The 144,179-nt window shown below is 36.3% G+C and overlaps 4 protein-coding genes across 8 annotated transcripts; 3 read left to right on the forward strand and 1 right to left on the reverse strand.

Annotated features, from left to right (window-relative positions):
• Positions 1–2,396: 2,396 nt before the first annotated feature.
• On the forward strand, positions 2,397–61,575 carry LOC149780029 (U4/U6 small nuclear ribonucleoprotein Prp4-like). Its single transcript, XM_089936786.1, has 16 exons — positions 2,397–2,503; positions 11,124–11,297; positions 12,263–12,336; positions 14,578–14,650; positions 18,920–19,044; positions 20,262–20,341; positions 21,979–22,063; positions 32,004–32,098; positions 35,114–35,172; positions 44,946–45,069; positions 48,450–48,542; positions 51,891–52,013; positions 53,706–53,813; positions 56,043–56,161; positions 57,971–58,020; positions 60,436–61,575. Exons 1-16 carry the CDS (start codon positions 2,494–2,496, stop codon positions 60,592–60,594), a joined length of 1,551 nt encoding a protein of 516 aa, XP_089792912.1. The 5' UTR covers positions 2,397–2,493; the 3' UTR covers positions 60,595–61,575.
• A 133-nt stretch (positions 61,576–61,708) lies between these two features.
• On the forward strand, positions 61,709–67,087 carry LOC149780030 (P2X purinoceptor 7-like). The gene is made up of 3 exons (XM_089936787.1): positions 61,709–64,560; positions 65,918–66,145; positions 66,763–67,087. The coding sequence occupies exons 1-3, from the start codon at positions 64,555–64,557 to the stop codon at positions 67,024–67,026; spliced, it is 498 nt and encodes a 165-aa protein (XP_089792913.1). The 5' UTR covers positions 61,709–64,554; the 3' UTR covers positions 67,027–67,087.
• Positions 64,556–73,035, reverse strand: LOC149780031 (uncharacterized). Of its 5 annotated transcripts, XR_016414987.1 has the most exons (5): positions 72,830–73,035; positions 71,742–71,906; positions 70,259–70,335; positions 68,996–69,165; positions 64,556–66,097 (listed from the first exon to the last, which is right to left on the reverse strand). XR_016414987.1 is itself a non-coding variant. In XM_089936791.1 (4 exons), the coding sequence occupies exons 1-3, from the start codon at positions 73,030–73,032 to the stop codon at positions 70,278–70,280; spliced, it is 426 nt and encodes a 141-aa protein (XP_089792917.1). In that variant the 5' UTR covers positions 73,033–73,035; the 3' UTR covers positions 64,556–66,097; positions 70,259–70,277. The 5 variants fall into 5 exon arrangements, 4 of the variants coding, with proteins under 4 accessions (XP_089792917.1, XP_089792916.1, XP_089792915.1 ...); XM_089936791.1 differs by lacking the exon at positions 68,996–69,165; XM_089936790.1 differs by lacking the exon at positions 68,996–69,165 and having other exon boundaries at positions 64,556–67,581.
• Positions 73,036–114,631: 41,596 nt separating this feature from the next.
• Positions 114,632–138,822, forward strand: LOC149780032 (uncharacterized). Its single transcript, XM_089936304.1, has 11 exons — positions 114,632–114,725; positions 116,827–116,924; positions 117,640–117,711; positions 118,387–118,543; positions 121,357–121,428; positions 122,825–123,382; positions 123,931–124,476; positions 125,905–126,135; positions 136,903–136,985; positions 137,739–137,810; positions 138,362–138,822. The coding sequence occupies exons 1-11, from the start codon at positions 114,689–114,691 to the stop codon at positions 138,506–138,508; spliced, it is 2,073 nt and encodes a 690-aa protein (XP_089792430.1). The 5' UTR covers positions 114,632–114,688; the 3' UTR covers positions 138,509–138,822.
• Positions 138,823–144,179: the final 5,357 nt, after the last annotated feature.

Genomic DNA, 144,179 nt, shown 5'->3' on the forward strand with positions numbered 1-144,179 from the left:
CCATCAGTATTACTGCCCTGCTTATCATACAGCAGTCTCTCACTATAGAGTCCATCAGTATACCACTGCCCTGCTTATCATACAGCAGTCTCTCACTATATAGCCCATCAGTACTACTGCCCTGTTTATCATACAGCAGTCTCTCACTATAGAGCCCATCAGTATATTACTGCCCTGTTTATCGTACAGCAGTCTCTCAATATAGAGCCCATTAGAATACCACTGCCCTGCTTACTGTTACAGCAGTCTCTCAATTATAATAGAGCCCATCAGTATATCACTGCCCTGCTTACAGCTACATCAGTCTCTCAGTATAGAGCCCATCAGCATTACTGCCCTGCTTATCATACAGCAGTATCTCACTACAGAGCCCATCATTATACCACTGCCCTGCTTACTGTTACAGAAGTCTCTCAATATAGAGCTCATCAGTATACCACTGCCCTGCTTATCATACAGCAGTCTCTCACTATAGAGCCCATCACTATACAACTTCCCTGCTTACTGTTACAGCAGTCTCTCATTATAGAGCCTATCAGTATACCACTGCCATGCTTACTTTTACAGCAGTCTCTCAGTATAGTACAGCCCTGCTTACAGCTACAGCAGTCTCTCACTATATAGCCCATCAGTATATCACTGCTCTGCTTATCATACAGCAGTCTCTCACTATAGAGCCCAGCAAAAGAACATCCATATGAATTCATTTTAACAGTGGGAACAATGAGAATGAGAGCATCTGTAAAGAAGTGTAAGTTTCTAGATGGGATGTACACATGACTGAGGCCAAATGGCTATATTGGACTGGAGTCAGTCAACAAAATGTAGCATATTTAGTGAACAGATTTTGTGTTTTATTCTGGATTGAATGGGTGAAGGTTACAGAGTGGGGGGGGGGGTATGCTGAGTTCTTCATACTCTAAAGACGAATTTAACATCCATGTTTTAAACTTTTTGAAGTTTCTGAACTGAGATGACCCAGACAGAAGTGAATTATAACAGTCTAGTCTTGACATTACTAAGGACCACACAAGCGTTTTAGTGGCAATAACTGAAAGAAAATTGTGACTGGAGCTGATGCATCTCGGCTTCAGATATGCAGCCTTGCAGTTGTTCATGACATGTTTGTGTAATGAGAACATACTGTGGAGAGTGACACCTAGGTTTCATACTGGCTGTGTAAATTTAATGTTGGTACTGCTGATACTTATTGTTTGAGGTAAAGGATATGAATGAGAAAGTCTTGTGTGGTGATCAGGATGGCTTCAATTTTATCATCATTCACCTGCAGCTTGTTACATGTCATCCATGACTTCACATTAGAAATGCACCTCTGTATGCTTTGCTTGTTTACAAGCCTCAACTTCAGTTGGGCAGCTAGATTTATGTATTTGAGTGTCATCAGTATACAATTCATGAGATACCAGATATCAGTCTATGACACTGAGTGTATAGAATGAAGAGAACAGACACGAGAACAAAGCCTTGTGGAACACCAAATCAATAGATCAACTGGGCTGGAATGTTTTCCATTTATGAACACAATTTGTGTCCAGTTGACTAAGTAGAGCCAGGCTGTATGTGGAATTACACCGGTACCCATCTATCCTAATGGAAGGGGTTTAAGGAAGCTAACTTTAAAAAATTATTTTGTTTGCTCTTAGTTTTATTTGTTTTTGAAACCTTGAAACTTGGGATAAGGAGGTTAGAATTTTTACAGGTTTGACATCCTCACCTTAGTCACAATTAGAGATCACTGTTGCTCTTCTTTTATGCTTCATTGACTTTTATATTTCAAGCTGTTTTTATACTTGCATTATCAAAGTAGATGATTGCAATTTGTGACCTCTGTTAGTAGCAGACCCTACAAACAACAAAAAAGGTCACTGTGATACTTTTGCATTTTGGTCAAGACCACAGATTTTGTGCATTCTATATACATAGTTTTATACCTTGAATAATGAAACCCAGTAAGAGATACATCATGATTAGTACTATATCCTCATCAAAAAGTATGTTACTGTCACCAACATTTCATGCTTTCAACTGGGTTCAATTTGTGTTATTCTCAATCAACCAACTAATTTATTAGTATACCTTTATAATAAAGGGAGGTCACTTGTTGCCTAAATTTCAACTTTAATTGGCTATGGTTAAATTTTTTGTATTTACCTCTTCACTTAGTCCTATAATGTAAGACATATCACATGTTATTTATGTTTTATTGCTACGCCCAAACATAAACATTAGCGTCGAGGTTTTACATGTAGGTCTACCTCTTGACTATACTTTTTTTTATTAACCTTATTCTAATATAACGGTATTTCAATAACAACAGCTATATCTGTGCAGAACCGGTATCGGAGATATTAGACTTTAACCAAGTGCATCAAAACTTAACCAGTCGGAAGTAAGATGGCAGCTTCCAGTTGATGCGTCGTGAGCGTAATCTATTTGAAAAAGAAGGCACTTAACAAGACAAACTAAATAGTCATGGATATAGGTAGAGAATAGTTACAAAAGGATTATTGTTTTGTCATAAACTTTATACATTGCTTGTAGAATAACATGTATCACATGTCAACTGCAAGTATACCCAGTTTTCGATATTTAACCGATTTCTCCATTTTATTCATGTTGCCTATTCATACTCCTTGTTTTCTTATTTTAAGTGAATACAAAATATCACCACTAACATGAATTATTTGCGCATGCAATGATCACTTAAACGGGCCACGCAGTATGTGGAGTTACGGAAACGATAACTGGTCGTTTCGTCCATTACACTATTAATTCTTACTTTATTGATAAAGACTTGACTGATGTGTTAGTTAGAGGCCACCGTTGAGTGGACATTACACTGAATCAAGCGTTCTATTAAATGTTTCCACACTAAAAAAAAACAACCGAAATACCTTTATGTTTTTACCCAACTATTACTTATAAAGACAAATGTATAATGAATAGTACTGGTTTCAGTAATAATAAAAAGCAGTATAAATATTAATTTACATTTTACCTATCCATAGCACAGGTCATGTAATACTCCAGGGATCGTCCTGGGCTTCGCCAATGTCGCAAATTGCGATTTTTTTTCCTTATTGGCGACGAAAATATCCCATCTGGCGATTTTTTTGGCGACAGACTTTTTGGTTATTTAATTTGTACATACAATCATGGATTTGGACTGGATACATTAAAAGGGAGAACGAAAGGAAGCCACAAACTTGACTAAGCAATGCATTGAAATCAATCTGTTACACAAACGATCCTTTGTTCGTATTGACAACCCCATCTTTACAGTGTATTGTTACATCATAATCTGCTATGCTGACATCTGGGCTGAGTACTGTATGCTGTGATACTGTCAGTCATGCTACCGAACTATACCTACAACTGACCGACTTCTGAAGACGCGAATAGAACAGATACAATTAATTGAATGGCTAATCCTTCTGTTGTTTTTGTTTTTTTTACATATACCAATATAATAGTTTTGCTGAACCTTCATAGAAAATTGATAACCTTTGAAGTACCGACTACTGCGTATAAATACAAAGCAAATGGAAAAAAATCTCAGTCACAATTATATCTGTCGCCAGTGCAGCATTTTACTCATTGATCTTTTCCTTTTGCCATCAATTCATGTTACGGCTGCAGAGACTTAAACTCCGCAACAAGAAATAGCACAAAAAAACAGTTTTGCATAATTAATAACAATTATTTATTTCTCAAAATACAGGAGTGAAAGAATCCCTAAATTGGGTGTGAATTTATGCTTATATATAGGGTCTAATATTGCAGGTGTTGACTCATGTAAGTTTCATTCGTGGGAATGGAGATCATATTTTGCTTGTTGAGAAAATTTATACAGCATTCAGTGATCATTCTTGGGAATTAGGAAGCAATTCACTACAAGCTTTGTGAAGCTAGCCATAAGGGGAGGGGGGCTGCTGAGAGACTACTGGTGTCACCTGTCAGCACTGTAGACTGTGAACGTGGATTCAGTAAGATGAACCTCATAAAAACTGACATCAGAAATAAACTCTGCATCTCATCTCTCGAGAATTTAATGAGAATCAGCATGTACAGGTGTGAAAAATTAGACTTTGAAACTGCATTCAACAAGTGGGCAGCCCTAAAATCGCGACGGATCTTCATGTAACACTGTGTAACATTTTGTTAATGCCTTTTGTAATTAGAGTATTAACTACCCATCTTTTGTAATTTTCATTGCCTGTTACATTAATAGACTAAATTAACACTTGAAAAAATGTACACTACTTGATCTGGTGACACTTTTTGAAAATTGGCGACCAAATATTGAGGTTGGCGATTTTTTTGGCGACAGCTTTTTAAAAGCCAGGACCATCCCTGATACTCGATTGGACATGTAAGACAAATGGTGAAATGCATACATGGATTTAAAGTGAAAGGTACCTAAGTTCTGAAGTATTTGCCAATGTATATACTTTCTTTATGCTTTAAATAAATAGTTTTTGACAAATAAACCAAAAGAAAAAAGGTTATAAGCAGTAATACATGTAGAACACATGCACACATGTGATAGGTATCAATAAATACTTTCAGTTTGGTGTGATGTATGATAAGATGTGAATGAATAAATGGAGTAAGGTAGATTAAATCATTCAGAGGGCATGAGTGACCAGATGAAGATAGATACAGTTATTGAAGTATGAAAATTTGCCTTTTCCATGCTTGTATAAAGCAGTAAAAATATTGATCTTGAACTAGTGCCATGTAGAATTGTTCTTCTCCAAGTACATGACTTCTGATTATGGGATTTGAGAAGCATTTTTGATTTACTAAGTTAACTCAAAAGAATATAAGACATACAGATAGATCGATGTAATGATAGGTAAATTTATGAAAGTTATATAATTGTTGTAAACATGTACATTCATTTAAAAAAGAAATGTGTAATTACAATCGAATTAAATTATTGGCATCAACTAAAACTTTATAATACATGAAAATACAGTCTATTGTGCAGTATTACCTTGTACGTATGTATGTATATATGTATGTATGTACAATGTCACCCTGCTATAACACAGTAGTTGGGAACCTATCCTTGTTATGGAACCAACCATGTTTTAACCAACCAAGTCATTTAGCTGAAGAAAATGATGCATTTACCTAAAATATGGCAGGCAGGGGTAGGTAATAAAAGCATGCTTTTGATTCAATGAAGACAAACTAGCCTGAAAAACAACATACATTTTTGTAGCACAATCCATAATCCATTAATTACTGTACTTGTATATAATAAATCCATGAATTTGAGTATAGATCACATATTATGAACTTCATGTCTCATATATCATTAGAAAACACAACACATATATATGAAAAATGTTAGTGTTCATTTTGATCTATATCCAATTATTACTTGACAGTTCACTACAGTTGTTGCAAGTAGCACATGGCTATTGTTGTTTACTTGCTACATGTACATGTACTTAAACTGGCCTAGATTTTGTCAGCTGGAGACAGTATCATCTTGCTGAGGTTACCCAGGGTTGAGGCTGTTGATAGGGAAATGAAAACTTGAACAAATTAAAATGTTTAACATCTTTGCAAGATACCCTATCTTCAATGAACTTCCTATATCTGTGGTTTTAGAAGATTGCAAATTTAATTTACATTTTATGCTGCTGTTGGTAGCAGCCATAAGCATAATTTTTTTCCAGCAAAAATGAAACTGTTTTGGCACAATAAACTTATTCCAGTCAGTTTGGAAAATGCAACAATCTATGAGATTCCATTGCTTTTACTTAAGTTTGGTGCTTCCATCCTTGGATGAAAGGTTGTTTTTATAGAAAATTGTAGTCGGCTTTCTTTGATGAAGGGTGCATGTATTATTGAAGATACCCTAAAGGACAGCTTTGGAGGACAAAACAGATGTCTGTTTCTTATTGAGGCAGCAACATCAAATAATTGTAGAAGATTTATTGAGACTGAATATTTTTTCATTTGCTTAGTATTTGCACAGAATGATCGATGCTTCAAAGGTGATCAGATCTCTTTGAAGTTTCAGCAAAACCATATTTTCTGGGTACAGTTTAAAAACAACAGGAATTAGCCATCGTTTTGTCAATTGTAGCAGTCCTTTTTTATTATTTTGCTGGGGGGGGGAGGGCTGTGACATTTCTGATGGTGGAGTGATGCTACCTTCCACTCATGCATCAGAATTTTTTATATAAAAAAAGTCAAGAGAAAGTGAATACACAGGTGTTCTGTTCCGTTCTAACAGGGATTACTTCAGAAAATATGAGTGTTCTGAAGGATCTATGAGTGAAAAGAAGTGGAAATTTACTTAACATCCATATACAGAGATCGGTCAAAATAAATATAATAATTACTAGCTAGTGGCCTCTAATCCGACACTATTTTGTCCGAAAGATCCATTATGAGTTAGTGCCTTGTCTGGTTGATCTATATCACCAGACATGTTTTTAAAAAACCCCACAGAAAAACAAAAACAATGCCAAGATTTCACAGCATCCAGTACTCAAGACAGATGGAAGAATAAGCTAATTATAATATTGCAATACTGTTAAGGTGGTTAGTCAATACGAACATTGAATTTGTTTATCTAACAATACTTGAATTCCAGTTTATATATATCAAGTTTGTGGCTTCTGTCATGGTGCCTCTGAATTTCTTCATTCCATACCCATGTTGTATATACAAGTTTAAACAGCCAACAGTGGTGGGGGGATCACCAATTGGTATATTTTGTTGCCAGTAATGAAAATAAATCCAAATTTTGCAACATTGCCAGAGTTTACATGTTATTTTGTTTTACTTTTGAGAAGATCTTTTTTCATTTACCAGATAAATATGTGTATATGAAATTGCAGAAGTCATGCTATGATTGTGTTATATTAGAATTCATGCACGATCTCTTTCCCAGAAATGATGATAAACATTTTACACCTTACCTTTTGTACTTTTAAGAAAGATAAAAAATTTGTGTATGAGAAAATAACATGAATATAAAGTTTCTGGAGCCATACCACAATCATGTTATATTTGAATTCATTCTTTAACGGATTGTGCTATATCAGAGTCGCATCGTATTTATATGTGTATGTGTGTGTGTCTTTGTGCTTGCATGCATTGTTATGTATATTTAATTTTGTATTTGTTATTTTTTCTCCATGATAATAAGTTATAATTGTATTTTGTACTTGACCTTGTCCAAAATCAAGTTCATTGTATTTCTGACTAGCGACACTGATGATGTTTTTATTATGGTAAACAAATTATACAATGCTAACATTTTTATAAGAGTGTGGGTTTAATATCAGGCATATTATCAACAGAAGTAAACATTTATTAGGGTCTGGGTTGTGGTTATTGGAATTTCTCCATAAAAATACCTAGCCTACCTGATGTGTACCATGTCCTTATTATAATGTTAGTAACAGATTTTATCTTGTTAGCAGATTCAGAATCTTCAAGAATGGAAGATTCCATTAAGTCCAAAAAATGCTAATTCTGACCTAGGTCAAGTAAAGAGCTTTATGATCTTGTTTGCCTAAGAAATTACTCGTTGTTGTTTTCATATTTGATTTGGTCTAGAATTATTATTCAGGTTATTATTCAGTGGCATTACAAAGTAATCAGTAATATTCCTGGACACAAACATTAGTTTGGAATTGTAGTAAAATCAGACATGGATATCTTGGGTTATATTATTGTGATTCATCAAATGACTGTTGGCACATCATCACACTACAGGCCATTGGTACAATACTATTATGAGACTACAGGCATATCAACACCTTCTGCAGTGGATCTTATTTGGAATACCACTGGAATTTAAACAGAACTTTTATTCTGGAATTTAATTACAACTTTATTTATTAGGACTGGTGATGAAACTATTTGGACTGTTTGGGACTTAATTTGCATTACTCTTAAGTTTTTTTATAAATTTTCACTTTGTATTCTAGGAAAATAAATTATTTTTTGAATTTTATAAAACTTTTTGGTTGTCACGTTTTGCAATTATTTAGTCTAAGTGTGTGTGTGTGTAAATGAATGAATAGGTTGTGTGTGTGTGTGTGTGTAAATGAATAAATATGTAGGTAGGTATGTATGTGTATGTATGTGTGTATGATGTATGTGTGTATATATGTATGCATGCTTGTATGCTTGGACAGATGGATGGATCTAAAGTGCTCAATGTTATGGATCATTACCATCTCACTTCTGTCTGCATGGTTTTAAGTCTCAGGTTCGACCAATGTGGTTACATGAGAAATCTTGCCAGTAGCTTCTCATGGGTTGGTGGTTCTTTTTGGGGTTTTCCCCGGTTCTTCCTCCACCGTTTATATTGGCTGCCATTTATAGCCTATCTTGTGGTGAAAAATGGCATTAAACCCTACAGCAACAACAGGTGAGTTTGTAATTGATTTAAATTGATCAAATGGTTTGATATAATTACACTGATACGATCGCTGGCAGCAGAGTAATTTCTGGCATTTATATAGTCCTGATAAGTTTATTGTTATTCATTTTGTTTTACTTACATCAATGAATTGTTCTTAAATTGGTGAAAATATAAATCATGTCAGATTCACTTAAACCCAATTTTCTTTTTCTTTTTATTATTATTCAAACAAATACAAGTCATAATACATTCATCATCATGAGTATTATGTATTTCGGTAAAAATCTGTCTATTTTGGTTTTTGAGCCTATTTTGGTGTTTTTAGTAGCCAGTTTCAACATAACAAAATGCACACTCTCTCGTGAGACTTTGATGAAAGTAACAATGAATTTTAAACATATTTTTAAAAAGTGTCATTCCTTTAGATTGAAACTAGGTTTGTTGTGTTTGCACTAACTTTACTGTATATGCAGAGTAACCAATGTATTGATTTTTTTCTCCATTGATTAGCAATTTTTAAAATATTTTTTTATTTTCAGGTCATGCAATATTGTTTTTCTTTATAGAAATATTATACATTAATTGCAATTTTTATTATTATTGTTTTATACAAAAATATTAAAAATATTATGGATGCATTTTATGTGGTTACTGAATATAGAGTCAAAGGATAAAAAATATATACAACAAAACCCATCAGGAATTATGTGTTCACTTACCAATGTATTTCAGACATTTAATTTATTTAGTTTACATAGGTATTTTCTCTTAATTTGATTACTATAAAATCGTTGTCTTCCAGCATACCCTGTCAGTTCTTGCATCGATGTATTGTTGGTATATAGGTACAGAATATCGTTTGATATTCTAGTTTTTGATGTGGGAGAAATGGTTTCTTATATATTCATATATCCCTTGTTGTCAGTCATGTGTCACCTGCAAACAAAATATTAGAATTTCTGTCACCCAGTGGAATACAAGTCTAATACCGTGATGGACTTGTGACATGGCTAGCCAAGCTCCATCTGATAGACAATTTAAAAATTGTATAGAAATATTTACCAATGTTGGTTTGAGTTTATGGATTGCTATTGCAGATAAATTTTGTATCCGTTTTACCTAACATTGTTTAATTATGAAGAAATGGGTATATTTTCTATTGCTGTATTAAATTTTATACTTATCTCCTTTAAAATCCAAAATTTCTGTAACTATAATATCTTTGACTTTCTGGAGTATGGATGGGGTTTACTGCCATAAATTTATGCATGAATTCCAATTAGTATATGCAGTATGTTTTATTCTGCAATAATCTATTTTGCATTTTCTTTACATTCTAAACTGCATACACCTGCTAGTTTTCTTTCTCCCCACCACTCCGGTGGCCTAGTGGTTAGAGCATCCACCTCAGATGCGGGAGGTCGTTGGTTCGATCCCCGGCAGAGTCATACCAAAGACTTACAAAAATGGTACTTACAGCAGCCTCGTTTGGTGCTCAGCATTACGAGGTTAGTGTTAGGACTGGTCGGCCTGGTGTCAGGATAATGTGACTGGGTGGAACATCATGCTACATGTCTGCAGCACGATGCCCCAGTGCTAGGCATCACTATAAACTGCCACACTTCAGACATCATAGCACTGTGACTGAAATATTGTTAAAGCTACATTCAAAATCTAAATCACACACACACACACACAAAGAGTTTTCTTTCTAAATTTGATATGCATGATATTGGAATACTGTAATTTCATATCTTTAGACTCCATGTAGATATTTTCATTATTTTACATGTCAGCATTCTACATTGCACCATTCCATTTCTAAGTCTCCTTATTGCATTTTGACATTGTATTTAATTAAATTGTAGTTATCATAATGGTAAAAATACAGAATGTTCTTGAAGTTACAATGTAGCGTAGGGGAAGTTATAAGTAATGTGTCAGTATAATTCACTCAGTGCCATTTTGTATTGAAATTGTTTAAAACTTAATGGTGCAATTTAAAAAAAATAATTCCCAGTGATGTTTATTATTTTTTTTTAAAAGTTACATTCTTGGCATAATCAAAATAAAATGTTTATGACTCTTTACTTGTATGATGGTTTACTGTACTGCAGTATCGTTTTTCAGCCAACCAGTTATTATAGATGATACATATTAACATAAAGAGCACTGCTCCAAGCTATTCTACCAATCTGTTATTAGTGATGATACATATTAACATAAAGAGCACGGCTCCAAGCTATTCTGCCAATCTGTTATTAGTGATGATACATATTAACATAAAGAGCACGGCTCCAAGCTATTCTGCCAATCTGTTATTAGTGATGATACATATTAACATAAAGAGCACGGCTCCAAGCTATTCTGCCAATCTGTTATTAGTGATGATACATATTAATATAAAGAGCACTGCTCCAAGCTATTTTGCCAATCTGTTATTAGTGATGATACATATTAATATAAAGAGCACTGCTCCAAGCTATTCAGCCAGTCTGTTATTATAGATGATACATATTAACATAAAGAGCACTGCTCCAAGTTATTCTTGCTACTGAGTGACAATAAGACAAACATATTTCCTGAATGTTATATTTCTCAGCATGTGGTGTTTTTAATGTACCTGAAATAGATCATCAGTCATGTCTTATAATTCATCACTGAAACTGAATGAAACTCAAGTCTTATATTATTTCAGAAGGGTCAGATGATGAAGGGGAGTCTATTTATGTCAAGAAGCAAAAGATTGTTCATTATGGCAGCCTGGAGGAGAAGGAAAGGCAACGTCTTGCCACAGGCATCTCATTAAGTTCTGTGAGCAACGATGTAGTCAAAGCAGGCATTGAAGCAGGCAACATCAACATCTCTTCAGGTCAGTGTTAGAAAAATCAGCTTTGTGCTGAGCTGCAAAAAAAATGAAAAACCAGCATTGCAAATTTATATCAATTTATTGGGGTGAGATGGGGTAGGTTTGTGAGTTTGTTTAATTACATTTACATTAGTTTCGTTCAGCAACAGCTGTTATGTCTGATATCCAGACAGTCTTTTTCCACTCACATTCTACCTCCCCACTATTAAGCAAAATGTTTTAGATCATAGGTACAGAGTAAAAATTGTTCATAACCTACAATAACGGATGCAGTCGTAGTAGCAATTTTCTTTGCAGAACAGTTTTAATTATTAAAAATATGGCTTACACCCAAAATATTTTCACATTTAAAAGTGAGAGCAGCTAGTTGCCTTTTAGAATGAATGTGATTAGAAATTACACTTGCAGTTACTCTGAGGCCTTTAATTTTGAAATAATTTTACCTTAGTTTTTCTTTTTTTGACAAAAAGAAAAAAAAAAAATAAATAAAAACAAACTGTATAAAATATTTATGTTATATAGTCTTGAAGAGAAGTGGGCAATGTTTTCTGCTCTAAGTACCATTATTGTGGACTTGTACTGAGTTTTATTATTCTTCGTTTCTTTGAACTGATAAATGTACTGACACCAGTCTGACTAAAATCTTAATTGGAATTGTGGAAACTAGCCACTTTCTGCTTCAAAGAAATCCAACATGGATTTGTTTTTTATATATCTCAAACACATACAACATCTTTACTTAAGAGCAGGTGGATTGGTAATTAAAACAAAATCATGTTCTTATTCTGTGACATGAATTCATTTACCAACAGACATGATTTTAAAAGTGAAACTATACATATTATTTCTCAAATATTTTATATATCATTACGATGTAAAAAATGGTATTCTTACATTTGTACATAGATAGAAAGATAGATACATACAAAGGTAGACCATACGTGCTAGAAATTTTTATGTACCTCCAGGAGACACAATGGAAATGGAAGAGGACAAAGAGAGTCAGGCAGAGGCACTAGCTATCTTTGAAAGGAGAAAGCGGGTAAGTGTTGTGATGTGTGTCAGATTTTTTCGTAGTATCATTGGCATTGGGCTCCATTCTTGAGTCCTAATGTTATATATAAAGCATTTAAAACAGGGATGTTCCAGTCACTTTATTAAGTTCTGGGTTAAAAAGAAATCTTGTTTGTGCTATTTTAAATTAATGGATTTTTGTGTTTACATGGAATCCACCTGCAAATAAATAAAATAGACCCTGATATCCATCACATCATGCGCCATCAGATCAGGGTCTGTTATTTGCTTTTATGATTACTCCTTAACAACTGCATTGACCTAGATCTACTGGAACATTGTGTAATGGCAGATGTGGGTCTGTCCATTTTGCAGTTGGACTCCATTTATAAACAAATATATACACTATGTATCTTAGTCTACATTTTATTGTTTGTTTGTTATAAGCCACAACGTTTTGTAGTATTCTTTATCCTTCTGCTATGTTTTCAGGGATATTGTATTTCCATCTGTCAACTTGTCCATTGCCATGTATCTTTATCCCCCTTCTGTATTCTCAGGGATATTGTGATTCCATCTGTCAACTTGTCCATTGCCATGTATCTTTATCCCCCTTCTGTATTCTCAGGGATATTGTATTTCCATCTGTCAACTTGTCCATTGCCATGTATCTTTATCCCCCTTCTGTATTCTCAGGGATATTGTATTCCATCTGTCAACTTGTCCATTGCCATGTATCTTTATCCCCCTTCTGTATTCTCAGGGATATTGTGATTCCATCTGTCAACTTGTCCATTGCCATGTATCTTTATCTCCCTTTTGTGTTCTCAGGGATATTGTAATTCCATCTGTCAACTTGTCCATAACTGTGTATTTATCCTACTGCTGTAAGGAATAAATTGTGATTTCACGGGTCAACTTGTCCATAACCATGTATGTTTATGCCTAGGATGTATTGTCATATATTGCAGTTCCATCAACTTGTCCATTACAATGTATCTTTGTTTTCATGCTGTATTGTCAGGGATATTATGCTTGCATCAGTCAACTTGTCCATAACCGCTCTGGTGGCCTAGGGGTTAGAGTGTCTGCCTTGGATGCGGGATGTCGTGGGTTTGATCCATGGTCAAGTCATACCAAAGACTTACAAAAATGGTACTAACAGCTGCCTCGATTAGTGCTCAGCATCAAGAGGTTAGTGTTAGGACTGGTCAGCCTGGTGTCAGGACAATGTGAATTGTTAAAGCTACATTAAAATCCAAACCACACACAAACACACAACTTGTCCCTAACCACATCTTTATCTCCCTGCAGTATTATTAGGGATAAATTGTGATTCCATCTGTCTACTTGTCAATAATCATGTATCTTTATTGCTTTGCTGTATTGTCAGGGATATTGTGATTCAGTATTTTTAATCCACTGTGTAACAATTCAGCTAACTTGGTATTTTTCTTGCTTGTATGGTACCTGCATGCATAATGGGTATTATTTTTGTGTTACCTCTTGGATCCTTGGGATAGAGGTAAAAGGTCAGATGTACACAAATGTCAAATATAGTGACACATTAAATTCTTTGGTTTTTGTTTAGTTTTGTTTTAGCAAACTATTTGTGTTCAGCCTTACCCTGAAGACAGATTGTCTATGTAAGGTTTTGAGTTTTGCCCCTTGGGTCACTTTTTTGTTTTTGGGGGGTATGTAATAAAAACAGGGATTGTGATGTCAAACTGTCAGATTTGCTCAAAGTTTGTATTGTCCATAAAAATTGTATTTCATACAGTAATGTTTAAATTGAATTAATTATGATTTTGCTGTTACCAGTCTCTTGTATTTAATGTAATGATGATAATTTTGGTTTAAGATTAATACAGTTAATGCTAAAATTTATTTGCAGGTGTTAATGTTATTTATTAAAAAGAAATATAGCTTTCAAAAGTTTACTCCTGGAAAATCCAATGAGTAATTACTCTACCCTCATGCTTATATAATGCTTGAATTAAAGAGAAGAGCATTTATGTATTTCATACAGTTACTATTCAGGTTAATAGGTCAGAAAAAAACGGCAATTTTCTTTACACCCATGCTTGAATTATCACACAGTTCTGTTCTTGTAAAATTAGTGGGAGTTGACTTTCTACACCATGAACACTCCTAATGCATTTTGTGATTTCAGTTTTTGTTTGTATTTAGGTTTCAGCAGATTAGAGAGTTACAGTCATGATGTATTTTGGAATGTCAATTCAGTAATAATTGTGTTTTCCTCCCATAGGCTCGACAGATTCAAGTATCAACAGATGACACAGAAGTTAAAGCACATTTAAGGCTGTTGGGAGAACCTATTTGTATGTACAAATTTAGGAATTTGCTTATTCATATTTTCAGACAAATATATCAGATCTTTTCCAACTGAAGAAATTATTAGTTCATTTCCTTAGGTTTTTAGTAAATCTGGCTAAAATATGTTTGGAATACTTCATAAAAGACATCACAGTATTTTTCTGTTGACATCAGGGATCCCACCATGTTAATAGGTTTTGTCATTGGCAAATACTTTACTATATTAAAATTTGACAAATCAAAAGTGGAGGATATGTTTTTCTGCAAGAATTGATTTATAGCTGGAGATCTTCGGTAAGGCCCATTTTAAGCAACTAAGACTCACCCATATTTATTCTTTTCTCAAGCATAGTTTAAATATCGCAAGTATTTACAGAAAAAGATAACATGATATATAACTTTTAATGATTAGTGACATTGGCCTTGGCTGTGGCAGTCCCAGAACACTGGGTATAATAAACCCCAAAATTAGCCCACAGCTAAAAGAATACATGTATGCAGTTACACAAAACACCCCGTCACTAGAATACTTGACTACCAGTCACACTGTTGAATCAAGCAGTCAGCTTTACAGGTAATCACTGACCACCATTCAATCACTTGGTCAATCAGGCAATCAGCACACACCAATCAGTCAGCAATGTCCAATCACCTGCTACTCAACCAGCAAATCACTGTTCAGCCAGCTCTGTGGCTGCTATGGTCAACTCTACAGCTGCCACCCCATCAACTGTGATCAGCTGAAAATATATCTAACACCGTGTACTAAGAATGACACAGGCGTGTATGATAACATGTAATGACATTATATATGGTAAGCTATACTTATTACATTATTGGCACAAAATTACAAAGCAATAAACATGTTCAGAAGTGAACCTACCTGTGTCCGATAAGAATCCTATGGTACTAAACATTTCTTAATAAAATGCAACTTTTTTGCTAATATAGATCTCCTGTTAAGTCACATTCAAGAATAAAAAATATTCACATTATACTATGCAAGCCGGAGCTACATAGAAAATATACAAAAAATAAATATGGTAGTATAGTAGTTATAACATATAATATACATAAATAAGAAATTAATGAATAACTCACATACCTCTACAGCTGGAGATCTGCAAGTCCTTAAGTAGACTGCTGACTGACAAGACGTTTCCATAGTGTAATGTTTTCATCCAACGATAAGATATACACAGACAATGTAGCACTACATCATCTGAGCACTTGATGAATATCGGTTTTTCCCATTGAAAGCACTCACACGTGTGGCATAGGATGAACTGAACTCACTATTTCAAAATATTGTACAATATAAATAAATAACCCTTGCACATTGTTGTACACAATAACAAAGGGATTTATACAATTCCGTGACAGTCAGTGTTCTGCATCATTGCTTAGAGGGACTGTTTCCATGATTGTCTGTGTTCTGCATCATTGTTTAAAGGGACTGTTACCATGATTGTCAGTGTGCTGCATCATTGTTTAAAGTTGCTGTTTCCATGATTGTTAGTGTTCTGTATCTCTAATGTTTAGAGGGACTGTGGCCATGATTGTCAGTGTTCTGCATCATTGTTTGGATGGTTTTTTGCCATAATTATCAGTGTTCTGTATCATTGCTTAGAGCCATGATTGTTAGTGTTCTGCATTATTGTTTAGAGGGATTGTAGCCATGATTGTCAGTATTCTGCATCATTGTTGAGAAGGACTGTAGCCATAATTGTCAGTGTTCTGCATCATTGTTTGTAGAGGCTAATCCCATGACTGTCAACATTCTGTATCATTGTTTGTAGGGGCTATTCCCATGACTGTCAGTGTTCTGTATCATTGTTTGTAGGGGCTATTCCCATGACTGTCAGCTTCTGTACTATTTTTTGTAGGGGTTATTCCCATGACTGTCAGTGTTCTGCATCATTGTTTGTAGTGGCTATTCCCATGACTGTCAGTGTTCTGCATCATTGTTTAGAGGGACTATAGCTATGATTTTCAGACTTGCCCACTTCCACTTCAGGACAACAATTCCCTGAATTAATGTTGGATTTCATCCAAATTTAGTATGCAGTTTGCTTTTCTGAACCTTGGTTGAGTTTGATTGTTAGATTGATAGGACCTTGACTTAGGTTGATTATCTCCATGCTGCATCATTATTGAGCAGAGTTATAATCCCTGTTTTTTTTTAATCCATTCACCTTGATTTCTGTACAGTCATTCAGTTAATTTTAATTTGATATCAACTAACTTTGGCATGCATGTAGATATTCAGGAGACCTTGGCTGAGTTCAGTTGTCAGAATTGTACATTTAGCAGAGTTATGGCTCTTGATTGTCTAACCACAAACTTGTTTCTGCACACAGATGACTCCTTTATTGGATTTAAACAAATTAATTAGGCAGATTGATTTTAACAAGACTTCTGCTGAGTTTGATTGTTAAGGATGCTTAGGTATATATTCCTTATGCAACATCATCATTTAGCAGAGTTATGGTTCCTGATTGTTGGGCTCTCCCACGTTCCTTTTAGTGCAGTAAATCCTTTGGTATCGAACTTTACATTGAGCACACCTTTGGTTAGTTTGACTTTTTCAGCATTGAATCTGCATCATATCTTCGAAGGTTAGTTTGCCTTTTTTAGCATTGAATCTGCATCATATCTTTGAAGGTTAGTTTGACTTTTCAGCATTTAATCTGAATCATATCTTCATCATCATTTTGCAGAGTTATGGCCCTGATTGTTGGACTCACCCAAATTCCTTTCTTTGCAATAACACTCGTTGTTTGCAACCTTACACTGACGACATCGTGGAATTAGTTTGAATTTTATAGCATTGAATCTGTTAGACCCACCCACTTTTGTTTCCACATAGTAATTCCCATAGTTATTATTGGATTACAAAATTTAATAAGCAGCTCTTTACTGATATTACATCTTATGTCATTCTTTATTGATATAACATCTTTATTGATATAACATCTGATGTCATTATTTAGTGAAGTGCTGCTGCTGAGTGTTGGAGCCACATTTTGTATGCAGATCTATATAGACCACACCTGATCTGTGTCTATATCATCAATAGTGTATTCCTTTACAAATGTACATTAACTCTTTTAACATATCACCATGGTTACCGGGCCCTCTCCTCTGTAAAACTTCACTCTCCCACTTTCAACAAAAAGCAGGGACATCAATTCCTGGAAATTGCCTAAGTTGTTTGTCTCTTTGGCATGTTAAAGTTTTAAAGATTGACGTTTTAGACCCATTTGGTAATAACAATAACATGTTTAATTTTAACATCATATATACTTACAAAGAACGTTTTAAAGACTGATACACACATGCAAAGCTTGAGATAGGCAGGATCTGTGCACGGTGGCCTAGTGGTCTAAAGCGCTTTCCGTTACGGATCATTGCCATCTCACCTCTGTCTGCGTGGGTTCGGCCAATGTGGGTATGTAAGAAAGCATGCCAGTAGCTTCTCGTGGGTCGGTGGTTCTTTCAGGGGTTTTCCAGGGTTCTTCCTCCACCATTAATACTGGCTGCGTTGTATAGCCTATCGTGTGCTGAAAAATGGCGTTAAACCCCACAACAACAACAACAACAACAGCATCTGTGCACATTTTATACAGACAATTCAACAAAAGATGAATAAAGAAATTTTGAATGCATTTAAAATTTTTCAGTTTAGTTTTAATTCTTGTGGTCCAAAAGTTGTCAGTGTATTTGCTCCTACTGTATGTACAGTCAGCAGGAGCAAATACACTGACAACTTTTGGATCACAAGAATTAAAGCTAAACTGAAAAATTTTGTATGATGGCTAGTTCTCTTAGCATAAACTATGCTATAAATTCAAGTTCAAGATGTTCTTCTGTACATTTACCCAGCACTAGTCATGGTCACAAGCTGCTTGAGACATTCAGAAAGGCATGATTAACATCTTGGTGATTAAGACTCCTAGCACAAGTTATATGTTTAGCAGTGTTCTCAAAACAAAGTACAGTTAGTTTCAGACCATGGAGTAAAATACACTAATTTATTAATTTCTTATATAGAGCTTTGCAGTTGTGGAATTTATGTACAAGATCTTTCTCACTAGTCCTGCATCCAATTGTAAGACTTTTCTCTAAAAAAAATTAAATGGAATGATGTTATGAAATGCAATTAAATAAGTTGATCCATTTGTCTCATTGATCCAAAATTATAAATGGTAGTGTGTTTTAAGTGAACTAAATGCTAAAATAGCTATTTCATCTTTGTCCCGCCCATTTGACAGGTTTGTTTGGTGAAGGGCCAGCAGAGAGAAGAGAGAGATTACGCCAACTTCTGGCCACGCTAGGAACAGACATTATTCAACCCAAGAAGCAGGAAGAACCTGTGGAGATAAAGCCAAAGGATGAGGTTACAACCTGTTTCCATTTTTTCTCATTTGGAAACAAAATTTTGGTTCAGTTTTAGAAGTCTGTTGCTCAAATATAATATACACAGTAGTACTTAACAGTATAAAAGTGGCTATATGTAAACTTTGAAATTATATCTTGGGATATTTTTTGGGGGGTGTTTAATGGATATACTTTCTCTGGTATCAATGAAATTTGATTTCGTGTTTGTCACATCTGCCGTCAAACTATCATGCTTATATTTTAATTTATTTAGAATGCAGAGTAAAAAGTATTTAAAAAATGCTTTTAATAACTTTGATAAAATTCATATAAGACATAAATTTCTTGCTTTCATTGTTAAGACCTCTAATTTTCACAGTGTCCATATGTCAGATAATTTTGAGTATCTGTCACCGTTCAGACAAGTAATATTCTAAAAATAGGTATTCACAACTATTTCATTTTGCTTCTGTAAACTCCACAAAAATAAATAGTATAGCAGAGAAGAAAATGTGTAAAAATCAAGCATTTCCAAGCATAGAGTATCACATAACACAACATTTATTACCATAGCACTCTATCATACTGTAAAATTAATTTCATGTTATGAATGGGCCAGAGTTTCTGTAATCTGATTGGTTATAAATGGTCATGTGAAACTGACCAAGAATTTGTATGTACATTGGTAAATTCTGTGGATTATGTTTGGTTCCCAATTGCCAAGAAATTTTGTGTGAAGCTTTATGTATACCAGTATCTTAGACCATCATACTATCAAGGCACACCAACCCATTTTTGTGATTTCTAACCAAAAATGTGCAAGCCCTTGATTAAAATTGTCCATTAGAAGTTGAAACAATGTAACTGCACAGTCATTCCTGCATTTCAAAATTCACCTCAGCATATGTCAGGCTTTACATGCCAATCTTGAGAAATTATTGCATTTTGCTTCAACAGTGATGTTATGGGATAATAATAAGAAAATACAAAATTTACATTTTTTTAAAATAAGGACAATTATAACTTAGAACAGCCAGTGTAATAAATTTAATTTTATTCAAGACTTGAACAAACACAGAATAAATGAATGATCATAATCATCCCACTGTTATGTTATAAAAAAAAATGCAAATAAGCCTCACTTTTAATGGCATATTAAAATGAATGTGCTATCACTTTTACAGACAATGTTAGATTCATTTTCTGTCTGATTTTCCATCTTTTCATTTTTTTCAGGACAATATTACATGGTTTCATGAGGGATCAGAGAATCTGAAGAAAGCTCGATATTGGATTGCAGAATATTCAATACCCAGGTAGTTGTGTCCATTATTTTTATGATACTAAAGAAAGAACCAAGATAGTTGCATTAAACTGCAAACACATTGTTGGACATTTGCACTAAACACTAGCCCAAGCTCAAAAGGTGAAAAATTTAACATGACTGTATACACCTTTACATTGAATAAGATGAGAGTATAGCTTTGGGGTATTTTTAAAATCTTGGTTCTTCTGACAGTGTAACATACTAGATTTCATTGAGAGAGATAAAATTTCTAGTCTATTCGAATTGTTCTTCATTTTGAGCTTCCTGCTGGAAAGGTTTGGAGAATGCAGGATCTCTGGTTTAGATTTGACATGTTTTGCACCTTTTTAGTCCTGGGTTAGCATTGTAAGATCGAGATATGGACTGTACTAACAGCTGCCTGGCTTGGCACTCAGTATTAAGAAGTTAGTATTAGGACTGGTTGGCCTGGTTTCAAGATAATGTGACTGGGTGGGACATGATGCTGCATGTCTACAGCATGACATCCCAGTGCTAGACAGCACTATAAACTGCCACACTGCAGACTTCATAGCGATGTGATTGAAAAATTGTTAAAAATCCAAATCACACACACACACACTGTCCAGAGTCGATGGGAGTCCCAGCTGGCTGAGTGGTGTAAGGTGATCGCCTGTACAGATCACTCACATCTTACATTAGTCTGCATTGATTCAAGTCTCGGCTCAGCCAACATGGATATGTGAGGAAGCATACCAGTAGTTTCCTGTGGATCGATGGTTCTTCCTGGGGTCTTCCAGGTTCTTCATCCATAATGTACAACCTATCATATGCTGATAAATGGCATTAAACCCACAAAACCACAATGGTTTCATCTGATACCATTGTCCAAACCATTTAGAGTATAATTTTAAGTTTTTATAACTTTTTTATAGTTGATGTCTAAAATGTTGTTTAAAATACATGCCTAGCCAATGACTGATCTGTATAAATCCAATCTGATTAAAATCAGATCTCCACTTTTCTACATGAAGATCTGACAGCACATAGATGCTGTTTTTACTTAGGGATGAATTTTATCATTCTTTCACACCAGACATTTGTGTTGCTTATCTTAGTTTGACTTGGGTCAAAGCCCCATATGTAGAACTCCTCAAGCACTCATTTAAGGTTGAGTTTGACTCGTGTCCAGGCCCCATATGTAGAACTCTTCAAGCACTCATTTAAGGTTGAGTTTGTGCCAGTCATATCTTGTTGTTTGATGTGTTATGAAACAACATCTCTCTCAATCTTAGTACAGAAGTTGCAACCATTTAAAATGTATGTGTGATACTTTGTGTGCATGGTATTTAGTCTTTATGCATTATACTAAATTGTTATAAATGTAGTTTGTGTGCACGAAGGTGAGTTTTGTGTACCCAATGTTCAAAATTTGAGTGTCGTTTGAGGATGTGACAAAATTTGTGTCAAGTGGATGTGACAGAAGCTGAATATCATGTGGATGTGACAAACTTTGATTGTCTTGTGGATTTGACAGAATTTGTGTCATGTGGATGTGACCAAAGATGTGTGTCATGTGGCTGTGATAGAAGTTGAGTGTTATGTAGATGTGACATAATTTTAGTGCCCTACAAATACAAACACAAGATGAAATATTCTTATTTTTAGAGCAAAAGAAAGAATCGGGAAACAGAAGGAGCAGAAACATGTGCTGACAGTCACTCGTCTGCAGGATATGCATAAGCGACTTAGGGTAAGTAATTTTCAGCAATGTAGCACAGAAATCTCTCATATTTGTGACCCTTTCTTGTCTCAGTCTGGTTGTCTTGGGTCAGTCTTTGTGTGACCTGTCAAAATTTTAAATGGACATTGACAATCTTAGGATGTTCATTACATCTTCATTGTTGCAATAAAGAAATTTGAAACATGTGAAAATGATAAGTTTTTCTTTAAGTTTAGAAAAAACAAATGGAGAAGAAAAATAATGTATGGCCTTTGCACCAAAATAAAGAAATTCCAATCCTGATGTCCTGAGCTTAGAAGAAGATAAATATTCTAACCCAGCATTGTCAGTAACAATAATTGTGGTTTTTGTTAATGTTTACATAAGTATCTTAAACCCTGATTTATTGCTATCTTATGTCACTTGTTTAGGCTTGAATAAACAGTAACACAAGAAAGAGTGAAAACAACAAGCTTTGAAAAATACAGTAATTTATTTCCCTGGAAAAATTCTGTAAAAATGAAACAAATATGAACTTATGATTTTATAGAATCAAATCCAAAAAATAATCCAAAAATAATCTGAGAATAATATTTTAGTAGTCCTAATAACAAAGTGTTCGACTGTTCTCACATTCGAATCCCGGCAAAGAATCCAAGATGGAAGACGATGATGTATGTTGCAATCTGTAGAGTTGAAATCTACAGTTCCTTGTGGAAATAAAAATTATCACTCCGGTTTCTGATAGCTGAATCAATTTTTATGAAAAAACTGCCCTTGTTCCACAATATTACATGAGCACATATTTTCCAGAAAAATAATGGAATTAATCCATTTGAATCCAAGTAATTTGAAATAACTCCAAACCAAGTAATTTGAAATAACTCCAAATAACACAACATACAACTAACAGTTTAACAGCCCAGCTTCTACTGAGATTAATTCTCCAAAACATGGGTTATATGGTCTTTCTAAAACGTAAACAAGGGTCACGTGATCATCTTCTGGAAGTTTATAGAAGCAAGTACTTGTTACAGATCACGTTTACCCAGTGTGACCCTGACGAAAACCAATCATTTTCACTCTAAGAAATAAAAAAATAAAAAAATTGTTTATATCTTAAAGACAAAGTCCCATCATGACCTTGGAAACAACCAATCATTTTAAAATAAAATAGAACTTGTTTACGAAGGTTGCTACAAATTCTGAAACAAGGTCAGGATTTAGATCAACACCTGGTGTTTATTAACTAACAGTCAAGGTCAAAACTATTTTCTAAAAAAAATTATCATCTCTAGTGAATAAATTTACATTACAATATCATGTAATGAAAAATTAAAAAAAATTAAACTTGACAAACAATGAAATTGAAATAAATATATATTAAATCAGATATAATTAAATCAAATATACATAACAGCTAACATTCATAAGATTGTAGAATTTGTAGGCACTCCCCCTTCATATCCATGAACACCTCCCTCAAACTCTCAGGCAAGGTCAAGGTCATTTGAAAATCATGGTTACGCTTTAGGAGTTTCTTTTGTTTTTTGGTCCTGTTTGGTCTTCTGTCCCAAAATCTGAAAGAAAAATTATTATACTTTACTTGGGCTGTGGAATCAAGAAGTTCTGGACTGCTCAGTTGGCGTCGGTGGTTAGAGCATCTGCCTTGTCTGCGGAATGTTGCCAGTTTAAACCCTGGCCAAGTCATACCAAAGACTTATAAAAATGGTACAGACAGCTGCCTCACCTGGAACTCAATCTTAAGAGGTTAGTGTTAGGACTGGTCAGCCTGGTATCAGGGTAATGTGACTGAGTGGAACATGATGCCACATGGCTGCAGCATGATGCCCCAGTGCTAGACATCACTATAAACTGCCATACTGCAGACATTGTAGTGATATGACTGAAAATTTTTGAAGCTACATTAAAATCCCAAATCACACACACACAAACACAAATGCCAAGAATGTTCTGCTGTTTATTATCCACACACTCCTAAACATGAAAATGTATCTGCATCAAGCAGGAGATCAAGTAAGACATACAATTCCTTGGGATTCTTGTTTGTCTCGATGTCAATCACACTATCTAATTTTATTCAGTCCTTTGCTCATTAGTTCCTCAATATCTTGGAGTTTATTTCCCAGAAAAACTTGGCAAGAGTAACCTAATTTGCATATTTGAGTGACTTTAAGATGTTCATTCATTTTTTCCACAATATCTTCAGCTTTATATCACTGACACTCATGAAAATTGGTATGTAGATCTTCAATCAGAGTAACTGCATCATTGTGAAAAGCTTGAAAAACTTTTGTATTTTAGCCGTTGATTTTGTTGCACACTCAATATCTTGCACCATATCTCACCTACATTGATAAAATTTAGTACAAATGTACAGCTCAATGAAAGTAACTCTCAGCCATACCAAGCAAGTTCATTGGGATCTAATTTTTAAGCTTCAGTTTTTTTTGTATTTTCAGCTCTTTCCATTTGTTCTACTCTCATTCAGGCTTTGCATGGTCTTTCAAATATTTGAAAGTTTGAGAAATATGGGGTGGTATTTTTCAGGCCTTGAAATTTTGGGAAAATCAAGCAGATTACCCTGAGGTCTTTTCAGAGTCTTTAAAAATTGAAATAATTGTGAATATTTTCATTTCTTTCCATAATTGCAAATAATTTTTCCAAGTTCATTAGATTTTGATGTGGTAAAGTTTTCCTGGTTTCTTTCTTTTGATGAACTGCTCAGTTTCATTGGACAAGTCGCTCAGCTTTGGCCATTCATTTGTCCTTTAACAAGACTGTTCATTGTGTGCAGAATGTATTTGGTTACAGTTGGATTTTGTGAGTGTTTGCTGTTTGATGAACTGCTGATTTTGATTGGACAAATTTGTGAGGTTCAGCCAATGGAAATGTTGGTTGCATTGATACGACACTTTTGAACAGAGTGCTCACTCTTTGTAGGAAGTTTGCAAAAGTAACACCTTGAGGATTCAAAATTTGTTCAGTAGAATTATGTCTTCAGTTTTGTTTCACCTATGTATCAAAATGCCAGGTCTTTGTTCTTTCAATGATATCTGACTTAAAAAGGAGGAATACAGGCAGTGGCTTAAAAGGATTGTTCTCCAAAAAATGTTGTTACAAATGGGCAGGTGACAGTAGAGAGAGGATTTTGTGTCAGCAAACAGGTATCTGTTGAGAACATCAGCAGAGAAAAATCATATGACACAATGAAAAAAGCAGGAAAACTTTGAAAAATCATCATTACCAATGAAATAATGACATAAGCCTCCTCTGGAAGACATCAGTACCAAGCCTATCGGGACAAGAAGAAAGCAGAGGAGGGGGAGAAAATCAGAAAAGGAAGTTAGCCCTGAATGAAGTCGAAGAACTTGAAGCCAGAAGACTGCATTTTGGATGCTGACGTTGCCAGCCTACTTGTTTCCTCTGTTAGGAAGGTGGAGGAAGCTGAGTTAATGGGACTCATACTTATCACAGAGTCACTGTCCTATTGGACTCACTTTCTAGATGGCATCGACTATTCACACAGAATGCGTCATTTTTTCTGCCAAAGCAGATAAAATGCTTAATGTCACTGGTGACATGAGCAAGAAGTTTTGTAATCACTAATTATGCATATTAATTAGAATGCATATTTTAAAAACTTCTGCCTACCTGGCCATGGGCATCACAATTTGCAGATCTGTCAACCCTTATGATTTTGCCATAAGTCTTACAGAAGTGACCCTTAAATATGGACTTAGGCAATAAAAGCTCAAATTATGGAAATAAATTGTTTGCGGTAAAATCCAGAGACTGACTTGTCATTGTTTGATTTTCATCTTGGTTTCATATTATTTTCATTAGAATTGGTCAGGGAACCAGTCTGATTTTATTGGAATACATCAGACACTTTAAATTGTGCTTATTTTGTTATGCAAAATGTCTGCATGATCAAGCTGTTATTTTTTTTATAAAATGGCATCCAACAAGCAGCATGTTGGATGAAAGGGACAATAAATCTCTTAAAATGTTTTGATAGTACAGGAGAAAATAAGGAATATTTAGTTCCTCAGAAAAAAGTCAGGAAGGGCAATAATTATGTTTAATGGACACCATGTGTTGATTTGAGTATGTCACATGGCAGGAAAGATGATTCTCATTGCTATGGCTCATCAGAAATTTTATTAAGGATTACATCAAGTTGAGAAATATCAAGAAGCCATCGAGCTCTGTAATGTATGGAACTGCAGTTTGTGAAACTGTACTGGAGGTAATGAAGGTTCAAGTAAACTTAAACAAAATATTGTGTTCAACACAATGTTTAACATCACTGCATCAATCTTGAATCACATTTCTGGACATTTAAATGCATGTTTCCAGCTTGACAACAATAGTACATGATATTTTGTTACACATTATACTGTTCTAGCTTTAAAAAAAATGACTGCCTTAGTAGGAATGTCTTGGTAGGGTTAGCAGTCTGAATTTAAAGGACTAAACACGCCAGCTGTAAGCCATAATCTTGATTGTCCCATGCCTGCTGTAAGCCATAATCTTGACAGTCCCATGCCTGCTGTAAGCCATAATCTGATAGTACCATGCCTGCTGTAAGCCATAATATTGACAGTCCTATGCCAGCTGTAAGCCATAATCTGACAGTCCCATGCCTGCTGTAAGCCATAATCTTGACAGTCCCATGCCTGTTGTAAGCCATAATCTGACAGTCCCATCCTGCTGTAAGCCATAATCTTGACAGTCCCATGCCTGCTGTAAGCCATTATCTTGACAGTCCCATGCCTGTTGTAAGCAGTAATCTGACAGCCCCGTGCCTGTTGTAAGCCATAATCTGACAGTCCCATGCCTGTTGTAAGCTGTAATATTGACAGTCCCATGCCTGCTGTATTCCATAATCCTGGCTGGGTTTTTGAAGTAGTATATGTTCTTCTAACATACTATAATTGGGTAAGGGCTGATCCAGCAGAACTTACATGGGACTAAAGGAAGTCACTTTAAAAATGAAGGTACCACCTATGAATGTAACTTAAGATTTTGTGTCATTTTCATATAAACTCTCTCAGTATTCAGAATACCCTGACATGTATGTAATAAATTGCCTTCACTGGATACCGGTATTGTTTAAATTCAACTGCCATAAATATTATCAGAGTAACATATTCTACTACAACAATTGGTTTTTAACTGCTCATCACCACAAGACTCAATCTGCAACACCAAACAGCTTTCATCCATAAAGTTTAAAATAGGTTGTTATCTACTTTTGGAGCAATCACTAGGATCAAGGTCACACAATTATTGTAATGTACTCACCCTGGTTTAATGTAATGTGTATTGTACACCCAGGTTTAGTGTAATGTGTATTGTACACCCTGCTTTAATTTCCAATGCATGCTCACTTACATTTACAGAGTTACAGCCTGTTTATGGACTTCAGAAATTCATTAATTTATACCTTCACTTGGCTGCAATATTGTGATGTATCGTTAGTATATATAAAGTCATCTGTTAACCAATAAAATCCCCACACAAACTACGGCTTTTTGCATTAGCTACTTATTTGTGAAGAAACTATTTAGCTATCCAAGTATATAGACAACATACCCTCTGAATTAGAAAAATAGAAAAAGTTTATAGTTTTCAAATGTCAATAAATAATATAATGTTATGTTCGCTCTGTTTCATTACAATCTCAGCAACTTGTATAAAATAATAATATAGATCCCAGAGAATTTACTATTAAGATTTAATAATATTCATAGGAGGAACACGAAAATCCCAGTAATAAACAAATTCCTGTAAATAAAATATCCATGCAAAATGGATGACCATTTCTGTTGCAATAAAATACAGTCATAGAAAATATACTGCAATAGCATTAAGTTTTATGAAGGCCCTAAATCCCTATGTACAAATAGTCTACACTATATCGTTGGCTTTTTTTTCTTTCGCACCGAATTTACTAAATATTTATATTGCAGAAAGGAATGCATATTTTCTAATATGATTGCTAATATGATTGCTAATATGATTTTCTAATATGATAACATTTCCTATTATTTTGAAGACTTGCTTAGTAGCGTTCAAAATAAATCAGTGTGTTCTTTCAGCGTTGAATACCTCTTCCGTTCATGTTGAGGTAATCACACTATGTGAGACCCAACGTGAAACAGCAAGACAAAAAGGATGTAAATGGATTCAATTTTTTTTATATATGGAACATTTTGAATTTTAATAGACTTCATGTCCTTTTGATGATTTTATTTAGTTGCATGTTTATACGTAAATTTGTTCCAGATGATTTCACAAAGTTACAATTATACTGCTACTGGAAAGCAAAAGTGGCAACCTGGTGACAAAAATAACTATAGACCTGTAGCTCTTATGACTATTATTTCAAAAATATTTGAATGCATCATATTAAAACGATGTGAAGTCACAGTTGACAATAATCAGTTTGGTTTCAAAAGTCAACATCAACCGATTTATGCCTCTGTGCCTTTAAGGACTGTCAGCTATTATGTAGAACATGGCAGCCCAGTGTTTGCGTCTTTTTTAGATGCTAGTAAAGCATTTGATAGGGCCAGTCATTATCATTGGACACTCTTTAAAACATTGCTTGACATTCAAATACAGAGTGACCGTGCTATAACACGGTAGTTAGGAGCGATAGAACCTGACTGTGTTGTAGACCAAACCGTGTTAAAAGCAACCAGGTCAGTTAGCTGAAGAAAATGATGCATATACCCCAAAATATTTGTGTGTGTGGGGGGTACTAAATGCAGGCAGTAAAATATGTCCATCATTGGCATAGTTACCATCTTAAATCGATGCATATTAAATGAGAAATACACCAGTAGTGAAAACAGAGAATGGCATATATAATAATAGAGGTCACAGTCCATTGTTGTTGATGTGTCTGTATACTTGTACATAAGAAATCGATGATTTTTTATGTTTACGGCATTTTACTTAATATACCTCTCCCTTGATAACTTGCACACAGCGGGCTACACAAACACGATCACACTATAAGCAAGGTGTGAGTTACTGAGGGACCTCCAAAAGTTGAGGAAAAAACCCGCTTACACATCGAGAAAACAATGGGGGGTAGAGAACTGGGCTGTTTAATGACCGAATCCTCGTTTTACAATCCTATCGATATTAATTGTTCATAACATGCTTTTTCTAATGAAGTTTTTCATTATTCTGTATAAATAACATTTATTTTCAAAATATCCAACATGTGAAAGATCGTTTCTACTGGTTTCAACAACCATCACGTGTACGTGAAAAGATCTGTGTATTGCTTTTTGTTTTGTTGATTAGTCTGGTTCCTGGAGTGGTATTTAATCATATAGCGCCAAGTCGCGAGTCAAAGCAGCTGGGAACTAGACTAAATGTTGATACACCAACAAACAAGACTCTTTTTTTAAAAAAATTAGATACATTTTGTGAGATAATCGTCTACGTCAAAATTCAATTTTTGTATTGTTCAATTAGTACAGTATTGATGTCGCGATTTCTTTGGAAGTAATAGAGAAACTTTTCATCATCCTTGAGGAGATCTCTAATTGCCAGTTCAGGAATTCTCTGAAACTCGCTTGCCCACAATGGTCCATATATGTGAAACCAAGCTCTTTGTTTTACGAAGTATCTGTTTTGCTTGGTTGCCTTGCTATCTTTGATCACAGTTATGAATGAGTTGGTTAGTTTAAGGTAGTTTAATTATGTTGCATACACAATAACAGTTATAACCGTGTTCTTTTAATCAACTGAAATGAGTTCACCCAACATATGACCATGGCCGCTAGATTTTAAGTACAGTGTATGTAGGATTTGCATGCCTTTTGGTTTTAACTTTTATTTTAATCCACCTCCTTTATTTGATTCAAAAGGTGCAATTATTGTGATAATACAAAGGAGGCCAGCTTTTCATTCTGTGCAACAATACGACAAATACTTCGGCAAGTCAGTTATCAAAACACGGTCGACACTTAATTAGGTTCTCAGACAAATGCTTGTGGACATAGTTGTTACGGTAGATTGGCACATTTTATGTTTAAATACATGTTGCATTTACGATTACACTTAAGAAGACCTAAAAGATAGAATTAAAACAAAAATTTCACTTAATCAAAATTATTTAATTCGAATTTAAATATTAATATACAGCATACACTAGGCATAAGTGACATTTTCATTAATCAAAATTTCCTTGAATGTCTTTAATCACAGTATACTAAGAATGTTGATTGGAAAGAAAATGTAACCAATTATGTGACTTCTAATTAAAAGTTGATAATTTCAAAATGTTGATTAAAATTTCCAGGTCCTATCTAACGTTTTCGACCATAAAATGAGTGACTAATCAACATTTCAGTTACCAATTTTGATCTCGGTTTTCTTCAAGTTCAAGAAATAGGGATGCATTTTTTTGGTATTTTCTGTTTTAAAAAATGGGATCCATGCCTGATCCCGCGTTATAAGCGGGTTTGCAAATGATCAGGGCGCGAGTTATTGAGGGAGGGGTGTATCTATATTTTAATTTAGATGTATGGACCATGTAGTCTTAAATAAAGAATTCATATCGTCTTATCTTTTGGAAGCTGATTTGCAAAATAGGAATACAGTATATATTTCGTTTGCATATAAACCCAATGCTGGTCAAAGGGAATGCATGACACCCACATTTAAAACCTTCAGTGGCACTACACCATGTAACGCTTTGCCAAAATAGTGCCTCTTGCCTGTTTAACACACAATATATATTAACTGTTGTTAAAATATTGTGATTCAAGACAAATATTGAATGCTAACTATATTATTGTACTTTTAATTACAAATGTATGACCAAAAACTAAAACCATTGTCATACTATTAACAGTAAACATTGGCCTTCAACTGAAGTGGTGGTGTTGAAAAATTAGAGAATTCACTATCTCTTTGTAGGAGATTGTAGTTGCATTATTTTATTGTTAAGCATAATTTATTCTGCTTAGAAACTCATCATATAAATTATTTTATAATGTTCAATTATACATATTACACACTGCATAGTGAATGTCTGAGGTGCCTGCAATACATAAATTGCCTCCAAAACAAAACATGGCGAACATGATAAAATACATTAAACATAGCAATATCAATCATACGGAACAAATTTTGGCAAAACATATACTTAAAAGTCTCAGAATATCTATCTGTACATGAAGTTATTATATGTGTGATTTACAGCATTCAATCAATGTAAACAAACGATGTGAAACACTGCCTCCAATACATACATTGCCCCCATAACAAAAATGGTGGAATCGTAAAATACCCATCAATACATGAAACTAGTATATTTGTAATTTACAGCATTCAAACAACGTAAACAAATGATGTAAAAGTAAATGCCTACCATGTGACAAGAGAATGGTACATATCAATAAATCCCAATAAATCTCTCCTAAAACTAAATAGTTTATATTCATATAAACTTTATATGCTTTTACTTTGAAACATGAGGTCAGTCATCACTGCAAGTCACTATACTCATTTTCACCTGTCGCTTCTTGCACAGAGATTTCCTCATTTTTCTTGAGTATGCATAAACAAAACTACATCTTCAACAACGCTGTGTAACAATCTTCTACACGTCATTGAAAGTGCCTATTTTATGAATTGATAAGTGACAGTGTTTGAAAGAGAACCTTTAATTGGCTGATTGAAACGGCATGAAAGATCATGCCAAGTCACAAAGACAAGACAATTTTATGTAGGCTTGCAGTGATTGATTAATCTGGTTTATGCATATTCATGAGAAACAAGGAACTCTCTGCTCAGGTAGTCATTGGTGATAAAGAAGTGTAGCAGATTCTTTCCCATGTCTTGAGTTGATGAAGGTCAAAGTTCAAGGTCTAAACCAGCTAAATGAGAACTCCCCACCAAATGTGTTCTATTTCAGTCTGTGAGTAATGAGTACAGTCAGATAGGAGACAATCGCCCACTATCCCACTGTGAGTTCAGCCCAAACAGTAAGATGCTTGCAGTAGCCTCTTGGTAAGTGTTTTTTATGTCCATATTATGCGTACTATTATCATAATTATAATTTGTAGGGGTTATTTACATGTAATAAATATTTTAAGTGCTAATTTTCTTTATGAATAGGTTTGTACTGTTAGAATTCTCAATCTTATAATGTGTAGATTCTTTCATAAATTTCAAAGATGAGTTGTACTCTATTAATCCAGGTAAACATCAAGAAATCTTGAAATGACAAGCTGACTTAATTTCTGTTTGGTTAACATTAGATATTGTTTACTAGTTGATATCATTCTAGAAAGATTTATGTGTCTTTCATTTGTTTCCTCCATTAAGACTTAGCTTTGCATATAAAAGATGTTTACTGGAGAAGTAGGCATTCTTAGCAGGAAATACCAGTCTTGGAAGTTATTCAGATATATTGAGAGGATTCATTTATGTAATTTAATCATTTGTTGAATTATTGTTTGAACTATCCAGATTAATTGGAATACTAGCTGTTACTGATTTACTGTGAATTCATTTAACGACTTTTGGGGATTTCATCCTAGTGATTCTGATGGAACTCAGTTAGATTACTTTATACTTTTGGAACTGATAGAACATTTAGGACTGTTTAGAATTTCATTACCATACTGAAAGTTATTTTTACTTTTTCACTTAGTATTTTAGGGCAATAAATTTTATTTTGAATATTACAAAACTTGTTGGTTTTCTCTCTTTTTTGTTAACTATTTTAAGACCATAGAGTCATAACAGTGAGATACAAGCTAGAAGATGCTTTTACTTTTAGCAAGATTAAAAAAATAAGGTGCATGTACTTTTGGTAAAATACAACAATATGATGCTTGTACTTTTGGTAGGATACATTCACTTGTTTGTACACTTGGTAAGATACAAACAATAAGATGCTTGTACACTTGGTAAGATACAAACAATAAGATGCTTGTACACTTGGTAAGATACAAGCAGTGAGTTGCTTGTGGTATGGAAGTTACATTAAACTCATCAGAGGAATTAGATGGTCCTGGTTCGGTAGACATGTCAGCCTCCCAAGATTTCCATCATTATCTTTGACTGTATTTGCTTCATCTAGAAAAATTAACAAAGTTATCTGTCCTGGTTTGGTAGACATGTCAGCCTCCCAAGATTTCCATCATTATCTTTGACTGTATTTGCTTCATCTAGAAAAATTAACAAAGTTATCTGTCCTTTCCAATATACAAACATTAACTTGTACTTTTGGTAAGATACAAACAGTAACTTGTACATTTGGTAAGATACAAACAGTAACTTATACTTTTGGCAAGATACAAACAGTAACTTGTACTTTTGGTAAGAAACAAACAGGAAGATACTTGTATTTTTGGTAAGATACAAACTAACTAATTATCTGAATTGTATTGTGATTTCTCAGACAATGTTGCAAAAATTTAAAAACACTGATAGGGTTTCCTTAAGGATTTCTTAACCTGGGTCAAAAAAAACAAAAATTTGGTACCATTAAACTTATATTTCAGGTCTTTTGGATCATAAATCTCAGATTTGACAGCTTGATTTTGTAGTATGGAAGTTACATTAAATTCATCAAAGGAAGTAAATGGTCCTGGTTCAGTAGATATGTCAGTCTCCTGAGATTTCCATCATTATCTTTGACTGTACTTGCTTCATCTAAAAAAATTAACAAAGTTATCTGTCCTTTCCAATGATTGATATTTGTTTTGCTTGTTATGCATTATCTACCCCATTTTAAAAACAGCTGAGTTCACTGTAGACATAATAAATGCTCTTCACTGTAACAGAGCTTATGATTTGCATTGTTCATTGCTGTTGCAAGTTTCTAAAATTTGACTGGTTATTATTTCCCCTCAAAAAATGGCATAAAGGGAAACAACTGGAGCACAGTCAATCTAACCAGTATCTACATAGATATAACTGTGGAATGGATGGCACAGAAACATGCTTCCAAACTGGAAACTTTTCATTATGCATGCAAGTTAACTGCTGTAAATTCATTAATTTTGTTTATATCAATTTTCATAGTACTGCAAACAACTGTTTTTGTCTTTCCTAAAATTCATGGATTGGGGACAGGTTCATATTGTTTCCACAGAAGGATAATTGTTGAGTCCTTAAATGCTTGCTTTGTGGCATCCATGAAATCTAAAAATGTAGAACACCAAGAAAAATGGTGGACTCACAGTATTTATTGGGCAATATAATGAATCTAAAAGGAGTATGACATCGTCATGATTTAATGCCATCTGTGACTGGTCATAACATCATCCACAGTCTGCCCAACATGATGCATCTAAAAGAAGTGACAAAGCATCTGAAATATGACGTGACTTGATGCCATCTGTGATTAGCTGTCACATCATCCAAAGTCTGCCCATCATGATGCATCTAAAAGAGTTAAAAAGCATCTGAAATATGATGTGACTTGATGCATACAAAAGGATTGAAAAAGCGTCTGAAATATGGCATGACTTGATGCCATCTGTGATTAGCTGTCACATCATCCACAGTCTGCCCATCATGATGCATCTAAAAGAAGTGAAAAAGCATCTGAGATATGACATGACTTGATGCTATCTGTGATTAGCCATCACATCATCCACAGTCTGCCCATCATGATGCATCTGAAAGGAGTGAAAAAGCATCTGAGTTATGACTTGACTTTATGCATCCAAAAGGAGTGAAAAAGCATCTGAAATATGATGTGACTTGATGCCATCTGTAATTAGCCATCACATCATCCACAGTCTGCCCAGCATCATATCTTGTTTGTTTTCTTCTTCACTCTCTTTAATTTAATCTCTCAGTGACTTGACTATGAAAACTGTCACAGTCACAATAACCTATTTTTCATTCATCATTGCGTCTGCATACTTAATAGTAAAGGGTTGGGGTTTTTTGCAGGAGAAGTAGCTTCTGTTGGCACTCCAACACGACAGGGATCTTCTAGCTTCCATTCTATAGATACAACTCAGAGTAGTTTTTAATTTAATTTTTTTTCTTGTGCTTTAACAGGTCAGGGCTGTGTAAATTATGGTCTGTACCAGATTGTCAGCTGATCCGCACATTGAGGGGTAAGTTATATATATCAACATCTTTTGTACATGTTTCTTTTTTAAAAAATTTCTTGTCATTGATATTATTGTCACCATGCTTTTTGTAAAGGGGATCTTGTCATTTATATTATTATCCTCATGCTTTTGTAAGGGGATCTTGTCATTGATATTATTATCCCCATGCTTTTCTAAGGGGATCTTGAAATTGGTATTATTATCCTCATCCTTTTGTAATGGGATCTTGTCATTGATATTATTATCCTCATGCTTTTGTAAGGGGATCTTGAAATTGATGTTATTATTATCCCCATGCTTTTGTAAGGGGATCTTGTCATTGCTATTATCCCCATGCTTTTGTAAGGGGATCTTGTCATTGATATTATCCCCATACTTTTATAAAGGGATCTTATAATTGATATTATCCCCATGCTTTTGTAAGGGGATCTTGTCATTGATATGATCCCCATGCTTTTGTAAGGGGGTCTTGAAATTGATACTATTATCCCCATACTTTTGTAAACGGATCTTATCATTGATATTATCTCCATGCATTTGTAAGGGGATCTTGTCATTGTATATTGTTACCCCCATGCTTTTTTGAGGGGATCTTGTCATTTATATTGTTATCCCTATGCTTTTATAAGGGCATCTTGTCATTGATATTATCCCCATTCTTTTGTAAGTGCATCTTGTCATTGATATTATTATCCCCATGCTTTGTAAAGGGATATTGAAATTGATATTATTATCCCCATGCTTTTGTAAAGGGATCTTGTCATTGATATTATCCCCATGCTTTTGTAAGGGGATCTTGTCATTGATGTTATTATCCCCATGCTTTTGTAAGGGGATCTTGTCATCGATGTTATTATCCCCATGCTTTTGTAAAGGGATCTTGCCATCGATGTTATTATCCCCATGCTTTTGTAAGGGGATCTTGTCATTGATATTAATATCCCCATGCATTTGTAAGGGGATCTTGTCTTTGTATATTGTTATCCCCATGCTTTTGTGAGGGGATCTTGTCATTGATATTGTTATCCCCATGCTTTTGTAAGGGCATCTTGTCATCAATATTATCCCCATGCTTTTGTAAGGGCATCTTGTCATTGACATTATTATCCCCATGCTTTGTAAAGGGATATTGAAACTGATATTATTATCCCCATACTGTTGTAAAGGGATCTTGTCATTGATATTATCCCCCATGCTTTTGTAAGGGGATCTTGAAATTGATATTATTATCCCCATACTTTTGTAAAGGGATCTTATGATTGATATTATCCCCATGCTTTTGTAAGGGGATCTTGTCATTGCTATTATCCCCATGCTTTTGAAAGGGGATCTTGTCATTGATATTATCCCCATGCTTTTGTAAGGGGATCTTGAAATTGATATTATCCCCCATGCTTTTGTAAGGGGATCTTGAAATTGATATTATTATCCCCATACTTTTGTAAAGGGATCTTATGATTTATATTATCCCCATGCTTTTGTAAGGGGATCTTGTCATTGCTATTATCCCCATGCTTTTGAAAGGGGATCTTGTTATTGATATTATCCCCATGCTTTTGTAAAGGGATCTTGTAATTGATATTATCCCCATGCTTTTGTAAAGGGGATCTTGTCATTGATATTATCCCCATGCTTTTGTAAGGGGATCTTATAATTGATATTATCCCCATGCTTTTGTAAAGGGATCTTATAATTGATATTATCCCCATGCTTTTGTAAAGAGATCTTGTTACTGATATTATCCCCATGCTTTTGTAAGGGGATCTTGTCATTGATATCCCCATGCTTTTGTAAAGGGATCTTATAATTGATATTATCCCCATGCTTTTGTAAGGGGATCTTGTCATTGATATTATCCCCATGCTTTTGTAAGGGGGTCTTGAAATTGATATTATTATCCCCATACTTTTGTAAACGGATCTTATCATTGATATTATCTCCATGCATTTGTAAGGGGATCTTGTCATTGTATATTGTTATCCCCATGCTTTTTTGAGGAGATCTTGTCATTGATATTGTTATCCCCATGCTTTTGTAAGGGCATCTTGTCATTGATATTATCCCCATGCTTTTGTAAAGGGATCTTGTCATTGATATTTTCCCCATGCTTTTGTAAGGGGATCGTGTCATTGAATTTATCATCCCCATGCTTTGTAAAGGGATATTGAAATTGATTATTATTATCCCCATGCTTTTGTAAGGGGATCTTGAAATTGATATTATTATCCCCATGCTTTTGTAAAGGGATCTTGTCATTGATGTTATCCCCATGCTTTGTAAAGGGATACTGAAATTGATATTATTATCCCCATGCTTTGTAAAGGGATATTGAAATTGATATAATTATCCCCATGCTTTGTAAAGGGATATTGAAATTGATATTATTATCCCCATGCTTTTGTAAGGGGATCTTGAAATTGATATTATCCCCATGCTTTTGTAAAGGGATCTTGTCACTGATATTATCCCCATGCTTTTGTAAGGGCATCTTTCATTGATATTATTATCCCCATGCTTTTGTAAAGGGATCTTGTCATTGATATTATCCCCGTGCTTTTGTAAGGAGATCTTGTCATTGCTATTATCCCCATGCATTTGTAAGGGGATCTTGTTGTTGTATATTGTTATCCCAATGCTTTTTTGAGGGGATCTTGTCTTTGATATTGTTATCCCCATGCTTTTGTAAGGGCATCTTGTCATTGATATTATCCCCATGCTTTTGTAAGGGCATCTTGTCAATGATATTATTATCCCCATGCTTTTGTAAGGGGATCTTGAAATTAATATTATTATCTCCATGCTTTTGTAAGGGGATCTTGTCGTTGATATTATCCCCATACTATTGTAAACGGATCTTATCACTGATATTATCCCCATGCTTTTGTAAGGGGATCTTGTCATTGATATTATCCCCATGCTTTCGTAAGGGGATCTTGTCATTGATATTATCCCCATGCTTTTGTAAGGGATGCCATAATTGCAATTACATTGAAATTTTAAAATAATTTTGGTAAAAACTTTATGCATGCATTCATAGGTGGTTGTTGTTGTTGTTGTTATAGGGTTTAACGCCATTTTTCAGCACAAGATAGGCTATGTTGTTTTGTAACGTCATCTCTGGACTATGCATAAGATAGAACCTTCATACTCCATGCCATCTATTTTTTTATTTTACAAAATCAGAATGTTTTGTTGCAGGGATTTCATTCAAAATGGTTATTTCAAATTCAGTCAGAACAGTACACAAAATTGGCTTCAAATATTGCTAAGCTATTCCAGTTTGAATTTGTGCATTTTGTACAGTGAGATTTATTTTTGTTTATTATTTGCCATTGTCGGATCTTAGAAAAAAACACTTATCATCATGATTCTGAAGGTAATGCATTTGGGAGATCTCAGAAAAACATGCATATCAGAGATCTTGGAAACTCTTAATTATGCATATTTGGACGCCAATTTTTGATCTGGGACACAGAAAATCACTGAGGCTGGAGTCCTCCGTACGCATGTAATAGGTGTGTGGCAAAATTCAAAGACTTACCAGTCCTGCTTCAGCCACCTGCTTTGTGGAAAAATGTGTTGAGCTGTGCTGATATTTACAATGACAGAATTCAGTGACTGAAAGACCCCTTGATGTACATACATGTTGCCATTTTATAAGAGTACATAAGAAAGAACTTGATGCAATATGGGTGGCAAGTTCAAAGGCTTTGACTGGCAGCCATGTGGGAAAATGTACTGATATTTACAGTGATTGAATTTAGAGGCAGAAAGACCCAGAGATGTACGTGTGGTCATTTATAAAAGTACATCAAATAAACAACTTTAGCTTTTGTTATTATGTTCATTTCCGAATGAAAACTTCGCCTTCTTCTGTTAGGAAAGCGAAAACGACTTTGCCTTGTGATTATTTAAGAGGTACATTGACTGACCATACCATATTTTTTTTAAATGCCCCTTGCCTTAGACCACTTAGTTCTTGTGTTGTAGCGAAATGCATTCATCAGGACATCAGTAGCTAGGCCTAGTTTTTATATCAATTACGTTGACAAACAAACTCTTGTCCATTCACAAGCATTATGTTTTGATAGCTGATTGACAGTTAACCCTTTTCCGAGTAAGGTAGCAACTATCAATTTCCTACATGCTATCCTTTGATGATAAAACATACAAACTTGTGTTTTAAGATCAGAATCGGTGATCTGGATATATATTAACTGCCTTTTATATAATATTTCGTCATAAAATTAGTTTGAAACTGTAAGTGAACCAGTAGGCCTAACGGGAAATAATGGCGGACTTCGCTAAGTCTGGGATGTACCAGTTTATTAGATTGTCTGTTTTCTTAAATCAGCGGGCAAATATATTCAGAAAAAAATATACAGATCATTGAAACCAAAGCCTATCTATTATTTTTTAAAGATTTAACTTTAAAATGCAAATTATATAGGTCAGAAATATATGGGACAATGCTATGTTGTGGAATTGGTGAGATGCGCTCTAAGGTCTAAGCAGTTTTCTGACTTCACACGTATTTGCAAAAATACGGGAAAAAACAGCAAATCAGATACTATTGCCTAAAATTACTACAATTAGGTATACAAATAAATAAACCATAACTTTGCGATCCTGTCAGAGGAATGTTGTAATGAAGCTATATTATAGTGAGTGATTACATTACAAAAACCTCCCCATCTAAAAATAGATGCACTCACGTCTGTGTTGATTCTATAGGAAAGAAGGGACTGCAACTTCTGATGGTGGGACTCCTATTTTTACCAAAACGGGAGTCCTGGACTCCTAGTTTTAAAATCCTAGTGAGACCTCTGCATATTATCATGATTCCAAAGGAAATGCATTTGGAAGATTTCAGAAAAACATTCATATTATCATGATTCTGAAGGAAATGCATTTGGGAGATCTCAGAAAAAAACATATATGTTATCATGATTCTTAAGGAAATGCATTTGGGAGATCTCAGTAAAACATATGTTATCATGATTGTAAAGGAAATGCATTTGGGAGATCTCAGAAAAACATATTATCATGATTCTAAAGGAAATGACATTGGTAGGTCTTTAAAAAACCATACATATTATCATGATTCCATAGGAAGTGCATCTGGGAGATCTCAGAAAAACATAACATATTATCATGATTCTAAAGGAAAATTTACATTTGGGAGATCTCAGAAAAACATGCATATTATCAAGATCCTGAAGGAAATGACATCGGAAGATCTCAGAAAAACATACATATTATCATGATTCTAAAGGAAATGACATTGGAAGATCTCAGAAAAAACATACATATTATCATGATTCTGAAGGAAATGCATTTGGGAGATCTCAGAAAAAACATACATATTATCATGATTCTGAAGGAAATGCATTTGGGAGATCTCAGAAAAAACATACATATTATCATGATTCTGAAGGAAATGCATTTAGGAGATCTCAGAAAAACATACATATTATCATGATTCCAAAGGAAATGCATTTGGAAGATCTCAGAAGAAACAAACATATTATCATGATTCTGAAGGAAATGCATTTAGGAGATCTCAGAAAAACATACATATTATCATGATTCCAAAGGAAATGACATTGGTAAATCAAAGAAAAACATACATATTATCATGATTCTCAATGAAATGCATTTGGGAGATCTCAGAAGAACATATATATTATCATGAAAAGGAAACACATTTGTGAAATCTCAGAAAAATACATTTGTCATGATTTGAAAGGAAATAACATTGGGAGATGTCTGAAAAACATACATATTAGCACAATTCTAAAGGAAATGCCATTTGGAGATCTCAGAATAACATACATATTATCATGATTCCAAAGGAAGTGCATTTGGGAGATCTGAGAAAAACATAACATATTATATGTATATTGAGGCGATCATCGAAAATATTATTCCATGTGGTTTCCGTTCGCTTAACATGTGTACCACTTCACACATTGTGTATTACGTCACTAATTTTTATGTTGAATTGGATACATTCTAGTTTTATTGTTTGATCCAAATTAGACGTTTTTTATAGACAAAAGATCGACTCTTTTCGAGAAACTGTGTCGATCGAACGATAGATAGATAGATTTGAATGCGATAGAAGTAAAATGGAAAACAAAAAAACAAGGGTTAATCAGTACTAACATATTTAATTGGTCTACAGATTTAAAACAACGTAAATTAGAACAAGTTAATACTTGCCATTTGTGCCACGCTTGACAAATATCAATTCACATTTTGAAAAAATCAGTTAATTTTTTGTGTGTGTGTTACTCCTTGGTTTCTCTGCCGCCGAGCAAAATCCCTCAGATTTCTCAACTGCATGAGCTTTACGTAGTCAACATTTTGGGTCTCCAGCCACCTTATGGCAATATCAAAATATTTGATTGTTTCTGTATGGGGGGTGGTGCAACATCTGCATCACTTTCAACACTTGTGCTACTCCAGTTAGAATCGTCTTCTGCTGCAGATTTGTTTGTTATAGAATTAATTATAGTTTCATCTGACATGTATTCGGCTGTGGGGAAATCATTGTCAGCACAAATCCATTCCTCCATATCATCAAGAGAAACGCCCATCTCAGGACCATGAGTCTGTACGAATTTCTCCCAAACAGCCTCGGCATTAATGACATCAGTTTCACTGAAACATTCGAAGTCACTATCATCGTCATTGTCTCTGTTGCTGTTTTGCTTTACGTCAAAGGCAGCTCCAAGACCCTTAATCCAGCACCCTAGGTCTCTTGTAATTGATTTTTTTTTTAATGCAACAAACACTTCCCCAAGTTGTTGATCAAAACAAAGCCGGCATGTACATGTAATTAGGTTCTCACAGAAGTACTCCCGGGTTTCGATGTGACGGTCGATTGACTCTTTTCATGTTTTCAATGAACAGAATATGTTGTGATTATAATGTTTACACTGAAACGGAATTAAAGGATTAGAACGTGACTTTCACACAGGAAGACGTTTAATTGGTGTTTATTTCATTCTCTGTTGCCTCCTGTTAGCATTTACCAGAAGTTTCATTGATCGCTATTTCACCAGACTGTTTATTTACAGTATACTGACAACTATTTATCATAAAAACTTACATAATATATGATATCTTTAAACAGAGGTCTTGCTAGGATTTTAAAACTGGGTCTTTCTGCCTCTGAATTCAATCACTAAATATCAGTACATTTTATCACTCGGCCGCCAGTCAAAGCCTTTGAACTAGCCGCCTAGCTGTTGCATCATGTTCTTTATTTTTTTTTAATGTACTCTTATAAAATGGCAACAGTACATCAAAGAGTCTTTCAGTCACTGAATTCTGTCATTGTAAATATCAGCACAGTTAACTGATCAACACATTTTCCAACAAAGCAGGTGGCTGAAACAGGACCGGCAAATCTTTGAATTTTCCCGCGCACCTATTACATGCATACGGAGGACTCCCGCCTCAGTGATTTTCTGCGTCCCAAATAAAAAATTGGCGTCCAAATACGCGTAATTAAGCGTTTTCAAGATCTCTGAAAGTAATTCTTCTTTAGAACTTGCAAATTCAAAATATGGATTATATCTTTACGGGCATTAATCACCATTTTCGATGATAAAACGAGCAATGTATCAAGGTTTAATTTATCAATTCTTGTCGTAATTTTTTCATGTTCAGCATATTTTAAAGATATTTTTAATACATTTCTCTGGAAAAAATCGGGAGCCAAGACGGACACCGCATTATAAGCGGGATCGCGAGTTATCCAGGCCTGAGTTATCGAGGGAGCGGTTTATCATGATTCTAAAGTAAATGCCCTAGTGAAATCTTGAAAAAACATGCATATTATCATGATTATTATGACTATCAAGATTCAAAAGGAAATGCCATTAGGGAAGAAATGGGTTGGATAAAACCAAGTCACCAAGCCCTGTATTACCTGAAATGTTTGAATACAGAACTCATGCTGAAGCTAAAAATACATGTATATGAATGACTTTGAACACTTAGGCTATATCGAGCCACAGCCATCACTGTATTTTATATAAATCCATTAAAAATCTCTATTTTGTTTCCCTTTAATTTTTCAAACCCTACAGTTTTGTTGGAGGAGCAATTAAAGTTTTTCAAAACCCATGTATTTTTTTTAGAGGAGCACATGAATTTTTTATGCAACGTTCTTTTTTGAAAAAATAATTACATGTGTTTGTGAATTCCTGATTATACATATTTAACTCATTATCTTATGACATTATCGTATTAAATATTGGTTAATTTGTGTGTTCAAGTATTGTAATATATGGTAATCAATTAATGAGTTTAGCAGAGAATATCTTTGGGTTTTTTCCATGATATCTGTATGAAATTCAGTATTCAGTCAATAAAACTAGCACATATTATCCTCTTATATTTCCATGATATCCTTATGAAATTCAGTATTCAGTCAATAAAACTAGCACATATTATCCTCATATATTTCCATGATATCTGTATGAAATTCAGTATTCAGTCAATAAAATTAGCACATATTATCCTCATATATTTCCATGATACCTGTATGAAATTCAGTATTCAGTCAATAAAATTAGCACATATTATCCTCATATATTTCCATGATATCTGTATGAAATTCAGTATTCAGTCAATAAAATTAGCACATATTATCCTCATATATTTCCATGATATCTGTATGAAATTCAGTATTCAGTCAATAAAATTAGCACATATTATCCTCATATATTTCCATGATATCTGTATGAAATTCAGTATTCAGTCAATAAAATTAGCACACATTATCCTCATATTTCCATGATATCCTAATAAACTTTCTCACTTGTTTTCCTATATTATTTAGATCCACTGAACCATACAATCTTGATAGTTTTGAAACATTTCATTTGGAGATCTGTAATGTCTGTTACTGAAATTGAATATCACAGTCAAGAAGAGGAGCTGATAAAAAAATGGTTTGAAATTTTAGGACTCCGCACTTGAGCTTGAGTTTTGAGCTCAGAATGTTTGTAGGATACATGGGCAACAATTTTTGCTGTGTGCTCAGAAAGTTGGCAAATTAAGATGATAATAGAAACATGAAAGAATAATTCTAACATATTTGCTACTGTCTCATTTTGATTGGTCAAACTTCAATGTTTGTAGCATTAAAATTAATGTTTATAATGTCAGAAACTCTACTGTCATTTTATCATCTTGACTTGCCCTTTAATGTCAAGCAAGTCACAATTGTATTTTCAGCTAATTTTGTTTGACAACCATTTTACCAGCTCCATTAATATATTATAGGTAAAACGGAGTTTAGCACTGTTGGCAAATATTTACATCGTCAGATCTAAGACTGTTAGCCACAGAGTAATAGCAATTTGCACTTTTTTTTAGACAATTGGATGAAATGAACTTTGGAGGAAAATACATTCAGGCTGTAAATCATTGAAAAATTGCAAGACACTAGGACTTTTTTACTTGTGCTGTTACAGGCGATTAATGGAAATTTTATGATTTTGGACAGGGTCATGTCTAACCTAATTACTAATCACATTTCTTTGAACACTGTGATATAAATTCTCAATAAAATTTTCACAAATTTTAGAAAGGTGGCATAATTGTAAATGACAATATTTGTACATTTGTGTTTCACCTAAATAACCATTATCCTGCATTATTTTGCTTTGCTATGAAGTATAACATTTGCTAATTTATTTTTTGCTTTGTTAAATTTATAAAACTGCTAAATTTATAATTAATGCTTGGAATTTCAGGCCACAACTGTAATGTGGGAGCTATTGTATTTCATCCCCAGGCCACAGTCTCACTGGATGACAATGCCTGCTGTATGGCGTCATGTGGTCACGATGGAGCTGTCAAACTATGGAATCTTGTCAGGTATAATTCAGAAGGGACTCCAACTGTAATATGTCAAACTATGGAATCTTGTCAGGTATAATTCAGAAGGGACTCCAAACGTAATATGTAAAACTATGGAATCTTGTCAGGTATTATTCAGAAGGGACTCCAAATGTAATATGTCAAACTATGGAATCTTGTCAGGTACAATTCAGAAGGGACTCCAAATATAATATGTTTATGGACATTCAGCAGAATCTTGTCTGGTATAGCAGATGAGGGACTCCACTTGTAATTTGTTTTCAAGTCCAGCGATGTCTTATTACTCAGGTTTCATTTTATACAGCTTTAATTACAACAACATGAACAGGAGCAATTTAATTTCTGTTAATTAAAGGCGCACATAGTCTACATAACAGATTCAGTCCATACCTCAGCCTTATGATTGCAGAGGGCAATTTCTTGTATACTATCAGTAAATGAGGTATCTCCAGCCATTTTAGGACAAGTACACAATACCATGTCATGACAAGTACACAATACTGTATTATGACAGGTACACAGTACCATGTTATGACAAGTACACAGTACCATGTTATGACAAGTACACAGTACCATGTTATGACAAGTACACAATACCATGTTATGACAAGTACATAATACCATGTTATGACAAGTACACAGTACCATATTATGACAAATACACAATACCATGTTATGACAAGTACACAATACCATGTCATGACAAGTACACAATACTGTATTATGACAAGTACATGATACCATGTTATAACAAGTATACAATGCATGTTGTAGCAAGTATAAAATACCATGCTATGACAAGTGCACAATGTAATGTTAAGACAGGTAGACGATAATGTGTTAAGAAAATTACACAATACCATGTTATGACAAGTACACAATACCATATTATGACAAATACAGTCTCACCTCTGTCTGCATGGGTTTGAGTCTCAGGCTCAGCTAACATGGGTACGTCAGAAAGCTTGCCAGTAGCTTCTCGTGGGTCGGTGGTTCTTCCCAGGGTTTTCCAGGGTTCTTTATCCACCAGTTATACTGGCCGCCATGTCTTGCCTATCTTGTGCTGAAAAATGGCATTAAACCCTATAGCAACAACAACAGCAATAAATACACAGTACCATGTTATGACAAGTACACAGTACTATGTAATGACAAGTACACAATACTATGTTGTGACGGGTACACAATACCATATTATTGTATGTACACACTACCATGTTATGGCAAGTATACAATACCATGTTATGGCAAGTATACAATACCATGTTGTGGCAAGTACACAATACCATGTTATGACAAGTATACAGTACCATGGTATGACAAGTAGACAATACCATGTTATGACGAGTACACAATACCATGTTATGACAAGTATACAGTACCATGGTATGACAAGTAGACAATACCATGTTATGACAAGTACACAATACCATGTTATGACAAGTATACAGTACCATGGTATGACAAGTAGACAATACCATGTTATGACAAGTATGTTATGAAAGGTACACAATACCATGTTATGACAGGTACACAATACCATGTTATGACAATACCATGTTATGACAAGTATGTTATGAAAGGTACACAATACCTTGTTATGACAGGTACACAATACCATGTTATGACAAGTACACAATACCATGTTATGACAAGTATGTTATGAGAGGTACACAATACCATGTTATGACAAGTACACAGTACCATGTTATGACAAGTATGCAATACCATGTTATGACAAGTACACAATACCATGTTATGACAAGTACACAGTACTATGTTATGACAAATATACAGTACCATGGTATGACAAGTATGTTATGTGAGGTACACAATACCATGTTATGACAAGTACACAATACCATGTTATGACAAGTACACCATACCATGTTATGACAAGTACACACTACTATGTTATGACAAGTACACAATACCATGTTATGACAAGTATGTTATGACAAGTACACAATACCATGTTATGACAAGTACACAGTACCATGTTATGACAAGTACACAATACCATGTTATGACAAGTACACAGTACTATGTTATGACAAATATACAGTACCATGGTATGACAAGTATGTTATGTGAGGTACACAATACCATGTTATGACAAGTACACAATACCATGTTATGACAAGTACACAATACCATGTTATGACAAGTACACACTACTATGTTATGACAAGTACACAATACCATGTTATGACAAGTATGTTATGACAAGTACACAATACCATGTTATGACAAGTACACAGTACCATGTTATGACAAGTACACAATACCATGTTATGACAAGTACACAGTACCATGTTATGACAAGTATGCAATACCATGTTATGACAAGTACACAATACCATGTTATGACAAGTATACAGTACCATGGTATGACAAGTAGACAATACCATGTTATGACAAGTATGTTATGAAAGGTACACCATACCGTGTTATGACAGGTACACAATACCATGTTATGACAAGTACACAATACCATGTTATGACAAGTATGTTATGAGAGGTACACAATACCATGTTATGACAAGTACACAGTACCATGTTATGACAAGTATGCAATACCATGTTATGACAAGTACACAATACCATGTTATGACAAGTACACAGTACTATGTTATGACAAGTACACAATACCATGTTATGACAAGTATGTTATGACAAGTACACAATACCATGTTATGACAAGTACACAGTACCATGTTATGACAAGTACACAGTACCATGTTATGACAAGTATGCAATACCATGTTATGACAAGTACACAATGCCATGTTATGACAAGTACACAATACCATGTTATGACAAGTATACAGTACCATGGTATGACAAGTAGACAATACCATGTTATGACAAGTATGTTATGAAAGGTACACAATACTGTGTTATGACAGGTACACAATACCATGTTATGACAAGTACACAATACCATGTTATGACAAGTATGTTATGAGAGGTACACAATACCATGTTACGACAAGTACACAGTACCATGTTATGACAAGTATGCAATACCATGTTATGACAAGTACACAATACCATGTTATGACAAGTACACAGTACTATGTTATGACAAGTACACAGTACCATGCTATGACGTGTACACAGTACCATGTTATGACAAGTACACAATACCATGTTATGACAAGTACACAGTACCATATTATGACAAGTACACAGTACCATGTTATGACAAGTACACAATACCATGTTATGACAATTACACAATACCATGTTATGACAAGTACACAATACCATGTCATGACAAGTACACAATACCATATTATGATAAGCATGTTACTGTCTTATAATGCACATTTAAGCAAGTTTATCAATTTCTTTCATTTAACTTCTTGTTACAGTGATGAACCAATAGCAGATATTGAGGGACATGCTCCGTACAGAGTGGCACACCTTAATTACCATCCCTCAGGACGATTCCTTGGTACATGTTGGTATGTAATGCATTGGCCCCATATTGTACAAAACTCCATTATTACCATCCCTCAGGAAGATTCCTTGGTGCATGTTGGTATGTACTGCATTGGTTCCTGATTATACAAAACTCCATTATTATGCAACTGTCGATGAGAGCCATATAACACAGGGCTTTATAATGAGACTGCCATGTAATGAAGTACAAGATACAGTACTCCATCATTATAACACTGTCAGAAGAGACCCATAGAACACAGGGCTTTATAGTGATACTGCCTTGTAATGAAGTACAAGATACAGTATTCCATCATTATAACACTGTCAATGAGAGCCATAGAACATGGGACTTTATAGTGAGACTGCCTTGTAATGAAGTACAAGATAACAGTATTCCATCATTATAACACTGTCAATGAGAGCCTTGGAATTTATCACTTTTCAGTGAGACTACCTTGTAAAGAAATACATGATACATAATTATACCTCTACATGTTCTTAATGAATTGGTATGCATAGCTATACTTGTCTTTTAATAAAAGACCTTATAATGGAACCATGTTATAATGAAAGGCCTTATAACAAAAAAGTGCTGTATATGGTATACTTAGCTAAACGTATTATTATTATTGAACAATGTTATAATGAAAGGCCTTTTAAAGGAACCATGTTATAATGAAAGGCCTTATAGTGAAAGAAGGCTGTAATGTGATTCAATGGAAGTCATTAAAGTGCAATGTTTTGTAAATGAGGGCACCTTGTCCTGTGATATCTTAAGAGAAGGGCTGTGTCAGAGATTGCCATGTTGTATATATACAATAAGATATAAAAAAAACAAAGGTAAATGATATGAAACCATGGCATAATTGATTCCAAGAAATATCGAATATACTAGCTTTTAAGTAGGATCTGACTACAAACTGAATAGGACCATCACATAATGAGCCAGCAGATCTAATTCTATGCAGTTTGTTAGAAGTAATCAGTAGAACAAAAAACACATAGATATGATCTACTGGCACATTATGTAACAACAGATCAGGGTCAGTGTTGTTTGCAGTTTGACCCAACTTATAAGCAAGTATATACTTCGCTAAATCAAGTAAATTAAGGAGCAATGATAAAACTAAGTGAAGCTAATTTATTTGGATTTGTAACCATGTCTGCATTATTTAAGCATACCTGCCAACCTTTAAGTTTTTTTTACTAAATTACGCATTTGCCTAACTGTATTCAGATTACGTGTTTTCGGTATATCCCCCTCCCAAAAAAATTTATAATTTGCTTTCTCATTTTTATTAACATGCCATTAAACCCACAGACAATATTCTAGAAAGGATGGCTTTTATGTAACTACGACATAAGAGTACGCTTCTCCGAAGACTTGCATGCACTTTCCTAACAGTATTATATTCTATTTATAGCAGTTGCCCCATTTGCAAGAAACATGCTGGTTTCTACTTTCGACCTGGGTTTCTATTTATAGCAGTTGTATGGCTTAGTTAGAAGAGAACAGACTGGTTTTCTAACTCTTAATCTTGGCTCACAGATTTTTTGTTCTAATTCATATCTGGTACAGAACCAGTCTGTAGGTTTTTGGCACTAAAAGTCAAGTCAGATTTATTCTGGTCGATACGTGTGTTAGAGCAAAAATATTTTTCAGATAATTTCACAGATGGATTAGGAAAAGACAAAAAAAACCAATTCAGAGATGAATACATGAATTATGTAATACAGTGTTCCATTCTAGGGCAGCTTCACACCACTTGCAGGCAACGTGGAAAGGATTTTAATATTGGTCATGGTAGTAAAACAAAGAAACTTTGAATTAGCTTGTTTTACTAACTCCAATACTAAGGTAACTCCTTTTTTACAGCAAAACGTAATTGTGGACACAAATTTAATGAATGTAGAGGCATTATCTACCAAATTCTTAATAGAACATGGACTACCCCTAGCGGTAGAAGACTACATGGTCCTTGTTCAAATGGAGGTTTCCTGATTCCAAAATTGCAGATAATATGCATGTGCAAGAACAAAATCATCTAATATTGTTAGGTGTTTAGCAGAAGATAATTCACTTAAAATTGCAGAAGCCATGAAAATTGGGCTGTTTAGTATTGCAACAGACAGGAGTTGTGATTATGACAAAAAGTTGTACCCAGTCTGTGTAAGAGACTTTGACAACACAAAGGGCAATGTCAGAGTGCTCTTCTTTCATTACCAAAATTAACAGTAGATTCCACTGGAGAAAACATTTTTTTATTTGCTTGATAATACTTAGAATAAACATAAGTTGGCAGAACTGTATGGAGTTTTCAGCTGAAACTGCATCAGAGATGACTGGAATTCATAAAGGAGTTGCCTTCTATATTTTGAAAAGTGTCTCCATCATTGTACATATCAGGTTTTCTCTGTCGTATGATGCACCATACTGCAGGAAAGGCTGCTGATAAATTAGGAGAACTCTTGAAGTATCAAGTTTGCACTCTACCTGACAATGTATTTCATGTAGACAGTTGATTTTTTTCATCTTATTTCCCAGCCTAAATACCCAATAACTGTAAGATATAAATTTCCTCTTCTTTGTCAGGTTATGAAAGAAATATTGGTTCTTTACCATTCTAATGCTGACTGTGAGAGATTGTTCAGTATTGTTGACAAAAATAAAACTGAATTCAGATCCAGGCTCTGTAACCCAGCACTTGGTTCTCTACTGGTGTGCAAAACATTCATAGTCTCAGCTGGTACAAAGTGTTTTGACATGCAATATGAGAGTAGGTTGCTTTTTAAAACTTAAAGCATTAAATATGAAAACTTGAAGCAGTAATTGATGTTAAAAGTCTAGATGGATAAATAAATCATTTTGTACATATGCTCATTGAATTTGTATCTTGTTATATGTGGATTACTCTTTTTCTGCTCAGATTACTCTTTTTGTCCACTTGGATTACACATTTTCCTCGCCAGGGGTTGGCATGTATGTTTAAGGGATCTGTGTTAAATTGAGGGTCTTTATAGTGAGGGACTATTGCTATAATAAGCATTTTTTACTGTTCTTATTTTACAAAGACTAGCCAATCACATACGATATCCCATTATTTTTTGAGTATGTTGAGAAACTGTAACTTTTTCATATATATGTACAGCGTTTTCCATTTGGCTTGCATAAACATTGAGATTTCATAATCATTGAATGTGTAAGGATTTTATTTTGACATAACATATCCCAAAATGTTAGAAAGTAAAGACATAAAAGAAACTCAAAATGTTCATTTTTGGCTTGATTCCATAATATATTAATTTTGAAAAATAATTGTTATTATCTGGTAGCACACACCACAACATCTTTTTTCTGTATCTGCAAGTTTTGATCACTCGTGGAGACTTTGGGACCTGGAGGCTCAGGAAGAGATTCTCCATCAGGAAGGACACAGTAAACCAGTCTACGATATTAGCTTCCAGAATGATGGGGCTCTAGCAGTAACAGGGTAAGAAGATTCTCTATTGCCTTAATTTAAATTATAATCTTTTAGCATTATTAGATTTTAATCCATATTAGTGAATTCAGTAATTATCCACCAAGAGGGACACAGAAAACTTAAATCAACATTTAGTTGAGGATATCAGCAGCCATTTGGTGGTTTGGTCTTCTCTCCTTAGGTTTGAAACTGTTCCACAGATAAACCTCTTTCACATCATAACTGTATCCACAGAGCATTTTACCCCAGGATCAGACTGGATTTGAGTTGTCATTAGTGTCATTTTGTGTTAAATTTTGATGAGAAACAACCGGATAACCTTTATCAGTGGCATGGCTGCAATTTTGATACTTGGAGGGAAAAATAGGATAAAGGAAGAATGTTTTGACACAAGTGTGGCAGGAATCATTATACATTGGCAATGGATTTTTGAGAAAGCGAGAGTACCCTTACATAATACCCAAGTAGACCTAGGTCTGCATAGTTTATTAGGAGTAATCAGTAGACCAGGCAACATAAATCTTGATCTCCCAGTGCAATATGTGACCAGCAGATCAGGACCCATATTATGTGCAGTTGGACTTGACTCATAAGCAGATCAGGACCCATATTATGTGGACTTGACTTATAAGCAGATCAGGACCCTTATTATGCGGACTTGACTTATAAGTAGATCAGGACCCATATTGTGTGCAGTTGGACTTGACTTATAAGCAAGTATAGACAGGTTTGAGTGATTATAAATTGGCAGGGTTATTTTTGTGTAAAAATTATGTATTTGTTGGCAGTTAAATTCATAGATTGGGGAAGAGGTCCTAATTTATTTGCAGGGGAATCATTGTTATTTGGGTCTTTAAATTTTAGGTTTGTAATGAATCCATGAAAATTAGTCCCTCATGAGAATAATTAATTCGCAGTAAGCATTTCTTTATCCTTGGCTTTTCAGTTATTCATATTGTTAGAATACTGACCTAGATATCCAACAATCATTCTCATCAATCACGAGTAAAAGAACATGGCAGTCAAATCCATGCATGAAAATTGACAAAACTGGGCAGGTCTAGCTGCATTTTTGAAATGAAGAATATTGAGAATGATTGTTAGAAATGATACAGAAAAAGTGTATCATAATTGTTTTCATATTGATTGTTGAAAGGAAATGTAGCCATGTTTTGAATTTAATTACACCTGTGAAATTTGAGAATGCCAGGTATAGCTGAATTAGTTTTTTTTACAGAAATCCACTGAAAGAGAAATTTTATCTGATATTTTTTCTGGTGTGATTTTCTTTGAATTCTTAATATGATATTTAAAGTAATTTTGTAACATGATAAGCTGAGAATTTTAACTCATGAATGTCCATTTTGAGGTTGATAGACTGCAAATTTCAATTCCCGAATGTCCATTTTGAAGTTGATAGACTGCAAATTTCAATTCCCGAATGTCCATTTTGAAGTTGATAGACTGCAAATTTCAATTCCCGAATGTCCATTTTGAAGTTGATAGACTGCAAATTTCAATTCCCGAATGTCCATTTTGAAGTTGATAGACTGCAAATTTCAATTCCTGAATGTCCATTTTGAAGTTGAATCTGTCAGAAGTGACTGCACTCCTCAGTTATTTGCCTAATTAAATCCTACATTTTCAGAATAAATTAATACATTTCAAGCAAATCGAAGAATAGTGTTCTTACAATTTCAGGGGGCTAGATGGATTTGGCCGCTTGTGGGATCTGAGAAGTGGTCGATGTATCATGTTTTTGGAAGGACATTTAAAAGCTGTACTCAGCATCACCTTTGCTCCAGATGGGTAAATATTTACTAGCATTTCAATGGCATCTTCAAGAGTATTTTGGATCAGAAAATCATTAGTTTTTTGCCATGCTGTATCAATTGCTAGATTTGATTATGTAATACTTACTAAGAAAGTAAACTTCTAAAAAACATGACTACAGTAGTCCCCCTCTTGAACGGCCCCCCTGACCAGCGGCCACCCGCTCCTTACGCCCAGAATCCGTTGGCACCGACGAGTTTGTGTTCAAAAGTACCCCTCGCAAAAGGCTACCCGGCTAACGCGACCAGCGGCCAGCATATTAGTGCAAAATCATAAAATTTACCCCTCACAAGCGGCCGCATTTTATTTGAATATGTATCCAGAACCAGTATTGTATTCATAACATGTGTTAAGTAATCCGATTTCTGTTTCCCCGATGTCAGGTTTTCGTCACTGAAAGAAGTGTTGAGTAAAGTACATTTACCACTAAGGTTAATATTATATCATTTACGCCTCACGAGAAGCCAAATTTATTCCATAAAAACTGAGAAAGACTCAAATTTTAATCCATACAAAAGGGTACGTACATGTAATCCAATTAGCCTTACTGCTGTGTTATCATAAGATGTCCGGTTTAGTCACTCTGATAATTGTTAAGAATACAATTATCGAACAGTAGAAACAGCTGAGAAGTGGCAGTATCGATGTACAATACCCAAGTCAGCAGGAAAATGGTTTAATAGCCTTTATGGCTTCCCTTAGTAAGATGTTGAGCTTGTTCACTTTGGTAATCAGTGGCTATTACTACTGACAATAATTGTCAAAATTACGAATCCTAGCAGCCGCGAGGTCAAATCTGCGTGATGTTAATGGTACATATCGAAGCCGTTTTGGCTTCTCTCACCTAGTTTCAAGAAATGTATAAAAACAATAGGGTACCAGACTGCGACTAACGAATCACGTGACAAGATCACTTCCTTTAAAAACACACAGCAGTTTGTTTAGATGCATACAAAATTGTTTTATCAGTATTGTAGTTGGCAACATGAATAACTTACTGCAAAAAGATCAACATGTCATCGAGGAAAATAAAAATTCTCAGTTTAGAGGAGAACGTGAAAGTAATTCAACTGACGGGGGTGGGGAGTGGGGTCGTCGAGGATCCTTGCAGAAAACTAACGTCGGGAAGACTCAGATAAACAATATCGTGAAAGATAATGAAACAATTCTGCAGAAGTGGAAAGGTGAAATGGACGAAGAAAGGAAGATTGTTTGAGCCAGGAGACGTTTGTATCCTGATTTGAAAGACAAGAAAAAGCAAAAAGTTTGTCAGTTGAACTGGGATATGACGACTTTACCGCAAGTAACGGATGGTTGCACAGATTTCAAGTGCGACACAATATCAAGTGTTCTGTCATTAGCGGCGAATCAGCTGATGTTAATAATGAAGTTGTCGAAGACTGGAACAAAAGACTAAACGATATATGCAGGGGATATGACAGCAAGGATATTTTTAATGTGATGAGACTGGTTTGTTTTTTAGATTGTTATCAACAAAGTGACATGATGTGAACTGTAACATAATTATACAGACAGTTTTAAAACTGTATCAATGGTTATTCATAGCATTCTTTTGCAAATGGTGACAAAGTTTGTTTTACGTTTATTTCACATCATGCATGTAATTTTTTAATTAAAACATTAAATATTTAAAATTAAATGTACTTGTGACTTTTTTCATATGTATTTACTATTTGCATTTGTCATCCCTTCTAGAAAGGCTTCCCGCATTATAAGGCCACTTCCCTGCTGCATTAGGGGTGGCCTTATAAGAGGGGGACTACTGTATAGTGATTACCATAATAATAAAAGAAATTGATAACAATAGTAACAACCACAATTTGTCATTATGCCATTCATCAAAAATTTATATCACATACTTCTGGTATATAGTAATGTTTTTTGGTAGAATAATTACAAGTTGAATATTTCTTTCTTTTGTATAGCGTGAGATATTTATAGTTTTTATTGCAGTATTGTTCTGACATAAACAAAAAGCAGCACTACTACACGGCAGCCTGTTTTGTTGTCTAGTGTAATATACATACACAATACTTATTTTCAACAGCAGAACATTTTTTTCTTGGAACTGAATGACAGATTGTAGTATTTTTATATCTTCAATTTTGAATAATCATTGATTTAAATTTATGGTACAAAAATAGTTTCACTATGCCATTTGTTACACATTTGTTCCTTGTATAGGTTCCATGTTGCAACAGGGTCAGAGGATAACACAGCCAAAATCTGGGATGTCCGACAGAGGAAATGTGTCTATACAATTCCTGCTCACACTAATCTTATCAGCAAAGTCCATTTCCAACGTAAGCACAGTCTTTGCTATTTTTGTATCTCGTCAGTAAAGTCCATTTCCAACGTAAGCACAGTCTTTGCTAGTTTTGTATCTCATCAGCAAAGTCCAGTTCTATTGTAAGCACATTCTTTGCTGTTGTTGTATGTTTTTTCCCATGCTTTAATGAGAGGATAGTGTGATACAAAGTCCAGTTCCAGCATAAGCTGCCTTTGCTATTTTCGTATATTGATCCCCATGTTTTAGTGAGAGTACAATGTGATACTCTGTTTTGTGTGAAAGGGGTTGATTTGTTGACCTCTGCCCTACAGTCCATGGAGGGTTTGACAGAGTTGAAAGGTATTTTTTTTATAGCAATTTCAGTTACTTTTTTCAAAGCAAACTCAAAACATACAGTCGTAGGATGATGGCACTTATATTGTTCATTTTGGTGTGTGATCTCATAGTCCAGAGATGGGGAATAGTGGATGGTCAAACATTGCAAATAGGTGGAGGGAATTTGCCATGTAGTAAGACATACCATATATACTCACGTATGAATCTGGTCCAGCTGCAACTGTACCATCACATCATGTGCTGGCAAATCTTGGTTTGTGCAATTTTTTTATGAGTAATCTGTTGAGCGAACATAGACCCTGATATGCTCATGCATGATGTAATGGCAGATCAGGGTCTGTGTTGTTTGCAGTTGGATGAAACTTATAAGTGATTACATATAGTGTTATTGTTTTTATTTCTCAACATGAAGATTTGGCTGTTGTTGTTGTTGTAGGGTTTAATGCCATTTTCAGCACAAGATAAGCCATACATGGCGGCCAGTATTAGTGGTGGACGAAGAACTCGGGAAAACCCTGGAAAGAACCAACGACCCACGAGAAGCTACCGGCAAGCTTTCTCACATATCCACACTGGCCGAGCCCGAGACTCGAACCCAAGCAGACAGCGGTGAGATGGCATTGATCTGTGATGGAGAGCACTTTAGACCACTCGGCCATTCATCAGGGCCCCTGAAGATTTGGTGAAATTGTTTGTGGTTTTTTTACCAGTTCTTTTAGTACTGAATTTGGTTATATCATTCCAAAGAAAGGGAGTTAAGTGCCTTTCCCAAAGACACACACAAGACGCCTATCAGGGCTGGCCTGAGCAGATGTCTGACCTTTGACTTTTGAAATATGAGTCTCGCTAACTTAGATAATGTGGCTTCATAAGATTTTGTAAAGATATTGTGTTAAGAGTTTTAACAGTCATAAAGAAAGTGTACATTATAGTAAGATTAGCAAGTTTGGTCTATGAAACATTTTATAACAAAATTTATGTCACATGTATGTTGGTGTGCCACAGGTTTTATTGTATTATGTAGATTTGTCTAATAAACCCATAGTGTTTGTATTATGGAACATAAAAGTATTCAAGTCCCAGAACTGAAATGTTTTACTAACCAGAATTTATGATATTAGGAAATGCATGGCAAGGTTGTATTTTTGTAATATTATTGTCTCGTTCTGATGTGAATTGAATAACTTCTAATGCCCAGATGTAGGATGTTTAATATTAATGGGAAATATATCAGTAGTCATACTACTGACTTCATGTTTTATTTTTGTTTATTTTAAAAATAAGTTTGCAAGAAATGTTCCTCATATGGAGTAATAGTAAGTATATTCTTGTGCTTACATACAGTTTCATTTATGTATCCTTTAAACTTAATGTAATAATGCACATTGAAAAACACGATTTTGAACCTTGAAAAACCAAGTACATTGGTGAAAGTTGAAGAGAGCTTTAAAGAAAATCTTGCAGTATATTTTCTTTTTTCTTTCAGCTGAGCATGGGAATTACTTAATTACATCATCATATGATGGTACTTCTAAGGTGAGGAATGCTTGTACACACAGAAGAAAGTTTTAACATCAGATTTGGTTTGAATATTGAATTTAATTTTGATGTTGGATGATAAATTTACATCCTTTTTTATATCTACATGAGAAACATTAGCTAATAAAATATGATCTTTTCATATTTGCTAAATTAAAAAGAAAATGTTGATCTCTGCATCAATTCTATGTAGGTTGATTCTTATAAGAGTAAACATGACCAGTTTTATGACTTATTTCTTCTTGCAAGTCCAAGTGAGTTTATGGTATGGCAATGTATCTAACAACAATTATTTGTTACCACTCTGGTGTCCATATTTCTCATCTGGTTTTAATCACACTTGATATGTTATGCTCAAAATCTGCAACAAGTTTGATAGTCGGCAAGATCTGTGCATATTAAGGAGGTGATCTTGCATGTGATTGGTTGTCCTTAATGCCTTTCTGGAGGTCATATTTGTGATCCAGTTTTGGAATATAAGCATATGTCATAAATGTCTCTGATGTGTTTGATAATGAGCAAGAGTCACCAATATTATGGAGGTGATCATGCATCTGATTGGTTGAGATTCTTATTACTATGCAGCTTCTTATTACTATGCAGATTCTTATCACTATGCAGCTTCTTATCACTATGGAGCTTTTTTTATCACTATGCAGCTTCTTATCAGTATGCAGCTTCTTATCACTATGGCGCTTTTTATCACTATGCAGTCCATATGTTTAATCCAGTTTTATCAGATTTTGTTTATATGATTATGTGACATGTATTAAAATCATAGAAGGTTTAATAGTGAGTGAGATCTTTGCATACTAATTCGAATATCTAAGCTTGTTACACCTCTGTAGGTCATATTTCTGATCCAATTTTGATCAATTTAAAATATGGGCTTTTCATCAAGTTCATAGATGAGGTCTGATAATGAACGAGATGTGTGGATATTAATGAAGTAATCTTGCATCTGATTGTCTAACCTTGCTACAGCTGTCTAGGCCAAAATAGCAAAAGTAATATTAAAACAATAGGATACATGAATTTAACTAAATGAGTTATATAAATTAACATAATAATAATAATATACCCAAGGGAAAAATAGAATTCATGAATTGTAATAGACAAACTATGTAAATTAATTAAATAATACACCATAGGGACTAAAATGAATAATCTGTTTTAAAAAAACAAAGTTTTCTTAACATTAATAGTATTTATATAATGTGGGGAATGAGTTTTCTTAAAACATCACATACAACCAGAATATTAAGAAACAAAATGTCTATGCAGAGTCTTGTGTCAAGGAATACAATTATATTCGTTCACTTTTGTGAAATGGGGGTGGGGGAATGAGTTTAGAAAAGTTTATTCTGACCAACCAATACAATTTTTGTTAACATGAAACCAGAAACACTCTTATCCTAATAGACAATGTGCTAGCAAAGTGCTGCAAGCTTTTCTTTCTGCTTGCATTTATACCACATGTATGAAATTGCTTTCAAAAGTTTACGCTTGTTGGCTGCCAGTAGAGTGATATAAAGCCCACTTGTGCCTTTTGTATTAAAAGTGTAAACTGATTTATTTCATGTCACTTATATATAATTTTGGCAACTTATATTAAGCACTTTTGACAGCACAGTATGGTCTTTTTGGATGATGCCTATCAGGATAGATCCTGGAATAGGGATAACCCTAATTTTATTTTATATGTACCAGAAATCAATGTCAGTGCTTGGTACCTATGTTAGACTGCCAAATATAATGAATCATCCAAAATATCTTCTGGATTGTCCATTTATTGTGATGGGGATGGTTTTAGAGGGAATCCAAATGTTTTTGAATTGGTTACTAAAGTCAATCAGAAAACAGCTTCATGGTATGGCACTTCCAGTTAGATGTGTGATATTGTTTGACAAAAATGTGAATACAGTTATGCTGTCTATGCAGACCACTGAAATCTTCAGCATTTCTCCAAAAAATAAAATTTCCTTTTATGTTACAGACAACACTTTTGACAATATTGAAACTTTGTCATAATTAAGGATGTAAATAAACATTTGAACTCTCAAAGGGTAGAATAAGGAATTCCTTAATTTGATGAAATCTGTAACTTGTTTTCTAAGACTTAGAAAAATCACCAGCTAAAATAATTTTAAAAATTTTTTGTTTACATTTGTATGTGAAGGTAAATCCTCAGTGAGAAAAGATTATCTGGATGACTTTTATGACGTGGAAAGAGTTGGTGTAATTAAAGGGAAAATATTGTTGTCCTTTTTTTAAACCTGTTAATATAATGTAAAAATACTTTAAAAATTTAATATCAGATAAAGTTAAAACATTTATAAACATTTAAAATCTTCTATCAATGCCATGAATCAGGGTAACATTGAGATGGGTTTTCTAACATTTTTATTTCAGATATGGGCTAATTCTACTTGGGCATCCTTGAAGACCCTTGCAGGACATGAGGGGAAAGTTATGAGTGTTGATGTTTCCCCAGATCTCAAATTTATTGCCTCTGTATCATTCGACAGGACATTTAAACTGTGGGCCTCAGAACTCAAGGGAGGCTTGTAGCAGGTTTTTTTCAGAGATTGAAACAAAATTGACCTGTCATTCAGGTATATCAAATATGTGAACATGTTTTGATTGACTAACTGGCAGGCTGCACCAGCAGAAAATTTTCCAGGATGCACTTTTTTTTGCCAAGCTGCGCTTTTCTGTCAGATGCTGTTTGTCAGTTCTTGCACGATTCCAGTGGATAACTGACCAGTTGCAGAAACGTTTTGAATCATAGCTTAGTGACATCATGGCACCTTTTTTTTGTTGTTGTTGAACTCGGAGCCTCTATAGGATACCTAGGCAGGTTTTACTTACATCGTATTGAGTAGGTACCACTTCCTAAGCAATTAGTAAGTTGTATATTGCATTTTAGAATTGTGCAGATTGTACCAGGTGCAACAGATGTCAAAATCTGATGGCAACCAAGCCAGCTGCCAAGAAAAGAACTTGGTGGCCTGATTCTAATTCAGTAACCTAAGGTAAAAAAATTGTTAACTTGAGGGCTTTCCTTTTACCTTCATATGTGTCTTGAACAGTTATGATCCTTTGTATTTCTGTAAGTAATGTTTTGAAAAAAAATAGAACAATACGGTTATACACCAGGCTAACTGATTTATATATGTGGTAGCCCTCACCCAATATTCTGGTACGCACTGGGCACAAGATTGTCAGATCCTGAGATGTGAAGTGACAATCACTTGGCTGAATGTCGACCATGGTCACATATTTAAATTTGAGCAGATTGATAATAAAATTGTATTATTCATAGTTTTGTTACAACAACAAGTACTATTTTGCTTTGATAGTTCTTCCTAACAAGCACTGACAAGACAAGAATATCATTTAATCCTATGATATGCTTAAAATGTTAAGTTAGGCCCGTCTTAAGCGGTCACCTATGTGGAAAAGGCCTAACAGGCCTCTTAACACAAGTGACTTTTAATGATTGCTCACTTGTCTTGATTTTTTAATAAATATCATTCAACATCTATTTCATCACATGTCTTATTTATACTGTTGTTGCTTTTTTATTTTATTTTTTTATATTTTTTATTTTACAAACTTGGAATTGTGAGTGCTTTCTCATGTAAATATAACCCTCCCTCTCACATATTTCACCCCTAACCCCATGATGGTAATGATTCTTTAGTCAAAAATGTGCATAACTCTTGCAAGTACATTCTGATTTGTCAACCATTATATTTCCACAATTTCACAGCAAAAACTTCAAAGAGTAGTTGCAGTCACAAAATTCTGTCATATATTGTATCAAGCTGTAGGTACCTAATGGCAATAACTCTTACAAATATCCCCAGAGTTGAGAGATCTGTCAAAATAAGCATAGTTAGAAGATGAATATAACATATACCCAGTTTCACATAAAAGCTGCAGTACAAATGGCACCTGAATCATTCATTTCTTCGCTGCATTCAGCTTCAGGACTAAAGGGGCAGAAACTCTTACAAACAATACAAGAAGACATTAATTTGTAACGATACACATCTTCATATGATGATCAGAACATAAAGTTTAGTGGCAATCCATTGAAAACATTGAGATTTGCTCAGTTTACAAGATTCTTTTGTACACTACATCCAGTAACATATATTGTTTCCTGTTTGAACTAAGAACTATATATGTCATATTACATATAAGTCCAACCTCATTTCTGGTGCATGTAAAAATTAGAATGCATGTAGGATAGTTTGTAGTTTAGTCATGACATGGTCGTCATCTTCACTGAATCTGGAAAGAAGAGGTGTATAATATTGATTAGGGTTAAAGATGGGAGTGCTGATTGCTTTGTTTTGGTTTTGCTTGAGGTATCTAAAAATCAGGAGGTTCTTAATTGTATTCAGCCTGCAAGTTACCTGACATAATTCTGTTTGGAGCTAATTACAGTGAAACCCAGCAATAATACACTGGTCAGAGTCCACAAATTACCATTGCACTTTGTAATGGGCTGTATCCTACAAAATCATGATAAGCCAGTTAAATGAAGAAAATATTGCATGTCAATACATGATGGAGGGGATGGGGTGAGGTGGGGTACAAATATATGGGCTTCAGCTGTGCAGTTACCAACTTAATTGATATATATTAAACGATATATGTATAAAATAATATTACATATTTAATTTTTATATTTTTGGCAGAGAACCATGCATTGGCACATACATGCACAGTACATTTATAAGAAAATTTACAACTTAGTAGTGTAAATAGATTATGAGTACTTAATATTTTAAGTAGAGTATGAGTACTTAATAGTGTAAATAGAGTATGTGTACTTAACAGTATAAATAGAGTATGTGTACTTAACAGTATAAATAGAGTATGAGTACCTAATAGTGTAAATAGATTATGAGTACTTAATATTTTAAGTAGAATATGAGAACTTAATAGTGTAAATAGAGTATGTGTACTTAAAGGCACAATAGTGCAGCTGAGGGTGAATTTGCTTACAAAAATGTTAGGACATTTATATATATCAACTAATTGAATACTATTTAAAAGGCAATTCTAGGGTAATATCAAGTACATAGAGGTTCTTTTTATGAAACACGAGCTTTCTGAAATCTTTGTACGTAGTGTAACGAATCTATCATCTCCATATTTAAATTGCACTCGGCAGTGATTGGCAGATCCTGATCAAATAACACACATCATTCCGGTGACCAAAATTTGCATAATTATATGCAGAATTCTGTACACTGATGTTGATGACGTAAAACACAACCACGCTACCAGAAGCCGCAAAATGTCAACAACAGTGAGTATGATCTTCTTTAGATCTCGTTCTTTTCTCCTTATCATTTCCTTTCTACTTCTAGTTTTGAGAGGAAGCGTTGAAATTTATTTAGAACTACTCTTATAGTTATATTTAAATAGTTTTTTTGTGGTACGAGAATGATTTAAATCGATGTGCTTTGACAGTATTGCAGAAGTACTCGATTTAGCACTCCCTAGTCCCTTACTTACCCCCACCCCAATTTTATAAATGAAAAGCATCTAGGAAATTAAAAAATGCTAAAACCTGAGTAATTTCATTATTCAGTTTATAAATTCTAACCAGATTCTCACCACTGGACCCTAACACTCATCTTTCTGGCATTTCAAACAATGCGGAAACGAATTCGTGGTATGCTTGTCTAAGTTAGTACCATACATAAATAAGGTTATAAATACAATTTTTATTAAAAATTGCGACTGGAGTATGGAATCCGGGACAGATCATAAAAAATTACACACACAAACGTACAGTCACATTGTCACTTGAAGTTTGACCACCGTTTTCAGTGTTTCCCTTTACCTTCATAAGCGCTTCAGAGACCCTTAAATTTTTCATTTGATCCCCCGTTTTGATACCAAAGTTCTTTTTTTTAAACCCAGTTTTGACACCAAGGAGATTTTTGACTCTCAGACTTGTAACCCTAGGGGATAGACTGGTTTTATCCTTGCACATGTTTATAGGGTATTATGCACCCTGAGTAAATATACACAGAGATTTAGCTTTGGTGCCCATCTAGGAATTTTGGACCCCCCTATGACCCGATCCAGCACAGAAAACATCCATCAGATCACAAACTCTCATGTATTAATTTCTGATTCTCATATAGCATTATATTCCTATAAGTTTGATAAGTAAGTATGAATATATTAGTTGTATAATTATGAAATAATTTTACATATCAAAATTCAAAACAGTGACAACTGGACTACGGTAGTAATTATAATATGTAATACAGAAGATACCCACCAAATGATAAACTCCAATATAGAAATTTTGTCATTACCTAGACTGAAATCAGCTCACTTTCAAGCTAAAGTCCAGAGCGACTTTTAAGAGGGAGAGGGAGAGGAAGGATGAGGCGTGGAGCAAGAACCAGAGGGGGAAGAGGATGAAGACATGCAGTGCATCCTGAAAATAGAGCCAACCAAGCTCTACACATAGTTCAGACAAGGCAGACAAGAATGAGGGTAATTGTTTATTTATACCTTGCAAAACAAGTATTGATACACATTGAAAAATGTTTGGTACTTGGCAAAGATTCTAATATATACACGTGAGAAGTGTATTGCACAACTTAGAAAATGCATACTTCAATTGAAAGATTATTTTACCAAACAATGTATGTTTAAACTGCTTTACGTTTTGTTGCTACTCACCACCCCACCCCAATATCATTTGATAAGGAAAACCATGCACAGATACCACTGAAAATACAGAGGCCACCTCATTTATATGGCCGCCTTATATAATACATGTCATCTATTTTGTCTATGGTAGTCACTATACTTACTGATACAGGGCTATTTGTTTAGGAGTTCAAGTAACCATACGTAGCAAAATACATAGACTGACGTAAATATATGCTTGTGGTACAATTTTAAATTCCTGTGATAATCAAAATATAAACTAGCTAAAATCATTTTATATATAGGTAGAAGTGATCTATACTAGTGGCATACACAACAAATATTTGATACTCTTCCAATTTAAGTAATAAATTTATAATTTTTATTTTCAAAAAATTCAAAATAATGACAAAAAGTCTATGAGATCTTCAGCGATTAGACTTTATTATGTTGCAGATTTCTAAATAAATTAGACTTGTGAAAATATCTATTTAAGCCTTGTAAAATAATGACTACACTTTACTTCTTCTGTTTTAAATATGATGCATGCCAAAATATATCAAGATAATATTATGTATGCACTATCATTATAATCATAAAAACTTAAGAATGTTTTATTTGCCCCGATTTTGGAATGATATGAAGGCTTGCAATTTTTATTTCATATTTGATATAACCTATTGAATACAAATTTTAATTGCATTCAGGTTTGGGTGCATACTGTAAATGATTTCTAAAATAACACATTTTATTGATGTAATAACACGGACAGTTTCGAAACTGTTTAAATTCTTTCAATAACTTTTATCTATTTCTTGAGCATGTTATTGTATGTACAAAATATGTATCACAAAAGGTGTGAATAACTTGACAGGTATGTGGGCTACATTACAGAAAATGTCTTTCACTATACATGATATGTGTAACAACTGACTACGAATATGTAACTTGCACTTTGTACTAATAAAATCAAATACTGCATCCATGTATACACATAATTAAAACTTTGGTAGTTACTCTTACAAGATTTGCAGTCACTTCTTTTTCCAAGGTGGACCTGCAAAGATTGATACCATATGTAAATACATGATTGTTGTAAATGTTGCAATTTCCATGGTATCGTGATTTTAGCTTTCAAACTTTTTGTACCACATACATTTGGGGATTCAGTATACTTAATCTTTGAAACTGATTCCAGGAGATCCTAACAAATGTGGAGCCAGACAAGCTGAGGGAACTTTTCATACAGATGTTGCAGTTCCACCCAAGCCTGGTCTTGGAGCCAGGATCAAGGCAGTGTGGTGGTTATCACCCATCCCCCAACACAGGATTGCCAGATTGGTGTGTGTGTGGAAAATGTAGGGAGATGCCCACAGACCTGGAAAAGATGTGTTGTGAGAGACAGCACTGTATATCACTTTTGCTGGTAATGAATATATAAACTTTTGTTTATAATGCGCATTGCTGCTTAATGCATTATTTTTGATATGCTTAAGAGTTTATTTAACGTATAATGTTTCATGAATTTTAGCGAAACTTCATACAAAACGAGACATGCTTGGATTATTCCTTTGCAATCACTGTGAATAAATTTTAAAATTGTAAGCCATCCAAAAGCATAAACAGAGATGCATACATAAGCAAATGATAAGGAGTTTTATTTTTTACAATTGATACTCAAGTAGATTCTATTCATTACCTGGTTTCAATGTGGGTACCTCACTATGCTAAACAAATCTAAGCTGATGATGCTAGAAAGATAAGATTCTATCTTCATCTGCAATCAGCCATTCCTATTTGATCCCAATGCAGGTGTCTCTGACTTCTAGAAATGCTTCCCAAACACTTAATATCAGTTCTGGTTGCGATGGAACACTCAGCACTCTTATCAAAATAAAAACAGTTTTTTTTCCATATATTTTTTACATTGGAATTTTCTGATAAAAGATGAATAAACTTTGAATAAGTGCATGTTCCTATTATTTTTTAAAACATTTTTTACATTTTCAAAATAGCATATTACAAATTGGAATAATTTTTCAGGATTTTCAAGTTCTAATCCTTGATGGGGCTGCAGTTGCTCTGGCCAGGATGTACAGACAGGATGTTCTTGTACTTGACAATGAAGTTGACTTGATGAGTGCGAACAGTCATGCTGCCTACAGGCAGTTCATACTATGGCAGCATGGAAGACTGGGGTGTGGACAGAGACGTGTCATTCCCTCTTGCTGTGTCTGGCGGATACGTGACAAATATCCAGATTCTTTTGGACAATACACCGGTTTCATCCCCTCCAGGCTTGTCTGAACTTTTTGTAAACACTTCTTATGGGCACAAATTTATATATAAATAAATACATTTGACTTCATTCTTTGTTTTGTTGTAACTGCACATAATATCCCATCAAACAATAATGCTTCCATTCAGATATTTTTAAACACCAGTCTATTCTGCCTATAAACAATGTGGGTAAGGTCATATATAATCAATATAAAAGTTTTCAGCACTTGCAGATACATTATACAGTTTTCAACTACTGATATTTACATTACTGTATATAAAGTGTAATCTGCCTTAGCAGACACATCCATATATCATGCACCTTTCATATATTACATAACTAAAATTGAGATCTTCTTCACCAAAACTTGAGTTGATGGTGGTTCTTGAGGTGCCAGGTTTCTACTAATTCTCCTGGGATCATCTTCCTTAAGTTCTCTTCTCCTCCTCCTACCCTGCTTGTCCTCAATTTGGCAGATGAGGGCTTTCTGAATAAGCTCCCTGATGTGAGGATATGTTTTCTTTTCTTTGCAAGGGTAGACGGAACATCTGCCACTTTTTTTGTTGTAACAGCAATGATACCTGTTTTAAAGAAAATTTTATTTTCTTAACTCCCCATATGTTAACCTATACTGAGTTTTCACCCAATATTTGAGCCTCATGACCAATTCCTAAGGAGGAGTTGTCGGGGGGGGAGGGGGGGGGGGTTGTTCTTATTTGTTCTATCTCCAAAGTACTACTTGAGACAGGTTGCATTTTTACCCATTTCTTCAGAAGGCAACATATTTTCATCAGCAGGTATAAGTTAGTAATCATGATGATGTCAGCATTGTCCACAAACCTCCTGAGGAAATTCCATGAATCCCATATGTCATTAATAAAGTGGGTTGGTCCTCTGGGAAAGTGCTATATACATCATTGGATTTAATTATTAGACTTGTATTGTTCAAATCAAAATTAATATCCACTAGAATGATAAGAACACTAATTACAAGATCTGCACACATGAAAATATTAAGATTCCTTACCAGAAATGTTGTCGTTGTTGTTGTAGGTTTAACGCCATTTTTTCAGCACACGATAGGCTATATATGGCGGCCAGTATTAATGGTGGAGGAAGAACCTGGAAAGAACCACTGACCCACGAGAAGCTACTGGCAAGCTTTCTCACATATCCACGTTGGCTGAATCTTAGACTCGAACCGCCGCAGACAGAGGTGAGATGGCAGTGATCCATAACGAAGAGCACTTTAGACCTCTTGGGGCCCCTACCAGAAATGTAAAACTATGTGTGCCAGTTGTTACAAAATGACTCTACCTAATGCAAAGTTTTCATGACTTGTACAAGTGAATAATATTCCATTGCCTTGATGTCCAAGCTGGGATCATAATGTACAATCAATATGTAAAATTATTTCTAATATCCTGTAGTTAAACAAACTTAAACTATCTCCCCTTCTTTGTTTCTCATTACACCTCTGTCACTGTGGATACTGTGATCCAAAGCAGCTAGCACATTCCTAATCCTGTACAAAGGAGGGGTGTATGAAAATATCTTGGCACAGTATATCAGGATGTGCTGATGAAAAGCTTCGAACTCAGCAGTGCTTCTGCAATTATCAAGAAAATGTATCTTGTAATGTGTCACTTGCAAGCTGCTAACAATTATTAAGTACTAATTAATGTTGGTAAATTTTACATATATAAAATCTTACTGCAGTGTTTATACAGAGTGTCATGGAATTGTTTATACCTGATGTGCATGTATTATACCTGAACTTGCAAACGACTTGATTAGGACAGTCACTGTACATGTATCATGTACACACATCGTATGAATGCTAACTTATTCAGATATTCAGATTGTAAATATATATGGTAAATTATTCTAAAGTTGAGAATAATAACATTTAAAGCAGTCTTAACATATAATTGTTGCAATCCTGAAATTCAAGTAATAGTCCACTCTGTTTAGGAACCTTTGGTCCAAGAGTACCTGTGCCAAGGTTTTCAGGACTTTGGCATTCTTCTTGGGATCAAGCCAAGGTTTTGTCCTCTCTTCATTCTCTGACAAAGGTTCATGTAGGCATTTATTAATGCCATGGCCATGTGAGAGGATCCACTCATGTTATTGGTGATATGATGAAGGACACTCCTCCAGATACTCTGAAAGAATGACATTCAGTATTTAAAGCACCTAAAGCTGGTCTCTTTTGTCATAGTGACCCGAAATGGATAGATTATAATACAGCTGGATTTGTATAATCAATGGAAAGCTATGTTCTAGATTTGGCTAATGGTTCATGTAGCAGGATTGCAGTTTTGCTCGGATTAACGTTCCTTCAATATTCCACATTATTATATGCTCTTTTTTTTCTCCGTTAACTCTGCATTGTCAGAATCGTTCAATATTTTACGATACTGAACTCACGTGCAACTTCAAATTGAACTCAGAAAGGAACTACTTTCTATTGTAAACAAACAATGGACGCAGACGCCAGCACCTTTGATTTGTAAACATATCATGTACACTCGCATAGTAAACTGTTTACGTTTTGACTGATTAAATTTGTTTCTGAATGAACTAAAGCTGATGTTTCATGGACTGCCACATAGCAGCTGCTTTGCCACATTCCAACTTAACTTTTGATACGTTTCTGTTTTAGATGCCAGATTTCATAAAATTGATGGGTTCCTACAAATAACATGCAAGTGACAAGGCATAAACTGTCTTCCAGGATGCGACTAAGTTCAGATTTATCTGGGCGGAGTTATGTGCGCGTTAATAATGTTGTTGTGTAATGATGAATCTGCTGTTAGGTATTTAGTTTGGAATATGGCATACATTCAGTTACTTTGTTTCTTGTAGTGTATTTTTGTTTATATAATCAAGCCTAAGGTAGAATAAGAAAATGAGCATATAATAAAAAAGTTACTGCATTTATATGGGGAAAAAATGAACTCGTTTGTCGGATGGATATACTGCACTTCCAAGGTTGTGCAGTGTCCATCCGAAAAACTTGTTCATATTTTCCCATACAAACGCAGTAACCTATAATTACTCTGACATTTCAAGTAAATTACTTTCAATAGACTACATACCTACAAGATTAGGTGATGTATATATACATGGATAAAATATATATTAAAAGAAATCAGAAGATAAGGATTATGAACTGTAGCTTTGATTTCATAAAAAAATATAGAATTGCAAACATTTACATATATTTTGTCAAAAATACAAGGACAGAAATCTCACCAAAAATTGTTCATAGCTGCTAGCAGTCTTGCACAAAAACCAGAAATGATTCACGATTTTTTTTGACCATTGGCAACCTTGAAAAGAAGGTAGATAACATAAAGTTAAAAGTGCATGAAGAGCAATCATCAAAACAGAAAGTTTTCCAATACCAAAAGTTGGATAACATGAAAGAATGAAAACCAACTAGTTTTGTACAATTCAACAAATCATTTAATTCTATATAATACAAAATGAACATTTAAAAAGAGCTTAACAGTATTGTGAATTAAATCACAAAAAGTCCAGTAAGTTCCATCACTAGTCCTAATGAATAAAATTCTAATTAAATTCCAGTGGTGCTAAAAACAAATTCACCTCTGAATGTATTGATATGTTTTTAGTCGCCTGTGATATGGAGATGTGGCAAGTCTTTTGATGAATTACAATAATATAATCTAGGATTTTATCTGACTATAGTATAATTCAAATAATATAATCCAGGGTGTCCTTAACTGAATTCACAACAATTCCAAGTTAATGTTCAAGTGCAAGTATTTTATAGATTAATACTTTGATATATCCAATGAATAAAAATTTGAATAGATAAATCAACCCAAATCAAATACTGAGCACAACAATAAGATTGAAATATGCAAGAATGGGTAAATTCTTAAGTAAACAAAATCAAATGAATAGGGCACAAAAAAAAGAACTAGGGTGAAGGACACAAATTCATTTCTAGAACAATCTAAGTTGTCAATAAGATAAAATCTGTTACTAAAATAAAAAACTTAGTTATTAACCTAAAAACAATTACAACTTTACACTGTATCCTAAGTAATAAAAGTGAATACAATAATTTCTAGGTATAATGAATACCTATTCATTATGAGAAAAGAACATATATGAACAAGAATATAACATTCATGATGACAGTTATTTAATTATGTTCACTGCAATAGATTACTGAATTTTAAGAAGCTATTAAAAACGTAAATTAATTATACTTGCCCATTGTCTTCAAAATTACTGCTATCAGTTCACATCATTTCTACACCAGATACATGTGGCTCATATAATTATCTCAAAATTTTGTTTTAAATTAAATATGTCCTATGTGCATTCAGCATGAGCTAAGTGGATAGATACGAAGAGGATGCTAGCAAGAACTGCATGTGGGACATAGCTATAAATGGGAAACAGCATAAAGAAAGCATATGTGATATGTAATCACAATTTCAAACTATACAATCACTGGTTCTCAAAGTATTCATTTACCTGTAGTGAGGGAAGTGGAAGGTGGAGGAAAAACAGCTGGGTTAGCCAGCACAGTATACTGGAACTTTTTTGCCTAACCAAAACAATTACAGTAAACATGCTGCAACTGTTTTAAAAATTTCCGTTTATCAGCATTGTATTTGTTATTGTTTTCAGTAACATGACAACTGTAGCAACCACTCCCCAAAAAAAGAAAATTCTGCAAGAAATTTGTAATTTTTACCTTCCTGACTCAACAGCAGATACTTTAGATACTGAAGGTGTCTTCATTCTCTCTGTATGTCGTAAAAGCACTTGGCCAGGTGTTGATGTGAAGCACGAAGATGTACTGGCCAGTGATTCTGCATGCTTTGGCTCATCATTTGCTACATTCTTTGTAACTTCGTAACTAAAAATACGTAACAAATATTCATTTGTATTATAATTTATATTTTAAATCTGTTTCTTTGTGATTTGTGTTAAACACTTAGAACTGAAATACTTAATTTGAGCAAGGATACATAATAACAGATTTAACAAATTTTGACATAAATAAAACTTACTTGATTGCAGCTCAAACCTTTAACTGATAAGGTAATAACCTGCCAGCCATATATTCTGGTAGCATTATAATATCCTTTCCTATCATGACTAGAGATCCTTTTGTAATTGTAGTCAATACAATGCTTTATAATAAATTTACTAGTAAGTAGTTGAAAGATGTACAATAAAATCTTAGCATTCATTATTCAGCCTATCATAGGCATGAGATCAACATTTTACTGGATCAGTTCAACATTCTGATATAGAAAACCCTACTAACAGTTCAACATTAAACATGTATCATTTGTTCTACATGTTTACATGAAAAAAGTTATTAAACTTTTATGCAAGTAATGTGTATGTCACATTAACCTAAGGTGTGTGTCACTGTGTGTGAGGGAGAGGGATGATATAAATACTGATAACGCTTGTAAATGTATCTAAGTTCCCATGCCGAATTAAAAAAACCTGTCTCACGAAGATAATTGACAGGTGTACAAAATGACCTTTATGAGCACGCTGTTATGAAAAATATATTCCACCCCAACATACAATACACACAATGCAGTCACCCAGTGAAATACTGATCAGCCGATAATATCTATTTTGGGAATATTACAAAGCAAATCAAGTCCTTATGCAAACATTGTATTAATAAAACAGTATGCTTTCAAACATACAGTAGGAACAAGATATTGAAGAATGGAGAACACTTATACATAGGCATCACAGGCACTTGATTCTGGGGAAACTAATGTGTATCACCATATAACACAGTCATTTGCCTACCTATCCAACAAAAACTTCGCCATTTCAGTGTCTGATGCCAGTCCTAACTCTTCCATCAATACTCTCCATCGAACAAACTGGTCCCCAAGACGAATCCTTGACAAGTCCCGTTCGGTTTCTCTGAAAGTTTTTCGACGTTTCTTCTCGGAAAGTGACAAGCGCGGGCGACCTTTGCGTTTTTGACTTTCTCGTGTATCCGCCATTTTTTTTATAGTAGATATTTAAATTACAATCACGTGACTCATAACCCGCCCACTGGACGAAGATGACGTATACGTTTTTGTGGTCACTTGAGGCTTCCGTAACAGTTCGTGACCTACACGTTTCAATTAAATCGGGCCCCCACAAAATTCATTTTCTCTCGTTTATTTATCAATTACTTAATTGAATCTTCACAAACTCTAGGTTTTTGTGAATTATTTCAGCTTATAAGTCGACACATTTCATTATTTACATGATCTGTAACATTCACAAAATTACAGACACTGCACTATTGTGCCTTTAATAGTATAAATATAGTATGAGTACTTAATGTAAATAGAGTATGAGTACTTAATAGTGTAAACAGAGTATGAGTACTTAGTATATTTGTACTTAATAGTGTAAGTAGAGTATGTGTACTTTATAGTGTAAATAGAGTATGTGTCCTTAATAGTGTAAAACGAGTATGTGTCCTTAATAGTGTAAATAGAATGTGTCCTTAATGGTGTAAATAGAGTATGTGTACTTAATGATATAAATAGAGTATGAGTAATTAATAGTGTAAATAGAGTATGTGTCCTTAATAGTGTAAGCAGAGCATGTGTCCTTAATAGTGTAAATAGAGTATGAGTACTTAATAGTGTAAATAGAGTATGTGTACTTAAAAGTGTAAATAGAGCATGAGTACTTAGTGTAAATAGAGTAAGTGTACTCACCAACCAATCTGATTATGCAAAAACTAGTAATCCTATCGTAAAGGTCCTCAAACAATTTCTAGAATTTCTCTGCAAGATTCCATTAAAATCTTAATATTTAAATTTATTCTCTTGCATTCACTCTATCTTATTAAGCACCGAGTTATTCATATTTGCTGTAGATGTCCAAAGGGATTGGGTTTTGACAATAAAAATGCTTACATGGGTAGCTTCTAAAAAAGATCATGTATTTAGGATTCAATACATTAACTGAAATTTGTACATGTGGACAGTTGTTGTAAAGTACTTGAAATAAACAGTTCTGCAGGTTAAAGATGCCGCAACCAAATATGGGAGTAAGCCATTTGATTTTGTTGGTGATGAGTGGTCTCAAAAAAATCCCTGTTAAGTCATTCTCTGAAAGACAGAAGCAAAAATACATATATTTTTTGGACAGTTGTGTTGATAACTAGGGCTTTGCACTACTGAAAATGGAGTAAAATGTTTAATTATAATAGCAAATACCTCCACCCCTATAAAACAAATGGTTCTATCCAGTGAGTGAACAGCAACGTTTACAACCTATACATGTAACTTTAGTATTACACTGACAAGTGGTCTGCGTTTCTGAGCAGAAATAAAGGAACAATTCAGATTTTATGCATATGGGTATAGCGATATTTCAGAACATTCATGAAAGATATAATGTGGGATTATATTTATATGTATGGATTTAAATAAGGTCTTAGATATGGTTGGGTGGGTGGGTGTGGGTGGATAGGATATATTTACAGGATGTATGTAGCAATGACCAAAACTGCTTATAATTGTGTAGGTGTAATGTTTGGTGGTCCATTGTGTATTACATTTTACAGAAGAGACGTTGATGAACTCTTATTTACTTTTGAATAGCAGATACATGAATTTGAATGTTTATACTTTTGGGGCAAAAAATGTTATTTTAGACACATTGATTGGTGCGTGGTTATGTATGTCAGATGACTGAGCAAATATATGTTGGCTATTGTTTACCCTGAATTCAGCAACAATTGTACACAATGCATTGATGATAAACACCAAGAAGAAAATGGCTTTATTATATTTGGTTAAATACTAATTGAATTATTAGTGTTTTAAGGAACCAAAAGGCTTTCAGCTTGAGTAAAAAGCAGTCATACGATTTTTATATCATTCAAGAATGCAACAGATCCTTCAAGTCTCTCCTTTTCCATCACATTTATGTGACCGTCATATATCTTTTGTCACATGCATAGATCTGAAAGCATTGCGTGTACTGCACATGCAATTACAGATCATTTTATAAAACAGTATTTTATCTTTCAATGGGTATTAAAATTTATCAACAGATTCAAAGAAATAGAAAGAGTATAAACTTAATATTCAGAACGTTTAAAATCATCATCCATCATTTATTTGTGATAAAATTAATGCGAATTTAGTGAATGCATTTAGCCTTATCTACATTTTCTGTACCGCTCCAGTGGCCTAGTGGTTAGAGCGTCCGTCACGGATGCGGGAGGTCATGGGTTAGATCCCTGACCGAGTCATACCAAAATCTTACAAAAACGGTACTAACAGCTGCCTTGCTTGGCGCTCAGCATTAGGAGGTTAGTGTTAGGACTGGTGGGCCTGGTGTCAGGATAATGTGACTGGGTGCATGCTGCATGTCCCCAGTGATAGGCATCACTGTAAACTGTCACACTGTAGACATCGTAGCGATATGACTGAAAATTTGTTAAAGCTACGTTAAAAATCCAAATCACACACACACACACACGTACACATTGTATTAATAGTTGTGCATGGACTTTAAAGATTGTTGTAAAAGATGTCTTACCTACTGCTCTTTCTTAGTCATTTGAAACGAAATGAAAAAGTCGAGAAAATACTTTGTGGGTGAAAAGTATTTTTATTTTTATCAACCAGCTAATAGTAGTAAAGTGGGTCACTTTAGCGTCAAGGGGAATTAGCATTAAAAAACACCCTGGGTCACTTTGGCGTCAATGGGAAATTTAACATTACGAAAACCCCTGGGTCACTTTGGCGTCAAGGGAAATTTAACATGGGAATATATTTTGGGTCTGTTGAGGGACAAGGGAAATTAACATGGGGAATAAATCGTGGGTCTGTTGAGCGACAAGGGAAATTTAACATGGGAGAAAAAAAGCAATTCTAGGGACAAGGGGAATTGAACATGGGATTTTTTTTGTTTTTTTTTGTTAAAAAATAAAAAAATAAAAAAAGGGGTAGGCAATTAAAAGTCGATCTCTTTTCGAGAAATTGGAGTGGCCCTGAAAAGGGCCTTTGGGTTTCTTCTTCTTCTTCTTCTTCTAACTCCTTAACTTCTTTATCCATCCCCTTATTTTTTCCATCATTCCTTTCTTCTTCTTCTTCTTCTTTTCTGTTTCCGGTATCCAGTCCGGGTGACCCATGGCTCGGAACTTCTGTTGGATTTTCATCCAGTTAGCGTTTAGTTTCTCTAGTTCTTCCTTTTTCTTTCTATTTTCTTCTTCTTTTCTTTCCTTTGACCACTTTTCTTTGATGTTCTTGACCTCTTCGATCAGCACTTTCCTCATTACTTCTTCCGCTTTCTTAAGCTTGTCTAAGCCCCACTTCACAAAAGACCAATCTGTCCATTCTACAATGTCTTCTAAAAAACACCTTACACTCGTCACATAAACTATGGCTTCTTTCAACTTGCCCACTTTCACATACGGTGGGTTAATGAAACCTCTGATTCTCTTCTCCTCATCCTCTATCATTTCTTTCACAATATCGATGGCTAAGTGGAGGCTGGTTACTTGTCTTGAGACGAAGTCTTTTGTCACTGCATGCCTCCATTCCTGTTCAAGCCTTTCTGCTACATTCAATCCATCCACCATCCAGTACCAACTTCCCATAAGGTTGTTATACAAAGCTGAAGCTGCTGGCACCTTCTTGTTTGCTTATTCCGTGGAATGGGCTCCAATGGCAAACACTGTTAGTGTTATAGTTAAAGCGCGGACGTGAAGGAAAACATCCCCTACTTTTCTCATTTCATATGATCTACTATCCACATACGTGAAGCATCAATAAACAAACCCCTAATCTACTATTCACACACGCAAAGCATTAAAATTAAACCCAAATCTACTATCCACACAAACGTACGTGAGCGCTTACAAACACACACACACACACACACACACACACAAGAAAAAAAAGAGTCAGTGTTTATACTCACACTACTCTACATACACACATTGGCAAATCGATTACTATTTCTTTTCTAGAGTATTGGGTAGCCCTGAAAAGGGCTGTTTGTTTTTGAACTCCATGGCACCTGGATAATGATGGCACCTTCCAGGCCTGGCACCACACACACATCTTCTTCCCCAGTCTCTTTTCACTCTTTTTTGGGGGAGAGCAGAGGCGGGATAAGTGGCTTCAGAACCCCAATCTTCTGTCTCTGGGATTCTGAAATTTCCTCTCTCCTTTTCTTCCTCTTCTTTGTTTCTTCTCTCCTCCTCTTCTTTGTTTCTTCTCTTCTCTTTCATCCTTCCCTCTTCTACGATGGCCTCTGCAGCCAGCTCATTCACTATACGCCTGGCATATTCCAGGTGTACATGAAGTTCAAGCAGTTTAGCTAGTCTGGTGTTCATTCTGGTGGTGTTGATCAATCAACAAGGGTAGCTAGACTGCCGAATGATTTTTAATTTATACTGAAAGCGCGGACGTGATGGAAAACATCCCCCTAAAACAAAATTGATCTTACCTGGATCATAACCAAACAACGCGCGGACCTAAAAGAAACACTCACGTTTTATACTACCCATCACTATTCTAAAAATTTTATTAAACAAATAATATACTATCCACATACGCAAAGCAATCCAATCAAACCCCAAATCTACTCTCCCCACACGTGAAACAGCAAAAAAAATAAACATCATCATAATCTACTATCCACACAAACGTACGTGAGCACTTACAAACACACAATCATATACACAAACACATACACTCACACTATAAAAAAGAGTCAGTGTTTATATTCATACACTCTACCTACACACATTGGCAAATGGATTACTATTTCTTTTCTAGAGTATTGGGTAGCCCTGAAAAGGGCTGTTTTTTTTGTTTGCTATGGCAATCGTTTAGTTTCTAAGAATGCGATGTCCTCTGACGATAGACTTTCTGACGATAGGTCTGTTTCTTCGGAAAGAGAAGAAGAACTCTTTGGTGTCGATACGACAATCGACAAAGCCTCTGTCAGTTTCAGGTTACTGCTGCTGCTGTTGCTGCTGTTGCTGCTCTCTCTGCTATTTCTGAAGTCTGTACTTCTCTGTCCATTCTTCTTTCTCCCTGTTCACTTCTTCTCTGAAGAGCTCTTCTATCAGGTCTTCAGTGACTTTTAGCATTCTCACATTCTCTATCTCTTCTGACTTCGGTATCAGACTGTGTCTGACCCTGTGCAAATTCACGTAGGCTTCGTTTAGCTTAGATAGTTTGGAGCACATCTTCGTAGGAGGATAAGTCGACAATGGATGGTTAGACTGAAGGCTACCCCGGCTTTAAAGTCAAAGCGCGGACGTGAAGGAAAACATCCCTCCACGGTTTTCGAGCCGCAACGTTCAATGAGTACCATGAGAGGGATAGTAAGAAGTCAAAGAGCATGAATCAAGATTTCTATAGTCAAACAAACCACAAAGGCATTTTTTCAAAACACAACATTTTTTATTCAAAATCACTTAACACTAACAAACAACTCAAACATTTTTAACAATAATCCAACAATATAACATCAAACATTTTGTTTCAAATGACAAACATTTTTTTCCAACTCACACATTATTTTGGACAGGGCTGACAACGTTGTGAATGAAATTGTGATTTCCACTGTTGGAAGTTATTAGGCCATTGATGGACACTACGTTTCCTAGCTTGAGACAAAAGATAAGCATAATGGTCACAAAACCATTGATCTACTTTCACATCGTTTCTAGAAGAAGAACGAGGATCAAAATGAGTCACCAAATGTTCTAAGGAATATCCCAGACTGCGATGATGCAGAAAATATACACAGTACTGTCCACACACCAAGGAATCTGTGCCTTGTAATTTCACATTATTGAATCGGGTGGTCTGAGCATTTCTTCTCATAAAGTCAATGATATCGTCTTCCAAAGGGGGCAATCCATACGAATCAAAATATTCCACACATCCTTCTTGAGGAAAGTAGACGGCTACCCAGTGGGTTCCTGGGAGATGACTGTCGTCCGTGTTGATCACATAAGCTAGATGGTCTTGAGGTTTGCGATGAGGGAGTTCATCTTTAGCACAGACGACAGGATTCCAAGAAGCCGTGTACGAACTGTGGTTCAAAAGGTAATAAAGTTCCCAGGTATCCATGTTTTGTGTGGTTTTTTTTCTTCTTCACAGGTAATAATAAGTCATCAATTCGATCCTGACTTTTTGCTTGAAAATGTCTGACAAATAACCGTTTCTTCGCTTCGTCTCCCCACTCTGATTCAGAAGAGCTTCGATACGATGGATCTCTTGAGTGGTTAATGGTGGACAAGAATGTTCACGCAAGTCTTTATACCACTGATGCAACACGACTTCGTCCGAGATGAGACTCCAAGCTTCGTCCAGATACTCGTTCAGTTTTTCTTCTTGACTCAGCATTAGGCATTTATCGTGTTGAATTTGACTGGGATGATCGTTTTGACATCCACAGCAATCTTTCTTGATCAATTCCGTCATTTTTTCGACCAAGTGTTTGGCAAAACAGGAGACTAAATGGGCTTCTTGTTCTGGCCATTTTGACTTCATCATGATAACTTCTTCTTCTTTGTCTTGAGATTCTTCTTCCCCGGTCTCCTCACATTCCATCTTCAAAGTTTCTCCACTAGGTAAAGAGGGATAACAGTCTTCCATGGCTTCTAATAGTCTAGAATGACTTCTCTCAAACTGTTGATTTCTATGGTATTGTCAAATTCTGCATACAGGAGGACGTTCACTGTGTGATCTGGAGGTGGATTTGCAAACTGAAGTTCCACACGAATCTGACCCGATTTTATAGGGTGGAAATGTCCCTCGTCGCTGCCTTGGTCTGGAGTGAAATCAAAACCCCACAAAGCGTAGCCTCCTGCATAATCATCGTACGAAATACCGTGACTGGTGTTGGTTCCTAACTGTCCGGTGGCTTCGTACAGGGACAAGTACGATCTCAAATAATTCTTCGCGACACCAAAGTTGGGCTCAAAGGGTCGGGTACACAAGGTCTTGCCGTCGCGACTGACTTCGATCTTGGACACATTGTAATGTTGAAACTCAAAAGGATTTTGATCGTGGGTTCCGTTGAAGGCTGAATTCCTGACGATACCAACAATCAAACGTTTGGGTAACTGTCCTTGGAACAGATGATCTTCGATCATAGATCGCTGTCCAGCGGGAATGGTGAACGTTTTCACTTCTACGCGTCGTATCGGATACTTGGCGGTCGTTCTGCTCAACGTCTGACTGACGTCGTTTCCCACTTTAGGTAACACTTCCACACGACGCACGTAAAGTCGGGCTTCTTGATTGATAGTTTTGTATTAATTGGCATGGGCCATCAAATGGAAAGCTGCACTGCTACAATTCATTCTCATACGGATATCCACCCCGTTCAGCAAATACGTTTCTTGTAACCACATGTCCAAATGCAAACGATCCATCAGTTCTAAATTTTGCCCTTGCAGAATTTTCTTACGACGGTCGTTAAACCCCACATTGTGAGGATTGTCATCTTCGGTCAGGACTGTGTCGCTAAACGTGCCTACACCTGCCGTGTCAGGTTTCCATACCACGCAAGCATCCAGATGAGTATTCTTGGCTTCTTTTCCGCACGTCAAGAGATTTGCCAGGTAGGCACGATATGGGTAAGTATCCATGCTGCTGCTGACCAGTTTGTTATTCAAGTACAAGTCCACTTCGCTGAACAAGGAATGCAAGAAATTGTTGACAGGAGCTACTCTAGCATCGCCTCCTGGATTGGTGTTGTCCGTTTTGATCACTTTCACTTTCAAATACAGGTAACTGCTATTCAGATCGATGTAATCTTCGGGTTGTCCTTTGATTTCAAACTCGATGGAAGCGGAATCCGTCAAAGAGGAGACGGGATGAAATTCCACCAACTGGGATTCTTGCATGGTCATCATGGTGGGGGCATGGCAAACAGATCCAGTTCCGACTTGGAACAGGCGCAAGACTCTCGGTGCATCATTTTTTGCTCTTTCTCAATAATCGAAAACGTCTAAGTCTCCAACGGTTCTTCTTTTCTTTGCCTTTCTAGCTTTAGACGTGTGAAGTCTGGTGAAAGGGTGTTTTCTTCGTCGTCTCTTTCTGCCTTGTCCTTGCTGAATGCTTGACTCGGTAGCGTGCAGGGCATTTATAGGTGTGTCTCGTCGGCCCAAAAGGTCTTTGCCCGTTTGCAGCAAGACATTTTTGCCTGCCCTCATGAAGGCTTCTTTAGGATTTTGTTTGTCGATGATGACATTTTGGAGAAATTCTTTGCCTTGTGTCAATGCCGCATCTTTCAAGGCGTGCAATCCGCGTGTCACCATCGGTTTCAACACTGGGGCCACCGAACGAAAGGCCGATTTTAACATATCTCCTAAACCGTGTCCTCGCTGTCGAGCAACCCGTCGGTACACTAGATACATGACTTACGAATCGTGAGAGAACCATTTTCGAAAATGGAGTTTCACCGTGACTTTTCCTTTGGTGAATGGAATATTTTGTCCCAGATCTCCTTTTATAGCAATGTTGACCGTGTCCAAATACGACTTGCTGACAGGCAAATAGTGAGGATGTACAAATTCGCGGTGAACGTGGTAAGTGTTTCCACCTTCCTCGTCAGTGACCGTGGCAGAATCCACTTTGAAAGGAATGACACGCAGTAACGGCACAGAGGTGTGTCCCACCACGCTGTACTCCACCTCATCGGAGTACACAAACATCAAATTCAGTTCTTGGTTCAGTTCTACCGGGGCACGAAATAACTTGCTAAAAGACTCGTTGTCGTAAATGATTGGTTATTCGTTTTTCTTGAGCATGGCCATTCTCATGTCCATGTCTACGCCCAACATGTCAAACAATTCAGGACAAAATAAAATGGACATGATTTTACTCCCGTCAAATTTCATCAGGAAGTGACGAGCTGCTTTGTGGTATTCCATGGTGACACTTTTTTGACACTTTCCAAAGCTTTCAGAAACACAACATTAAATCTGGAGGTAATGGTGCTGACCAAATGTTGACCACTAAAATAATAGTCTGGGGGGAACGAACAAGTGATAGGTGGTGTACTTTTGATTTTTTGTGCCAGGGGTTTTCTTGTCATATTTGCCATAGGTATCCAAGTACTGTTGCAATTGTTCGTCATGAACTTCCACATCAAAAAAGTTTTGATTGGGAAGGACATTGAGGACTTGGGTCGGGTGAATGATTTCTACTAAAGCCATTTCCGAATGGGCTTCGTGATCTAATGGGATGGTCTGAGGTAATTTGGCCGTGTAACAGCACAACGTGTTCTTGGGAAACACCTCCATCGAACTGTCACTGGGTAAGGTTAAGTAAAATTGGTTTTGGTGACTCATAATTCCAGAGTTCTGTGGCTGTCCGAGGGGTTACTGGACGTCAGAGGCGTGTCTCCGCTCAAAATGGGGTTATTGTTGTTGTTGGAGTGATGATTGGCACTGGCACTGGACACAAGGTTCCCGTGGTTCCCGTTCGAGGAGAATTTCAGGGAGGGATTGGAAAGCAGGTAACCGATGCAACTGCTCAATAAAATGGTCCACAATTGTTTGTCTCCTTGTTGCAAACTCAAATTGGCAATGGCTGCCCCGATGACACAATACACCACGAAGATTTGGCAGAAAAAGACGATTTGCGTTTTAGGCACACGTTCTCCACACCACACCCACAAGGGTTGTTTTTGTAAATCTTGCAGAGAAGAACTAGGTGAAGGAGTGGTCGACGTAGCTGCGTCTGTGTGAAAGGACATGATGGTCACTTCTTTTTATAGTCGATGACTTGCGAAGCGTCGATCCAAGAATCAAAACTGGGTGGATATCCTTTCCAACGTACTTTGACTTCTTTGACACGTCGTTTGCCCACTTTACGGGTTCTGCGTTCGAGAATGCTTTCGATGTCGTACACGTCGTCTTCTTTTTTGGTGACACGTTGTAACTCGGGTAAGTAAAACTTTCCTTTGAGCACTTCTCCGTTCATGTCTTCCAATTTATAGAGGGCAGGATGACGGCCATGCACTCGTCCAGGGACACGAAACAATTCGGTCGTCCAGTTAGGTAAGTAACCTTTGTCGAAAGTGCGTTTGGTTTTGCCAATGCGTACCCAATCTCCTACGGTCAACACTCCACTTTTCTTGGGGGCAGCCCTCGTCGCGGACGTACCAAACAGGCGCTCAAACACCGGCACTTCGTTTTCGGGAGTCACTTCTTGCGGGGCACGTCCGATGCTTCGATGGTAAGATTGGTTGTACGCTTGCACCAGGTGCGGTAAGATGTCGATGTACTTCAGAGTGTGGTGATGCGTAAAATATTTCCACATGCGTTCTTTCAAAGTGCGTTGGAAACGTTCCACGATGCTGGCTTTGGTTTCGGGATTCTCGGTGGTAAAAAAATGAATGTCACGTTCATTTAATTCTTTTTGGAAAGCTTGGTTCAAAAATTCGGTGCCTTTGTCCGTTTGCCATCGAAGAGGGTGACGACCGCTTTGTTTCAACACTCGTTGCAGGGCTCGCACTAACTCGCTGCTCGATTTGGAAGTCAAGAGTACGACCCAGGCAAATTTGGAAAAGACGTCGATGACACAAAACAAATATTTGTAGCCACGATTGTAACTGGCCAATTGAGAGGCATCGGCTAAATCGGCTTGCCATTGATGATCGGTGCCTTCCACTTGGGTGCGACTTCTGGAAAACTTGCGTCGAATGGGTTTGTGTAAAGTGTAGGTAGCTTGTTCTTGTAACCATCGTTGCACTTGAGGTAAACGGAGACTTTTCAGTCGCATTTTGGCAGCACGATACAATTTTTGAACTCCTGCGTAACCTGCAGGATGCGAGGGATCGTAGTAAATGCTGGCTAAGACTTTTTCCATTTTGTGTTTGTGTGTTAATAAGGCACCCACTCTTGGAAGATGCTACTCTTTTTCTCTTGGGGTACTTTCTTGGATTGCAATGCTTTGCGTGTGCGACCAGCAATAGGTGTCGCAGAGGAGGATGTCTGAACAGGGGATATTGGTTCTTGTTTGTCTTCTGTCTTCACTTCTGTCTTCACTTTCGTTTTCTCTTGTGATGAAGAAGGGGTGGTCATCATCTTTCTAATCCATCCAATTCTGGAGGTAGGTGGTGTTGTTAACTTGCGTACTTTTTCTGGTGGAGTTTGAAACCCTTCTTCTTCTTCTTCTTTTTCTGTCTTGGTCACTGGTAGTGGTGGTGGTGGTACTGGTGATGGTGCTGGACTTTTCATCAAGGTCTTAAAATCTTTCAGAGTGGGTAGAGCTGTTTCGTCTAAAGCTTTCTGGTGAAAGAGTTGCAGTCGTTGCAAGAGTTGACCGTACTTTTGCGATTTTTCTGTTTCGGACAAATCTTGGCGATCCATCAAGGACTGCAATTCGTGTTGTAACTGGGACATTTCATTCAAATGGGGATTGGGAGGTAAATGCGAAGTGTGTTGTTCTTGCCAACGATGGTATTCCATCCATCGTTTGTAAGGCACTAAAGCTAGTTTTCGTCCTTCCATGGGGTTGTTAAGGGTCGATTCTGAGATCTTGGGACTTCAGAGGGCCTTTTTATCTTGCTGCCATCAGTCCTCCCAACATGGTTCCCAAGACTCCTTTCAGCATTGGGCCTAATAAGAGGGGTAAAATGCCTCCACGTTGGACCAACATCTTCTTCTTTTGACGAAGGGGAATTTTCTTTTGAACCATTTGGCGAAGAACGTGACGATGTTTGCCTAAGCATTGTTTCTGGTGTTTGGACAAAGCGATGGTACCTTTCAAGACGTTCAAACAACATTCGCACACGGTATCGATGACCTCTTTGGAGGCTGTTTGAATGAGTTTTTTTCGTAGGGGCGGAGAAGCTTTGGACAGGACAGATAACATGTCCCCATGTTTGACTAAACGTGGAGGCAGTCCTTACCTTTTCTTTCCTTGGGGTTGTTTAGAAGAGGGATATTTTCTGGAGGGTGACATCTTCAGGAGCACCAAAAACACTGATACCCCTACTTGGTCACAGACCCTTTTTATACTGGAACGCGTCGCATCTGGTTGTCTTTACGGCGTATCAACTTGAGGACAGGCATGACACGTCGTGCAGGGGTACGCAACGGACTAAATCGAGCCAGTTCTTGCTTGGACAAATCCAGTAAACTTTGTAACATGCCCGATCTCTCTTGGACTTTGATTTTGGGAGCAGGTACTTTGTGAGCAGCAGCCACTGCCACTAAATTGGAGGGTCCTGCCACTGGGGAAGTTCTTGGGGTCATCAACGGAGAAGTTCTTGGTGTGATCAACGTCTCCAAGTACTCTTCAGTTCTTGGTGTCATCAACGGAGAAGTGGATGAACTTGAGGCTGCAGGAGACGCAGTCACCGCCGTGGCAGGTCGTGGTTTGCGAGTGTAAGGTTGCGTCCTGGCCGAGGTGCCTCTCTTGCGACTAGTTTTCTTCTGTGGACTTTTCTTTTTCTGGGGACTTTTTCTCTGTTTCTTTTTCTGGGGGCTTCTTTTCTTTTTCCGGGGTGGTGTCTGGTAAGAGGAGGGTTCCGCCACTGGAGAAGTTCTCCTTGGGGACCTGGTCTTTTTCTTCTTCTTGGAGCTTCGTTTGACTTTTTTCTTGGGGAGAACTTTGGGGGCATTAGGATCCCATCTTAAGAGAGAGCGAATGATGACCCCTCCTAGAGTACCGCTCCCTCCAGGTTTCAAAATGATTTGTTTTTTGGTTTGAGTGTCGATGCGGGGATCGGCCAGTTGGGTCAAAGCGACTTTGTTTCGATCAAAAAAGCGTTTGGTTTGATGAGGAATCTGAATGATCCCTTGGAGTAATTGACGTGCTGTCACCGTGAACCATCGTAAGACTTCTTTGAGACTAGCTTCTAAGACACGAGCTCGTGTTTGTGGATTTTTTTCTCGACTGATGCCATACAAGGCACGAATCAATTTGACGGGAAGATGTGACTGAAGGGACGTCATGTTCAAAATGTGTGTGAGACAGACGAAAAGGGTCTGAGGTTTTTATAGATTTTTTTGTGCAGTGAAATTAAGTCGAGGACGGAGACGTGTACAGGACAGGCCCTCCGTCTTGACACCAGTGGTGAAACAAGTGGGTACGAAATCGCAAATCATCGGGGGTCGTAGGTTTCAAATCGACGAGTAAATAGGCGTGTGGAGTTTGAGTGACATCGTCGTACGCCTGAGTTAGCCAAGGCGTTCCTAACTGTTTGGCTAAGACTTGCACTTGCGATTTATCTCGAGGGCTTTTAAACAAGACTACGTAATGCGCATTGAGACTGATGGTGCGATGGGCTTTACTTTGTTGAAACAAATTTTGAGTGATGTAAACGACACTGGCATTACGGTGATGCCCTTTGCGCGTGAACCACAGTTTAATTTCTTCTTCGTCTTCTCCTAACATGTCGTCGAAAATGACCAAATGGGTTTGACGGGAGTCAGAGACGATGCCGTCGTCTTCTTTAGGAATGCCTTCCACAGACATGATGGAATCGCCTTGACTTTCTCGCAAGAGGCTGTACGCCGATTGCCACTCTTTGTAATACCACACGATGCGTTGAGGTGGATGATCGATCAATTGATGTTTATGTTCGATCAAACGTTTGACGAATTCGGTTTTGCCTGAACCGCTAGGTCCAGCAATGAGCATGTTAAAGGGATGGCGAAGATACAAAGCCTCCCAACTGGCACGATCTAAGTGTTCGTCGATGACTTTGACAGTAGAAGAAGAGGGAGCAGAGACAGCAGAGGTAGCCATAGTGTCAGGAATGTCACTTGTGACACGAAAACAAACAAGACGAGAGTTTATGTACTTTTTTCAGGACACGTTTATTGAATGTTTCAAATATGAACAACACGAAAGACAAAAATACATAAAAGACAAATAGTTATGTACAGGAATAAAAAACACATCAAAACAATCAAAGTGGAATATAAATAAGTCTCTGTACAACATGTTTTGGGTAACCAAGATGTCCTAGGGACAGTGTGTAATGTTCTTACAGTCTCTACATGAGGTATTGTCACACAAGTGTCCTCCCGGAATGACCTTTCAGGAATGTCCATGACAGTCCTGTCCTGAAGCGAGTGGTTGTTCTCGGTGACGGGTTCTTCTGGCACTGTCACTAACACAGGTTGAAAAATAACTTTTTTCCTTGAACAATTCTCGTACATACTGGGCCACTTCTTGGGTCCAAGCCTCAAAACCCCCCTTTTTCCAGTCACGAACATCTGTCCAGTGGGGGTGTAAGTCACAAACTACACACACATCGGCATACACGTCTTCGGTAGCTAAAAGTTGACGAATCTTTTTTTCCCGTTGAGGTCGAGAAGTATCCAGATGAAAACGCAAGGCTTTGAGCAAAAGGAGTCTTTCGTAACCATTTAAGGCCATTGAGGTGGTAAGTACTGATCGTAAAGAGTCCACAAGGAATCGGCTGGTAAACGAAATCCCAGAAAACAAGTCACTAAGACACACACCACTTGTCGACCCAAATTGAATGGATACAGTTCTTGTAATAATCGATGGTAATGATCCACGGTTTGAATATGGTCATTGAGTTCCTTCCACGGAATCTGTTCAATTACATGTGACATAAGTCGTGGCATGGCAGCCTGTTTTTATAGTCTCTTTGTTTCGGAAACAATACACGTACTTTCTAGCCAGAGATCTTCGTTCTCGGTGATGTCCAACATTTCACTCCTAGCCAGTCTGGTTTCTTCTTCAACGACATGGTAAGTTACTTCAATGTCTCGGTCCCACTAAGGGTAAGTAATGACAATTCGGTGACCATCGAGCATGTTCTAGGTAGGCCGAATCTTGCGGTTCCCAGTGGTGAAGTGACACACCGCAACTGAAGCACTTGACTTTATCTCCTTCGCCCAAGTAGAAAAATCCGGCTCTGGCTAATTCTTCGGGGGTCGGTCCTCCCAGATACTTAGGCCATTTTCCTTTGAACGATTGAAGACGATTTTCAAAGTCGCAGTATTCCGACAAACGCACAGGGAACGAATATTCGTCTTTCCCAGGTTCGTTTCGATGAGGGTTGAGTGACATGGTAGGAGTTTGCTCAGGGCTGGATGACATCCGTAGGGAGGTAGACGTGAAGGTAGACGTTCACCTTTAAAACGAAACCCAGTAAAGTGTCCAAGAGGACGAGTGGCATCGCTTTCGCATCCCTCAGGTTTGACACGCACAGCATCACTTTCCATGATAGGGCAGTGAGAACAAAGTTCCCATGATGCTTTACGGCATCACTAAGGTCACAGCGTACAGCATCGTTCCCATCGCAAGGCTCACAATCGCATTCCACTTCAGAGCCCCCAAACTTGAATTGTGCCCTTCTGAACTTGTTGTGTGTTTCTCTGAAAGTATTCATCTTGTTCGCTTGGTCTTGGTAGTCACAATGAACTATCGATCTTGCCTAGGGTTCCTTTTTATATACAAACCAATACCGACGTGTCCATACGGTAAGGTGAAATGATTGGGAAGTCGCACTCGCTTCTGGTACACGATTTGATAGACTTTTTCCAAGGGTCGACTGACGATGTGGTGAGTGGGTAAACGTACAATTTTGTTGGGTTGATAGGTGGTGACTTTAAAGTGTTCATCCTCTCCAGATTGCAAGGCTTCTTTCAATACCCCAAAGTTGACCACACGACCGGTACGATAATTCAGAGTTAATCCTTTCACTTTACACTTCGTGTGCACTTCTCCTTGTGGGTCCCGGTATTCGTAGCCGTAATTTTTTGGACCGCCACTGACGAAACTTAGAATCTTGTCGTCGGGATGTTCGTCTGTCCAGGCTCCTAAACGGTCTCCTTCGATGTCAGGGTGCTGTTGACTCGGGTGATGGATGTAAATGCAACTGTCCGTTTCAAAGTACAGGACGCGTTCCCCTAACAGTTCTAAAGCTTCGTACAATTTTAAGCGAGCATGAGCTGTCACGTAAGCCGCAATGATGACATTTCCAAAAGGGTCGTCTTGTACAAAGTCAAGATCTTCTTCGTAATTGACCAAGATCAAATCCTCGCGAACGACGTCCACGTGTTTCATGAATTTGGTTTTGTCGTGAATCATCTGAAAGTAGCGGGAAGGTTCTGTCAAATACTTCGTCTTGGGTAAACACGGACGTTGTGACATTTTACCCCACAAGCAATTTAACATCACTTTGGCAAACGATCGCCTGCCTTCGTTTTTCTCGATGTGATCTAAAGTAATGCCTTCTTGTGCCCAGTATTTCTCTTTGAATGTCTTTTGGTCTTCGGGAGTGTGACACCAGGAAGGATAGCCACTGGCTTCTTGTTTTAGTTTCAAAAAGGCATCCACGTAGTCGGCGAAAATGCTTTTCTGAGTGGGGTCACCTTTGTGATATTGTTGTGTCTTGGGAAAGTGACAAATTTCGTACACTTCTAACAGTTGGTATCCCATGTCCAGAGCTTTGAACAATTCTACGCTGACCCAGGTTCTCGTCAAAGCCCGTTCTTCCTGGGTGTGCTGACAAGGTTGGTCTTGGTTGCACGTTTCGGCACAAGTACGGCACAAAGGAAACATCAGTTTGCCTTGGCAATGGTGAGGTAAGACGGGATGGTACAAGTCCGTGGGAGGCAAAACTTTGTACTTGATCAAGCCTTCGTATTGTCGAATGTTTTTCAGGTCGATTTGTTCCGTGAACAATTGTGGGTGCCCTGTAGGAAAGCGACAATATTTGCACACGTAGGGATACAGCGAACACACGTCCAAGTATTTGATTTCTTCTCCTTTCTCTTCGTCGGCTTGGTACAGCAAACAGGTGGCATTGGTCCTTCCTCCGTACAAACTATCCCTCGGGTTCAGCGGGTCCATGAACTGGTAACTTTCCACGAGGCGTTTAAACTCGGGATCGGTTTTCAAACGGTGATCGTACTCGTGTTCCCACATTTCCACCACTTGATATCCTTCCTGTTCTAACTTTAGGCGTCGCTGACAAGTGGCCTGGTACAAGTCTTCCATGGTTCGTTGTAAAAACTGATTTTTTGTGCCACGGTCAGGATAACAGACGGGACATCCGTGAAATAAGCAACCGTTAAACTCGTACACGATCTTGGGGTTTTCTAAGTCCCAGCCATCGACCGAATGCGTTCCGATGGTCTTTTCGCCCCCTCCGTTGCGGGCATGCTGAATCCACTTGTCTTCCTTGTCGTACAAGTAATGTAACCAGCGTAGGGCTTTGACCGACTATTGACGTTTGACATAGTTGGTCGTTTGAGGACTGATGACAGCCACGGTGTTTTCAGGCATGAATCGTTGCCGGTACACTAAGGAACACGCTTTGGCAATGGTGCAAGCTTCTTTCAAAGGATCGACCCCTCCGTGTTCCATGAACAGTTCTCGAAATTTTCCACAGCAACGTCGTAAAATATCCACGTCGGAACGACAATACTTTAACATTTCTTCCTGAAAGTCGAAAGGGTCGGAGGCGTGAGCCTGGTACCAAGCGTAGAAAGCTTCTCGTTGTTCGGTACGCATGTTGTCATGGTCGTAATAGTGAGGCTCAGGTAAATGGGATAGAACGGCGTGTTGATTGGCTTCCGTATTGAAAAAGTGTGGAAAGTACCCTTTAGCCATTTCTGTCATTCCAAACGTTTTAGGCATTCGGCTCAAAGGCATGGCCAAGTAACTCATCGAATCTTTAAACTGTACTTGTCCCACTTGCATGAAAATGATTTTGGCTCCGTTCAAAGTGACTTTAGGACGCTCGGTGCCTTGTTCCGTATAGTATCTCAAAAGAAACTGTCCATCGTATCCGGAGAAATTGTGAGCCATCACCGTGGCATGACGATGACAATCTCCGTAACGTTCGATGTCCTCTAGCAGCAGAGAGGGTGAACAGACCATAGAATTCCGACAAAACAAATAAAACAAACAAATAAAATCATCTCGTAGAAAGGTCAAGATTTTTACAAATGAACTTTTCCTTGAGATGTTTTATTTCTGTCATGGACGATTGTACTAATGAAACCTCAGTTTGAAATAGTAGCTGAAAAAATAAAGTACTCTACGTGTTTATTTATTTCTTGTTTATTTTTTTGACGACCAACGTTGGTAGGTACCCTCTCTGCTGCTCCTCTTCTGCTGATATTAATTAAATTATTATGTTATAATAAAATGATACATCCAGAATCTCATACTGCAAGAACAGCTCGAGAACGATTAGAAGCAATTAAAAAATTTCTTCCTGTCAAAGACTCATTTAGAAAAAATCTACAAGCGCAGCAAGAAGCAAAAGTTGAGTATGAAGAAGACACTAAAAATCTGTTTAAACCCGTCACTGCAGCTACTGAGAAAGTTGCAACTGTCATCAAAGAAGATCTTCTTCCGGTATCAGAAAAAATAGCAAGAAGAACTAAACAGGCAAAGAAGATTTTACGAGACCTTCCAACTGACATAGCTGCAGCTCAACCTCCACCTGTTGGTGAGGAAATACTTGAAGGTATTGGAGAACTTCGTACTGAAGTCGCCGATGTGAGAAAAAAACTTGCATCTAAATCCAAATCAGGAGGAGAGAGCTTAAAATTAATTGCAAAATTTAACGAAGGAGTTGTTGAGGAAATTAGAAAAACTGAAAGAGAGAAATTACCTAAGATGATATTAGATAATATATCTGATAAAACTAATTTTTTAAAACCCTTTTATGGAAAAACAAATAATAATGATTTCATTAAATAGATATATCGCGTATATTACAATAAAAAACAAGCTAGAGGTCCAGAATTTGAAAGACTTAATGAAGAAGTAAATAGACTTAGAGGGAGACGGGAACAACTAGGACAAGGAGAGTCCTCCCAGTATCAGCTTCCTCCACCTCTGCAACAAATAGAACAACAGCAATCTTCTTCGCCGCAGCAAAGGTTGAAGCCGGAACTTAAAAGGTCTAAAGAGCTACCTGGAAAATCAGCAGAGGAAAGATCACCCTTAAGACTATTTAAGAAAACAGCAGAAGAAGGAGCAACGGGAAGTGGTCTGGGAAATAATTTTGTTTGTCCTGATAATATCATTAATGATGTGTCACGGTTAGAAGTTCTCATAGGAGGAAAACGTGCCGGAAATAATTCACCAGAAATAACCAATGAAGCAGCTGATATTTGTCGGCGATTATTTCAAGGTGGTATCATGGATATCGGAGTTTACCGAGAACTTATTGATGAGCTCGTTGATGATTAGTCACCGCGATTAGATAAATGGTAAATAAAATAAGATGATTGTGCATAATAATCATCGTAAACCCACACAGGTTAGAGCGGTAAACTCACGATTACCAATCTATAGTGTTATTTACGGAGATGGACTTGGTGATGTTATTCAGGGATTATTTACAAGGATAGCTCCAAAAGTAGCACCTGTAGCAAAACAATTATCGATGAAGGCTATTGATATTGTTCGTGATAAAGCTCCTGGTGCAATTGTCAATGTTGCTGGTAAGGCGTTCTCGGCGATCAAAGAAAGACTAGCACGATTATTGCGACGAAAACAACAACCACCGGTGAAACTGGCAAGTACTGAGGTGATGCCCGCAGACGTAAGTAAAATAATAAATCAGGCTGCAAATCAAAAACTAGCGGCGATATCTGAAGAAGCAGAAAAAAATATAACAGCAAATTTAATAGCAGGAAGTGGTCTTCGTCGACGATGATCATCATTTGAAAAATGGTAACTATAATAAAAATGTTCAGGCGCGAATCAGACCCAGCATTTGATATGGAGGCACCTGTCCTTAAGTACGAGTCGGTACGTGATTATCAATTTTATTCTTATGACGCAAGACTACCAAATCAACGGGGGAGAATCGAATTACAGGTTCATGATACAAGTAGATATTTCTTGCCCGCTGAAGCGTTTATTGAAGTAGAAGGTATACTTGTAAAGGGGGATAATACGGCATATGGTGCCAATCTGCGTGTTGGTTTTGTCAACAACGGAATTATGGCACTGTTTGATAGCGCCACATACATGATTGATGGAAAAAATATTGAATCAATTCAGAAGGATGTTGATGTTGCTACAACAATAATTGGTCTAGCGAGATATTCTGACGACTTTACAAGATCAGCTGGTCCAACAATGATGTTTGCCAAGGATATCACCGACAACGCCAACCATAATCAGTATATCAAGTTACTTTCACCACAAAATATTTCTGTTGCTAATCAGGCAGAAGCTGCCAACCCCGATCGTGAAACTAGACCAGCAGCTGATTTTGAAATCATAAAAGATATTGCCACGACTTACAACCTGGGATTTGCAGCACGCCGGACGGCGCTGTCAGGAGATAATAGAAATTTTTCGTGTGCAATTCCATTATCTCACATCTTTGGATTTTGCAGAAATGTTAGAAAAGTCATCTTTGGAGCTAAACACACAATTGTGCTCGTAAGAAAAGGTGATGATAATGATGCAGTCTGGCGAGGTGCTGGTGTTGCTGATGCTGGTAAAGTAGATATAACAAAACTTTCATTGTGGATGCCAGTAATAACTCCATCTATTACTGAGGAACAAAAATTACTATCTTTTATGGATCAAGGCGGTAAATCATTGCTATCATGGTTAACAGTAACCACAGATGCTGCTCAAAGCAATATTAATGGTTTATTTACATGGCATATAGCATCACAACAGGGTGTTTCTGCACCACGACATATTTTTATTGCACTGCAAAATATTGACCGGATAAATGATCAAGAACGTTCACATATGATATTTGATAACCTTGGAGTTAATGAAGTTTCCTTGCGAATAAATGGACACCAAGAACCAACAGAAAATATACAACTAAATTTTGATCAAAATCATGTAGCGCGCGCATATCATCGTTTAATGTCATTCATGGGACGTGATCAAAATATAGATACCGGTTTGCAAATATCACAACTAGATTTTAGAGGTCTATATCCGATTTATTATTTTTCACTAGAACATCTTGATTTATCCAAACAATCTGTTGTTGATATACACTTTCGAGCTCATGTTACTAACCCACCAGGTGCTGGTGCTTTCTACAGAGCGATCGCGGTCATACTTAGCGACAAAGCCATGTTACTTGAAGGTGGTAGTGGTCGAATGAGGGTCGTTGATGCACCGGTGGAAAATCTTTAATCGTGTTATTTAGAAAAATATTATTTATATAAAAATGTCGTATAGTCATGTTAATGTTACTCTGACTCCTGGTCAGGTAAAAAAGCTTCAGTCAAAAACCGCCAACAAATGCGGCACTAAAATATCACTAAAACGAGATCATATTAGTGGTGGTCCAAACAAATTATCGTTGACAAATAATCAGATTAAACATTTCAATAAAGCCCTAGAATCAAAAACTGGAGTTCAATTCCATCTCTCCCCGAGCGCCATCAAAGACATGGTTAAAACAGGTGGTATATTTCCACTACTTGCGGCCATTCCGGCATTAATAGCTGCGGCTGCTCCAGCCGTAGCAAAAGCGGCCGCGTTAGGTGCTGTTGGAACAGCCGCTGGAATGGCACTAAAGAAAGCAACAGGGCAAGGATACAAAAAAAAGGGGCGCGGCTTAAGATTACCGGGATCTCGTTGAGGGAGAGGCCTAAGGCTTCCAGGGTCACTTCGTTAGACGTTCCAGCATCAAATTTTGATTTACTTAATGCCGCTAAAAAATTAAAAATATCTGCCTTTAGAGGTGTTTTTATGCGAGATCAATTACCGAAACAACCAAACAAACTAGAAACAGGTATTATTAATCTCGATGAACGTTCCGGACCCGATACTCATTGGGTATCATACGCGGTTGATCCGCGTGGAATTGTTTATTTTGATTCATACGGGTTAGCTCCACCTGTTGAATTTATCAAGTATGTCGCACCACTCCACGCAAAAACCTCTGGTTGTAAAGTTTGGTATTCAACGCTACCCACACAAACAATGACAGATCCGCCAATATGCGGCCGTGAAGTAATTAATGTACTCGACGCTATATCAGAATCATCCAGGCCGCCACATAAAGTCGTGCACGATTATACAAGCAACCGATTTGTTGCGCGTAAGGCGTTTTAAACAGATCTTAGATCCGAAGGAGCTTATATAATGGTTGATATTTACGGAAGATCTTCTTCACGCGTTAAGAAAAAGCTCGGCGACGTTGATCTGTCGAAGTATGCAACTAAGGATGACCTCGGTGATATTATGAACCTGGCTGGAGTTGACCCAGATGAAGTTGTTATTTTTCAGGATCGATATGGTAAACTAAAAACCAGCAATATGAAATGGAATGATATAGTCCGGCGTGTACTCGGTGCAATTACGGATAATATTCCCGTGTTTACTGATAGCGGCAAAATCAGAGATTCAAGTATGTCACTTAAAACCATCAGAGATGAAATTGCAAAAAGTGTTGCTAATCGCGTGAGAAACACCGGTGACACAATGATGGGTGAACTTAGCATGAACGGGAACAAAATAGTAGTTTTAAGAGATCCAACATCTGACGAAGACGCAGCAACAAAAAAATACGTCGACGTCAACTATGGCACCGTAGACGGTAAATTATCCACGTTACGGGCTGAGTATGACGTTCACGTGGGCGCTTTTGGAAGATTTCGAAGAAATTTTCAAAAAACCGATGAATCCATAGATAAATTCTTCGGTACTCCACGCGCCATTGACATGAAACTTTCTGATATCAAAACTGACCTAGACACGATCAAATAAAGACAGCAAAACGTCGTAGCGGGAATTCCTGAGATTGTCAACAAAACCAATTTGATTAAAATTCCAGCTGGAATAACTCCCGGGCATATCACAAACATCGTATGCACGGTATCATCGGGATTTGCAACATGGTCGCAGCAAAATAATACTATCAAATATACCGCAACAGTCACTGGCGTGTACAGGTTGTCCGTGTTCAGTGCTGCAAAATTTGAAATATTTACAACGTTTCCATGGCGTCATTCCACAGACAGGTTTTCCGGGGTTGTATCTGTTGTATTAAATAACGGAACCGAAGAAATATTTATTCTGGAAGCAGATGATAAGAAATTAACCGCAACATCCTTCTGGTGGTGTTTGGAATTTGTAGCTGAAACACCTCAATTGGTTACTGCATAAAAATATATATGGACGGTGCACAATACAGATACAATCAAGCACGTGAATGGCAGACGGCGCTAAAAGATCAAGTTGATCAATATACAGTAAAAGTAAAAAAATATCGACGACGATTGGTTATCGTTGATGTGATTGTTTATTCAGTATCCGCTGTTGTTGTTGGAACCGGTGTAATATTATCAGCGTTGACAACGATGGCACCAGTAGCTGTAACTATTTGTATTTCAGCAGCAACAACTATTGCAGGTGTGCTTAATATCATCACAAAAAAAAATATGTACTTGTACGAACGAAAAATTATCCGATTACAAAATAAAATTACATACAGCGACGGTAGCATACTCGAAATTATCCTCGTTGTTATCAGCGAGTCTCAGTGATGGAATTATATCTGATTTCGAATTTTCAATGATAACCAAAATATACGACGAAGGTATTAAAGATACAAGTATCAATAATGACAGAATTACTCCAGCAGATCGTGACCAACACAACTCCGCCAAAGATAACGATGATCTCGGTAAGTTCAATTAATCCTGAATTTAGTGTTAATTTTCCCACTGCAATTCCAGTAAAAGAAATAGCACTAGCACAATTACGAGTATATTACAGCTGGCCAAATATCAGATCAAAATCATTTAATGGTACACCAGCAAATAATTCGCTCGTATTTGCTAACAACAACAAACCCGATGGAACACCTGACTGGGTTGTTGTTGGTATACCAACTGGCAGTTACGAGATTGAAGAGATCAGTGAGGAATTTGCGCGTAGAATAAAATCAATAACGGGAAAAGAATCAAAAATATCAATTAATGTTCATGAACCCACCCTGTCCTCGACGATTGAAATAAACTCGCCTGATTATGCTTCGTCATGATATTAAAATGAATTCAGAATGGCTAGATTACATAGAAGTAAAACCAGGAGGGGGTGGGAGGGCACCTGTATATGATCCTAGAGCTCTTTTTTATAATCTTGATGAACGTGGTATTGCTTTTGATATTGATTCTATATTTGCTTCAATAAACTTAGACCATGAAATACAGGTAAATAATTTACGTGATAGTTTTCAAGAGTATTTATTTGATTCAACATCTGCGCGCGATAATATTATTAGGTACATAGAAGTTTTAAATTATATAGTTAATTCTTTTGAAGTTATCTGTAACAGAATTAGAGATATGGTTCTTAAGTCATCAGGCGATTATAAAAAATCCTTCGCAGCCAAGTACAAAATACCCGAAGCTGACATTGTAACGTTTAAGTTTCCTGATTATAATCCGGATAAATTAAGAAAATCTGTCAGTGATGTCATTGATTAGTTTTTTCCTAAAATACTCGATGCATGGAGAAAATTAATTCCACCAGCAGCTGTTCTTAGACATGATAATGATCCACATGGCGGCGGAAGACACGTATCTCCGGGGATCGTTAATATAACACCGACGGTCGCGGTCAATCTGGTTTGTGACGTAATCGATGGCAGCTATCAAATAGATCTCGGAAGATCAAATCAGGCTCAACAAGGATACATCCTGTACACGTTCACACCACAAGTTCCCCCTGGAAGTTTAATCGTGCAAGAACCAACTAATCCCGTGTATTTGCGGTGTCACAATAATATGTTAACACGAATCAATTTTAAACTCACAGACCACCTTAATCGCTTAATTGACATACGTGAAGAAGAACTTGTAATAAATCTGTATGTAAAGTCGTAAGACTTTTGTCCTAAGACTTTTGTCGTAAGACTTTTGTCGTAAGACTTTTGTCGTAAGACTTTATCGTAGATCTTTATGTAATGGAGGGTTTACCAACTCACCCATCAGAGTTATAAATAAATAATAATTCAGAAATAAAATAATAATTCAGAAATAAATAATTTGTAAAATTAAGAAATTTGTACAATTTTATGTTTTTGATGGGGTAAATGGTAGTCAAAATTAAGAAATTTGTACAATTTTATGTTTTTGATGGGGTAAATGGTAGTCAAATTAAGAAATTTGTACAATTTTATGTTTTTGATGGGGTAAATGGTAGTCAAAATTAAGAAATTTGTAGAATTTTGTTAAATTTCAGTAAAAATAAATAAATTAATTCAGAAATAAATAAATAATAATTCAGAAATAAAATAATAATTCAGAAATAAATAATTTGTAAAATTAAGAAATTTGTACAAATTTATGTTTTTGATGGGGTAAATGGTAGTCAAAATTAAGAAATTTGTACAATTTTATGTTTTTGATGGGGTAAATGGTAGTCAAATTAAGAAATTTGTACAATTTTATGTTTTTGATGGGGTAAATGGTAGTCAAAATTAAGAAATTTGTAGAATTTTGTTAAATTTCAGTAAAAATAAATAAATTCAGAAATAAATAAATAATAATTTAGAAATAAAATAATAATTCAGAAATAAATAATTTGTAAAATTAAGAAATTTGTACAATTTTATGTTTTTGATGGGGTAAATGGTAGTCAAAATTAAGAAATTTGTACAATTTTATGTTTTTGATGGGGTAAATGGTAGTCAAAATTAAGAAATTTGTACAATTTTGTTAAATTTCAGTAAAAATAAATAAATTAATTCCGAAATAAATAAATAATAATTCAGAAATAAAATAATAATTCAGAAATAAATAATTTGTAAAATTAAGAAATTTGTACAATTTTATGTTTTTGATGGGGTAAATGGTAGTCAAAATTAAGAAATTTGTACAATTTTATGTTTTTGATGGGGTAAATGGTAGTCAAATTAAGAAATTTGTACAATTTTATGTTTTTGATGGGGTAAATGGTAGTCAAAATTAAGAAATTTGTACAATTTTGTTAAATTTCAGTAAAAAAAAAAACAAATTAATTCAGTAAATAAATAAAATTAATTTATAATAAATAAAATTTATTAGGAACAATTTGACAAAGTTAGAACTTTCTTGATTTTGACTACCAATACACGTGGTCAGCGTTGACATGGACCCCAGTTACCAAAACTTTCATTTTCATTATCACCAGTAACGAAGTTACCCTGGATCGTTTCACCAGTAACGAGGTTACTCTGGACCGTTTCACCAGTAACGAAGTTACTTTGGATCGTTTCACCAGTAACGAAGTTACTTTGGATCGTTTCACCAGTAACGAAGTTACTCTGGATCGTTTCACTATCTAACATAATTTTTCTTAATAGTCTTATACGGGTACTAATCGTTTTCTTTGCCTCATACTCGTGGGATAATAACGATTTAATTCTTTCTACGGCGGCAGAGAGAGGAACGAACTCCTTCACATGATCATCTTCTACGGTAGCTAGCGACTGAAACATTGCCGCCTGAATCCGTTTCATGAGCCTGTATTCAGATGATAGTGTGTGTGTTCCCTGGGTTTTACGTTCTTGTAAAATCTCAAAGTCAGAAACTATTTTTTCAGGATTAAGTTCATCAGATATATTAATTCCATCTTTTTTCAATTTTTTAATAGCAACAATTACATCATTGATATTTTCATGGTTCATTATATAAAATATAAATCTTTAAAATAAAAAAAAATATCCCTAGAACACCTATCGAGTTCGTCGGGATGTTTCAAGGACAGCACAAACATATAACTTAACTAAGGATACGCTCAGCAAAAACCCACCCATAATAATTAATCCAGTGGGTGATACGAAAATATGTATCAACCACAAGTCAATATTGTGGGTGAATTTTGCTGAGCGAGGGGGTTTTTGCGGTTCCCCCCACTATTATAAAAATCGCAATTATGCGTACACCACCGACAAATTGTCAGCCATGGGGGTTTGATCCTGGACCGCGAGCGTCACAGTCCAATACCATACTGATTGAGCTATCAAACCTTGTTACGAACATATGTTTCGGAAGTTAATATATAGTTAGCTATATAGCTAAGGAACCAATATTTACACTAAACAGCGGTTTCTGAATAATAGCAGTTTCTGTATTTATAACAGTTTCTGAATAATAACAGTTTCTGCATTTATAATAGCGGTTTCTGAATAATAACAGTTTCTGTATTTATAACAGTTTCTGAATAATAACAGTTCCTGTATTTATAATAGCGGTTTCTGAATAATAACAGTTTCTGTATTTATAACAGCATTTTTCCTAAGCAGACTGAGAATCAATAATAACAGTGGCATGAACACACACACCTGCAGGTCGATTACCATGACAACGGTTTCTGTTCTACACACAGCTTCCTGCGGATCAATAACATTGTCATGATCTCTCGTAATGTTGTATGATGGGGAAATATTTAAAAAACATAAATAATACTTCTACGAGTAATTAATTACGATGTAATTAATTACAATGTAATTAGTTAAACTGACTAATTACGATCATAAAAAATCAAAAATCTACGAAGAAAACTATATATTACAAAGTAATCTCCCTTTTATATAATCAAAATTCAGTAGTGTATGGTGGACCTACTGTGACATAAATTTAAAAAATTAATTCAATGTGGTGATGATAGTTAATAATGTGGTGATGATAGTTATTGATACTGAAATGTAATTTTCTGCTTATATTTTTTCGAGAAAGTAGATCTGGTTATATTTTCTGCGACGTATTTTACCACACGCGAGTTAATATCAAAATATGTCGCAGCCGCGTTCATAGACTGAAATATAATTTCTTTGCCAGTTTCTATGTTTGTGGAAATTACCGCCCTCTTTCCGATTGTCTTACATCTTCCTGTATTACCACGTGTATTATTCTCGCTGTATGTGACAACACGAAGGTTGGATAAATTATTGTTTTGAGTATCCCCGTCAATATGATCAATAACAAGACCGTCATTGATCATCCCATTATGACATTCATACGTAAATCTATGACATAGATAATGTTTCTTTCCCCCCTCGCATGTGAACCTTAGATAACCATGATTATTAATACAACCAACTTGTCTCTTCAACTTGCAGTGTCTGATAATACCATTAATATTTGATTCATAGTTTGTTATGACAGGATGTGGGACAAATATATTTTGCTCCATTATAATAATATTATACGTTTAAATCATTGTTTGTCTGAAATCTTGATATATAATCCCTCACGGATTTTATAGCGTTTTCACCGCTATTATTTTTTTTGTCATAATATCTTTTAAGTTCTCTGAACCGTTTTCCGCCGCACTTTCCACATAATTCTGTTTTTCCTCGCACTCCAATACCACACCGTAGACATGGTATTGGTCCTAGACTTCCTTGTCGTATGTTTTGTGAGTGCATCCAACAAAATTCCTTTCTACAGGATTTGTTGCATCGATTTACCGAGCCGATCATCAACCATCTGCATTGGGACATTGTATATATATATATATAATTTTCTTTATTTAAATATTTGTTTTAATTATATGAACGAGTTTGAGAGATTATCCCAAACTAGGCCTGTTAAATATAAATTCAACCTTGACAGATTATCTTCTGACTTGCCAGTGCGAGATCTGGTTGATCCGAAAAATAAAAGTTTGATCTCGAAAATTCACGACGCCAAGAAAGAATTTTACACGGATGGTGCATCTCATACATGGTCAACGTTCAAGATTATACGCACTGACGGAGTCAAGGACGCTGTCACGGACGCTACAATGAATGACAAACGAGCGGCAACTATTATTAACTACATCGCTGAATACGAGGGCAATCAAAAATATTTCTTCAGAGTAAAATTTATTGTATTAACAGAAACAGGTAGTTGGATTATCCGTGACAAATATGATCCTGTCCTTGGTAATAATAAAACTATCATATTAAGTAAAAATTCCAGACCGGGTCTACTGACGGGTATTGACAAACCGTATTATGAACGAGCGTATCCTGTAACAGCGGTTATTTATGGAATCTATGAGATAAATAAAAAACCCAACGTTGATAAACTAGCGCCAATGAAATTTTCAAGGTTAAATTGTGTAGCCGAGCGAGTAATAGAACACTTTACAAACGCGATGCGTGGAAATGGATTAACTGATTTAAGGCGTGAAAAAATAAACTCGTGGGCTGATTCAGTTAAGGATACCGGTGCTACAATAAAAGATGTTGCTGAGTTAGGAAAAATATTAAAATTTCCAATAACTGTGGCGACAATAACGGGAGAAGTACTGTACCAGTCGAAATATAAATCGAAGGGAGCTCCAATAAATATTATCGATCATAACGCGCACGCATGGACTAACGCAGTAACAATATTTCCACGTGATCGAACTGTTAGATTTTACCCCACAGATATGTTTGATTTTATTAAAGAAATAAGTAAAACCGATCCTGTATCGGTATGGTTATTTAAAAGTAATGAGGAGGGTGAATTTGATCAGTTTGTCAAACCGAACGGTGAAATATATCGAACAGAATCCCTCCATGACGAGATGAAAAATCTCGCGACGTTTTTACAGTGCAAGCACGCGGAAAATACTGACAAATTACTAACTAATTGTTTTACCGTTCCATCTGTTGCGGCTCATTTCGCCAGAGAACGAAATTCATGGAAACCAACACGATTTGATTTACTCGAGGACGTACGCGCAAGTTGCGTCGAATATGGACATGGCGGATTATGGAATACCAAATACAATTACAATGATGTTATTTCGGTTGATATGGTTGCATGTTATCCAGGAAGTTTTCTGGGATACGGAGATTGTTCTGTGTACTTTGAAAGATTTGGTCACCCTACAAACGAGATGACGCGAGTGGCAATTAATGGACCATTACCTGATTTTGATCTGACTGGATTCGCCTGTATTGAGTCGTTCGAGTTTAACGAAAATCTTCACAAGATTTGTTATGTTTGGTTTGGTAGACATTTTTGTGAAAAACGTTGGGCACCTATAGTTTTGTTGCGATATATGCTAGATTGTATGATACTGACATTGTTGGTGGCCAGTGAGGCGATTATATCATATCATGCACAGACCAAAGTTTGGTTGCCCATGTCAGATTCTGAAGTTATTAGCGAGTTTAAGGATGTTTCCGAAGATGATATTCCTAATAAACTCAAAACCGCAAAAGATCTCGGTAGAAAAATTATAGGTAAATTTACTCAAGGTGGTGCATATGATTATAAAAGGCATCACGCACGATTAATTTTAGATGATGCCGAGTACGATTTTATAATCGCTGACACAACGGCGAAAAATACATTTGTAAATCGAGAGAGTGTTTATTTATCCGACGGAACAAAATTAGGTACGATCGTTAGTTACATAAATGACGTATCCCCGCAATATACTCATCTAAGATCTTCCATGTTGGCTTATGTTTCTATAAATTTATTATCGATGATTAATAGATTTCCTGAGACCGCAGTCAGAGTCGCAACAGATTCGTTTTATATTTCAAGTAAATATTTAGAACCTGTTAAGAAATTTACAAGTAATGATGAACGATGGGGTTCGTGGAGAATAAAAAAGGAACTATTACACAATTATACAGAATCAGCAGATGTTCCAATGAGAGATTTTTATCGTGAGGGTAATAAAATATCAGAAATGTCGAAGGCACCATCGTTGAGTGATCCAATAACCAGATATAAGACAGTATATCTCAATGGACCTGGTGGATGCGGCAAAACAACTCGAACGATTAATGTTTTAAGAAATTCAGATATAATCGTGCTGACACCCACACATAGACTTGCACGTGAAATGAAACAGCGGCAAGTACAATCGTGTACGTATCATAGTTTCTTTCGGTGGCGCGGAGATACATGGACTCCTGAACGGATGGGAGAAAAATATATACCTAAAATAATTATTTGGGATGAGATATGTACGGTCTCATTGGATACATTAAAAATGTTTCTTGATTGGTTGTTGACGAAAAATACCGCCATAATAATGTGTGGCGATCATGGTCAACCTCCGCCTTTTGTTGGACCATCTCCACATGATTGGTTAAAAAATTTCGTTGATTATTACGAAGAAATAGATGATGATCATAGAGCTCTTGATGCAAATTTGAGGGAGTTTAAAAAATTAATCAGATTACAATCAAACAAAATTCAGTTTGAAATAATACGTGGAGTGATCTCAGAGACATCAATGAGTGATTTTTTGAAATTATGGAGACCCACCGATTTGATCGTAGCAAGTAGAAAAATAATCAGAGACGCTTTACAACAGCAGTTATTTCAACTACATAAAGAAAAATATTCAGAACTACCCGTACCGTTGTGTTATAGACCATCAGATACACGAAAACAGAATATTAATGTTGATATTCCAGGACCCTTGACAGAGTCAAGGAAACAGAATCTCGTATTAAATGATATTGTCGCCGTTGATATCAGTGTGGTCGAAGATGCAATACACGCTGACAAATCTCCATGGGTGTTGGGATACGCCATGACAATCCACTCGTCTCAGGGATTAACTATTTCTGACACACGAGTCTGGATTGTAGACGATCGCATCGAGTGGTCAAATTTAGTTTATTTGGCGGTATCGAGGGTCAGAAATATATCTCAATTACGTAGAATTATAATTCCTGAAATCGTTAATAAATTTAACGTCATTGATGATGATATAATAAGAAAAAAATTAATCGGATACAAACAATCTGATAAAAAAAATAAACGTGACTTTGATCTTGATGTTGAATTTATTATTGAGTTAAAACAGCAGCAGAATAATCATTGCGCAAGTTGTAATTGTATAATGTTATGGCGGTATTCGAGTAATGATTCAAGACAATTTACCGTAGATAGAAAAGATAATAGTCGCGGTCATACACGAGAAAATACCATGTTAACCTGTCTTGAGTGTAATCGACGTAGAGGCGCTAGCGCCTTGAGTGCAGGCACCCTTGGCGCCAGCGCCTTGGGTGCTGGCACCCTTGGTGCTAGTTAAGTGATCGAAATCACCGGAGTGATTTTGGTGGTAGTTGTGTATCCGCGGGAATTATTTGTAGTTGTTCACGTGTAAATCCACGTTGAGGAGCGGCCGAATCTAATCTGTAGATTGCAGGTCTGGAAACGCCTACATTTCTTCCAGTGGATCTTGTCACGGTAGATATTTTGTGTGTGGTAACACTCCAAATAGGATCAGTTGCTCTCGCTTTACCACCTTCAAGTTCACCAGGCTCATATAAATATCTGACTGTGACATCACCTAATATTTTTTGTTTTCCAACATCTTTTCGTTGTGTTGGTATATTTTTTTTTGTGACCGCGCTAATGGGTTTCATGTTGGTTGTTCGTGTGATCTCATTATTTAATGCAGCTATCACGCCTGGTAATCTTGCCACCCATTCACGAGATCTTTTATCCTGAATAAATTCCCTCGCGTATTGATATCCAAATAACCGCTCAGCAAGTGTTCGATTAAATCGCTCAACAATTGCTTGATCACGGTGAATTGCAGTATGACCTCGTCGTATTTTGGTATTATATCGTTTCATCAACGATGATACTGGACCAAGAAATTCCTTACCAGGATCAACCTGTAGTAGCTGTGGCCATCGCAGACCACCTTGTGGTCCGAGTCCTCGTTGATAAATTCGTTCAAACGCATCGGCTACTTCAGATGATGTTTTCGCTGATAGCGGCTCTGCTTCTTTATATCTACTTGCAACATCAACTACGGTTAGCGCGTATTTGTACGTTTTTCCACGCACAGTATCATGCGGTAAAAACAGAATATCAGCTTGATGAACTTCATTAGGAACACTGACATCGAAATACGCGTACTGAATTTGTTTAGGACGTGGTAGATAAATTTGCCATATTGCCTGCCTGGACAACCACGTTTTAGCAGTAGAATGTTTAACCGCCGCTGCATCAGCGAGTTTACCAATTGCTGCTTTGCCTCTCCAGTATCCAACTGGTGAATAATAAATTGATTCCATTATTAATTACCAGCCCCAATCGCTAATTTACCTTTCATCCAGGATCTTACTAACCAATTAGCTAATGATTCTCTAATATTTTTATTTTTTATAGAATTTAATGAATGAATTAATTTTACATCTGCAATATGTCTATCTTGTAGATTTTGACCTTTATAAGCTACATCATGAGCATGACAAGCTCGATCAATAGCGTTTACTGGTTCCTCGCCTGGTTTTGGTTGATCTTGATCATCGAGCCTGATATCGAGTCGAGTACCAGGACCGCAATAATTATATCCTGGTAGATGTTTTTCTCCGCTGTATTTAGCCCATGGAGCACCTGGAAACTTTGACATCAAATTAGCAATATCACCACCGCGCTTATTAGGTAAAAATGAAAATTTCTTTCTACCGCACACAGAACATTTTCCACCGTACGCTATTTTTTTGTTTTTTGTTATAACTGTGGCTAAATCAGTAGTTGGAGTTTTAACTCTACAGCGTAAACAATATAGATTCATGTTATAATATATATGGATATAATTGATTTCTCAGCAACTCGGCAACGAGAGCCAGTTAAGCATCATCCTGCGCTACCGAACTCCATCAGAATGATTATCATAGGACCATCTGGATCGGGTAAGACGCAATTATTACTTAATCTGATAATGAGATGGTTGAAATGGGATAAATTATATTTAGTAGCACCATCCGTTGATGATCAGCGATGTTATGATGTACTTAAAGATTTCAATGAAAACGCACGATTACTGGATGAAGATAATGATGTTATAGAGTTTATAACCGATATTGATGAAGCACCATCCGTAGATTCCATAGACGGATTTATTAATAATTTAGTTGTATACGACGATGTGATGCTAGATAAACAATCAAATCCAGCCAGAATATTTTCCCGAGGTAGACACAAAAATACAGACGTGATCTATGTTACTCAACGATATACACAAATTCCAAAGGTGATCAGAGACAACTGCAACATTTTAGTTGTGTTTAATGGCGTAGACACACACACGTTGCGAAATATTCATCAAACTTGGTGTGGTGGTGACATGGATATAATTAAATTCAGAAATTTCTTCTCACGAGCGCAAGCTACCCCACATGGATTTATAACAATAAATTTACATGATCCAAGAACAAGATATCGTGTGGGTATTGATAAAATATTTGGGTAACAGGGGTGATGATAAAATTAAATTTAATTAAATAGATATCATTAATATAATGAACAACTGTGCGTGGCTGCGTCAAGGAACCACTAACAATTGTAATAAAAAATGCAGTGGAGAATATTGCAAGAAACATAATTATCTTATAAAGAAAAATCCTCATGCTGGTCCACGAAGTTGTGTTGGTTGTAACAACGGCGTTAGAGGATTATATCAGATTTGTAAAAATTGCGGTGGAGATCGATATCGAAGTTTGATGATATATTATAAACACAGAAAGAACATAAATCCCAAAATAGAAAAACCACCATCAGAACTTGAATATTACTTGAAACATAGAACAAATTCCGAAGATTCAGATGAAGATGAAACAGATGAGGAGAAAGGACAGCGAGAACGCGTTGAAAAATATTCATCAAACTTGGTATGGTGGTAAATTAATAGCAGCAGAGAGGGTACCTACCAACGTTGGTCGTCAAAAAATAAACAAGAAATAAATAAACACGTAGAGTACTTTATTTTTTCAGCTACTATTTCAAACTGAGGTTTCATTAGTACAATCGTCCATTACAGAAATAAAACATCTCAAGGAAAAGTTCATTTGTAAAAATCTTGACCTTTCTACGAGATGATTTTATTTGTTTGTTTTATTTGTTTTGTCGGAATTCTATGGTCTGTTCACCCTCTCTGCTGCTCCTCTTGGCTCCACGTCTTGTCGATGGGGTCTAAGACCCATTGGGCAAAATCGGCTAGCGTGTTCGGTCCCCGAAAGATTTTTTCACGTCCTCCAGGAATCTTGCTGCAGTGAGGGCAATGACTGAAGATAGGTTCCTGAATGCACTTCTCGCACGCTCGATGAGCCACGCAGAAATTAGGAACGTGAATGCCAGTCTCTTGCATGCATTCGAAACCGAAAAAGATGAAATTGCCTTTCTTCTTGTGACCGTCCTCTTTCTCTGGTGGGGGTTGGCATTTTTGCACTTAGCATTGGTGTTCCAAGTCCACGATGTGGTGACAAATGTGACATTTTTTCTTTCCTGAACATACGTGTGCCTTGGTACTATTGGTACGTATGCCTTGGCCATACGTAGGGCACAATCTCAGCAGTTGACAAGCACATTTCTTCTGTGAACCTTGCGTCTTCAGATGTTGTTGGTAACAGGCAGGGCTGACAAACGTACGCAGACAAGTTGAACAATGCACTGGTCCTTTGCTCAGACAGGGTGGAGAGGCCAAACATCCTGAGCATTTCAATCCACAATGCTTGTGTTGCTCTCGATTGTTATAACCATGGTCACATTTCTCACAGTAATAAACATATCCCAGGAATCCGGTGATACTGGTAATGGTATCGAAATGGTCATCGTGATAATAGACATGAATGTATTTTCCGTCCTTAAAGTCTTTCCCTCGAAACAACAGAGGTCCGCGCACTTCTTGAGGGTGCACTTTCAAGGTGTATCGTGGAGCTAGGGCATCTTGCAATTTTTGCATCTCAGGAATGCCACAGGGTTTGTCTTTGGACAGTCCGGCTTGTTGTAACAGGAGTTCTGCTTCACTTCGTTGTTTGGCTCGGTCGGATTGTTGAATAGTTTTCCAGGCTCTCTTCCATTCTACCGTGTCATTCTTGTTGGCATAGGTTCGTCCCACCACGATGGCCCTGGCTAAACACATCTGGTCTTGAGGGTTGTGAATTCGGACGAGACTCTTTTTGGTGCTGCGAAGGTCGTTCACCAATAAGACTTTTTTGCGGCCAGTCCCTTGAGGAGGAGAGACGTGGGTCATGGACAGTGTGGCTTTTCCATCGGTGATGTCAAACTGGTCATTGGATTGTTGTACTTGTTGAATCTTGTCCATGACTTTGGAAGCAGTCAATTCTGCAGGGCTGCTAAACTCGATCCAAACAGGGGATTTCAAACCGTCGTGTTGTATGGAAAGTCTCAAGCGATCGTCTTCTTTGGGTTGACATTGTCGCTTGAGTGTGGTGAGCAAAGAATCCCACACCCCGGTGATGAACCCTTCTGCTTTCTCTAACGGTACTTCAGCCTTGAAATCTTTAAACTTCACCGTGTATTTGTAAGCCGTGATTCTAAATTTTCTAGAGGAGCGCTTTTCCGTCTCTCGAATGGAATAGTACTTTTCAGGGTTGACTGAGGGTGGTGAACTTTGTTTAGAGGGTTCGGATTCTGGTTCACTCATGTCCTCTTCAAAATCACTGGCATGAATTTGTGGCAAGACTTCAGCCCTGGTACGAGGCGATAGATCACGCTTCTGCCTCTTACTTTCTTCTTCTTTCTTCTCAAATGAATTGGATCGTTTCATCTTGAGTGCAAAACGTCAAATGACTAAAGTTTAAACACCATAGACTAATTTATAGTCATGGCAGACCAGCGTATATAAAAGGGTATGTGTCTTGTCCTTTCACTATTGATTTCACTCTCAAACCGAGCACAACGATGGAAGAGACTAGCCAAATCGAACGTTTCATCAGAGCTTTGCGAGGGGTCATTAGAAAATTTTCTTCAGACCAGCCTTCGGACTACTCTCCTTCTTTTCGAGATAAAAGTGAAGATACTTGCTATATCTGTCAAAAGAAAGGGCATTGGTCTTCAGAGTGTCCAGACCGTCAAAAAAGAAAAACAGGGGTTAAAAGAGACAAAAGTCAAGATACCTGTTATTATTGTCAAGAAAAAGGACATTGGTCTCCAGATTGCCCAAAAAAGAAACAAGAGGAGTCAGAAGAAGAGAGGGATTCTTCAGAGGAAGAAGAGGAGGAAGATAGCAGACAGGCGAAGAAAAAGAAACAGGAGAAGAAAAGAAGAAGGGAAGAAAGTGAGGAGGAAGAGGAGGAAAAGACTGTGACGGTGAAGAAATTTAAAAAAGAGAGAAACTAAACAGTGAGACAGAAGAAGTGAATGTACTTTTTAAAGTGCTCTGTTGTGAATTGTGAATTGGATTGTAACTATTTATAAAAGAATAAATTAGGTATAAAAAGGTAAGTATCTTTGAGTTTTGATTTTAAATAAGAAGCTACACTCACGCATTCATATACACGTACTATAGGGGTAAAATGTTTTTTTTATGTTTTTTTTAGTTATTGGCAATTGAAAGTCTATCTCTTTTCGAGAGAAGTGGGTGGCCCTGAAAATGGCCTTTGGTTTTTGGTGTAGGGGTGAGTTTAAGCAATCAACTTTAACTGCCTTAAGCCTTTGCCACGGCCGAGGCCTACTTCTGATGATGATGATTGGGTTGAAATCACTAAGGGTGGTACGGTAGGCTTAGTCACAGGGTTGGCGTGTTTAGCTCGGGAAGGTCGTATTCTCTTCGGTCGTGATAAAGAAGTCTGATACATTTGTTTCAGACTTCTTAACTCCGCTAAAATGTCTAACAGTACCGTGACCGTTTGATTTTCTCCCTCTTGTTTCTTTGCTGCTGCTTGTTGTTGTTGTTGTTGTTTTTTTCTTACCTCTTCTTGCTGTTGTTGCTGTAAAAGAAAAGCTTGTTCCGCTTCCTTTTGTCGTTGTATAAATTTCTCCAATTCTTCTTTCTGTCTCTGTCTAAAATTCTCCACGTGTGGTAATGAAGGTGACGAAGGTTCCGGAACAAATTCTTGCGAGGTAAGAAAATCCACAAAATCCCAATTCACCTCTTCTGAAAGTAAGTCCGGGTTCCCTTGGGTGGTCTCCACTGCTGGTGCACCCCAATTAATCGTTTTCTGAGTTTCCGTCATGTTGAATCACTGTCGCATGGATTGACAGCGCACAGGCACTAGCGAATCTATATAGACCACGTGACGTCACAGACTGTTCTCTTCGGATTGGATGCGAGCTGACTGAATTTTGTCACGCGTGTTTGGATTGGTCAATGAACTCGATCCGTTTCAATCCTTCCTCTACCTATAAGTAAGCGCAGTTCACTGCATTGATTTACCTGTTCTCGTCGCCTCAGCATGTGGATTGACGATGAATCTTCCACCCTTGTGTCTTCCATGATGTTTAGGACTGACATACCGATGTATGTCCGATCCGAATGGACAGTTGTCCATAGGACCGCCAGCAACCTATGGATACGTAGGATTTACGTGGAGAGGCAAGGATGCCTCAAAAGAGTCCTGATTAACGGTCCTACAGTGAGACGAAGCCTAAGGACAAGAAGAAGTCACAGATGCCCTTCATGTTAAGGGCATATATAAACCCAAAGGCCCTTTTCAGGGCCACTCCAATTTCTCGAAAAGAGATCGACTTTTAATTGCCTACCCCTTTTTTTTATTTTTAAAAAAAAAAAAAAATCCCATGTTCAATTCCCCTTGTCCTTAGAGTTGCTTTTTTTCTCCCATGTTAAATTTCCCTTGTCGCTCAACAGACCCACGATTTATTCCCCATGTTAATTTCCCTTGTCGCTCAACAGACCCAAAATATATTCCCATGTTAAATTTCCCTTGACGCCAAAGTGACCCAGGGGTTTTCGTAATGTTAAATTTTCCATTGACGCCAAAGTGACCCAGGGTGTTTTTTAATGCTAACTCCCCTTGACGCTAAAGTGACCCACTTTACTACTGCTAATGGAATCACTTTTTTTTAATACATTTAAACATTTGGCATGTGAATTTTTATGTCAAATTTTGATATTTTTATGGATGACTGCTAGATCTGTTTCATATACTAAATCAGAGTGTACTGTTGAAACTCGAACTTTGTCCTCTTTAAATCGTGTACCTTTTTTTAAATCGTAAGGTGACCTTGTAAAGATTACGAGATCTTCAAGTTGAACTGTAGCTTGCACCAGATAATGGTTTGTATATTATCCAGTATGTAATTTATTCTTTCATCCATCTGTACTGCTTTAATTATCTTGACCGCTCCGGTGTCCCAGTGGTTAGAGCGTCCGTCTCGGATGTGGGAGGTCGTGGGTTCAATCCCTGGCCGTGTAATACCAAAGACAGCTGCCTCGCTTGGCGCTCAGCATTAAGAGGTTAGTGTTAGGACTAGTTGGTCTGGTGTCAGGATAAAGTGACTGGGTGGGACGTCATGCTACATGTCTGCGGCATTGTACATATCGCTCTCTCCACAGTACCGAAACTCCACTTCTGAAAGTAGTTAACGACCTTCTCTGTTTTGGATAGTGGAACAATTAGTCCTCATCCTCCTTGGTTTCTACATCATTTGATACAATAGACCATGCAGGGGCGGATCAAGGCTCACTGGTGCCCTAAGCACTGACAAATCTTGGTGCCCCTTTCTTTTCCACGTACACCTGGGAAGGTAACCCTAGGGTGTACCATAATCAAAAAACAGAATATTATGATCAATTTGCACTAGTTTTATCACTTTTTTTTTTTTACAAATCTTCATTCGTTTTTTTTTTCTTTTCACCCTTTTCTCAACTTTGCGGTGCCCCCTTTGGCACTGGTGCCCTAAGTACGTGCTTAGTCTGCTTAATGGTTAATACGCCCCTGAGACCATTCTATATTACGACACCATATCCAGCGTGTATTCAGTATTCACAATACAGCCGTATTATGGTTAAAATCATACTGTGTCAAAAGGATACGACTTTTATACATAATACGGCTAACAGTCCAGTCCAGTTGATCTGTAAATGAGTGATTTTTTATTTTTTAACTTAGCTTTAACAATTTTGTCAGTCATATCGCCACGATGTCTGCAGTGTGTATGTTTATAGTGATATCTAGGATTAGGGCGTCAAGCCGCAGACATGTAGAATGCTGTCCCACCCAGTCACATTATCCTGACACCAGGCCGACCAGTCCTAACTTTACCATCTTAATGATGAGTGCCAAGCGAGGCAACTGTTAGTACCATTTTTTTAATAAGTCTTATTTATTACTTGGCCTGGTTTCGAACCGGCGACCTCCCGCATCTGAGACGGACGCTTTAACCACTTAGGCCACCGCTCAGTTGATATATGCTTTGGTGTTCGACGGGATTCTCTTCTGGACCCGTTCTGTTCATTCTGTATACTCAGCCCCTCTCAACTGTCATAGATTATCATCTGGTACCTCACCAGCTGTACGCTGATAACACCCAAATATACAAGCCTAGTCACCCTACTGAAGTTTATGCTACCGTTCAAGGCTTAGAGATGCGCATTTCCGCGGTGAATGTGTGGATGATGCGTAACGAGCTGCAGATGAATGATGATAAAACTGAAACCATTCGGATCACCTTAGATAGATTTCCTCATTCCTATCCTTTACTTTAAACACTAAGTATAGCACCGACATTAATTCACACGATGAAAACTTTGTCATTCTCGAAAGTACTGTATCATTACATCAACATGTCATGAACATATGCAAGGCTGCATATATGGAACTGTGACGCATCGGTTTATTTCGTAATTTTCTTTCTGTTTATTGCCACCAAAATAATTGTGTGTTCCGTAGTAATTTCTAGATTTGACTATTTTAATCTTCCTCTTCTTTTTCTTCTTCTTCCAATAACGTACTGGGTTCCTTAATTTCTGTCAGGTTCGTCTCAATATCTGCTGCGGAAACTTCATAAAGTTCAAAATACAGCTGCTTGGATCGTCCTGAGCCCTCCTTCCCCCACCCCTGTTGTGTACCATTGATTACCCGTTCGCTCCAGAATCGAATACAAAATATTCTTTACGCTACATTTCGTTGACCCCCTCCAGTCCATGTTTATATTCTTTCTAAATACTTGCGCTCCTTTTCTGACACTGACTGATTAGTCCAAGTCATGCGGACAACGTTCTTTTGCATACCAGAGTGCTGTAAAAACTGACCAGTTTAGACTGCAAGAACCGACTTAAGAATTTCTCGGTGTGTTATTTCTCTCTCTCTCTCTCTCTCTCTCTCTCTCTCTCTCTCTCTCTCTCTATATATATATATATATATATATATATATATATATATATATATATATATATATATATATATATATAATGTGTTAAAAATATTGTAAAGCGCTTATAGCTTTTAATGATTAAGCACTAAGTCCTAATTATTAATAATTTATTATTATTATTATTATTATTATTATTATTATTATTATTTATGAAATCAACACTTTTATTGTCTTAAATGTTATTTAGCAAGAACACTAGCTTTTTACTATACTTTAGCCATACTGTCTAAATGCATAACAAACATGCATTTTATCTTGTCAAAGTGTTGATTCCATGTTGAACTCGTTCAATATTTTTGTCATCTCTCTATTAGTCAATACGATATAGTTTTGTGCCATTATGAATGTTACAAATTATCATATTCTTTTATGTCATCACTTATTTATTTATTTATGTATTTATTTATCAACGCGTTAGCAAAGACCGACCACTGAAAGGTGGTACTATTTTAAATTTCACTTTGCTCCAGAACTCTTTATAATTACCTACTCCTGTTTAATCACAACAATATGTCCTATTTACCCTCGCGGACATCCAGATAACCTATTATTAATTTTATCGGTGTCCCAATTTAGAGTTGTAGTCTTTGATAAGACATCTGAAATTGTAGATTTTGTCCACGATGAACACGCTTCCTGTTGTCGCCATACTCCTATTAGGTAGGTATCGTATTTGTTTACCTTCCGTAAGGTTGCATTTTATGTTCACGTGGTTAAGTCGCATAATATTTTAGAAGCATCATTAGTTCTTTAGTTCAAATGACATTACAGAATTACAATCTTTTTGATTTAACAGATAAATATTTTTTAACTTTTTAAAAACAAAAAATACACCACAACTCCAGGAAATTAAACTTGTCTTAAAACACCGTAACTACGCTTCATTGCATCTCTATAGAAACAGATTGGTAAAAACTAGCAATATCATATGCGTTCTATTTTTATATGATGCAATTCTTTGTATAAGCACTATACATAATAGATGATCCAACAAAAGATTCCGCATTATGGTCAAATTCAGCTGTCTAGGACATAACCGGTTTTGCAAAAATGTAATATTTATTTTCATATGAAAATTATAAATGTGCCCCCTCCCCGATTATATTCTAAAGAATCCTATATTATAAATAAGGCTCATAACATTTTATGCTTTTTGGTAAACAACCCTATATTAAATTTGCTATACTATCAGGTAGATCACGTGATGCATATATAAAAGCGTTATGCCGATAGGATTACAATAAACACACGCTTATATATGGGGTCCAACTACGAAAAACAGACACTGATCTGCCGTTGCTTAATGCCTCAGCAGATCAAGGTTTATATTAGTCCTAGAAAACTACATAGATCCAGACTGACCGTCGCAATATGCACCATCAGAACTTGGTCAATACAGTTTGCAGTTGGATCCGACGTATAAAATGGTATATACAATATATATTACGTTTTTTGCAACAGATGTGACTAGATAGGCAAGGAGACATACATATAAGCTTACTTATCTTTAAATATTGAACCTGGCGTCGTCATCAACATGTATGTCGATAATGTTACCTGTCTAAATTTACTATATCAAAAGGATTTTAATTCCTGTGTCAGTTGTATATTTTATGACATTTTCGAAGTAAATTTAGAGACAGACTGATTAGAACTATAACGCCATAACTTGTGTAATCTATCTAAAGGTCTTAAACAATAAAAAACGAAATGTGTAAAGAAGCTTGATTGCAATCCATCAAAACAGTCCTAGGCAATGTGGACGTCGGTTTTACTCTCCTGGATAATAATAATAATAATAACAACAACAACAAAACATTAACTATAATGCATAATAAATCTGCAAGATAGTATTGGCTAACAAATTACTGACTGTAGTGAGAGCGTCCGCCTCGGATGCGGGAGGTCGTGGGTTCGATCACCAGTCGAGGCATACCAAAGACTTACAAAATGGTACTAACAGCTGCCTCGCTTGGTGCTCATTATTAAGAGGTTAGTGTTAGGACTGGTCGGCCTGGTGTCAAGATAATGTGACCGGGTGGGACATCATGCTACATGTCTGCGGCATGATGCCCCAGTAGGAGACATCACTATAAACTGTCACATTGCAGACATCGTAGCGTAATGACTGAACAATTGTTAAAGCTACGTTAAAAATTTAAATCACACGCACACACACACTGACTGTAGCGGACTGTAACAGTAAAACTGCGATTCATCGGTGGACCATAAGACTAATACACATACTGATTTCGGGTGCCCTTAAACAATTATCTCTACTGACCTATGTATCTAGATGACAGGCATCATCATCCTTCTTCTGTCAGTCAGCTGTACTAAATATATCATAACACTTCCCATTGAATAGCATTCTCTCCAGGAATCGACCACCTATCAGGCCAGCGGTGTGAACTGCTAACGCAGAATTACAGACCATCCACCACTGAATTGCAAGTACGCGTTTTCTCCGACTCGGCTAGCAGTGTCAGGAGATAATAAAAATAGCAGACACCAAAATTGTTCTAGAACAAAGTCGAACATGGAAATGACAAGAACAAGCTAGTATTAAATAGACAATTATTAATTAGAATAGGTATTATATAGTCTGTATTAATTAGAATATTCTGTATTAATTAGAATAGACTAGGTCTTTAATACACTAGGCATTACATATAATAGGTATTACTAGATATTAAATAAACTATTTCATACAATTTCGTTCAGAAGCATTCATTATTTTTCAAGTAAATATAAATTTCAGGTTCCGTTGACGGTACTTTTTCTTTGAGATGTTTTCTGTGCGAGAACACGCCGGAAACGGGAGAATGTATGGATTTTGACAAATGTCAGATTGATGAGGTAAGAGAGAGAGAGAGGGGGGGGGGGTCCTCTTTCTATGCGACTGACACCTCTGGTAAGCGATGATCAAATCTTACGAAAATTACTTTAACTTTATGGCTATTAGAACATAGAAAGAGAACAGGATTTCAAAAAAGATGTATCCATCATTCCATCTATTGTATTTATTGAATGCAGTTCGATTACACCTATTATGAGGGGAGACTTACAATAAAGCTAATGAAGACTAACATATTGGTTGATATCAGTACACATGCAAGTGTGATTATTTACCTACCTACCTACACATACATACATACATACATACATACATACATACACCGGTGGCCTAGTGGTTAGAGCGTCCGCCACGGATGCGGGAGGTCATGGGTTCGAACCCCGGCCGAGTCATACCAAACACTTACAAAAACGGTACTAATAGGTGCCTCGCTTGGCGCTCAGCATTAAGAGGTTAGTGTTAGGACTGGTCGGCCTGGTGTCAGGATAATGTGACTGGGTGGGACATCATGCTTCATGTCTGCGGCATGATGCCCCAGTGCTAGACATCACTATAAACTGCTACATTGCAGACATCGTAGCTATATGACTGAAAAATTGTTAAAGCTACGTTAAAAATCCAAATATCACACACACACACACACACACACACACACACACACACACACACACGCTGGATTGGCCTTAGAGATAAAAAGGTGTTCCAATTATTTTTCAGGTTTGCTATGTCGAGCACTGGGTTGATAACAGTTACAGTTTGAGGTACAACAGAGGATGCCAGAAAAAGGAGGTATGAACCAACATAGAGTATCTTATACAGATGTTCATCTGTTAGAACACTCGTACAAAAGGTTATATAAAATTATATACCGTACACTGTCTGCAGCTGGCAGTCTAGGGAATTATTTAACCGATTCATAACTTCTAAGTCAAATAGGCACAAGTTTTAAGATGCAGTGTGTAGCAAAATATTAAAGGTTTTGTCAGTCGAAACATCCCATGTCTTTTAGGTTGGGTGAAGAAAGAAAATTCAAATGTAATTCGCTGATATTGAGAACTATATTGGAAACTACTTTGTTCATATGGTACAGTATGAAAGCGGAAGGTGACAAAGGAACAAGTGGAACATAGTCAACACTTTGTGCCCCAGCACCACCAAACCCATCAAACTTGATGTATATTCCTACACGTACATCATCGGTTATTTCTGTACTTGTCGGAAATAGCCAAGCGATATTCCGATTGAGGATTTGGATTACTCTATGACTATGCTATGTGGCGTTGCTAACTATTTAGTAACTGTGGCGAACTATTTTTACATAATAAACTTTGTGAGAAATGTATTTGCAATTTAAAGATGTGTCAATGAGACGTACTGGATTTAAACTGTTTCAATGAGGCGTATTTCTAATTTTTGTTATACATACATCAGATTGTTCGAATAATCAGTCAAGCTCATTTACAGGTCTGCGCAGAATATGAAGCGTTAAAGTCCAGCGATTCAGGAGGAGTTGTGAACCTTTCTACAATTACAACGGGAAATCTTCATCGACGAGATACCGTGCCGCAGTTGTGCTACACGTGCTGCGAGGAAAGCTTCTGCAACTTTGGTCCATGCAACGGTTTGCACAATTGTCAATTAAAACTATAACACAAATTATTGAACAAATTATACCACAAATTATACCATATTTCTCTGTACTTGAGAAGGATGTTTCGGTATGTTCAAAAGTGGCAATCCCTTCTACTGGAATGCAAATGTATTATTCAAAGAGAAGAGAGTTGTTTTAAATTTATAGAGTTGGAGTCTAGCCTATTTTGATACTTATTTTATCTTTAAAAATAAGTCTTTGATTAAAGTCTAGCGAACTAGCTATATGCATTTTTCACTGAACATCCCAAGGTTTATTCGTATCTATCTATCTATCTATCTATCTATCTATCTATCTATCTATCTATCTATCTATCTATCTATCTATCTATGTGTCTGTCTGTCTTCCAACCTATGTAGCTCATTCGTTGGTTGACACGATGCAAAGCAAATCAGCAAATCATGGTACCAAATTGGTAGCGACGTCATCACAAATTGTTGTTTGTGTCATGCAGTTGAATTTTTTTAAACCTTATTTTAACGAGTTTTATTATACGCATATCAACATTTTGCTCATAAAGAGACATGATTTTATTGTCATTTCATAGAATTACGAAACGACTGCCTTAGTTTTCTGATTCCATATCACCATCCTCTCAAAAGAGATTGGAATTGCTTTTTCCTAACAGTTTCCAGGTTACAACTAAACAAGCGTGAATAACTGTGCAATATACTCACTTCACAAGAAAAAATAACGTGTAGTATTCTCTATAGAAAATCTGTGTCATCATCTTTTAACAATTTTCAAATATAACCCTCAAAATACTGCTATAAATTCCAGCCTCTTGCATCTCACGTTTACATAGGAGAGAATTCCTTCAGAGTCATTTAGCTTGCGAAGTCTCCCATGATGCAAAGTTTGATAAATGCACAATAATTTTAAATAGCATATGTGGGTCTGCTGACCACGTGCATATAAGAACTCTTGTTACTTATAGTGATCGTAGTGAGAATGGGCACGTGTTGTTTCATACGCTTTATTAATAATCAATGATATTCATGCGCCAATCAGCTGATCAATATGTAATTAGATTCATGATTTAAGATGAAATAACTGATCAATATGTAATTAGATTCATGATTTAAGATGAAATAGCTGATCAGTATGTAATTAGATTCATGATTTAAGATGAAATAGCTGATCAATATGTAATTAGATTCATGATTTAAGATGAAATAGCTGATCAATATGTAATTAGATTCATGATTTAAGATGAAAAGCGTATTAGAAAGGTTGAAACGTTAATCACTTTCTTTTGTTTTTAAGTTAAGTTTAATGACTTTATTAAAATATCTTAATAGATATGTAATAAAAATATCGTTATAATAGTAATTCGAACTTGATTTTTGGTTCATGATTTTGACAAATCGACGTTATCTAAAAACCAAGATCGCATTACTATCGTAATATTTCATATTTATTATACCGCAATATTTTTACCGCTATCTCACAGAAGTAGGAAAGCGATATTGACGTTCAGTGGCGTCGCTAGGGGGGTGCGGACCGCACCGGGTGACACCATCTTAGAGGGGTGACACCAAAATGAAAAATTGCAAATTTTACAGAGCACACACTGCTCGGTCTAGTCGGATTTCATAAGCGGATGACCGATCATAGTTAAATACATGACTAGCAGACTGCCTTCTGACCTTCAATTAATTTCTTTTTGTTCTTGTCATTTTTATACTGTGGACTTATTTTAAGAAGAAGAAATCCAGAGTGGAAGTCTGGAGGGGTGACACCATGAGTTTACCGCACTGGGTGACACCAACCCTAGCGACGCCGCTGTTGACGTTTGGTAGATTCAGTATCACCACACTGTCAAACAAGGCTGGCACTACCTTTTCCTTGCAGTCTCTTAGTTACAATAGCCGTACCCTTAAACGTATAAAGCGTGAAGAAATTATGCCATTTCCTCACTTGCCATGCATGAAAAAAAGAGTAACATTATCTACTAAAATCTACATCAGTAAGTTCCAGTAATTTGTGCCAAGCGCTTTAAATAACTGCCAAAATAATAGTAACTTCATGTCATGTCCATATCTGAGCCTCTCACAATGTTCCGCCAGAAACATTTTTGTTGCTATCAGTATCGCCTTTGAGAGAAAGTTTTGGTCATTCAGCTTGTGAAATCGTCAGTTATGCGAATTTGACAACTATAAAATAGCTGTAAATCGCATGAATGGGTCTGCTTCTACATTCATCGAATAATCCGTTACTGACAGTGGTCGTAGTGAAAATGAGCGACTGTTGTTTCACACGCTTCATTCATAAAATGCATTATTCATAAGCATATCAGCCGATTAAAATGTAGTTCGGTTTATGATGAAGTTCGTGTTGAAAACGGCTGAAATGTCATGCAATTTCTTGTTTTACAGTTACGTATATATTAAATTATTTGAAAATTTATAGATATATGGCATAATATCAAAGCAACACAATCTTAATTGCTTGATCATAAAATTTGGATCAAGACTCGACTCTACCGGATTTTCTAACTCGACATGATCTAGAAGTAACTCGAATGACTATGACACTAATATTTACATAGGTATCAAACTTTTGTACTAATGCGTGCTATAAAACAATTATGCAGCTTTGTTTCGGTGGATATTATGTTTTACGATCCAGTCAAAAGTGACATCCACTTCATGTAGATCAATCACGAAGTAGATTCCCTCTATTTCTTTGCAATATCCTGGTTCATATATGAAAAGTTACTTGAGTTATTTCAGCAGTCTGTATTGGTTGCCCATCTCGCAGAATGAAATTTATATTTTCAGCCACTGTTTATCCAACAATACAACCAACGATAAGCGGAAATACATCTATACCATCGTTTCTACTAGATATTGGTAAGATACATTTGTATTTCGTTTCTATGAACGAAGCTTTTTATGATCAGTGCGTTAATTGTGAATTAACTTTTACTTGTCTTAATCATTCATACACAACTAATAATATAAATATATACAACTGCGGCTGATAAATTGTCTTACCAGTTTAGACGGATTGTAAAGGGCAGCAGATATAAACTAAAGTCCCTTTCAGACATTTATGATGTATTAAAAATAGACAAACGCATATGAGAGAGAGAGAGAGAGAGAATATCTTTCTGTTCCACGCACAGAAATTTACTAAGTGGTGTAGATTTTAAAGTCACTTCCAAACGCAGAGAAGTGAAAAAGACGCAACTTAATATTTCCAGTCTTTAATCATTGGTTAATTGAGAGCGCAGATAAGAAAAAAGAAAAACCGCGGTTAAAAACGAAAATCAAGTCGTATTTAATATTCATGATTGGTGTGGTATTTGTTCATCTAAAACATGTTATGAGATAATGTTCGGAAACTATCTTATGTAAAACACAATCGGAACGTCATCGGATTTTTCTGTCAGGTCGAGTAAAGTCTTGAATGTAATTCGCAGCTATTAGGAACATTATTAGAAAGTACTCTTGTTCACACGTTACATTATAGAGGTTGAAGGAAACAAATTACAATCAAAATGTTGTCGGCCTTTTCTTTCGCAGCATTGGAGGTTGACCATCCCAACCCATCAAAATTATGTTTATTCCTTTATCGGAGGCTATTTCTCACTGTTACGGAAATGATGAGGCGATGTTACGATTGAAGCAAATCAATCAGATCAAAGTCAGAGATATCCGACTCTATAGAGATCTGTCGAACACGCATGAGGTCATATTCTGTTGACCTTTAGAACCACCAGTTAAACTTCAGTGTTCACTTTTATGATAGTGAAAACCGTCATTTGGAAAATACCGTTTATGATGAATTTCTTAATAACATTCTATCTGATCGGTTCCTAAACTACATGGACTGGGAATTCGAAAGGTCGGTTGCAGGACCGAATTATCTATATGGCAAAGTGGGCACTGTGCCCAAGGCCCTCGAGGCTCAAGAGGCCCCGTATATTATCTTGTGATTTCACAGGCAGGGCCCCCGAGCCTCAAGGGGCTCCGTATATTATCGTCTGATTTCACTGACAGTACTGTTAATAGTACTGTAACCTTAGCTATGGACAAGGCAGGATAGCTATGAGCTCCTATGTTGGCTGTGCCCAGGGCTCCCAAAGGCCTTAATCCAGCCCTGGTCAGTTGGACACGAGCCTTTGTCGGTGCCTGTCATATTCACTTTCTATAACTAAATTTTGATATTAATCAGAATGCTGGTAGAGTAGCACAGACACCATTGGCATTATGGGTAGTAAAACGATATTTAATATCCTTACAGGATGCAGTGGTATTCTTGAAGACGTTTTCATCTTCCTGGACATGACCAAATATTTCACTAAGGAGGAACAAGACAGAACCATAAATTTTGTGAAGACTCTTATTTATCCTATGGATTTAATGGAATCTTCAGCTAGGGTAAAAGTGGCCTTTTCCAGCAATTCCTTCTCATCGACAACGCTACTCACCTATCTGAAATACCAGCTTTACAAAGACTTGGAAAGGTTTCAGACATTCTCATCGGGCGGCGACACACGTTTGAAATATGCTTTGGAGGACATAATGCATTCTATAAGAAGCCAACAAGTCAGACCTGGAGCTAGCGTCAAGGTGGTCGCATTCGTAGATGGGTTAAGTGATTACTCTGATTCCATTTCTGTGGCAGGAGAGTTAAAGAGAGAGAGGGCTGAAGTAAATATTATTTATATGAAAGTATCGAATAAAACACACGATCTGCAAACCGCAGCTTCTTCACCGACTCAAAACCATGTGTTCGGTCTAACCACACCAGATATTTTACAGCAATTAAACGAGATGTACTTGCGAAGAGTTTGTTTTAGTAAGCATATCGTAATATATTTTATATATTTTTTTAATTTAGTGAAGGCACATTTTATTTTAAATAATCAATGACCAGGGGACCAATTTTTCAGCATAACTAATGTTTTTAAGAGACGGGAATGCAACAGTGCGGTTATTGTGGTAAGCTGGAACGATATAAATACTACAGAGTTTACTAAATCATAGTTTGAAGTTGTACATAATAGTTGCAAGTTAATCAGACATTGATCTTTTACATGTATTTTCACCGCTTTGTATGCGGATTAAAATTTCAGATTTGACCGGCTAATGATTTAGAATCTATTTTCAACTAAAAAAGTTGTTTATGTCATGATCCATATCTTTCTCTCTCTCTCTCTCTCTCTCCTCTCTCTCTCTCTCTCTCTCTCTCTCTCTCTCTCTATATATATATATATATATATATATATATATATATATATATATATATATATATATCGACGCGGGTGTTTAAATAAAATCATCCTTATGACAATATGTTTCTTCTTAAGTTGCAGCTTTTTAAAATAAGTTGTTTCCTCGTTTTAGAATGCAAAGAAAAAGAGAGAATTTACTTCGTGGTTGATTTGTCAGAGTCCATTATGTCATCCCCTAACATCGATTTTCTTCTTGGGTTTGTTAAGATTGCAACGTATGCACTGGACATCAGGGACGACGGCAGTAAGATAGCTTTACTGGCCTTTGATGGCCTGGAGATTACTGCAGTTGTGGACTTTGGGACATATGCATCCAAACAAGATTTTATTCATTCTCTTGACAGACTCAAAAATTTCAAAACTATCAATTCTGCGGCTAAAGGCACGGCTACGGCGATATTAGGAGACAAAACGGTAGTATTGATCATTACCGATGGGACATCTCAAAATCACACAACGTTCCTGGAATATGTTGAACGAATGAAAAATAAGGAAGGGGTAGAGGTGTTTGTCATTGCTGTGTCATATACCGGTGTGCTAAATAATTTATACAGTGTGGCATCCGAGCACAAAGACGAGCATCTAATCCAAGTACAGTCTTTGTTGCAGTTCTTGCGTTACCCGAACGTGACCTTGCTTCAAAACCGTCGTTGTGCAAGTAAGTTGACACTTTACCACAAAATATAATAACAAGGACTACATTTATTTCTTGGTGTTGTACAGTTAAAGTGACCCAAAGGTTTATCATCAAAGTGGAATACCTACAATGCTTCAGTCCGCTAAACAAATAGGCCCAGTGGACCCTCAGTATAAAAACTCCTCAGTAAACAGTTACTCAGCTTCTCTTATAATGTGTGTATGATCACTGATATTCAAATTAAATTGGTAAAATTTTGGTTTTTAATTGATCGACTTCATTTGTTTCACGTCGTTTTAAATCTTGGCAAATGAATAGCAGCTGTACTATCTCTTCACATCAGTGAATCCTTTTGGCCGTGTTTTAAAGTACTATCTATAAATAGACTTGTAGGAACATTCTCCAACATAAGGCGGCCTCTTTTACAACGCGACTTACTTTTATGGCTAACTTTAACAGCGTTACAAAGAGAGAACAGTATATAGTGCGCACACTATATGGTGGCATTGTGTTTACATTGAAGAAAGATTGGGATATGGAACGGAAAAGATGGTTCTTGATTGAACAAACGAGAGGTTTTAGAATAAAACAAAACCAATGGAAGATCGGGAAAGGCAAAAATCAACGAACCTTCCAAACCTTTGTTCAATGATAGTCATAGTCCTACCTTTATTGTCGCTCTATATAGAACATTCGCGATATCAGTGTACAGTAATTATGTTTTTGTTTTGGATTAAGTCTTTTATGGAGATCAGGTTCTGACCTCATTACAAACGTAACAATACAATCGTGTGACAGTTACATACGAATACTTGTTGTAATAGTTAAAACTATTTTTGCTACAATTTTTTTTGGTGAAAACTATGTCTTTGTACACATGTTGCAAAAAAATCACCTATTATTTAGGACCCACAAAAATGTCCTCTATAGTACGTCCACCTTTAACATTGATGAAACATATGCTTTACTGTTGCTTTAAGATCAAAGGAAAGTTCTTTGTGTTGACATAAGTTGGAATTTCAATATATCTTAATAAGTCAGTTTGAACTCGCGATAATTCCAGGACCTATGATTAACGTAACATTCTTAAGTGTGGTATCATCGTGGAGTTTAAACCAATAGGATAGTACCTTACAACCTTACCTCCCTAAACCAGGTACTCTTGGGATCATACTTTTAGGGGCCGCTTTATAGTGGTCCACGGGAAATAGAGTTGATTAGTAATAGGATGGAGGTATTGCAACAATCTCTGTATACGAAGACGGGTTTCAGAACCCGGTATGGAAATATTCTGTGTTTGCATCCATATTATTTATACTATAATGTCATTACAAGAAAATATGTAACACAATTCTCCATACTAATATTAAATACATCAGAACATGAAACTGACTCTGTGGGTACTTTTGGTTAATTATCTAATTGTGCTGGTGCATTTCCTAACGTCAGGTGACTGGAAAGAAATGTTCATAAGCCTGAAAGGTTTGCACAAGACGACTCCCCATATGAATTTCGTTTCATACAGTTCATCAGGAGTGTCTACAACCAGAAAGGCAACAAATACACCACCGTCTACAACAGTTTCTGCATCAGTTCATCACACAACACCCAAGTCTCATGTGACGGAGACAACCCTACAACCCGCCACGTCCTTATCTTCACAAGTCACTGCAACATCGAGTACGGTTTAAAATTTATCTATCTATCTATCTATCTGTATGTCTGTCTGTCTGTCTATCTATCTACCTGTATGTCTGTCTGTCTATTCATCACCTTATCTTATATTATCTTATCTTTTTTGATCTGATCTGATCTGGTCTGATCTTATCTTGTCTTAACCACGAGGGTTTATCCAAAAGTAGGTGGACACGGTGGATAAATGCAAACTACAAAAGCTGCATAAAGCTAATTTCACAACACGCAGTATTAAGTATTAGCCATTTATAAACAAATGTGTACATTTTTAGAAAACTTTGTAACTTTTTACCAAAAACAATACAACCGTTTCTCCAAGGTTACAGACATCGATATGACACAGATACAAATAAACGTTTCCATTTTTATATCCGTTCTTTTGTGAAGTGATATAGATAACAGATATTGCTACAAAAGTGTAGTATTTAATCATAGATGGCGCCCTTGCAGTATACTTTTTGTAGGGACAAAATTCAATCCAAGTGATACCATTTTAAGACAATTTTAACATGGTATGTGAAATCAAACGAAAACAATGAACACGGCGCAACTGAGCATTGATCAACATTACGCAAATACACGCAAAATGTCGAAATAAATGATTAACTGTTACTAATAGAAGAAATTTATGAAAATGCAAATTTTGTGTCTCACTTGAAATAAAATATTCACAACTGGTAAAAGAAAATATATTAATTCTAAACTATTAACCAACTACATTGGCAAAACTGCTAGTGATGAAAACTTTGTGGGGTTATCGATCGAGAACAAATATAAAGAATGGGTATCTGAAAAGTCTAGTACACGGAAATTTATTTGCGAAAATCCCATTAAGCAGGTAATATAGACGAATTCTGAACTTATATTTAATTTAAAGATGAGAATTTACCTTTTATGCCATAACTTTGGTTTTAGGTCTCTATGGCCTCTAGCGTAAAATATACTTTTAAAAATGTCCATAGGTTTATTATTATTGGTCTCCATACCTTTAATGGAAAATTTAATATTAAAACTACACCTTCTAACCAATACGCAGTTTCAAGTGACACTCAGTTATTTAATATCCAAACCCACCATCCACACTACCATCATGTGACCATCATCAAGTTATCTACCATCCATCACATAGTTATATACTATCCAAAACTCACTCAGTACCATCAATACTCCGTTTGGAGTGGTCAACATCCAGTTATTTACTATCCATCATCCACTATTACAAATTTACAGTATATCATCAACACGCCACTTGTTTGACGAATACCCCATACTTACCGTCCAGTACGCTGTTAGAGAGACGAATACCAATTTATCGACTGTTCAATACTTCCACGTATACTATCCAAATGCTAGGGGTAGGAATGTACACAAATTGTTTTTGCAAAGACGAAAATATACTATTACTCAAGAGGCTATGATGTAAAAGAAGGGAATGAAATCATACACAGATATTACCACAAACAAGAAAGGATAGGAACGCTTAGAAAATATCCACAAACATGCCTATATACTATCATGCAAAACGGTAAGAGTCTTTCCTTCGGTGTTTTTTTTTGTTTGCCATCGTAGAGGGTGTTGATATATTTCGATTAAGACAATTATAAGTCTGAACGTGTTTCATAATGAGAACTAAATTTGCTGTTTTTATCATTTTCAGTTTTCAAATTTATTTTGTCAAATTTCTGTTCTTGCATTTTAATTTTCAATTATTATTTAATTTGTACTTTTCAAATTTCAGTTATCAAATGTACTTTTCAATTTTGTTTTTGAAATTACATTTTAAAACATCTGCCTTTAAATTTGTTCATTTTCAAGTTTCATGTTCCTATTTTGTTTCAAATGTAACCCTTATTAATTTCAATCTAAATTTTCAGTTATAACTTTCCCATTTTTAATTTTAATTTTTACTTTCAACCTTTGTATTTTTTCTTCAAATTTTATTATAGAAAGTTCATCTTAAATTTTCAGTTTTCATTTTTAAATTTCACTTTTCTAAATCTTCATTTTCAATTTGCATTATTAAATTTTATTTGTCTATATTTTCGTGTTCCAATTTTAGTTTTCAATTTTAAATTTTCTTTTGAACTTTTTCATTTTAAGTTTTACATTTCTAGTACAGCTTATCAATTTTCTTATTCTAAACAAATTATATAAAATTTCAATTTCAAATGCACATTTTTAATTTGCTATTTACTAAATTGTAATTTTCAATCATCATTTTCATTTGTCATTTTCAAATGTTTTTGTTTCCAATTTCATTTTCGGTTTAAAAATTTAGTTTCAGATTTCTAAGTTTTTAAATATTAAAAAAATCATTTTCGATTTCAATTATTTAATTTTACTATTTTTAATTTTTGTTTCGATTTTTTCAAGAAAGTTTCTTTTTTTAATTTAATTTTTAATTTTGAATTTCAATTTAGGTTAGTGATGTCTGTTTACATATATTTTTTGTTGTGCCAAACGAAAGCTTGACAGAGAGAAGGCAAATTTTCTATTCGAGATTAAAAACAATAAAACGTAAGTATCGGAGTCTTCTAGAGACATTAAACATGGAGAGATTGGATATTATTCATCGTACATATTTTTACTTATTAAAAAAGGAATTGTCTGTTTGGATGTAAAAATACGAAGCGAAACAATGTTTACACACATTATACTTACAAATATTCATGTTTTTAGGGTTAATTATTTTGTGAAAAACATAAACATTTTCATCCCTTCTTCAGCCATTTGATAAGTTGGAAAAGAGATACAACTCCTGTGATTGTCAGATGCAAAAAAAAACAACAAAATCCCTTTATAATAATTACCCTTGTGGTGTCATAGCAAATAAGTATGTGTATACACTGTGCGCAAGTAATGCGATTGTTTTAATAAAAATCAACGCTAACAGACTTGGTTCGCATTGGTAAAACAGGACTATAAAAAGAAAGATATGAACAGAGAAGTGTTAAAATGAACTTATGACTTCCCTGATCTACAACAAGTGAGGTAGAAAGAATACGTTTATAATATCGAAAGCATTCTAGATCGAAGAACACGTAAAGTGGTAAATGGTCGACTTGAAGCAGTGCATGTTCATTCGCAAATACATTCACTAGTTTCGATTCTTGGATTGCAGCTTCACAGGTAACCGCCTATAAAAGGAAACAGATGCTACCACGTGCCAAATTACTTCAAGTCATACAAAGTCATTAGAAAGTAGTTAAATTGTTTATCCCACTCAAGTCAAAAATGTGGTTGGAGATCAAAACACTTTCTTTGCAGAAATGTTCAAGTAACAGGTTTAAGAACAATTGGACAAAAATGGTACTGATATTTACAAATTCAAAACACCATCACCGGCGAATCCCCACTCGAATATCTATTCCATGAGAATTCTTATAGGATTTTATTTTAATGCTCAGCATCTGGTCGAAACGATTTGAGCAATTTTCAAGTATCGGTTTGGAGAAAACTCCCCAAAGTGTACTGATCGTCTTTAAAATGTATTTTTTAGCCGGCAAAATGCTATGAGATTTGTTTCCCCAGTATTTTTGCTATTCTGGGTAGAACGACCAGCATAGTACCGCATTCAAAAAGACATTGACAACGAATGATCGATTCTGAAAGTATTTTAGGCACCTTTCGAATGATTGAATTTAAATGTTCATGCTTGATGATGTCGCAAAGTAAAACGATTCTCTAGTAAATTGTAACAGCAGATGTATCCTGTGTACCAGGGAGTTACTCAACAACTAGGACACGGTTTAAGAGATGTGTTAAAATACGCTTTTCATAGGGAAGCACCCATCTTAAAATCTCTGGCCACTCGAGGATTGCATACGCGTTTGACACAATGAAAAGAATTTCTCTAAAACGTATCTATCGATCAACATCGTCCTAAAGAAGCCATGATGAAAGTATCAAAAATGTCTTGTTTCAAACTGGAAAAGTCCTTTTGGGGTCGCCAAGTCACCATTATAAATTTACTTCAGGATTTCCTACAGGATTCGCTTCGGGTATCTGGCGAAGGCATACGTTCATCATATACGCAACTCAACCAGGGGGAGATGCCAGAGTGGCTACCATCAACAAAACCATGCACTCGTTGTTCAGCGAAGCGGATTGTATTTGAATAACAAACTTTGTGGGCAGCGGTCATACGTACCATTACCGTGCGTACCTAGAACATCTCTTGACTTGTAGAAAATAAGCCTTGGATCACACATATGCATGCCTCCATGGTATGAAAAACTGACACATTGGATACTGTAAGCTAGAGTTGACAGAAGCTGATGGTGCTCACATTGTTTGATTTAACGACTGGCAACAGAATATGAAAAAAGGCGCAGGTTAGAAATGATGAATCGATTACATTTTGACATATGGTTGCAAGACAAATGTTAAATTTAGTGGATGTAACAGAACGAAGACTGAATCGAAGTAGTAGCGTTTTCCTTTTGGTGGCTAATGCTAACGAGTACAAATCCATCATCGAGGAAGCCAGACTATGTAAAACGCGTGGAGGTCTTACAAAAAGTGGAAGACGACATCGGCCAAACTAATAGCAGAATGACAGCTACGTATCCTCTACGAGGAGTGAATGTGAAAATTTCAACCAAAATCGAAGATAATATGTTCCAATGACAGCTGCCAAAACATTTGCTCATTGGCATCGTTAGCAATGCAACCTTGAACAGAATCAATCAAAATCTCTTCTAGTTCGAACATTTCAATTTGTCCAAGACAAAAGTCACTCGAGATGACTAGAGATTGTGTGCCACATCTTATGAAATAACCTTTTCGTAGACGAATTGCTCGAGATCTTGCTTGACACTATTCGAAGCCACATGACAGTTGTATACCAGAATAAGCCGTGTTAATGCATTGGACGATTATGTTGTACAATTTGATTTCATTCCAGATCAAGTCAATGACGAGGGAAATTTCCATCTATTAAAATCAGACCAATTTCGTATGGAAGTTCAGTTTGGATTAGTTCTAGCCAACACGGTGAATGCCATCTTGAATACAGAATTGACAGTATTCCAGAGCAGCTACAGTCACATACCACAAACGAACAATATAAATGTACAGTCATGATATCAAGTTGGAACAGCACGAGGAACATTTAGTCTCCGGTTTTACTCGTGACTAGATGAAAAAATCACCAATCGGACCAGAGCACATTATTTTCGATGTCAAATCAATTATATCAATAAGAAACGAAACAACACATGTTTGATGATGACTTAATAAGACACGTTGGAAGAGTGGCAGGAAGACATATGGCCCCTCATGTTAGAAGAGAAGAGTTTGAAAAATTGTTATTAAGACTTGCGTGACCATTTCCTACCGCCATTGTTGTCTCTATTTCGAAACGCTGCAGAGCATGGAGACATTAAAAAACTAGCATTTACAAAACAACAGCAACAACAACAAGAGCAAAATTGATACCAGGTATTTGTTACCTTCTGACTCACAGTTCTTACACAGCTACTTGGAATCCAGTGGTTATATCATCAACACTGACGAATGTCATCGACCAGGCATCACTTAGATAGCAGTCAACTTTCTCAACATTCACATTTTGAAGTATTGTGATTCTTATTTAATTAATTTTATTATCTCCTCTGCAAAAATGAACTTCTGAGAATTTACGAGAAGAAATGTTCTAAATACTTAATTCAATAATGTGAGATTACAAGAATCAAATTCCATTATGTGTGGACAATATTGTGTGTATTTTTACATCAACGCTGTCTTTGATTTCCCTTAGAATATTTAGTGAATTGTTTTGATCGTCCGTAAGCTAGAAACAATATCAACAAAAAAGATTTTCTGAACATTATGGCTATCTTTTCTTTAGATCAAAAACGCAGTTGCACAATGACAGTGTCTTAGATCATGGGAAGTCGAGTCTGACTAGACAACTTTATCAACCTGTTCATGTTAAAACGTGTTATTTCGCATTCCTGTTTGAGTTAGAGAAGCTTCTTATTATTAGATATATTGACTTTGAACATGAATAGTGTTCGCTTGTTTTTCTTTTGTTGAATACAAAGTACGCTCGCATGCTATTTCATATTTTCTAGGCCGGTCTCGTTTAGAAAGAATGTTTTCATTCACGGTCTGCGTACAGAATTGGAGGAATATCTTCCTTCAAGTCCGTTCTTTTACCATATAGCGGTGTTTCACAATTCTTACCTAGTCTCGACGAATATAGCAGATTGAGCATTTCAGCGATGGAAAATAGAGCAGTCAAAACAAGCAGGCTGCGTTTGACTGTACCAGCTCATGTTCTAATTCCAATTCCTTCACTACGGGCCATTCGGGCCCTAGGAAAGGCCTTAGCGACCAGCTGAAGCCTAAGAGCAGGGGCTAATAGGACTATCTTACTGTTAGTGTCGGATAACAAGAAGGAAGACAACAACAATAGTATAGAAGGGTCATGGAAAGTGGCCACGGCGCGGAAAACTGGCAGCGTTCGAAGAGGAGGAGAGAGACTCGACGGATAGCCACTGACCACTCTTCGTCTCTCCAGGATGAATCAGCTCCACTACCGATGCCCACAACTCGCTACCAACCAATTAGTACTTCCTCTCCCACTATTTAGTACTTCCTCTTCCACTAAGATACGGCAGTAGGCATCCGAGGACCGCCAGGTTCTAACATACTAAGTAGTGTGCTTTGCGCACATTAGAGTGATGGCAGGCTGCATTAATTTGCCTACGTACCGTCGAGAAATTAAGTAGTCTGTATTTCAGGCACGACATTAAGTCAAGGCAAGACAGTCTTGTCTGGCGTGTTGGATATTATATGTGAGGTACTGGTCGCTACACATGGTGCGTTGATTGCATAATAAATGATGCTGAGGATTAGATGACTGGGGATTGATTGCTACGTACGGTGATATGGATAGTTTATGTTGGGTAATGGGCATTGCACAAAGCGTGTTGGAAAGTATATTTTGGGTATTAGTCAGTATGCACAGAGTAACAGTGGTATAATATAGGGTACTGGATGGTAGCTGACTGAGTGTTGGTCACTAGACACGGCTTGTTGGATAGTATATGTGGCTATTGCTTACTACACATGGCGTGTACATGATATACTGTGGGTTGTTGGATACTAGTTGACTGAATGTTGGTCACTATATACACTCTGTTTGTAAAGTGTTTGTAGGGTAATGGGCATTACACGCGACGTGTTGGATAGCTTATGATGATATACATTGGATATACTGGGTGTTGGTGACAACACATGACGTGTTAGATAGAAAATAGGTGGGGTCCTTGTCATTACCCATGACGTGTTGGATATTATAATTAGTGTATTGGTTACAACATGACGTATTGATTGTATAATATGGGTGTTGAGGTGCTGGATAGTATATAGATTAATGTTGGTCACTACACACGACGTGTTGGACAGTATATGTTGGATATTGATCACTAAATTTGTCCTTGGCATGGTATAATGTGGGTGTTTGATTATAGGCGACTGGATGTTTTTCACTACGTGCTGTATGTTGAGTAGTGTATGTGAGGTTATGAGCACTATACGCGGCTTGTTGTCGACATACTGTCAGATGCTAGATAGTAGATGACTGGATATAGGTCAATAGTCAGCGTGTTGGAAGGACATTACATGTGTGGTATTGTTCACTACAAAGGGGGTGTTGATGGTATAATGTGGGGTGTTGGAAATAAATGACTAGATGCAGGTCTCTACACATGGCATTTTGATGATATAATGCGGGTGTTGGATAGTAGATAACTGGATGTTGGTCACTACACACAGTGTGTTGGATATTATTGGCGGAGTGTTAGCTATCGCACGGGGTATTGATAGTGTTGATTGTAACTTCAAAAATTGTAACGTTACATTTCCCTTTGGAGGCCAGACAGGAAAAATGAAAATTTGCTTATGTGTGAGAGAGCGTATGTTTCATCCCACTTCGTTTACATCATACTTCCCTTCTGTGTGAAAGTATATTTCTGTGTTTGCAAGTAAAATGCGTGTTTAAATACTCCTACCCTTTCAGTTTGATATTACGTTTATATGTCGGATTATAATGACAAATGCTAACACTACCAATCTTGTAGATGGCTTTTAATATTCCAGTACGTAAAGATACCATGACACTCTCGAGGTTAAAACTGCATTTCCCATAGAAGGCTATAACATTCATCGCAAGTTAAACCTATGGACAAGTTTTAACATGGAATGTCCGTAGACCCCTCAACTGCCATATTTTAAGTTCAAATCTAATAATGTAACAATTTACCATCAGTTGAGATCAATCGATTCTAACAATGTCACCAAAATATTTGACATTCCATTTCTCCATATTGAATTCCAGTATACTCCTATAAATTTTGACCCTATTTAACATGGGACTTCCGTGTACCCTTCAAGTGCCCTACTATACTGTTAATATGAAACTTCAAAACACACAACCATACTATCACACACGAGAGTTGGCATAAAACAGTGTGGATGAAAAATGTACCCCATTATACACAAGCAAGATATAAATTTTATGTACACAAAATACTCACAAACACAAGAGGGGGTAAGTTTTTGTGAACAGACAAAAACTTATACAAACATATATCTTGGCAATGAATAAGGTGCAGTCTAAAGTGCCGTTTGATAGTGTCCTGGATTGTTAAAGTTTATTAATGTTTATTAATATCCTGTCCAAACTAATACTCTGGACTAGGCTTCACAGCAAGGGCATATGTGATTAAGATATTCCGTTGTTCGGCAGACAAAGACATTGACCCTAAAACATGGCTTATATTACTCCATCTACAAATCCTCCTCTTCAGGAATCAGAAACTGCTCTTACAGTTGTTGTTGCTTCTGATGTTCGTCTTCCTCTCGTTGCCTCAATGTCTCTTGAACCCATATGAAAATTTCGGTCAGGCGCTGATTTTTCCTCTCGGCTCTCTGGGTCACTTGCCCTCTTCTCCACTAACTAGCCCTCTTGATCATGTTCGTCTGATCTTCACGCACTTCTCATATAAGCCCTTTCGCAGTTTTCAAGGAGCCCACATCACTGGTCAGGTGACGAGTGTGGGGGTAAGATTGCATCTCTTCTATCAGACCTATGAGGCGTTGCATGATCTATCTCCGGGGAGTGTCTTAGCGGTACTTAGTTTCTCCAGTGTGTTCTGTTCTGATATTGTTCTTTCTTCTAAACTCTTTATAGGATCGACGATAAATTGCAAGGCTGACTGGGTGATCTTGAATTTATATGGTATTTGGCTCATCGACGGGTTATATATATATATATATATATATATATATATATATATATATATATATATATATATATATATATATATAATCTGGTGAAGGACATTCAATATCTGCTAGAGCTTATCCAGATTTTAGAATCGGGATTACCATCGCTTGTTTTCAGCGGTTTGGTAAGTCTCTTGAACGCCAGATCATATTCAACATATCTAATATCATTTGGTTGTTTCTAAGGGATTTTGTTTATAAATGTAATAGCTTAGTATAAATTCCCCACGCGGGGTCGACGTTCTTCCTGCTAAGTCTTAAACTGATTTTATGTAATGTGTATTCAGTGTTTAAAGAGTGTTCTCCACAGTCTGTAAGCATTTTCGTATTGTTTTCTCTACTTTGACCCTGTATTTCTGAAAAGCATCTGAATTAGAATTAGTTTTCATATTGGTAAAGCGAGTAGCTAGTTTGTCAGCTTCCGTTGTGAGTCCTCAAAGCTTTGGGATTGAGAACCTCTTAACATTTAATTTTGGTACCCATTTCTTTGTAGTGTAAATTAGGGTTTACTTATGTGTCAGAATTCTTTGCGAGAAATTCGTTTCGCTTCATTAATGGTTCCTTCTTTCTCTAAGCAAATAAGTTCTGAAGAGTTTTTTGTGTGCCTAAATGTATTAAGTGCCCTTTTTCTATCATTAAAACGCTGTTTCACCCAGGTACAATTAACTTACCCCTACCCCCATGATTTTGGTATTCATTTGTTAAATACATCGACACTCTCTTTGGTATAAAACATTGGTTACATTTTGAAATTGGCCCCTTCCAAGTGCGCTTGGTTGGTTACACCCCCTCCCATCTGTAATTTCCTCAATCATGGGCGTGCAAAAAGATCAATAGCTAACTGGGTGCTGGATAGGAGGCATTATTCTATTGGATTATTCCGTATCAGACCACAACCGAAAACCTGGCCTAAATGATATAGCATGAATGTTGCATTTCATTTTGATGCCATATCTACAAACCTACGTGTGTAATGGTAATTCCCGTCTGAGGTCATAGTACCCTGGATAACTCGTGTGGGCTCCCCCAGGAAGGTAGTTAGGTAAACATTATATATATATATATATATATATATATATATATATATATATATATATATATATATATATATATATATATATATATATAAACTTACAGAGACAGAATTAACACTGTATAGTAAAACTCGATATAATGTCTGAACTATTGCACGTTCGAATGATAGGGGAAATCTACAAATAATAGTGATGTAATGGGGAAAAAAGATAAAACAGTTGGAAAAACAAGGTCATAATTTCGTAAACTGCATGTCTGTCGTTTTTAAATATTTTTTTCTTCATATTAGCTACATTTTACAACAAAAAATAATCCAAGAGCTCTGTAGTTTTCGTGATTTGTATACAGATAGCCAAATTGTTTTGACTTAATTCCACACTAATTTATGCCTAACGAAAAACACGATAACAATTATTGCAGACCACAGACTTCTGTGTTTTTCCTGTAACGAAGTAAACGATCCGGACTACTGTGAACGTAAGGTTCTTTGCCCGATAGGTCACGTACGTATAGACGTTTGATCGTATCTTATTTAAATATCTTATGGTCATATCTTATTGGAACAGACACACGCAAAAACATACATACATACATACATACATACATCAGGAATTAAAAATGCATGTATCATAGACAAGCCCTTACATAACTCCGTTTATCTAAGATTTAAACATTTCTTGGAATATAACTGAAATAACATTTTCAGCTTTGATTGACTGTACGTATGATATAGATGTTCGGCCTGTGCCTATTATGAAATTCCCACTTCTTTGACATTTTTTAAGGTGAATTGCATATGAAGAGAGTTTAATAATAAATTTTCTAGTGGTAAGAACTGGATCTTGAAAAAAAAATGTATTAATTTTCTTTTTGTTTCCTGCCTTGTGTGAAATTTGTGATCATTGCCAATGGACTTAACGTTTTAAGTTATGTTATTATTATTATCATCATCATTATTATTATTAGTAGTAGTAAATTTATTATTATTATTATTATTACTATTCTTGCTGTTATTATTATCATTTTTAATTTTATTATTGTTATTGTTATGTTCTTTTAAATTATTATTATTATTATTATTGTTCTTATTACTGGTGTTGGTTATTTGATGGTGGTGTCAGTACAAGGTATGCGCATCTCCATGAGAATTAACTTATATTTGAACAGAATTTATAGAAAAATAAATTATTATTATAATTATTTTTATTTTTATTATTATTTGCAACTTACTGTTACTTTATTCATGTCAAAAATAGGCATGTTTCTTTGAAGAAGTTGTTATCGACACATTTGAAACAAAGTTCAGCTCCAGATGTGTATCAGACAATGTAAGTACATCAATATAACCTTTACTGAGAGAGAGAGAGAGAGAGAGAGAGAGAGAGAGAGAGAGAGAGAGAGAGAGATTATGAGTGTGTGTGTGTGTGTGTGTGTGTGGAATTTGTATCCGCTGGAAATTGGCGTTCAAGCTCTTCGTCAGAGCTGATACTGACAGGATTAGCAATTTGTTCAATGGATCCTTCAAGAGATACAATTTACATTGCACGACGTGATATGTGTTATTTTTGTATTACATTACAGAAATCATGCACGTAATATGTGTTATTAATTGCATTACATTACAAAAACCATAACGTGTTATATATATATATATATATATATATATATATATATATATATATATATATATATATATATATATATATATATATATATATATATATATATATATATATATATATATATATTCTCCCATACGTTTGTTATAGCTGAATAATGAATAATGAAAATGATGGAGGAGAGTTATTTGAATTTAAATAAATATGGAAGTCTGTGATATTCTTGAATACAGACTGTTTACTTTTTGTATTATTTTCAGGTGTGTCACTTGCTAACAGTGCCCGACAGTAACTCCCCTGTTCTGGTCGGGAAGAGAAAAGCAGGAAATCCACGCAGCACTGTGTTTCAGATTTGTGCAAGCTGTTGTTATCATGATCTTTGCAATAATCATGCTTGTAAAAAATAACTTTTGGAAAGATACTATTATTTTCTTCTCAAGCAAAAGCGTCATTTGTCAGGTAGCTTAATTCCATCGTTTACCAACTTACCAGGACGATCAAAATAGTCCTGCATCACCTAATTATCCGTCCTTGTGTTTACCAGTACCATGAAAACAAAACAAAAATCAAGTTCATATGCAGATAAATTCTCTGTTGGACATTTAAATGACTGCATTGAATAGTTCATTGCAAATACCAGTTGAATCCTAATTGATAAATTAGAAAGACGAATTAAAATTATTACAATAAGGGCTTTAGGTAGCGTTTATCTATTTATTAAATTCATTCTCTCTCTGCGCTAGCGTTCTGGTTTTAAATCTGCGCAGAAATTTGTCGGAAGTTTTCATTTAGGCTAGCACTGTCAAGAGCTCCGCTGTGGCAATGGTTTTATCTTCGATGGCCAGCAAGTACAGATTGGTAAATGAGCTGATACTGATTTAAATGGCACAAAAACCCCGACCTGCACAATTTTATTGTAAATAGAAGGATATTGAGTAGTTTGTGTATATAATCTATCCCGACTATTTTTTTCTTTGCATCTATTGTATTTGCAAAAACATTTCATACAATATATTGTCCCGTATTCCGAGATCAAACGGAAAGAATCTGCCCTGAATTCGTTAGCTCCCTTCCATACAAACAGGATATGACGTCATTTGAGACGATTAACATATTTGATTTGTATTCAATTTGTGCAGCGAAGTGTCAAGTAGAAACAAGATGGTTCAATGCGCAACTAAATTGTGTGAATAATAGCAGTTCCAGACAGAAGATTAGTTTTTCACATTTCTAAAGGACCATAAAAGGAGGTCTGTATGGACGATCAAATTAAAAAGAGAAGGCTTTATGCCAACCCAACACACCAGGTTGTGCCAGAGATATTTCGAGCCTGAATCTTTCTCAAAAGACCCGAGATCATCGCCATTGTCAGAATCTGACGAGTCCTGTTCATCTTTGGCACACAAATCTGTCTCCGGTTCATACATGTAAGGTTGGATGTTAATGGAATATTCTACTTCGGGAATGTCATCCACATCACTGTCATCACTGACGGTCGCCATGATTTAAATATTCAAGCACAGCCAATTTATAGAACGCTTGACTGCATTATCAACAGTTTACGGAGAACTCGCCCCATGGAGAACTCGTCCTGGGAGAACTCGCCTCATTGAGAACTTGCCTCAACGTATCTGGAGACGTCGCCCCAAAACTTGTCATCCAGAAATAATTTAAAAGATAGAAATATGTACCTTAGAACAATACTGTTAGCAACAAAGATGTCGCCACATGGTGGTTACCGTATTATTTGGATACACGAATGATGTATCTTATTATCTGGTATTGACTGTCCTGTACAAGTAGGCAAACTCCATACTTATGCAACTCCAGATGGTTTCAGAAGGGAAACTGAAACGAAGTCAGACCCGGAAAACAAAAGTAAAACAAGGGAGAATATTTCACTTGTGATATATGTTCAAACTCGGACCAGGCTGATTCGGTACAAATCGCTGCCTGTTTCGGCCCATATATCTGGCTGATTCTCCAAACTCCCAAGCTGATTCGGACCATGTGAAATGTGATTCAGTTTAGTCCAGGATTTAAATGTGACATTTAAATTTGTTTTTAAAGATGATCTTCTTATTATGTCCCAAGTAAGTCGAGCAGTTCATTTATGCATTTATGGTAACAAAATCCCGTTATTACGCGTGGTATGGTGTTGTTATATATAATACAATAACGTAATCGTGTTTATTGTGCATCAGCAATTTAATAGTGAAATATTTATTAAACTTCTCGTTCAACTTTAAATAGAATGTTTTATTGAGATATAATACAATTACGAACACTAACAAAAAAGAAGAAATAAACTAAATGATGGGCATAGTACATGTGAGCTTTCAGAAACCGTCCGAATTCTGCGCATTGTCCATGATGTTGAACTCAGTAGCGACCGGATTTCCTGAGTAGGCGTCAATGATGCTTTTTATCGAGTTTCAAGTATCATTCGTCAATGGTTAGCAAATCTCAATGAAAAATCAGATTAAATTATTGGCTTAGAGTGATGATACCAGAACCCTTAGAATTATTGACGGTCAGCACCAATTCGGTCGATTTCGAGTTATAGAGATCCATGCCATAAAGTCATCTCAAGATGACTTTAGTTATTAGGTTGGAACCCTTTCATGTATAAAACTGCAGACGTCACATCATGCTTACACCTGCTCTATTTTTCCAATTAAAATGCATCTAATGATTTGAAGAGCAGAGCAAAAGGGACAGATACCACTTCTTTTTCGTTAAGTACTGAAGCGGAGTTGATCAAATGGAAGAGTTGAAAAGTTGCACATTTTATAGATTTAATAAGTTGAAGAAAAACAACAATAAATAAAGCCTTAACAACCACGTGGCGACAGCTCAGAATTAGTATACATGTATATGATCCTTGGGGAGACTTCTCCAGGCGCAGTGGGGCGACTTCTCCGACCACCATGAGGCGACTTCTCCTAACACCTGGGACGAGTTCTCCCATGGCGAGTTCTCCATAATTCATTATCAACAATGCCAGTGTATACAGTGCCTCAAATGACGTCACATCTGCTATTTGTACAGGGGGAGGGAAGCGCGTTGTTCTATTCTAGACGGATCGGGAGAGATGATCGGTTTTTCATAATTTTCTTCGTAACGAGTAAGAATAAAATGTACAAATTTTCAGAAAGTGAACCTTATACATATAGCAAATTATATATGAAGTTTGCACGAATTTCAGTTTTGCATGTTTGTCCCCTTTAAGCTGTTTACATAGTCTCAAATAGACACGCATTCGCGAATGCAGCGGCAATTAAATATCTTTTTCAGCGCCATCAGCCTTACCGGTTATTGTCGATATAGCTCCAACAGCAAGTCAAAGATGTGTGCCTGTAACTCTGGTCTGCATCAAAAATGCTTCCGAAATAAATGTAGTCAACGTATACTAATTCTGGGTCACTGAGAACGAAAATGATGCTTAAAATTGTTGATTGGCCTTAGTTTTAAAGATATACTGGGTCGTATATACGACCCTTGACGGGAATGGCGGATGATCAGTGAGTCAAAAAGGGAAAAGATCTAAATTTAAACCAGAAATGACTAAAATACATCTTTGACTGGATCTATGAATAAATTTATGACTGGATTTGGACAGTACTTGGTTTGTAGGAAAACAAAGAGTGATGCAATCTGAAGTTGGTATTGCATCATACATGATATGAATCGCATCATGTTATTCCTAGACGTCATGGATGATGTAATTGTAACTTAGCTTACATCACTCTGCTGAACAAATTGCCTTATATCAGCTCATAAAATCATACAATGTCTTGCTCTCTTATTTGGCAGTGTTTGATTGTGCAAAGGGACACATTTCTATTTAGCCAAAGTGAGCATAGTTGCCTCGTACTTGTGTGAATAATGCAGAGGTCTTCAGCTATGTTTGCAGTGAAGTGACGTTTGCATCACAAAAGCGCAGTATAACCACTATGGTTAAGAAAGCCTATCACCTTTATTTTGGTTGTAAAATTGGAGATCAGGACAAGAGGTGGGCCCCACACATATGCTAAAATACTTGTGCAACAAATGCTCGCCAGTGGTTGAACAGGAAACGAAAATATATACCTTTTGCAGTGCCAATGATTTAGACAGAGCCAACAGATCATATCAGCAATTGTTACTTCTGCATGGTGCCTCCAGTTGGAAAAGAAGAAATGGACTGAGCATTATCCAAACATTCCATCAGCTATACGCCCAGTACCACATGGAGAAGGACTGCCGGTTCCTGATGCACAAAATGATTATCACTTAAGTCAGACGAGAAAGAAAAAGAGGATGAAACTTCTAGTTCCTGAACCATCAATGTCAAATGACCCATATTTTCTCCTATCCTCCTCCTCTGAACCAAACATAATAACACAAGATGAACCGAATGACCTTGTCAGGGATTTGGAACTATCCAAGAGTAAAGCAGAGTTGTTGACTTCCAGACTACATTAATGGAATCTACTGGCTGATGATGTTAGGGCTTCCATGTTTCGTGACCGTCACAAGAATTTCGTCCAATTCTTCTTCAAGGAAGTTGATCTTGTAGCCTGCAGCTACATCGATGGTGTGATGGCAGCCCTTAACATCGCTCATGGTTCAGATGAGTGGAGACTGTTCATTTATTCATCGAAGACGAGTCTTAAATCTGTTTTGCTGCATAATGGCAAGGCAATGTTTTACCATCAATTCCAGTTGGTCATGCAGTCCATATGAAAAAAACCTATGACAAAATGAAACAACATTTGAGGCGCATAAACTATACCAACATCAGTGGCAGCTTTGTGGCGATTTGAAGGTTCTCGCTTTATTGCTGATTCTGCAGACTGGACACATAAAGTACTGCTGTTTTCTCTGCGAATGGAATAGTCGTGCCAGAGATTCCCAGAACACCAAGAGAGATTTGCCAATCCGACAGTCGTTGGAGCATGGGAGGAAACGTCCATCACTTGTTGAATCAAAGAGGATTTTGTTACCACCCTTGCACATCAAGCTGGGTCTAATGAAGAACTTTGTCAAGACTATGAATAAAACAAGAGAACCTTAAGATAAAGGAAGATGTCTATATTGGTCCTCGGATTCATGAACCTCTTCGAGATGATGCATTTGACCGCAGTGAGTTGGTGGAAAACCTCCTCAAGACATACAAAAGCCTTTTTTTGCAATATGTCCCTAAAGATACATGTTTTGCACTCTCATCTAGATTTTTGTCCACCGAGCTGTGGAGCAGTGAGCGACGAGCACGCTGAGCGATTTCACCAGGACATTGCAACAATGGAGACACGCTATCAGGGCAAATGGAGCCTATCAATGCTTGCAGACTATTGATGGACAGTCACAAGAGATGCTCCATTTAATGAATACAAGAGACAAGCCAATAAGCGCTGAGTAGACACTGAATAAGGACTAAACTATGTTCTTATATATGCATAATGGTATTTTGCAGTTGTTTCAGAATATATTTTATTTATATATACCTTTTTTTTTTAAAGTGTTACCTAAAGAGGACAGGTGAAATATTATCATGTAAAGCAACCATAAACACATGAAAAGACCTGGGTTTATAATTTATGATTAAAACTCTATTATCTACACAATAGTCGTAAAACTTTAATTTCCTGGAAACAGTAGCCAATTAGTTGTTTTAATTGTCATTTTTAAATTCAGCACACCAACATCCTTAATAAATAGCACATTATATCTCTGAAGCAGACGACTTCTAAAACATTGTAGACCAGTGTAATTGTTACCGTGGTCGAAAGTGCAGCATCGCCCAGCGGAACGGTGTTCGTGGTTGTGATTCCACAAATAACATCTATGAGGTTACTCATCTCGAAGCTGCTGTTCTGTTTCGATTATTTTCTGGGGTAGGTTGCTTTGCGGGTCCATCAGAGTTCTTCTATTATTAATAATGCCACCGCGAAATTGAATTGCTCAATGGGCTGGAATTGTTCCGCTGCAACATGCACACACACTTTTCAATAAAGTGTTTTTCTGTACTGGTACACCTGCCATGCAATTGTAAAAAAAGTTCTTATTGTTTGCATGTTTTACGCATACATAAAA

The sequence above is a fragment of the Sinohyriopsis cumingii genome, chromosome 16 (genome assembly GCF_028554795.1).
Source record: "Sinohyriopsis cumingii isolate HCF-2022 chromosome 16, ASM2855479v2, whole genome shotgun sequence".
Taxonomy (NCBI): domain Eukaryota; kingdom Metazoa; phylum Mollusca; class Bivalvia; order Unionida; family Unionidae; genus Sinohyriopsis; species Sinohyriopsis cumingii.

Coding starts and splice junctions, on each gene's coding strand:
- LOC149780029 (XM_089936786.1), top strand. Junction 12,337..14,577: donor TCTTTGAAAGGAGAAAGCGG/GTAAGTGTTGTG, acceptor TTCCTCCCATAG/GCTCGACAGATTCAAGTATC. Junction 58,021..60,435: donor CATATGATGGTACTTCTAAG/GTGAGGAATGCT, acceptor TTTTTATTTCAG/ATATGGGCTAATTCTACTTG.
- LOC149780030 (XM_089936787.1), top strand. Junction 66,146..66,762: donor ACTGTATATCACTTTTGCTG/GTAATGAATATA, acceptor ATAATTTTTCAG/GATTTTCAAGTTCTAATCCT.
- LOC149780031 (XM_089936791.1), bottom strand. CDS start 73,032: ATGGCGGATACACGAGAAAGTCAAAAACGCAAAGGTCGCCCGCGCTTG. Junction 71,907..72,829: donor GCGAAGTTTTTGTTGGATAG/GTAGGCAAATGA, acceptor ACGTATTTTTAG/TTACGAAGTTACAAAGAATG. Junction 70,336..71,741: donor TCTGCTGTTGAGTCAGGAAG/GTAAAAATTACA, acceptor CTTCTTTTCAAG/GTTGCCAATGGTCAAAAAAA.
- LOC149780032 (XM_089936304.1), top strand. CDS start 114,689: ATGAACACGCTTCCTGTTGTCGCCATACTCCTATTAG. Junction 117,712..118,386: donor GAGGATGCCAGAAAAAGGAG/GTATGAACCAAC, acceptor GCTCATTTACAG/GTCTGCGCAGAATATGAAGC. Junction 118,544..121,356: donor CAACTTTGGTCCATGCAACG/GTTTGCACAATT, acceptor TTATATTTTCAG/CCACTGTTTATCCAACAATA.